The following is a 144179-nucleotide window of genomic DNA, read 5'->3' on the forward strand; positions in this document are numbered from 1 at the left end:
TATGTGTGTTATACAATTTTTCGTATATGTAAATTAATATGACCGCTTAAGTCATATTAATTTAGTGTTAGTTTTTCCCACAAATTCCCTCTCCTTCTGTATTATCCCCTTCATCCTTCTCAAATTAAGCCTCTCCCTGTTTTGTCCACTTTCCATTTCATATCACCTTATCACCTGTATCCTAATAGCCTATTCTACTCCCATAGTCTCCATTTACATTTTTGTTTTCTATGGTTACTGCAAATTAATACCAATTGAATAGTAGTGAGCTATTTTGCAGTATGCTACTCTCCAGAACACAGGTCATCAAGACAAAAGATAAAGAAACATGAGAATTAAATATTACACATCAAATGGACAGATAGGTGCAGAATATTCTACCCAAGTACCAAAGAATAAACAGTGTACTCAACAATCCAGGGACTCTTCTCTAAAATAGACAAGTTTGTGGGCCACAAAAGAAATATGAGCAAAATTGAAATAAGTCTACATATCCTATTGCAACACAGTACAGTAACATTTAAAACCAACAGCAAACAAATCTCTAATAAGTACAAAACTCATTGTAATTAAACAACTCAGTGCTAGATAATGATACATCAAAGAAGAAATCAAAAAAGAAAAAAAGTAGAAAATTTCCAGGAAAGAACAACACAACAGTATCTCTAGCACATGTCAAAACTGTTCTACAAGGAAAATTAATATCTCTAAGTTCTTCCATTTTAATAATATTTCTTCAATTACATGTCTGGGATTTAAGGACATAAAACTGTGCCACCAAACTGCAGGGTGGGTCTTTTGTACCCAGTTAATCCTCTTTGGAAATGTCCTTGTACATATATCTGTAGTTTTTAACCTCATTCCGATACTAGGTAGTTCTTGTTTGTTTGTTTGTTTGTTTGTTTGTTTGTTTGTTTTTTGAGACAGGGATTCTCTGTATAGCCCTGGCTGTCCTGGAACTCACTTTGTAGAGCAGGCTGGCTTTGAACTCAGAAATCCGACTGCCTCTGCCCCCCACCCCCCTGTCCCTGAGTGCTGGGATTAAAGGCATGTGCCACCACACCCTGCCCACTAGGTAGTTCTTAATCCAGTAAATTTGCAAAAGAATTTAACCATTAAATGCATATTTGGAACTTAAAATTTCAGAAAATGTGTCTGTGGCCATCATGGCTAGAGAATATGGCATCAGGCAGTCAGGCAGTAAGTCACTGTGCTGAGAGATTACAACTTCACACACACACACACACACACACACACACACACACACACACACACACACACACACACACTAATGCCACATCTCTTGATCTTCCCCTGTTTCACCACAGGATAGCTGGTCCTGCCACTCTTCTGCAGTGAGGAAGCCAGAATGCAGGGGAGATGCCTTTCCTGCCCTTACCCTTTGCCACCTTAGTTAGACAGGAATGAAGCCTGAGGGAAAAGAGAGAGTGACAGCTTACCCATCCCTCACAAAGTATAGCTGTTAGAGCAGCACACCCAGCATATCACCTGGGCTGCACACTAGATCTGGGCCAGGTTGCAGGAGCAACAGTGACCCAGCCCCAAGAATGTGAGTACAGCAGACATGATTCTGTCACTTGGCAGCTGAGCTGTGGCATGGGCATGGGAGAGAGGTTGTCCCCAAATTCCCAACCCTGTGCCAGGTAGTGGAGCAGGATGTGGGGCCATACAAGTGTCACAGTTGGCCCTGCTCCTCACCAGCTGAAGCATTCAGGAGAGCAGTCCTGCAAATTGCCTGGGCAGCACAGAAAGCTAGCCCTTGTCTACGGATATTATATCACAGCAACAGGAAAAGAAATTAAGTCACCATAGTTTTGAACTCCTGAATTTTAGAATCGAGGATAAAAATCCTCTATTGATTAAGGCATCCACTTTGTGGTACTTTGTAATGATAGCTCCAGAAAATTAACATGGGACTTTTCAAATGGCTATTCTTAAAACATTTGCTGATATTTATTTCACGGATAATGATGTCAGCCTTCACTCACATGAAATCTGTTTGTTTCCTGTAGAATGTACCAGACTTGCATCTTTCCTGTTTGTGCAAGGGCTTTTTAAAAACATGAACACCTCCTGAAGGGGCCTCAGATGCAAAATTTCTGATCTTTCCCTTTCCTCCCCAGACCAACTGTCTCAAAGTCCTGATGACCTCTTATTAGTTTGCACCAAATCTCTATTTCTTGGGATTAGTGAAAACTTCTCTAATGAGGGAGAAGGTAACATTGTGGCTTAGAGCAGTGCCTGAGTATTAGAATAACCATTAGAGCTTCCTGGAAGACACCTATGACTGATCCCATTCCTGCTGTTTAGAGTCAAAGACTGTAGAGTATAGGGTTGAGCCTTTAGTAGAAAGACACCTCCAGTGGTCAGCATGCATAACCAGGGTTGACATTCACTGAAGCTCAAGGGCATTGCCCCTTGTTATTCCTAGCAGGAATAATAGAGAGGAAACTGGAGATGATCCCATCACAGGATTTTTGTGGACAGCCCTGGGGCTAATTATATAAGATATTAATTCTGTTCTCCTGTGAGTGGTTGTGAACAAGGAATGAGTCAGCACTCAGGTGATTTCCTGTAAACCTTATTTCCATTTTAATTTGTAAAATAGAGGAGAGCTGATGACTGGGCAGGTAAAAGGGAAGGTGGAGGGGAAGGAGAAGGAGAAAATGGAAGAGGGAGAGGACACAGAGGAGGAGGAAGAAGGAGAAAATTGGAGCAGAAGCACATGGTCTGGAGAAACTGCAAGTTCTAAGGGGTATCTTAAGCTCTGAAAGATGTTAGTGTAGTGGTAGGTCTGCCCAATCTAGGTGCACTGCATGTAATCATATTGTATTGATCCTTGCCAGGATATATTTGGGTTGGAGAGATTTACTGCAACACTGGCTTTATTCTAGTCTACATTCCTTTGATTATGACACAAAAAAGACAAAACTTTCAAAAAATCTCAGTAGGTCTTCCAAGTATGAGGAGATGAAAGGACTATAGCTGTACAGAGTAGAAGAAAGTCACCATGACAGTGAGGAACAGATGGCATGCAAGGAGAAATGGTAGGAGCAGCCTAGGTGGTTACCCAGAACCAGAGCCTTTCATTAAGTACTGAATGCCTTATGCATTTCTAACTTCTGGTTCTGCTTACACATCATCGTTCTCTGAAGAATGGAAAGTCAGGTACAGGGCAAGATATTCTTCAGTGGTTGTTAGATAAAGAATTTTTATAAAAATGTGTGTGTGTGTGTGTGTTTGTGTGTGTGTGTGTGTGTGCCTGATATATGTAGCACACATGAACATTTTAACATGGAGGGATACACACATTTGTGGCATATCTAGGTCAGATAAGAACATCAAGGGTCCTGTTCTATTACTTTCTGTCCTATTACTTGCAGAGAATATTTACAGTCTGGGTTATCTTTCCAGGTCTTCCTTTCTTTAAATGTATTTTTCTCTCCTCCATGTATCACCCCACTGTGTATCCTCTTAGGATCTAATTTGGCCAAAAGACATAAGCTATGCTTATGGTATGGATAGTGCATAGGTTGTGCGGGAAGCAGAGCAAGGATGTATGATGTGTGGTGTGATTTCAGAGTTGATGAGATGGTTGTTGCAGAGATTTGTTTAGAAGTAAGGAGATGGATACTGATAGATAAGAGATTTCAAACAACAATATACTCTAGAAATATACTCTAGTACATAACACTGTAGAAGGGAATGTTCACTCCCCAGAAACATACTATATATTTTATGGAGAACTTAAGTAAATAGTTCAAAGTCTCTAAATGGAAAAATGTGAAAGGGTGGACAAATGAAAAGGCTCATTAGAGGTGGTAGTTTCATTTCTCTTGCTGTGATGAAATATCCAAGCCAAAAATGTCTCAGGGAAGAAGCAGTTCTTCTAGCTTACAGTTTTATGTGACTGTTCATCATTGCAGGAATAACAGCTGGTGGTTGACATTACTGGACTCATCACACAGACAGTCCAAAGCAGAGAGAAATGAACACATATATGCTCACTAGCTCACTTGAGTGCTCTCTTGTGTTCAGCTCAATTCTCCACCTTTATGCAGTTCAGGACCCCCTCCCTGCCTAGGCAATAGTGCCTCTGACAGTGGGCTGTGGTTTTTTACATCAATTAATTTGACTAAGAGAACTAACCCCAAAGATATGCCCATAGGCCACCCATGGATAATCCCTTGATGAGACTCTCCTCCGAGATGACCCCTGGTTGGATGTAATTGACAATTAAAGTTAACCCTCACAGACAGCAAGTTTATGGTTAGAAAAAGTATTTGTTTAAGAAAAACATTTATATTCTACTCTCTATATATTTAAGGCTATAAAGGTCATTTTTGTATCAGGTAGTCAGGCGCTTTCTCATTTTCAGTTTAATGAGGCTGAGTCCTGCCATGTTGTCCATGCTGGCCATGAACTCTTGCCCTAGCATCCCAAGTACCAGGTTGAGAGGCCTATACATCTCTGCTCAGGTAAGCTGGTCCTTAAAAATAGAGAAGGTTCTAATTAAGAACTTTTATATTTAACTATTTTTGAAAAGTATCTTAACATCAGTTCCTGTGTTCTCCACAATCCACAATTTTTTGTGCAAAAGAGTATTTCACTACTTAAAGGTAAGTTCAGTATCTTAAGGTTCATATGGTAATGGACATTATACCTGTCAGAATAAAATTAAAGAGTCAGAAGCTGTTTCTACCAAAAAACAAACCAAGAAGAAAACATTAGGTCAGTCAGAAATGGGAGTTCAAAGCTCCCAAGGAAAAGAAATGTTAAATGATTTGATAGTTTTACATTGTGTTCTTGTAATGAAGCTTCAAGAAAACATAAATTTGCATGCCAGTTTAAAAACCTTAATATTGCCAACCAGCCTGCTAGACAAAGCCAAAAGTGATTTTGCTTAAAACATAGTTTTCTGAATCCAGTATAGAAATATAAAGAAGACATGTTCCCTCAGTGGAAAGTCAAAAGTTGATCTTAGAGAAACAGGAAGACTGGGGTTGGCTAGTGTAGTGTAGTGTAGTGAAGTGTAGTTTAATGTAATGCTTAATGTTTAGTGTGCCCAAGACCCTGGGCTCTCTCTCTAGTAATGCCCACTTAGAAAAGCTGAAATCAGAACAGCAGGTGACAGATCTTGGGACAGATGTTGAGAGGGTCATGGTAGGCAGTGAGTTGCAAACTCAGCTACCAATGGATTAGCTCTTCTGTAGAAGTACTGTGGTGGGCAGCAATTGGCCAAATATCTCCAAGTAACTGCTAAAGAGAAATTGGTATGTTCACAACACACATCACACACACAAACATCCATACACACACACACAAACTAATGTGATAGATGTCTGACCTGATGGATGTGCCAATTACCATCTTCTTCAGCATTGTGGTCTTACCACTGACTTCTAGAAAGTATCCAAGAGCAATCACAATAGCCTTTAATGTTTCCTGAGTGGGTACTAGACTTCCATGATGAACAACCCAAAACAAAATAACCAAAAGCTGCCCCTGGGTTTTTCATTTGACAGTTTATGGGATTTAGCGGAGGCATTGTCAAAGCATAATAGAGTAATTTTATTTAAACATTGTTTATATTTATTTGTATATTATAAAGGTTCTACAATGGTTGGTTTCCATGTAGCCTTTCAAAAGTCTTCAGTCAGTTATCTCACCTCCATACTACCTCCTTGTCTTAGTGCAGTTTTGCTTTTTCCCTGCAGTAAAGGTGTGGAAAAACCACTGGGCAGACCAAATGCAGAGATGTTAGACTATATTTACCATAATCCCTCTGTCTAGTATTGACCTGGATGAAAATGCAGATACACTAATTAGACAGTAGGAAAATGTAGCCTTGGATGTGGTAGGTTGAAACTGGGCTTATATTTTCAAAATTTTAGTACATTTTTGTCTTGGCAAAAGCATGGCATCCTATGGGCAGACATGGTGTGGGAGTTCTGTATCTGGAACTCCAGGAAGCAAGAATACCTGTCCTGAGCTGGTGAACCTTTAAAGCTGTTTTTAATAACAGGAATTACAGAGGGCTACAGACACAACATAGTGTTTGTGCTTCTGAATATCATGAGCCCATGAGCCTAAGGGGCTCTCTGAGGCAGCCCTGTTCTTACGTTTCACCATACTTATGGCCCTTTGGCTTGGGACAGTCTCAACCCCAAGCAACTCAGTCTTTCAAATCATAACACCTTGAACAAACTCCAAGGAAGGGAGACTTAGTGAAGCATAGGCAAAGTTGGAAAGAAAATGGTAGCAGGCAAACAGGAAAACAATCTAGGATGCCAAGAATATGCAAGAATCCCCCTGGTTTTCCAGTGTGCAGTTACTATTCACCAAGTACAGAGAAGGAACACAAAGGCTTAGCCAGCCTTTTTGACTCTCAGCCAAATGGGTTTAACACAGCAGACTCATCACTAATTCCAGGTTCCACCTTCCTTTCTTTTCTTACAAATGATTTCAATGCAGATAAGCACTTTTCCCTCTACAAACCCTTCAAAATCTGACTTTACACCATGTTTGTCTCCATTTGTTCTAGTGATCTAGGTGGAGAGGCATGATGAAGAGCTGTTTCCCCAATGCAAAATGAACTGACAGAGTACTTTTCTCTTTTAAGTTGTCCTCTATTATATAGTTTAAGATGTTTGCTCACCAAGTGATTATGTGAATATATACAAACACATACATACATATGTGTACAGAGACACATGAATACATGCCTTCACATATACATGCACACACACATAAAAGAAAAGAATACATGAATGAACAGTACTATGTACTAGCACCTACAACAGGTACCTACCATTACACAAATATGACACATAAACATGTTCACAAACACCTGGGCAAAAACATACACACACACACACTCAAACACACACACAAACACACCAATGAAAACACTGCTATATTACATATATTACAGCACATTTCCTGACAATTGACCTGGTATTGGGACCTGAGCTGTGTAGTAGATTCTTAAATTAACCCAGCCTGTGCTATCTGGGCCTGTCCTGATTTCCTTGTCAGGAAATTTTTCCATGCAGATATTTGCTGCTTCTCCAAGTATGGTATAAAACAGACAAGCGGATCCTCTGCACACACAAGTGGGTCCACACAAGATTCAAGGTTCTAAAAAAGGGTTCCAAAACATCCTCCAGCAAGCTCCAAGTTGAAATATATTCTGCTCTCTAAACCTAACTTGGCTAGTTCTCATAAGACTCTGGTAGCACCAATAAAAACAGTTAGCCATAGATATTATCCAGTAGCTGCAATTCAACACATTACAGTTCATGTGATATAATGTCAGGGCCAGGAACCAGGAGTGGGTGAGTTGGTAAGAAGGGGAGGGGAAAGGGAATTGGGGGAGGTTTTTTTTTTTTAATGAGGGGATATCAGGAAACGGGATAATATTTAAAATGTAAATTTAAAAAATCCCAATTTAAACACACAGGCGTGCAATAGCACGTGTGCGCGCTCATGCACGCGCGCGCGCATGTGCACACATACACACACACACACACACACACACACACACACACACACACTCATCATTCCTAATGTGGGCCAAAATGAATGATATTAGTGACTTAACATGCCTTGTTTTTTTTTGTTTTTTGTTTTTTTTTTCTGAAATGAGGCACTCTGCAAAATAATGAGGTGGAAAACATGAGAAGAGAAGTCATTTCCATGATACACTCAGCAAAAACAATGTCAGCAGAGGGATGCACTGTATTATTCCAAGAATCCACTTGGTGAAGCCAGTAAGACACTCCATTAATTTTCAGGGGGTTATCTTAGTGCAAGGAAGGCAAAGGAGTCTAATTTTTATTTTTAAATGCTTACATATTTAACTTTATATTACTAAAGACTTTAATTAGAAAACAATAAAACTGGAGACTGTCCTTCTGTCCTAGGAGTAGATGGGGCCAGAGGTGCTCTGAGTTAGCTGCCATAGAGAAGATCGGAGGACTTGGTTCCTAGATAATTCTGGAAGTGACATCCCGAGGTACCTTTCCATACCATAGAGCTGGAATGGGTTGTTTTCAGGGGTCCAGGAACTCCTATACCTAGAAAGGAAAGCTAGCCGTGACCAACTGGGAGGGGGACCAGGGCATGTGGCTGGATTAGAACTGGCCACATAGGTTATATCTGGCCTGGTCTCCTGACCTCCTGACTCCAGTGTCTGAGTATCTGCTGTGACCCCTGCCAGCATCCACGATGCATGCAAGAGAAAGAGTGCTGTGTGAAGGCTTCGCAGCAGAAGAGAGGCCCAGAAGTGGAGCTTCAGGAAGAAGCTTGATCCCCAGGGCCACTGGAGTCTGAGGACCAGTAAATGGAGAGCCATGAGAATCCAGGTAAGTTGGATTCTGTGGTCCCTCAACCAACACCAATGCTTTCCCACCAGGCCACAGAACCATCTTTCGTGACTCCGGGGTGCCTGGATTCCTGCCCCTTGTCCTCCAAGAGCCCTACACTCCCATCATAGAATGATAGGCTGGTGTTTTAGGTTCCTAAGTGTTCTTTCAATAGGAACATTGAGATCCTTGGAGCCCTGTTTTGTCTCATGTCTTCAGCTAGCTGTTTTTGAGCTCCCCTTTTGTGCCCCATATCATGCTCGGGTTCCAAGGGTACCATGCTTCGTGGTACCCCTGTTTTTTTTCACATGGGTGGGCCTCCAAACCCTGGGTCTGGAAGTTGTAGTGAATGAGGGAAGGACTGGGAAGGGGACTCTGAGGTCACATGATAAGATTTGGAAAAGGTGGGCTGGACTATCTATGTTTTTATTCACTTTTAAATGTTGGCAACATGGTTTCTCTCTCTCTCTCTCTCTCTCTCTCTCTCTCTCTCTCTCTCTCTCTCTCTCTCTCTCTCTCTCTCTCTCTCCCTCTCCCTCTCCCTCTCCCTCTCCCTCTCCCTCTCCCTCTCCCTCTCCCTCTCCCCGTACCCCTACCCCTCCCCCTCCTCCTCCCCCCCCCTTTCCCCCTCCCTCTCCCTCTCCCCCTTCCCCTCCTCCCTCCCTCCCTCCCTCCCTCCCTCCCTCCCTCCCTCCCTCCCTCCCTCCATCCCTTTCTTTACCAAAAATCATAAGTGAGTCGAAAACTATGAGGAGATAGCAATGGATGGTAGAGAAACAGTTGAATGGAGACTATGAAAGACTTAAGTTTAATGTGAGACACAGGACTCTGCTATCCATCACTGGGGAATAAAAATTTTTAGGGGGCACACTCTTAGACTAGGTTGAGAGCATTAGTGAAATTTCATTTTTGAAGACTCACATTTCTCACACTGACACTCAGCCTGAGAGAAGCCTATTTCACATCCCTGTTGATCCAGTCAGCTCCAGAATATAAGCTCTAGGAAAGAACTCGAGCAACACTGACAGAAAACAGGACTGACAAGTACCTGCTCAGGCTCTTTCAGTGTGAGTCAAGATCTAGGCAGGGTGAAGAGACCATCTTGCAATGCAGGGAAAGGGGAGAGAAAACATAAAATCCCCCCCCCCCAAAGGCAATGATAACCATTCATTTGGCAATTCCACTGGGATCTAATACTTGTAAATTTTGTCCTGCCTGTCTCACGTGACCCCTAAGAAGCAAATGACCATTTTTTAAGGTGCTTCTCTGCCATTCAGTATTCCTCAGGTGAGAATTCTTTGTTTGGTTCTGAGCCCCATTTTTTAATGGGGTTATTTGATTTTCTGGAGTCCACCATCTTGAGTTCTTTATATATATTGGATATTAGTCCCCTATCTGATTTAGGAGAGGTAAAGATCCTTTCCCAATCTGTTGGTGGCCTTTTTGTCTTATTGGCATTGTCTTTTGCCTTGCAGAAGCTTAAAGTTTCATGAGGTTCCATTTGTCAATTCACGATCTTACAGCAAAAGCCATTGCTGTTCTATTCAGGAATTTTTCCCCTGTGCCCATATCTTCAAGGCATTTCCCCACTTTCTTCTCTATAAGTTTCAGTGTTTCTGGTTTTATGTGGAGTTCCTTGATCCACTTAGATCTGACCTTAGTACAAGGAGATAGAAATGGATCAATTCACATTCTTCTACATGATAACAACCAGTTGTGCCAGCATAATTTGTTGAAAATGCTGTCTTTCTTCCACTGGATGGTTTTAGCTCCCTTGTCAAAGATCAAGTGACCAGAGGTGTGTGGGTTCATTTCTGGGTCTTCAATTTTATTCCATTGGACTACTTGTCTGTCACTATACCAGTACCATGCAGTTTTTATCACAATTGCTCTGTAGTAAAGCTTTATGTCAGGCATGGTGATTCCACCAGAGGTACTTTTATCCTTGAGAAGAGTTTTTGCTATCCTAGGTTTTTTGTTATTCCAGATGAATTTGCAGATTGCTCTTTCTAATTGGTTGAAGAATTGAGTTGGAATTTTGATGGGGATTGCATTGAATCTGTAGATTGCTTTTGGCAAGATAGCCATTTTTACAGTGTTGATCCTGCCAATCCATGAGCATGGGAGATCTTTCCATTTTCTGAGATCTTCTGGTTTAGAGGCAAACAGTATATAAACTGAGCCCCTACTTTGGTTCAAAGACAAGGATGGGCAGACATATCCTGTGCCTAGTACATGGATCATGATCCTGTTAGTCACTCACCAGTAGAATTGATTTTCTTTAGTCAACTCCTTGTACTTGTACAAGGCTTCACTAATGTCCTGAGGCATTCTCTTCAGGTCAGTCATCACCTGATCATGTTGCATGTTGAGCATGAATGTCCTAATTTTGATTCTGTGGGAGGGCATGGCCCAAGGAGCAAATAATCCCATGAACTATGGATACAAGGATCATGTTAATTCAAGCTGAATCATGGACTACCCCAACACATATATACCACGACATTGCTCCATGTTACCAGTTCCACTTGGAGCTTATTAAACTTATTACTCTTTGCCTGGGGTCAGTAGAGGCAGGGAAGTAAAGGCAGGGATTTGACCTACTTTATCTCCCCGAAGGGGCATGAAAGAATAGACTAGCACTCCAAGAACTTTCCAGGAACCTGTGCTGTAGTCCTGGGTCCACCTACATATCTGTTTGTAGACAAGGAATTGTCAATCCTTGCTTCTATTGCTACATAAACTCCCAAAGGACATAATCAGTATCTATAGGATACTACATTTCCAGTGTGCACCTAAGGTGAGCACAGAGCTCATATGCTGTGCTGCTCAAAGTGAGGCTCCCTCTGTCTTCACTATTTTTGGCTGGAAACTGTGTCAAGCAAAATCTCAGGCCCCAGCATACCACACAGACACTCCAGCTCTTAAGTGGAACACATACACACACACACACACACAGACACACACACACTGACACCCCCCCATAATCAAACACAATCAGAATGCCAAATGAACACACATTATCTGATAGTATAGTGAATAGAATGTGATAAAAGCAGTGATGAACTATGGCCAGTCCAGTTATACTGAGAGATAGTATGTGGGACCAGGCCCCTCCAGCTGTTGACATTACCAGTTGAACACAAATTATTTCCAAGTCAACTGCAAACATGATTGGCCATAAACACAGTGTACTCTGCATCTCCCCAAAACTTATACCTGTATAGGATTCTTACATTGCAGGTTTAGGGCTCACACACTACAACCCTAAAGCCCAGACTGTAATTCATACCACAGGCTCTGATTTACCTTTGGAGAAATCAAATTGCCTGAGTCCCATTTCACTCCTATCTGAACTTGAAGTTCTGTGTCGAAAATCCATTCAGCAAAATGAATTGGGATGTATGGACAGCCTGGTGTTTTAGCCTCCTGTGATATGAGGGAAACTGAGGTTAACAGAGAGGGCCAAGACAGTCAGCAAAGAACTGGGCATAATGACTACCTGTTGTTCAAATCCTTGTTAGTGTAATTGGCTAGGATTCCCTGGAGTTCGTCTCTCTCATTTTTGATCCCTTTGAGCTTCTCCATCCTCTTGATTCTCTGATCCTGCTTATTGGTGGTGGAGGGTTGGGGTGATGCCTTTCCAACAGACCATGTAGGTTGATAAACACTATTAAACTCATAGAGATAATAGGGCAGGGAATGGTGACAACATGCTTTTCCTTTTCTTTGGGTCTCTTGTGAGATTATTCATTTGTTGTGTTTTCTTGGGTATGTTTACACTTATTCTGTTTGAATTTTGCTTCTAGTATCCTCTGTAGTGCTGGAGTAGTGGAAAGATATTGTTTGAATTTGTTTTTGTTGCAGAATATCTTAGTTTTTCCAACTATGGTCATAAAGAGTTTTCTGGGTATAGTAGCCAGGGCTGGCATTTGTATTCTCTTAGAGTTTGCAAGACATTTGTCCAAGATCTTATAGATATTATCATTTCTGGTGACAAGTCTGATGTAATTCTCATAGGTCTTCCTTTGTATGTTATTTGACTTTTTTTTCCCTTAGAGCTTGTAATATTTTCTTTTTTTATTCTGTACATTTATACTTTTGTTTAATATGTGACAGGATGATTTTCTGTATTGGTCGAATCGATTTGGTGTGTTGTAGGTTTCTTGCAAACTTAAGGCCATCTCTGTCTTTAGGTTAAGGACTTTTAAAAATGATATTGTTGAAGATGTTTTCTGGGTCTTTGAATTGTTAAGTCTCACCCACTTCTTTTTCTATTATTCTTAGTTTTGTTCTTTTTATTGTGTCCTGTATTTGCTAGATGTTTTGAGTTAGGAGTTTTTTACTCTTTGTATTTTCTTTGAGTGACTTTGTAATATCATTTATGGTATTTCCTTTGCCTGTAATTCTCTTTTCTAAGTTCTTTTGGTGAGGCTTGTATCTGTAGATCCTGATCTATTTTGTAGATTGTCCTTCTCCAGGGTTGCCCCATTTGTGATTTTTATAACTTTATTTTTACTTTTTCTTTATTGATTTTCTTATGTATTTCCATTCCAAATGTTATCCTCCTTCTCAGTTCCCCCTCCAAAAACCCCATCCCCTCCACTTCTAGCGTTTCCTTTATGTATGAGGGTGCTCCTATACCCCCTCCTCCCCACACTCCTGCCTCAGTGCCCTAGCATTGCCCAACCCTGGATCATCATGCCTGTACAGGACCAAGGGCATTCCCTCCCATTGATGCCAGATAAGGCATTCTTCTGCTACGTATCCAGCTGGAACTCTGGATATCCCCTCATGTACTATGTGCTTAGTGGTTTAGTGCATGTGAGTTTTGCGAGGCTCTGTTTGGTTGAATTTGTTGTTCTCCTTATGGAGTTGCAATCCCGTTCTGTTCCTTCAGTCCTTGTCCTAACTTCACAATCTGGGTCCCCTTGCTCGGTCTCATGTTTGGCTGCATGCATAGCATTTCAAGAGAGACCAAATACCAAAGTTGCAGTTATGAAGTAGCATTTCAATAATTACATGGTATGGGGGCGGGAGTATCACCAAAACATGAAGAAGTACATAAAAGATTTGCTGCAGCATTAGGAAGGTTGAGGACCATTGCTACATACTGATATACTGAATCGTCTCCTGATTACCCATAATCCTAACTTGATACAAATGTTATCAATCAATGTTACACTGTGTTTAGGGAAAAGCAACAAAAATGTTCCTGCACCTGTGGGGGGAAAAAAAAAGGAGAGAGAGAAGAGAGAGAGAGAAACTTGCCAGGCTCCTGACAGCATCAGATTTCTTGACATCAGCAATAGTGACTGGGTTTGGTGTCCCCAGATGGAATGGATCCCAAGTTGGGGCAGTCTCTAGATGGCCTTTCCTTCAAGCTCTGCTCCTCTCTTTATCCCTGCATTTACTTTTGAGAGAAGGAATTCTGGATTAATACTTTTGAGATGGTTGGGTGGCTACATCCTTTGAAGGTTTCCATGCTTATCCAATAAATATGGTCTGTATAGTTCCTACTTCTTCTTTGTTTGGCATTCGGCTAATGTCCTTCATGTTGGGTTCTGGGAATCTCTTGGGTCCCTGGCATCTGAGACTTTATAGTGGTTACACACAGTTCCCCCTCCCCAGTGGCTACAGACCTCCTTTCAAATGACTTTCACTCTGTACTTCTTCCCGGTCTCCTCCCATGTCTGAACCAGAACCCCCTTTACCTCCTACTCTTCTCTCCCTCCCAGATCCTTCTCTCCTCCTACTTCCAAACATTTTTTCTTCCCCCTTCTGAGTAGAACTGTAGCATTCACACTTTGGTGTGATCTTCCTTCTTCTTCGGTTTCCCATAGTCTGTTAGTTGTATCGTGAGGATTCCATGCATTTTTTGAACAATTTCCACTTATCAATAACTACATATCATCTATATCCTTTTGTGACTAGGATACCACACTCAGGATGATATTTCAACTTCCAAACATTGGCCTTTGACTTTCATGAAGTAATGTTTTTAAAGCTGAGTAGTACTTCTGTTCAATGTACCATATGTTCTGTATTCATTCCTCTGTTGAGGGACATCTGGGTTGTTTTCGCATCTGGTCATTATAAGGTTGCTATGAAAGTAGTGGTGCATGTGTCCTTTTAATATATTGGAGAATCTTTTGGGTCTATGTACCATGGTGGTATACCTGTATTTGAGGTAGAACTATTTCCAACTTCCTCAGGAATTGCCAGATTGATCTCCAAAGTGGTTTTTCCAACTTGCTGTCCCAGCAGGAATGGAGGAATGTTCTTCTTTTTTCACATTCTTGCCAGAATCCCCTGTCAGCTGACTTTTGTTCTTTGCCCATCTGAGTGCTGTGAAGTGGAATTTTAGGGTCATTTTGATTTGCATTTCCCTGATGACTAAAGATATTGAACATTTCTTTAAGTACATCTCAACCATTCAAGATTCCTCAGTTGAGAATTTTCTGTTTAGCTCTGTACCCCATTCTTTAATAGGGTTATTAAGATCTCTGGAGTGTAACTTCTTGAGTTCTTGGTATTTTTTGGATATTAGCCCTCTATCAGACGTAGGGTTGGTACAGATGTTTTCCCAATATGTGTGTGCAATTTTGTCCTTTAGACAGCATCCTTTGCCTTACAAAGCTTTTCAATTTTATGGGGTCCCATTTGACAATGTTTTTTATCTTACAGCATGAGCCATTCGTGTCCTGTACAGCAACATTTCCCCTTTGCCAATATGTTTGAGGTTCTCTACTGCTCTCTCTTGTATTAGATCCAGTGTATATTGTTTTATGTGGAGGTCCTTGAGTGACTTGGACTTGAGCTTTGTACAAGGAGATAAGAATAGATCAATTTGCATTCTTCTATATGCATACTGCCAGTTGAACAAGCACCAATTGTTGAAAATGCTGTCTTTTATCCACTGGATGGTTTTGGCTCCTTTGACAAAGATCAAGTACCATATGAGTGTAGGTCCATTTCTAGGTCTTCAATTCCATTCCATCGGTCTACTTGTCTGTCTATACCAGTACCATGCCATTTTTATCACTATTGCCCTGTGGTATATTTTGACATCAGGGATGGTGATATCCCCAGCCATTCTTTTATTGTTAAGAATAATTTTTGCTATACTGTGGTTTCTGTTATTCCAGATAAATTTGAGAATTGCTTTTTCTATCTCTGTGAGGAAATGAGTTAGAATTGTGATGGGGATTACATTGAATCCGTAGATTATTTTGGCGAGATGGACCTTTTTTACTATATTAATCCTGCTCATTAATGACCATGGGAGATCTTTCCATATTCTATGGTCTTCTTTGATTTCTTTGTTCAGAGACTTAATGTTCTTGTCATTCAGATCTTTCCCTTGATTTGTTAGAGTCACACCAAGATATTGTTTGTGACTATTATGAAGTATGTTGTTTTTTAAAATTTCTTCCTCAACCTAATTACCCTTTGAGTAGAGGAAAGTTCCTGGATTTTTTGAGTTAATTTTATATCCATTGACTTTGCTGAAGGGGTTTATCATGTGTAGGAGTTCTCTCCTGGATTTTTTTGGGCTCACTTATGTGTAATATCCCATACTCCTCAAATTGTAGTGTCTTGAATTCCTCCCTCCCAATTTGTATCACTTTGATCTGCTTTTTTTGCCTGATTGCTCTGGGTAAAATGTCAAGAACTATGTTGAATACATAGAGGAAGAGGGGGAAGTCTTTCCTTGTCTCTGATTTTAAGGGGACGGCTTCAAATTTTTATCCATATATTTTGATGTTGGCAACTGGATTGCTCTATGTTGCTCTTATTATATTCAGATATAGACCGTGATTTCTGATCCCTCCAGTGCATTGAACTTGAAGTTGTATTGTATTTTGTCAAACACTTTTTCAGCATCTGATGAGATTATCCAATATATTTTAAGTTATTTTATATAGTGGATTACATTGATGGATTTCCATATATTGAATCATTCCTGCATCCGTGGGATGATACAGCATCTAAAGAGATGATCAAGTAATACTTTCTTAAATTTATTACATAGTATATTACTTTGATGAATTCCAAAACATTGAATCATTCTTACATCCTATGCATGATGCCTATTGGATCATGGTGAATGATCATTTGCATGTGTTATTAGATTCAGTTTCCAAGAAGTTATTGAGTATTTTTGCATCAATATTTGTTATGGTTTTTATACGCTCAGCCCACTGAGTGGTAATATAAGAAGGTGTGGCCAAGTTGGAGTATAGGGTGTGGTCAAGACCCTCACCCTAGCTGCCTGGACATTAATGTTCTATTAGCAGCCTTCACATGAACAAGTAGGAATTTCAGCTTCTCCTGTACCATGCCTTTCTGGATGTGTCCATGTGGCCACCTTGTTAGTACTTGACTGATCCTCTTAACCTGTAAGGCATCCCCATTGAATTGTAGGAGAAGCTGCAGTGCAGCCAGACTTGGAGGAGTCCCAAAACCCTCCTGGTACAACTAGTCATGGAGTTTGTTCAGCAGCCATCCGTCTGCAGGAGTCAGGGTGTTATTCAGAGTCACACCTCTTATCTAAAGCTTTGGAGAACCACCTGTCTGAGGGCCAGAAGCTCTTGTGGGTATCGGCTGATGCAGAGTTAGAAACAGCTCTATAAGTACTCAGCCTGATACACAGAGTCCTAAGGGGAGAAACAGCAAATACAGAGGTCTGAAGGAAAGGACAAAGTACCCAAAAAATGAGTATCCAAGGCTGTATCCTCAGATTAGAAAAGAGAACAGAAAAAATGGAGAGGGAACCCAGTAAGTGGCAATGGGGAGAATGGAGGCCAGGTGTTCCTGGTGGTCATGAACTGCAGAGAGTTCACAGCAAATTTTAATGTGGATTATGAAAGTAGAAAATGTTCCCTTTGTTTTATTACATTCACCTTGTTTGGGCAGATAATCCATGCAGGAAGGCTGAGCAAGTGCTAAGAAAGAAAGTTGATCTCAGAGAAACAGGAGGACTGGGGTTCTCTAGTGTAGTATACTGTAGTGTGGAGAGGGGTGGTGTGTTGTGGTGAAGTGTAGTGTATACTCGTGTAGTGTTTGCTGGTTGGTATACATGAGGCCCTGGGCTCCCTCTCCAGTTTAGCCCACTTAGAGAAGCTGAAGTTAGAATATCAGTTGGCAGATTTTAGGAGGGTGATGGTGGACTGGGAGTTGCAATCTCAGCTACCAAGGGATTACATCTTCTATAGAAATAGAGTAGATGAGATAGTTCTTGTAGAGACCTGAGTAGAAGGAAGGAGATGGGGATTGTTAGATAACAGATGTCAAATTACAATAAGAACAAAGAAATTAATTCTAGTACTTAACATTGTAGAAGGGAAAGTTCAGTTCCCAGAAACATGTTGCATTTGATGGAGAAATAAAGTAAAAAGAGTTCCAAGCCTCCAAATGAGAAGATCTGACAGGGTGGACAAATGAAAAGACGCTTCAGAAAAAGCATCTTAGGAGAGAAACAGTTTGTTTAGCTTACAGTTTCATGTGACTGCCCAGTATTGCAGGAAGTCGTAACAGCTGGTGCTTGAGAGTACTGGTCACATCACTCTGACCTTCCAATTCAGAGACAAATGAACACAGATATGCTCACTAGCTCACTTGAGTGCTTACTTGTGTTCAGCTCAATTCTCCACCTTTATGCATTCAGGGCCTCTTCCTTGTCTAGGGAATATTGCCTCTGAGAGTGGGCTGTGGTTTTTGATATCAATTAATTTGACTAGGAGAACTAACACCAAAGATATGCCCACAGGCCACCCAGGGAAATATCCCTTGTTGAGACTCTCCTCCCAGATTCACTCCAGGTTGTTTCCAACTGACAATTAAAGCTAACCCTCCCAAACTTGGTTACAGCAAGTCCTTGTTTAAGAAAAACATTTCTATACTACAGGTGAGCTGTTCCTTCGAAATAAACCAGAAACTAGGTAAGAGGTTTTATATTCTGACTATTTTGGTGAAAGTATTTTAAAACCCAACCCCCAGATTCTCCATAATCCATAATTTGTTTGCAAAAGAGTATTTAGCCACTTTAAATCTATCTGATGAGATGAATATTTTCAGGGTTGTATGGTAATGGTCATTATACCTAGGAGAAGAAAATTAAAGAGTGTGGAACAGCTTCTACCACAATACCAACCAACAAGAAAACATTAGGTCAAAATGAAAATGGGAGTTGAAAGCTCCCAATGAAAAGAAATGATAAATAATTTAATAGTTGTACATTGTATTCTTATATTGAATCTTCACAAAGGATAAAGTTGCATGTCAATTGAAAATCTTTAACATTGCCAACAAACTTGCTAGACAAACACCAAAGTGATCTTGGTTAAAACATATTTTCCTATATCCAGTGCAGATATATAAAGAAGACATGTTCCCACAGTGGACAGCCAAAGTTGATCTCAGAGAAACAGGAGGACTGGGGTTATCTAGTGTAGTATACTATAGTGTGGTGTGGTGCGGTATGCTGTGGTGAAGTGTAGTGTATTGTCCTGTAGTGTTTGCTGCTTGGTGTGCCTGAGGCCCTGGGCTCCCTCTCCAGTTTAGCCCACTTAGAGAAGCTGAAATTAGAATATCAGTTGCCAGATTTTAGGAGGGTGATGGTGGACTGGGATTTGCAATCTCAGCTACCAAGGGATTATCTCTTCTATAGACATTTGGTGGGTTGCAATGGGCCAAATATCTCCAAGTAACTGCTAAAGAGTAATAGATATGTTCTCAACACACAGAAAATAATGATATAGATGCCTGAATTGATGGCTGTGCCAGATACCATCTTCTTCAGCAATGTGGTCTGACCATTGACTTCCAGAGAGGAAGGAAGAGCAATGGCAGCAGTCTTTAATGATTGGGGAGTGTGTATGAGACTCAGTGATGAGCAACTCCAAACAAGATAAAGCAAACATGGCCCTGGGCTTTTCATTGGGTAGTATATTATGTTCAGGGGAGGAATTGTCAGAGCATAATAGGGTATTTTCATTTAAACCTCCTTTATATGGGTTTGTGTATTATAAAGCTTCTTAAATTGTAGGCTTACAGGTGGGCTTTCAAAAGTCTGCAGTCAGTTATCCCACCTCCATACTACTTCCTTGTCTTAGTGTTGTTTTGCTTTGTGGTCTGCAGCACAGGTGTGGGAAACCAACTGGGCAGACCAAATGCAGACATGGTAGATTGTATGTATCTTAAGCCCACTGTCTGGTATTGACCTTGATTGAAATGCAATTACAATACTTAGGGTGTGGAAGAATGTAGCCTTGGGCATGGGAGATCGAAGCTGGGGTTCCCTGACACCTTGGAGTCCATTTGACATTGAAAACCACAGGCAAGAGTAGAGAATGGAGGTTCTGAATTCCATGGGCCTATGTTAAGGAGTCTGGGGACATGGACCCAGGAAATCCTGGACATCCAGACAGTGCTGAGTTGCAGGGAGTTTATAGCAGGTTAGAGCCTGCTGGCCTGCAAGGAGACCAGGCCAAGGGGTTCTCAGAATCTTGGACATGCAGGTACTGCTAGAAGTCACAGAGGAGCTGAGCATGTAGGAGGCCAGCAGGCTGAGAACTAGCCCTGAAAACAGGGAATGGGAAATTCTGTATTAGCTCAGAAGTGACTAGTCCAGGAGAATTAAGGGGCCTTCTGTTGGAGACTTAGATGGCATGGCTCTGTAGGCAAAGGCTTTTTCTTCGTATAACCCACAGTTGATTTGATGAGAGAGACACTCCTTGGTTCTAAACTGTTTATTGATTGTTTTTCATGGAAATGAAAGCATAACATGTCTTGAGGTTAGACTAGAAGTTAAGTACCTTCTGAGGAAGGAATGTCCGGGAAGGGAAGCTTATTGACTGAACCCTACCCTCTTCTAGGTACCTCATTAGTAGGGGGAACCCTATTCTGTTCTAAATGACCACAGGCCATGTTCCTATGTAGAGGTTTTGGTCCCATGAAAGAGGCCTGGTAGGAAGCAGGTGACACTTTTGCCATCTACTGTGGGTCTGGGACTTCCAACCCACTCAACTTTACCAAATTATGGACATGGTGGTCTACTGCCCCAGGTCTTTGAGTTTTATTGATGTGAGGAGACACCAGGATCAAGGCCACTTTTCATTGGCACTGGCTTATAGGTTCAGAGGCTCAGTCAATTGATTTCAAGGCAGGAAGCATGGCAGCATCTAGGCAGACATTACTTTGGAGAAGAAGCTAAGAGCTCTACATCTTATTCTGAAGGCACCAAGAAGACTGTCTAACTGGTGTTTAGTAGGAGGATCTCAAAGCTCACCCTCCACACTGACACACTGTTTCTAACAAGGCCACAACACCTAAAGGTACCACTCCCATAATCAAGCATATTCAAGCCACCACAGTCCTCTGCAATCTCCCAAGATATTTACCTCACTCAGTCCTACTGTTTTCCTTTTTTCTCCTTCACAAATTATGTGTTCTATTATTTTCTTGAAATATCCTCCTATAACCCAACACTATGCATTACCTTCTCTGGATACTGCAGTTTAAATACACATCTCTATACATTCAAAGTTACCATCCACATAAGACACATCATGTGGTATTTGTCTTTTTGGGTCTGGGTTATATCACTCAGAAAGATTATTCATGTCTCCATCCTTTAACCTGTAAATTTCATTTATATTGTCACAGTTCATTACCATTGTGTATATGAACCATATATTCATTATCCTTTCATCAGTTATATTTACGTCTGGGTTGTTTTGATGTCCTGCCTATTGTGAATAAATCAGTAAGGAACATGAGCACACCCAGGTCTCTGTCTTAGGATAATGCCTTTGGCTATATGCCCTGGAATAGTGTCTGAGTCTGTGTTCTCTTGCTAGAAAGAGACAACAGGACCATGATAGGTCCTTTTAACGAGAGCATTTAAATGGGGGTCTTTTCAGAATTTTAGTACATTTTTGTCCTGACAGAATCATGCACAGGCAGACATGGTGTTGGAGAAGTAGCTGAGTGTTCTGTATCTGGATCTGCAGGAAGCAGGGATACTGGCCCTGAGCTGGGCTTTTGAAACTTTAAAGCCCACCCCCACAGAAGGCCACAGCTCCAAATTCGATCAAATAGTGCTATACCCTGTTGACCAAGTATTCAAATCTATGAGCCTATAAGGGTTCTTCTCATTCACACCCCCACAAATAGTATAGCTGGTTCATATAGAAGATCTATCTCTAGTAATGTTTTCCAGAACATTTCTCCTGTTTTTTGTAATGACTGTACAGGTGAATATATGTTCTCTTACCCCACACTCATACCAACAGTTGTGGTCCTTAAACTACTGGTAATAGCCATTCTGACTGCAGTAAGATACAAGGTTAAAACTATTTTAATTTGCATTTTCCTATGAGGAAGGATATTAAATGTGTAAATACATATCTATGATCCATTTCTTTCTCTTCCTTGAAGATTCTGTTCAGTTCGACAGAACATCAGAAGGGAGTGTGTTTGAGACTGGGACTCTCTAGTTACTCCTGCTGTCCCAGAATCTAGTACATAGACCAGGCTGTCCAGAGGCTCATGCAGTTCTTCTTGCCTCTGCCTTCTGACTGCTGGGATTACAGGTGTGCACTACCATGTACAGCCATAGAACATTTTGAAATGTTTAAATTTATAATGTTTTAATATTTAACAGGCAGGTTCCTGGTGTTTGGTTTTAAACACCATCCGATTGTCTAGAAATGAACTCTCTGTCATATGTACACTTGGTGAAGATCCTCTCCCATCTTGTAGCTGATCTTTGCATTGATTAAGAGTTTCTTTTGCTTTCTTATTCACTGTTTTATTGCTAGGGCACATCTTGACCAGGATAACGTATAAAGAAAATATTCAATTGGGGTTGGCCAACAATATAAAAGTGTGATCCAGGATTGTCAAGGTGGGGAACTTGGCAGTAGGCAGGCAGGCATGCATACAGGCATCATGGAACTAGAGGAGTAGATGAACTTGCATCTGATACATATAGAGGAGGCAGAGGAAAGAGATAGATAGATACAGATTGACAGACAAACAGAAAGACTGAGGCAGAGACAGAGACATTGTAGACTGAGATATAGAGAAAAAGAGAGAGAAACATAGTGAGATCAACAGAGACAGAGAGATAGTGACAAAGACAGGGACAAAGACAGAGGCAGGGATTGGCATGAGCTTTTGAAACCTCAATGCTAACCTCCATTGTCACAACCCCTCCAGCAAGTCCATATCTACTACTCCTTTGTAAAACAGTTCTATGAAGTAGGTATCAAACCTTCAATTATGAAATGACCTTTGAAGGTCATTTTAATCCCAATCACTTCATTTATAATTCAGAAGATTTTAATTACTCAGTGTGAATATTTTTGTTTCCTGGGATGTATTAGAGAAATACTGTTGTGTTTCTAATTTGTTTGTCCAACGTGGTCATCCACAGGAGAGTACATTATGACTGTAGCTAAATTTTTGACTATAGAGATAGAGCATAGATACTTTTTCCATCCTGACATTGGGATCCACAAAGTTTGACACATTATCCACATCAAAAGCTCAATTTTCTGTGGAGCTCTGGCTGGCTGGGCACTACTTATGAAGCCTAAACTACATAATACTTGAAGAGTCCCATTCCTGCCTGAAACTTCTAGTGTTACAGGACTATGTATGAACCACACATAAATGCAGAATGTCCTTATAATAGAAATAATTAGAGATGATGTTTTATCCATAACAATACACTAATTTTATTCAATAACATCTTAACGTGGGGAGTCAGTTTATAAAAGATATAGACTTAGCAAAAATACAAATTAGTTATAGTAACAAAAAGATAATGAATATATAATGAAACTTCAAATGAAAACACAGGAAAACCAAAGACCCAAAGAAATCAAAACTCTAACCAAAAACCAAACAAAATAATTAAGCTAAGCATCATTCTCTTGCTGCAGATGTTCAGCACAGACCCACAGCCTGTTGCTGGCCTTGGTGAAATAGTGCAAAGCAGTCACTGATGGTAATAATCTGTTGAAGATGAATATAGGCGTGCCTCATTGGGGTGGGTGTTCTGCTGATGGACTAGTCCTTCAAGGCTAACATGAGAGATGTTACAGATGATACCTCAAAGTTTTTCAAATTCACTTGACTGATCACTATGAAATAATTCTTGATGACCCAACAGGACCGGCCAAAATTGGCATTCTCAGAGTCCTGCTGTATGCCCAGCAGATCTTGATGTATCTCAGTACTTCTCTGAAGCCTTCCAAACAGGCAGTCTTGCTGGACCAGAGGCTAGACAAAATAAAGGCCTCATTACCCATAGCAAACCAAAATAGAAGAAAATGCAGCCCAAGATTGCCATGGTTACAAGGATTAGATGCAATGGTGGTTAATTTGCTTTGTACATCCAGTGCTCCTGGTGAACAGTTGTGTCGGAGCAAGATCTTGACCTGGTCTCTGATCTGTTTGAGCTTCTGCAGAATATTTCAGACCTATGGGAGGAAGAGAAAAAAGCCTGGTGAGATCTTGCCATGTCAGCGATCCAGGAAACATCAGCTTTACTCATCAAGATAATCCAGTATGACCTTTCATCTGAGATCTTTCCTGTATCTCCATAGGAGAAGGGTCAGAGAGCACCTGGGCCTGGATGTTTTTTTCAAATTTAAAATATTGATTGACACTGAATTGTGAACTACACACTGTGCTGGAGTTAAAGTAAAACACCACATTTCTCCAATAGTCTAAATATTTTTTACATTGAAAAATAAGTGTGTATCAGGGTCTGAATCTATTATTGAACAGAGGCAATCTAGGGAGCCTAGCAAACTTTGAAGTGAAGGCTCTTATTATTTCTGGAGTGCTGAATCTTTCCTTGGCTCTCCTTGTGAACCCCTATATCTGGGAATCCCCAGAGAAACCATCTCACAGGAAATTCATACACACTGAAGGGATACTGTAATCAGCAAGAGTACACTTCATGGAATTCTTCCCAAGGGTAAGCATTGAACTCTAAAGGGGATACTCATGAAGGAAAAAACAAAAACAAAAACAAAACCCAATAGCCCTGCTATGTGTATGGCTCCTTAGATACTGCCATCCTGTACGAGTACTTCATCTCAGAGACATGTAAAGGACGCTGCATCTTTTCAGGCAAGCCATGAGACACATACACACACATATACATACACAATAAAATTGGAGCCTGCCCTTCTGTCCTAGGAGAGGACAGGCTCAAGCCCCTCTGGATGAGTTGCCATAGAGAAGAACAGAAGGCCTGGTTCCTAGATAATTCAGAAAGTGGCATCCTGAGGCACCTCTCCATACCATAGAACCTAAAGATGTTGCATTCAGGGGTCCAGGATCTCCTCTGCCTACAGTGGCAAGCTAGAGGTGGCCGACTGGTATTGGGAAGAGAGGGCATGGCTGAAATCCAATTTCTTCAAAAGAGGGTAACTCCACAGAAAGTCTTGGAAATGATCACAGAAGTGTAAAACTGGATGAGACATAGGAGAGAGCCTGGATAAGGTGCAGGATGGTTACATAGGCTTGACTGTCTTTATGATTACACATTAGGGCATTCTGCCCATGATGCTTCATTCATCCTACCTGCTGCTGCGTAGTATAGTGGTCTTTGATATTCTGGCTGCCTTCTTTACATAGTATTTTTATTTCTATGTTGTATACTGCCAATGCAATCTGATCCCTTAGCAGCTGTCTGTTCTCACTCCTCAACATCCTGACTTTGTGCTGGATGAGCTTAGATTCAATCAGGAGGTGGCAGTTCCTAAAGCTGAGCCACAAACAAAAACATGGTGATTCCAGGCAGCATCCATCCATCTTCCTCCCATTCCTCCAAGCACCATTCCTTTATCATGGGCCCTGATCCCCAGACAGCCCCAGACAAATATCCAGATTGGCCATAGAGGGAGATCAAATCCAGAGGACTGCCACTTTCCAGAAGACCCAAGGTACTTTTGAAAACCCTGACACGAACAGGGACTCATGTATCTCTCAGAAAAGAACATGGGGTCTATATGTGCTTATGAGTCTGTGGTATTAAAAAACCACCTGTAGGTATAGGGCAAAATTCTCTAGGAGTGAAGAGACCCAAGCATCACACTATCTTTCTATGTTTCTCCTGGAAACCCCATCTATGAATCTACTTTCAGAGCCCACGAGGCCCAAGATTGATTGATATCTCCATCATGGTGGAAACGTTTCGATCTTGAGGATACTTAGTTGGAAAGGACAGTGGCTTGAGGGGCTCCCAGACTCTTCACCCTTGGTCAAAATGAGTCTAAGATGTTAAAATCTTAGTGCCTTGTTTGAAAGAGGCAGGCTTCCTGTTTAGAGACTAAGAGTATAGAACCTAAGCCCCCACGTTAGTTCAAAGACAAGGATTGTCAGACATATCCTGGGCCTATTTCTTGGGTCATGACCCTGTTAGTCACTCACCAGTAGAACTGATTTTCTTTAGTCAACTCCTTGCACTTGGATAAGGCCTCACTGATGTCCCTGGGCATTCTCTTCAGGTCAGTCATCACCTGGTCATGTTGCATCTCAAGCATATATGTCTCAAAGTTGATCCTGTGGGAGGGCATGGCCCAAGCAACAAATTGTCCCGTGAACTAAGGATACAAGGATCATTTCAATTCAAGGTGAATCATGCACTTCCCCACCACATATATGCCACTGGACCTAGCTCCTTGTTACCTGTTCTACTTGGTGCTTATTAAACTTATTACTCTTCACCTTGGGCCAGTAAGCCCAGGGAAGAAAAGGCAGGGTGCTGATCTGCTTCAGCTCCCTGAAGGGGTTTGAAAGAATAGACTTGCTCTCCCAGAACTTTCCAGGAATCTGTGTCAAAGGCCTGGGTCCACGCTAAATCTGTATGATTCTCCTCCTGGTTTCGACATGGAATAGTCAATCCTTGGCTCTATTGCTACATAAATTCCCAAAGGACATAATCATATCTACAGGGAAAAGTCTTTATAACAAACCAGGAGATTCCAATGTGCATCCATGGTGAGCACAGAGGTCAAGTCCTCTGCTACTCAGAATGAACCTCCCTGGCTTCCTCACTGCTATTGCCTGGAAATGGAGTCAGGCAAAACCTAAGGATATATCACATGAAACAGACTCTCTAGATCTTAAGCTGCACACACAGGAACACACACACACACAGGAACACACACATCCACAAACACACACACAAGCTCACATGCACCCAGTATCTCTCTGAGTCTGTGTCTCTGTCTCTCTCTCTCTCTCTCTTTTACACACACACACACACACACACACACACACACACACACACACACACACACTTACACTCAATCAGAATGCCAAATAAATAAATTGATTTGGCTTTATCTGAGAGTATAATGAACAAAATTTGAGAAAAGCCATTATGAACTGCAGCCAATCCAGTCATACTGAGAGGCAGTATGTGGGACAGGCCTCTCCAGCTTTTGAGAGGACCAATTGTTCCCAAATTACTGCCTGGTCAATTATGGAAAGGATTGGCTATAAACAAACATTACCTAGCAACTCCCACAAACCAACACCTGTGTAAGCTTTTTAAATGGCAGGATGAGAGCTCACACATCACTACCTTCATCCCCAGACTGTGATTCATGCCACAGGCTCTGAATAACTTTTGGAGGAATCAAAATGCCTGTGACCCCATATCATTCGTATCTGAACTTGAAGTTCTGTGTCGACAATCCAATCAGCAAAATTGATTTGGACATGCAGACAGCCTGGAGTTGTAGCCACCTGTGGTATGAGGGAATCTGGGCTTAACAGGGATGGCCCAAGATAGTCAGCAGAGATCTGGGCATAAAGACTACCTGTCATTTAAATCCTTGTTAGTGTAGTTGGCCAGGATTCCCTGAAGTTCGTCTCTGGCATTTTGTATGTTCTGGAGCTCTCTTTTGAGCTTCTCCAACCTCTCCCGTCTCTTCTCCTGCTCATTGATGGTGGGGGGTTGGGGTGCTGGCTCCCCAACAGACCCTGTAGGTAGAAAAACACTAGTAACCTTGTAGAGATAATAGGGCAGGGAAAGGGAAACCATGCTTTGTCCCACACAGAAACCCGAGGAAGAGGAAAATCTAGAGACACCGAGAATCCCTTTTTTTTTTTTTTTTTTTTTTTTTTTGGTTTTTTGAGACAGGGTTTCTCTGTGTAGCCCTGGCTGATCCTGGAACTCACTCTGTAGACCAGGCTGGCCTCGAACTCAGAAATCCACCTGCCTCTGCCTCCTGAGTGCTGGGATTAAAGGCGCGCGCCACCAAGCCCAGCATCCGAGAATCCCGTATAGTGCATCATAGGTATCTTCAAGCTGGGCTCCTCAGCTAGGTCCCTGTTCACAACCACCATCACTAAACATATGCCTGACTTCCTATTGTAATCACCCTAGCCCTGAAATGCATAAGCTGCCCCAGGCAAGAATAAATGGAGGGCATTGTCAGCTCATATCTGACAACAAAATCCGTACCTCTTAGCACACTAGCCAACACTTTTCTAGTCTTCTTCAAATGCATGATGAGAGCTCATACACTACTATAGGAACCCCAGACTGTGAATCAGTCCACATCACGTGTGTTCCATACCAAAGTGTCTGAGACCTTGATTCATAGGCAGGGGAATAGCCCTCTCTGTTCTTGGCATCACATGCTCATGTAACCTAGAGGAACTCTATTAAGATGAAGTGCATGAACACTCTATCGTGAGAACAACACTTTTCTATTCTCACATAGCTTGCTCTGCATAATTTTCCATTCAGGAGGAAATTAAGATCTCTCAGCAAAGCAACTGCAGGCTTTTGAATATCGGGCTGTCTGTAAAACTAATTATTAGACATTCTTGACTCTGGTTCTACCATTGAAGAATCTGAAGGATCCAGATCATAATCCCTATTCCTGGAAGGACCAGCTGAAGCCCACATCCTCTCGGCAGCTCCCCAAACCTTGCCCAGGACTCACTGTGCCATCTCCATGACCAGTTGTTTCTTGCCCTTTCCCACCATGACGGGCGTCCGGACTCTTTCTGCCTTGTTCTGGTGTCTGTGTGTATTCTATTCTCTCTCTGAAATACCCTGAGGAGCATGGACAACATGCCTCCTTGGGAACCCATGAGGATCTGAAGTAATACCCCACAAGCTGCTCTGGTTACCACAACACTGGTGACATCACAGAAGATTCTAGGGTTCTCTTGGATACAAGAGATTGTCTGGGAAGTGACTACTGATGATGTCACTGGGAAATTCCATAGCCTACCAGCTTACCAGCTTACCCCATCTTGACCAGTTTCTGAGGTGCCCTTTCCTTGAGTTTCTCTTTTGCCCCTGGGGATACCTCTTGGCAACATCTCCTTCCAAAGCTAGAGATTTCTCTCTGCTTCACTACAAGTCCAGTGTTGAATGGGGTGAGTTTGTTAGTGCCATGGCATGGGTAGCTCATCTTTGTTAGGATCCTTTTATGAGGGAGATTCTTCTCCAATATAAATCTACTTCTGGGGTCCATTCATGGAACAAACAATTGATTTACCCAGGTGTCTCTGTTTCCCAGAGGGCAAAAACCTACTTCTGCACCTTTACTTTTACACAAGTTGGATTCTATGTTTTAGAGTGCAACTGCCTTGAGAGGAGACACTGTTTGAATGTATTGAGCCATGTGATTTCACACAATCTCTGATTTACAACCCCATTTCTTTTCTTTTTTTTTTTCCTATTGAAAATTCCATTTTATTGTCCTCTTTTTTTAAATTTTTAATATTTTTATTACATATTTTCCTCAATCTCCTTCCAAATTTCCAATGCTATCCCAAAAGTCCCCCATAGCGCCCCCCACTTCCTTACCCACCCAATCCCATTCTTTTGGCCCTGGCATTCCCTATATTGGGGCATATAAAGTTTGCAAGTCCAATGGGCCTCTCTTTCCAGTGATGGCCGACTAGGCCATCTTTCGATACATATGCAGCTAGAGACAAGAGCTCCGGGGTACTGGTTAGTTCATCATGTTGTTCCAACTATAGGGTTGCAGATCCCTTTAGCTCCTTGGGTACTTTCTCTAGCTTCTCCATTGGGAGCCCTGTGATACATACAATAGCTGACTGTGAGCATCCAGTTCTGTGTTTGCTAGGCCCTGGCATCGTCTCACAAGAGACAGCTATATTTGGGTCCTTTCAGCAAAATCTTGCTAGTGTATGCAAAGGTGTCAGCGTTTAGAAGCTGATTATGGGATGGATCCCTGGATACGGCAGACTCTAGATGGTCCATCCTTTCATCACAGCTCCAAACTTTGTCTCTGTAACTCCTTCCATGGGTGTTTTGTTCCTAATTCTAAGAAGGGGCACAGTGTCCACACTTTGGTCTTCATTCTTCTTGAGTTTCATGCGTTTAGCAAATTGTATCTTATATCTTGGGTATCCTAAGTTTTGGGCTAATATCCACTTATCAGTGAATACATATTGTGTGAGTTCCTTTGTGATTGTGTTACCTCACTCAAGATGATGCCCTCCAGGTCCATCCATTTGGCTAGGATTTTCATAAATTCATTCTTTTTAATAGCTGAGTAGTACTCCAATGTGTAAATGTACCATAATTTCTGTATCCATTCCTCTGTTGAGGGACATCTGGGTTCTTTCCAGCTTCTGGCTATTATAAATAAGGCTGCTATGAACATAGTGGGGCATGTGTCCTTCTTACCGGTTGGGACATCTTCTGGATATATGCCCAGGAGAGGTATTGCTGGATCCTCCGGTAGTACTATGTCCAATTTTCTGAGGAACCGCCAGACTGATTTCCAGAGTGGTTGTACAAGCTTGCAATCCCACCAACAATGGAGGAGTGTTCCTCTTTCTCCACATCCTCGCCAGCATCTGCTGTCACCTGAATTTTTGATCTTAGCCATTCTGACTGGTGTGAGGAGGAATCTCAGGGTTGTTTTGATTTGCATTTCCCTGATGATTAAGGATGTTGAACATTTTTTCAGGTGCTTCTCTGCCATTCGGTATTCCTCAGATGAGAATTCTTTGTTCAGTTCTGAGCCCCATTTTTTAATGGGTTTATTTGACTTTCTGGAGTCCACCTTCTTGAGTTCTTTATATATATTGGATATTAGTCCCTTATCTGATTTAGGATAGGTAAAGATCCTTTCCCAATCTGTTGGTGGTTTTTTTTTGTCTTATTGATGGTGTCTTTTGCCTTGCAGAAGCTTTGCAGTTTCATGAGGTCCCACTTGTCAATTCTCGATCTTACAGCACAAGCCATTGCTGTTCTATTCAAGAATTTTTCCCCTGTGCCCATATCTTCGAGACTTTTCCCCACTTTCTCCTCTATAAGTTTCAGTGTCTCTGGTTTTATGTGAAGTTCCTTGATCCACTTAGACTTGACCTTAGTACAAGGAGATAGGAATGGATCGATTCGCATTCTTCTACATGTTAACAACCAGTTGTGCCAGCACCATTTGTTGAAAATGCTGTCTTTCTTCCACTGGATATTTTTAGCTCCCTTGTCGAAGATCAAGTGACCATAGGTGTGTGGGTTCATTTCTGGGTCTTCAATTCTATTCCATTGGTCTATTTGTCTGTCACTATACCAGTACCACGTAGTTTTTATCACAATTGCTCTGTAGTACAGCTTTAGGTCCGGCATGGTGATTCCATCAGAGGTTCTTTTATCCTTGAGAAGAGTTTTTGCTATCCTAGGTTTTTTGTTATTCCAGATGAATTTGCAGATTGCACTTTCTAATTCACAACCCCATTTCTTTGCAATGAAAACTCCCTTGTACTTGGCAATAGAAGAAGTCACTACAGGGGCAACATCATAGTGTAAAGTTTATGTCCCTTCTTCAAAAGCTAAAATCTTACATTCTCTCTATCTCCAAAACAACCAGACAGAATAGGCATCTGTGAACAAAGGCCAAGAGGGACATTGAATTGCTGCTTCCTGGTCCCATTAGCTCTTACTTCTCCAGTATCTACATTTTTAAGTTCTCAGTTCCAGGCCTGAGTCTGTTGGGGGTTGGAATATGATCCTGTATTCATAAGATACCTAAGACTCAATTGGATTGATAAGGGATGAAAGGCCTCGGGTCCAGTGAAACCTCTATTTTAATGGATTCATAATTTCAGAAGGGGCTCCTTTTGGCATTGACATCAGTGCCTTCTGCCTTCTTGACCTGTGTGTGCTGAGTGCATGGTAAAATGCCACCTATCCTCAGAGGTGTAAGAGTGTAGAAATCATGCAAAAGCTTTCCACATTGATTGTGTTGTCTTTGGCTACCACCTTTGGTTATGGAATATCACTACAACAAGGCCCAAAGGTGTCTGGGGAGATGGTTGGGCAGTCAAAAGTCTACTCTGTTTCTCTGGCAGTCGTATGAAGAGCCTTTATGGAGAACTCGAGAACATGGCTAATGAAAAAGAAATAGTTATATTTTGGCTAGCTGATGATATCTGAGCCTAGAAAGCTATGGGACAGGCATTCCAATAAAATAGTATAGGGATGAATTCCTCCCTGTATTGGGTACAATAGGCCCAAAGTAAGAAGGAGGCTCAGCCACCTTTCCCTGAACTCTTCTGAGAGATTTGTAGTGTTTCCGTTAAGGAACTCTTCTTTACTTCCATGAGACCAGAACTCTGAGGTCTGCATGCACCATGAAGGTTCCCATCTATTCCTAAATCATTCACTGTTTATTGACAGCTTTTGGCTATGAATGCTCTGCTATAGTTTGACACAATTCAAAGGGTGTGGTATAATTGTTGGTCAAGTACCTTGAAGAGTTTTTCAGCTACTCTTTTAGAAGTTTCAGACTAGTGGATAAACTCATAAGTTTCAGGAAAAAAAAATATGGACTCTTACTCTCCCCCATTAGGACACACATCAGTGAAGTCAGTTTCCCACAATTGACCACTGTTTGGCCCCTCATATGTTCCCACTTCTAGCAGAAGTATCTGTCTTTACATGTATTTTACTATTAAGCTGACATATTGTTGGAGGAATTGAGCCATGCTGTTAAGTCCAGTTTTACCATACCTTGTTATGTGCAACTTAGAAAGTAGTGTGTATGCCAGTCAGGTAGTCTGGTGAAGGTTTGTTTCCAGAAACTTGCCAGTATTTCCTGGCAGAGTGTTCCTTCCCTCTGGTGTCCACCACCAAACTTTGGTTTCAGCTATGCTTTAGATATTTTTACATCCCTTATTTCCCCTTGTTTATACTATGGATTCTCAGGCTACAGTGGGTCACAGTATGTCACCTGAATGTCAGTAGATTCCACTGTTTTTTGTTTGTTTGTTTTTTGATTGGTTTGTTTCTAGACAGGATTTCTCTGTATTGCCTGGCTGTCCTGGAACTCACTCTGTAGACCAGTCTGGCCTAGAACTTAGGAATCTGCCTGCATCTGCCCCCAATTGCTGGGATCAAAGGCATGTGCCGCCATGCACAGCATACACTGATCTCAAACAATTTTTGGCATGCCAACTCAGTGACCTGATTACTTGTGACCTCAAGGGGGTCATTAAGTTGATGTGCTTTGCCTTGAAACCAAGAGTATCATGGAGGAATTCAAAGAGTTTCCAGGAGAGCCAAGAATTCCTCTTTGTTTTTAATGTTCTTTATGCCAGCAATGATGAGCCCTCCTTCTCCATATATCATAGTATCCACATATTTATTAAGTAAAGCATATTGACATTCCTGGTAAGTGATGACTGGTGTTTTCTTTCACCATAGACTTGGTCTATATATCTTGAGGCCAAATAATTTCAGCTACAATATCTCCCGAAGCCCCTGGGTAACTGGTTCCATGTTTAATTGAGGTGTTCCCATCCATGTAGAACATTCCCTCAGAATCTTTCATGGGATGTGGTGGTGTACAATATGTCTAGACTGATCTGTTTCTTCATGTTTGTTTCCTCATACAATTATTGATGAGCTTCTGTGGGTCTTCATCTGTCAAGATGTTAGCAGACGTGATGACAGTGGGTTTTTCGTTTTTTTTTTTTTTTTTTTGATTTTTATTACATATTTTCCTCAATTACATTTCCAATGCTATCCCAAAAGTCCCCCATAGCGCCCCCCACTTCCCTACCCACCCATTCCCATTCTTTTGGCCCTGGCATTCCCCTATATTGGGGCATATAAAGTTTGCAAGTCCAATGGGCCTCTCTTTCCAGTGATGGCCGATTAGGCCATCTTTCGATACATATGCAGCTAGAGACAAGAGCTCCGGGGTTCTGGTTAGTACATCATGTTGTTCCAACAATAGGGTTGCAGATCCCTTTAGCTCCTTGGGTACTTTCTCTAGCTTCTCCATTGGGAGCCCTGTGATACATCCAATAGCTGACTGTGAACATCCACTCCTGTGTTTGCTAGGCCCCGGCATCGTCTCACAAGAGACAGCTATATTTGGGTCCTTTCAGCAAAATCTTGCTAGTGTATGCAATGGTGTCAGCGTTTAGAAGCTGATTATGGGATGGATCCCTGGATACGGCAGTCTCTAAATGGTCCATCCTTTCATCACAGCTACGAACTTTGTCTCTGTAACTCCTTCCCTGGGTGTTTTGTTCCCAATTCTAAGAAGGTGCACAGTGTCCACACTTTGGTCTTCATTCTTCTTGAGTTTCATGCATTTAGCAAATTGTATCTTATATCTTGGGTATCCTAAGTTTTGGGCTAATATCCACTTATCAATGAATACATATTGTGTGAGTTCTTTTGTGATTGTGTTACTTCACTCAAGATGATGCCCTCCAGGTCCATCCATTTGGCTAGGAATTTCATAAATTCATTCTTTTTAATAGCTGAGTAGTACTCCATTGTGTAAATGTACCATAATTTCTGTATCCATTCCTCTGTTGAGGGACATCTGGGTTCTTTCCAGCTTCTGGCTATTATAAATAGGGCTGCTATGAACATAGTGGAGCATGTGTCCTTTTTACTGGTTGGGACATCTTCTGGATATATGCCCAGGAGAGGTATTGCTGGATCCTCCGGTAGTACTATGTCCAATTTTCTGAGGAACCGCCAGACTGATTTCCAGAGTGGTTGTACAAGCTTGCAATCCCACCAACAATGGAGGAGTGTTCCTCTTTCTCCACATCCTCGCCAGCATCTGCTGTCACCTGAATTTTTGATCTTAGCCATTCTGACTGGTGTGAGGTGGAATCTCAGGCTTGTTTTGATTTGCATTTCCCTGATGATTAAGGATGTTGAACATTTTTTCAGGTGTTTCTCTGCCATTCGGTATTCCTCAGGTGAGAATTCTTTGTTCAGTTCTGAGCCCCATTTTTTAATGGGGTTATTTGACTTTCTGGAGTCCACCTTCTTGAGTTCTTTATATATATTGGATATTAGTCCCTTATCTGATTTAGGATAGGTGAAGATACTTTCCCAATCTGTTGGTGGTTTTTTTGTCTTATTGATGGTGTCTTTAGCCTTGCAGAAGCTTTGTAGTTTCATGAGGTCCCACTTGTCAATTCTCGATCTTACAGCACAAGCCATTACTGTTCTATTCAGGAATTTTTCCCCTGTGCCCATATCTTCAAGGCTTTTCCCCACTTTCTCCTCTATAAGTTTCAGTGTCTCTGGTTTTATGTGAAGTTCCTTGATCCACTTAGACTTGACCTTAGTACAAGGAGATAGGAATGGATCGATTCGCATTCTTCTACATGTTAACAACCAGTTGTGCCAGCACCATTTGTTGAAAATGCTGTCTTTCTTCCACTGGATGTTTTTAGCTCCCTTGTCGAAGATCAAGTGACCATAGGTGTGTGGGTTCATTTCTGGGTCTTCAATTCTATTCCATTGGTCTATTTGTCTGTCACTATACCAGTACCATGCAGTTTTTATCACAATTGCTCTGTAGTAGAGCTTTAGGTCCGGCATGGTGATTCCACCAGAGGTTCTTTTATCCTTGAGAAGAGTTTTTGCTATCCTAGGTTTTTTGTTATTCCAGATGAATTTGCAGATTGCACTTTCTAATTCGTTGAAGAATTGATTTGGAATTTTGATGGGGATTGCATTGAATCTGTAGAATGCTTTTGGCAAGATAGCCATTTTTACAATGTTGATCCTGCCAATCCATGAGCATGGGAGATCTTACCATCTTCTGAGATCTTCTATAATTTCTTTCTTCAGAGACTTGAAGTTTTTATTATACAGATCTTTCACTTCCTTAGTTAGAGTCACGCCAAGATATTTTATATTATTTGTGACTATTGAGAAGGGTGTTGTTTCCCTAATTTCTTTCTCAGCCTGTTTATTCTTTGTGTAGAGAAAGGCCATTGATTTGTTTGAGTTAATTTTATATCCAGCTACTTCACCGAAGCTTTTTATCAGGCTTAGGAGTACATTGTAGCTGTCTTCAGACACTCCAGAAGAGGAGGTCAGATCACATTAAGGATGGCTATGAGCCACCATGTGGTTCCTTGGAATTGAACTCAGGACCACTGAGCCATCTCTCCAGCCCCACTATCTGTTCCTTAATAAGAGCCCTCCCTTGAGGCAAGGGTCTTGGATTTGTACCTCTTGGACTCAGTTTTCTTAAGTGTGAAGAGTGTCCAAGACACTCCAAACTTTATTCTTCCAAATTCAGGATCCTCTGCATAGAAACCATTTCCATCATGCTGGGAATATCAAGCAACCCTGAAACTTTAGGATTCTGACAGCAGATTCAAAGTTCTGGGATCCATGACAAAAATGGAAAGAATTTATACATGTTGGTCTTCTCTTCTCCCTCAGAGTGTTTTTGCCCTTTCCCTGCTGATTGTTTTCTGGTAACAAGACATATAAGCAACCATGAGGAACATTTCCTCTTCAGTAATGTACATGGAACACTATTGGTGTTATGGTTTTCCTAAGTCCTTTGAGACTTGTGGCATGCGGCTGATCTCTGGATTTGACCTACCTCGATTTGGTACTGATAGGTATAGTGTGAACTCTAGTCTGAGGCTGTCCTGGGATCAGGACTCTTGTAGGAATCCTAGTTCTAAAAGAGTGGCAGAGAAATGTAAGCTTGCTGGAAATGACCATTTTTTGTTTCTTTTTTTGTGGATCAGCTTCAGGCACTGTTACCTCCTGAGTGACTACAATTAATTGAAGGAAAAAGTAAGGATGGTGCTGAATGAGAACAGGAAGCTGCTGGTGGGGCCGGCTGAACAGGAAGCATCCTTTGGTGAAGAAAAAGGATCTGTGATGAGGCCAGCAAGAACATTTTTGTCACCAGTCCCAAGCAGCAGCAGGTAGGGTGATGTGTATCAGAGGCAGATTGCTGTCATGGCTCACCATAAACATAGAAAGTCCAATGGAACATTCCAGCAACTTACCAGACATTTGCCTATGCCTCCTCCAACTGTTTATTTATGGGATCATCTACCAGGCTTTTTGTGGAGGTAGCCTTTATCAAGAAACTGCATGTTTGACAAGCAAAATTTTCTCTTCTGCCAGAATCTGCAGTTCACTAGGGGAGATAAGTTGATTACACATCACGACTCTATATGACATTGAGTTTGAAGGGTGCTGTGTTGGAGCCCTTCTTTAGAATAGTAGAGTGCTTTGCAGGAAGATGTAAAGGCCTTCAAAATTTTGTGGGGAGCATGTGAGATTTCAGGTAGGAAGTAGTTTGCAGGGATGAGAGCTTAGTGGGATTGAGAAATAAGTGGATTTCATTGTTGCCTTTTGGCAGTTTTTGCCCCCCACCCCAACCCTTTCCCCTGTAGATCTTGATTCACACTCAGTGAGCCTGAGTAGCAGCATGTCAGTCCTATTTTCTTTGAGTGCTGTTGGAGTTTTCTTTCCTGGGCCTTGTGGTCTGGAGCTGGCTGGATGAGCAGGGATGTAGGAAAGGCTTCTCACAATCTCAGTTGGTGTGAGAGTTTTGAGGCTTCATGAAAAAAATTCTCTCTGTATGCTCCTCATTCTGTCCAAGAAGAATGTTGTCTAGATCTTTCTATTTCCCTAGTAAGAATACCAGAGTTGTGTTTCTCAGTTGAAACATCTGCTCTGCATAGTCTAAATTTTTTTTCCACTAGCATGACAGATTCTTCATTGTTTTTGCTCTTTTATGATTTTAGGTGAGTGTGTGTGTGTGTGTGTGTGTGTGTGTGTGTGTGTGTGTGTGTGTGTATGTGTATGTGTGTTTATGGATGCTTATGCAAATCTGTACCTTTGTGGGTATTTTGTAAGGCCAGTTAAGGACATCTGATTTTGTGTAGTCATTCTTTAACTTAGTTCTTTGGGCCTATGTCTCTCAATAAACCTGATACTTCCTGTTGTTCGATGTCCAGTAGAATTTTCATCTGTCCACTACCAGGTGGAGATCTGTCTCTTATTTATATCAGCAAATCATTAAACAATACTACTATTTTTAAAATTAGTATTACATTTCTTAATTTTTCCTGCTTACAGTTATTGCCTGGGCTATTCTGGCTTGTCTTATTGGCTTAACCATGGGCATACATAGAAGCCTACAGTGCTCACTCTGCTAACATTGTTTTGCTAACTATATTTTGGGCATGGCTTTGTTTCAGGATACATTCTCACTCAGAGTTGTGCAGAGTGCTGCATTTCAGAAATGTCACAGCAGGTCATTTAACTAGATTTCTCCTGACTGATTTTGAGGATGATTTAATATCATATAATAAGTAATGTGTTGAAAAGTTCCTGAGTAATGATCAAAAGTCACAGTCTTCCTCGGATGCTCAAAAGGACTCAGTGTAGGTTTAGTGAGAGGGCCTTGATGAGTCAAAATGGGGCTTACTGGAGCCTATACATAGAAATATCTTACTTGGCAATTTAGTGCTGTGTTGTCCAGGATATCTGTGTAGAGCTTGTAATTTCCCTTTAGGACCAGCAAGTATTTTCATAGAAAAAGTTCCTGAAGAGGAGACAAGTACAGGTCAGGGCTGCAAAGCCCCCTTGAGTCTAAGAGCCTTATACACATCATAGGTCCAACTACGTGCTCATGCAACAGAAAATATGCTAGATAAGAGCAAGAATTTCATTGATGTTTTTGTGTTTGTGTCAGTCTTTGTGTGGTATGTGGTGTGTGTGTTGGTGTGTGTGTGTGTGTGTGTGTGTATGTTTGTGTACCAGCTGTGACTCAGTGTGTTTATTCTATGTTGTGTGTTTGCGTAAGGCAAAATGCCTTTGCAAGTGTTTGTGGTATGGATGCTTGAATATACAACTGTGTGTGTGTGTGTGTGTGTGTGTGTATGTTTGTGTGTGTGTTCCTGTAGACATGTAACCATGTCTGTCTCTAGAGGCCAAACATGATGAGTAAAGCCCCTGAGATTACAGACTGCACCCATGAAAAATCAAATACAGCAGTCCAATTCGTGTGCAACTCTACCTAGATTCCAAGACAAAAAAAAAGGACACAAAATCTAAAGTCAGACTCTCAACTGGCTAGGGACAATACTACTGATCGTCATTGAAATCCTTTGGAGAAAATCAATGGAATATGGTACATAGTGTTGAGGAGGAAGTTGGTGTATAAAATCCATGTGTTATGTCCCTTTTCTGCTCTGGAAGAATTAAAAAGACCGACTGGAATATCAGGTGGCTCACTGTGTATTCTCAGCATTCCAGATTCTTCTCCTTATTGCTTGCTACCATTGCCTTTCCAGCTACCTCTACTCAGTAAAACATTGCCTTATGATATGGCTTGGATTCTAATCATTGAGAGATTGAGTTGCATGTAGCTGTACATGCATCCAGCAGAATTCCCACAGCTGTGGTGCAAAACAGAGCTGTTTCAGGAGCCCCTTGAGGGTCATGATAATCTAAAAACTCACAATATGTTATCTGTGTGGGATTCTGCAATTGCTGTTATACAAAATCATTTTCTCAGTGTTAAAATCAGCCTCAATGGGTGTTGGGAGAAATGAGGACGTTCAGACAGGTCTGGTAGTATAAAATCAGGTGTTTGAGAAGCGAGGTTCAGAAAGTAGAAAAGAAGTCCCCTTTGACCCACTGATTCCAGAACAAAGAGTAGATATCCACAGAGTCTCTAGGGCACATGAGGTCTGTACTGGTCCTCAGAGTAGTCCAGAAGAAGATGATATCCTGATGTCCATCAGCTAAAGAGTGAAACTGTACTATGTGATGCAGCCCTTTCATGAACTACTGCTCAGTGTTAGATAATCCGTGCAAGTATTTGACCTTCAACTAGTTAGCCTCATTTTACTCAAAATATCCTTGACACAGTCACATTATTCGGAGAAAATTGTTCCATTGGTTCCTATTTATAATGACTTCCTATTTTTCTGGGATCATACCTTTGGACACCAAGTCAGTCAAGCAATGACAAAGGGAGCCTCTAATGGAGGGAACTGTTTACTTTGGGACAAAACTGAAACAGTGAAGGAGAGGCTAGTCCATCACCAACACGTGATCCTTTGCTGGCAGAGAAGCCTACTCTACACAGCTTTTGGAACTTGCTAAGACAGATTGGATACTATGCCAAGAACCCTGATTCTGAGTCTGTGTTTATGAGGGGAAAGCTTATCATTGACTGAGCTGTCTATATGCTTTGCTCATTACGTACCTATCCCATTCAAGATTTGTTTTTATGACTCCAAAATATCCTGGGAGATTTTTATAATAGCATTAGCTAGGAAAATCAACAGGTTACTGAGGTATACTGTGCTTGGGTTGTGTGAATACAAATAATTTGCATATTTGACAGAGTGCTCTACCACAGTCTCAGATGTACATGTGTGTTGTTATGTTCCTTCATGACCATCACTTTTAAAATTCAGTTCCTAGCCTTGGGAATATTTTCAGTTAGCACATTCTTTCTGATTTTAGGACACATGCAGTGCCTGTGGATTTCATGTTATAGGTTTTCTCTGGTTATTTCCAGATATAAGGGTTGATGAGTGGTACCCTGTCAGGGTCCTGCACTAGAGAAATAATCGTAACCTTCACTTCAATTCTAGGCAGGTTCCCCATAAGGCATCCACATGGTTTTCTAGGTTGTTCACATCTCACTTGAACTCAGTATCAGACATTGCTACATTGTTATTATTCAATATATTATACATGGACTATTGGAGAAATATAGTGTTTTTCTTTTAAACTCCAGTACAATGTGTAGTTCTCAGCTCAGTTTCTAGCAGTTTTTAAAAGCTGAGAAATAATTCCAAGCCCAGGTGCTCTATGACACTTGGGGATGCAGGGAATGACCTTAGACAATGATAGGTCATAATAGATTATCCAGCTGAATAGATCTAGTGTGGGATGGAGAGCTGAATTGACAAATCCTAATCAGGTTGTTCTTCCTTCCTTCCCTAGGTGTGAAATACTCCAGCAGAAACTGGAACATGGAACAGACCAGGACAAGGTCTCCTTTGAAGATAACTTCTATAGGGGGATATCTGCATGTGCAAAGCAAATATTTCATCTCATCCCCAGTAATCATGGCTATCATCTGCGGCATTTTCTTCCTTTACTTTTGTTTCCTTGCAATGAATAACCCTTAATTTCATCTGTGCTCTGGCTCAGCAAGAGTGAGCATGTGGAGGGATTCAGACATGTGCTGAGACACATCAAGAGCTGCTGGGAAAACAGGAAGATTCTGAGAGTGTAAATTTTTCTTGTCCTGATAGGTCATCAAGGAAAATTACAAAATCTATCTACAAGATCGTAAGACTTTGAGCCAAAGTCTATAACATGTTTTCTACTTAGTCTTGGGTGTCCTTGTTCTTCAAACCCATACTCCAAAAAAGGAGACCTACTTAAATTTCTCTTGTAAAGATTGTTACCAGAAGTAACTTATTTTCTACTGTGTTTCCAAGGACAGCCATGGACTGTAAGTCTGTGCTGCAAAATAACAGCCAAAGAAGGCTCTTTAGCACAATTGTTTTTTGATTTTGGTTTGAGCTTTGATTACTTTTGTTATTTTGTTTCTCTTTTGTTTCATTTAAAGTTTATTTTTTGTTTGTTTCTTTGCTGTTGTTTTATTTTGTAATTGATTTACTTTTTTGATAAGGCTATACACTGTACATATTGACTGCCCACTTTTAGTTACTATTGAGTAAATTGGATGTTTTCTTATGAATAAAACAGTGATCTCTAACTCTTCATTCTTAATAAACTTTTTTTTTTTTCGAGACAGGGTTTCTCTGTATAGCCCTGGCTGTCCTGGAACTCACTTTGTAGACCAGGCTGGCCTCGAACTCAGAAATCCGCCTGCCTCTGCCTCCCGAGTGCTGGGATTAAAGATGTGCGCCCCCACGCCCAGCTAAGAAACTTCTTTATTCAGCTGTGGTATCACCCTATTGAAATCCCACACCTATCAGACACAGGTGGTTCTAAGTAAGGGGCTTGGGTTCCATAATGACTTCCCAGCCAGACTGAGCTACAAAAGTAATAGTTTGTACATTCAGTTGTCTAGTGTGTCCAACTCTGTGGATTCCAACTTGAAGGTGGAAAAATTACCCATATTGTATCCTTTCATATCAAACATTTAGCTGCTGCTAAAATACTGTGTATGATAGTGTTGAACAAATTAATTGGAAATATATCAGTATTTCTGAAATGGCTTTCAGGAAATAAAAACATATTCTAAGGGAATATAAAAGCTGTCAGAAAACACAGACATGTATGCTTCTGCTTTCCTTCAAATGTTCTATCAGTGGTAACTACTACTAGAGAGATTCAATTTTAGGAACTTTTGAGATAGGGATTTATTATTTTTTGGTGATTTTGTTATTTTTCATTATTATGAGAGTGAATTTTGTGCTTGACAATACATTTGGTTCCATTTTATGGTTTTAACACAAGCACAGTGTGTAGTTCAGTATTCAGTACCCAGATGTTTTTTAAAAGCTGAGACCAAATCCAGGCCCATATGCTTTGTGAGTTTTCTCCCTTGGTTTTTGTTCCCCCCAGTGGTGATTCTGTTTGTTATTTGGTTTTATTTTATATTCACGCATGATTTGCCTTCTGTAGGTCTGTGCAACACTTGCATGCCACTCCCCAAAGGCCAGAAGAAGTTATTGGGTTTCACCTGGAACTAAAATGACAGAGGACTGTTAGATGCCATGTGGGTCTTTTGAGAAACATATTCTCAAATGAAGAGCTATCTCTCCATCGCCTAATATGGACTTTTGTCCTTCTTTGTGTGCTAAATTAGTGGGATGGATCATACCTATAGAAAGTTTTTCTTGAGATATGTTTACTTTGTTGTAAAAAAGTAGAAGCACCCATTTCCTTTCAGGGCCAAAGCCGTTTAGAATGTGATTTGAAGTTTCTCTTTGGATCAGAGAAGCAGGTTTTGTGAGCAACAACACCAGGTCAGGTAACAGGGACAAATAATAGTGCAGAGCCCATCACTGACACTACCACAGGAAAGTGGACAATACAGAGAATACTGGCATAAGACAATGGAGCTGGGGCTAAGTTAAAATCCTGCAATTGCAGTGGCTCTGAAAATGAGATAGAGCCTTCCCAGATGGTGGCTGAACGGACTCTTCCATTTCTTTACAAAAGGAAACATGGTATCCATTTGAGTAGCTGGTGTGTACTGGAGATCCAACCCCTGCTTTGCAGGGTAGGGCTCTGATGGGAAATCCTCTACCAAAGCACTGAATGGGTCAGAGGTGCTTAACCCTTAACTCAGTACTTCTGCTAGCTTTCTGATTCTGTACATTGCACACAGTAACCCTTGTAAGAGTCCCAGTGTTTTAACTTATTTTGACTGACATACTTTATGACATATTCTATACTTTACTATTCAGGACTACTCTCAAATGTTGTGTGAAACTAATTTCATAACGTCAATGACTTTTACATTTCTCGGGTCCCAATGTTGTCTCTATTTCATTTTCTAATAATTTCTTCAAACTGTCTTTGAAAGTTATGCATTAATCTGGTACTACCATTACACAGTTATTATTACATTGTTTCCAAGATGAGTACACACAGCATACACCTGGGAAATTTTCAACTGTGCTGTACTGAGCCCTTATATCTCAGGTTTTCATAGTTTAAAATCATTACATCAAGAAACATCGAGTTTCACAGACTACAACTGAGCAGAAGAAGAAAGAAATAGGAAATTCAGATATAATAAAATAAGTATACATATCAAGGCCAGCTGAAAAGCAGTCATGCACAATGAATTCTATACAATGATTGTACAGGGTAAGGTTAAGATAAAGGGGAATTATGTTTTAGTATGAAGAGCTTCCACAGGCTATTGAGATGTTTCTATCACAGCCTACATCAAGCAGTCCCTTATTTCAAATGGCAGGTACCCAGGAAGAATGTGTCTCCTACTTCTCAAGACCACAGACACCATCTTTTTTACAAGTAGCTGCTGCAGGCTGCTGAGAGGTTTCCATTTTGACCTGTTGTGGGCAGTCCCTCTAATTGCATGCTCTCTCCATCACCCTTTAAATGTAAAAATGCAGAGGCCCACTGCCGAACATTAGGCTGTGGTCAGAGAGTCTTGTGGAAGTGTTGGTGGAAGTGTTGTAGTAGCCAGAAGGGTTAGGAAGCCACAAGAGGACCTACAGAGTCAACTAATATGAACCCTTGGGGGTTCACAGAGACTGAACCATGAGCCAACACCATGTAGGGGTTTGAACTAGGACTGTTACATAAATGAAACAGATATGCAGCTTGGTCTTCATGTGGGCGACTAACAACTGGAGTGGGTGCTGCCTCGGATTTAGACTCTGTTACCTGCCTTTAGATCTCTTTCCCCTAGCTGGGCTGCCCTGTCTGTGCTCAGTGAGAGAGGATGCACTTATTACTGATGCATCTTGATGTGCCAGGATGGGAAAAAAAGCGGGTCGTTTTCTCTGGGGAGAAGGGAATAGGGAATTGGGGGGGGGGGGGAGGAGTGGGACATTGAGTCTGACTGGGAAGAGAGGGAGGGGCTGTGATCAGATGGAAATAAATAATTCAATGAAAAAATGCACATCCTTTGACTCTTGAAGACTTTCTATTCAAGTATGTCTTTGACCATTTTCTCCATGGTCTTCTCTCCTCTCCCCTCCAGCCAATGCTCTTCTCTTTCCCCATCACCTTCTGTTTTGAGACAAAGTTTTAGTAGAACCAATGGAAGCTCAATCTGACTTGCTTCTAAAGAAATGACTCAGACTATTGTTATATCATTTGGCTTTGATAATTACTATGAGGTGGTGGTGTACACTTTTACTCCCAGCACTTGCGAGACAGAGGCAGGAGGATTTCTGACTTTGAGGCCAGCCTGATCTACAAAGTGAGTTCCAGGACAGCCAGGGATATACAGGGAACACTGTCTTAAAAAAAACAAAAATAGAGACAATTACTGTGGGTCGGGTGACCCCTAATCTGCTTTTCTAACATCTCACCTGGCTACCTTTCTAGTGGTGCACCCCAAATACTTGCGGTTTTTCCTCCATATGTGCTCGTGGTACAGGTCCCCCATGGTGCCTTCTCTCTTTTTTCTAGTTTCTCCTCTTATCTTTCACTTCTACACCCACAACCACATAACTAGAAACTCAAATATGTCTAATCCGTCCAGTAAATACCAGTAGCCAAATTTTATTTAACCAATGGCTTTAAATTAAGCAAAAATATTTGCACAACAAAAGCTTTTGATAGGAGAATACTCTCCTAGTTCCAGACCTTCCTAGGAACAGGATTTAGCATTACAATTCATAGCAACAGATGGAAACTCAATGAAGTTCTTAGAGGAATGAAGGTAACTTAAAATTTCTTATATAGTCAAGGATGCTCCTGAACTCCTGATTCTGACCTCCTCTCCCAAGTGCTGGTATTTCAAGCAATGGTGTGAGATGTTAGTAACTCCAGTTTCAAGGGAAATGAGGCCTTCTTCTGTGTCTCCTGACACCATGTACCCACATGATGCATGGCAATACATGGTGCCAAACAACCTGTCCAAATGTGGGCTCTGCATCTTACTGTATATGAACTGGTGGGACAATTCCCTTATAATAACTACATTTAATAATCTTCTGTTAGCCTAGTCAGGATCCCCAAAGCAGATTATCCATTAGTCCCCTGGATGCACTTGCCTTGGAGCTGAATGAAGGCCCGGGTTCCACAATTTATCTGTGAATATTTGCATTATCCCTTCCTACAAGTACAAAGTCCCCTTAAAAGGTAAACCTAAAACCTCCAAGCCTCGGGAACTTATTTGACTTGATCCTGTATAAAAAATAAAAAACAAAAAACCATAATTTCCACCAACTGTTTAGACTGCATTGATTTCATAGCATTCTGTCTGCCTGTGCCTCTCCTGGCATTAAAGGCAAGTGCTACCATACTAGACTAGATTATTGTGTCTTGCAAGATTGAACTAGATCATCTGGGCCATTGTAAAGTGATCTTCTGGTACACATAACAGGAAAGTAGGACCACATCCCTGTCATGTGAGTGTCCAGGGAACAAGTTGGTACATGATTAATCTATGTGGGCTGAAAAGAGAAGGAGAATGTTCTTCAGAGGAATGAACTACAACAATGGCTGTTTCTTCTTGACCTTGAGCCAACTCCATTGTGTATATTCAGAATAGAAAGCAATTGTCTCAGCAGCAAATTCACAAGACAGTGACTTTCATCAATCTCCTTATGCTGCCTAGACCACAGATCCAAAGACCTTCTAGTAGTGGGAATACCTTCTACCAGGAAAACTGTCAGACACTCTGTACTAGGCCTCTGCCTGCACCTCACATTCCACTGTCTACTCCCAGGTCAATTTAATCATTTCAAAGCCTACTGTTGTCAGCCTGGGCATGTGCTTCCATCTTTGGGTCCTTTGTATTTTGCTACTGGTGTCTGCTTAAACCTAGGAGTGCTAGCACTGTAAACAATTTCACTCTGTGTCACTGATAACTGCTATTTTGTCAGAGGAAGTTATTTGCTTGTGGCAGTACAGGCGACCTTGAGCAGCTGTGCATCATCCAGGCCAGCATCCTCACTAAAGCAGACTCTGACATCTAATGAGGATTCAACAGGCCACAGGGATTAGTGCAAATTTCATCACAGTTTTTTTGTCTCTTTGAGGTAATCAGAGGTAGACAATAAAACAAAACTATAGCAACAAAGAAACAGCAATGAAATAACAGCATCTACTACAGTTGGCCACACATTTATTGAAAACCATTTAGAGCAGTTTGGAACACATGATGTTCTCACCTCAGTTACAAGTTCCCTATATCCATAATCCCTAACCAATGTTTCAGGTGTTGGTCTCATGCTGGCCTCCTTGGTTTCTCTAACTTCTGGGCAACAAAAGTGAGAATAAAAAAGTACTGAATCTCTCAAATAGAGCACAGAGTCATATAATTACATGAGTGTATCAGATGAAGAGTTCTCAGTATAAGTGAGCAGGGGGAAACTTAAGCTGCTAAGACCTGGCACCCCCACCTACATGAAAGTCAGAGGACAATTTATGGAGTTTTTTCTCTCCTATGATGTAGGTTACAGGGAAGGAACTCAGGTCTCTATGCTTGGTCACATTACCTTTATCCACTGATCCATCTAGTCAGCCAGTTACCACAGATACAGAATTTAATAATCTATGTATTGGTATCTATATTCTGGGTTATACCCCAACACTGAAAACTTTCCCTAGAGAATATATATACCCAATTAAGGGCAATAAATGGAATCTGAGACGGATCTATGAAGAGGGTGGCAGACTTTAAAAGACTCCATGGAGCCTCACAGTTTGTTTGTTTGTTTGTTTGTTTGTTTGTTTGTTTGTTTGTTTTTGTCTCCAACAAGTCTGGTGAGATGGAGTAATTTATCCTTCTCTTTGATCTCCCAGTGCTATGATTGAACCTAATAAAAAAGTCAATGCTCCCTGAGTTACATTCCAGGTCTGTAACTTCATTCATCTGCTACAACAGCTACAAGGCAAGTGGCAATTTGAGACTCCATAGTCAGTTTGGCTGCTACAAGATTGGTCCTTGAGATGGCTGACAGAATACTTTCAAGACAAGGAATATCTATCTGAAAGAGAAAAGGAAGTGTCTCAGTCCACACTGCATGCTCGGGACAGTTGAGTCGTTTAAAGATTGATGTCAAGGTGTTATCTACCTGCACAAATAGCATCACTAGATATCAGGTTAAGCTACCTGACAGATAGCATTTACCAAAACAGCCAAGTACTACACTGAAGACCTACAAGTAAATAAGGCTCAGGATCCACCAGAGAATTGAAAGATGGACAAGAAGACCCATATCACTTGATGAAGATTGGTTTCCTGTGTGCTTACAGGTGTCCTTTCTGTGTCAGACTTAGCTTAGAAAGAGAAGGTGTCCAAAGACAGTGAGCAACTTAACACATCCCCCAGTCCTTCTCAGGCTTCTGCTTAAAATCCCTGGTTTGACAGCACCAGTTTGGGGATCCAGGGGATTAATTCCTTTACACATTAAGTGTGTGATTCATAGTTAGTCTCAGGAATGAGATCTGTTGCAGGAGACCTTCACAAGCATGAAGCATCCACTGGAAGAAGTACTTCCTCAATAAACTCTGAGATCTAGTGTGGTTAAGATCAATATCAACCATCACTCTCCCTTCCTAGCCTTGCACAGACATGCTCTCCACCATAGGTATGTGAACTGCATTTCAGGCTCCATCCATGCACATGTGTTTGAAGTTTCATCCCAACACTGGTGAGCTGGCCTTAAATGGTTGTTCCTTCCTCTATCTCTTCTCACTGTGGATCTTCTCAATTCTGCATTTCATCAATTAGGCATTTCATGCCTAGTCTGCATGGTTATCCTACATGAGATGTGACAGATCTGCTCCAGCCTTGACAATTCTATGGCATTATTTTGAACCCATAAGAGCTCTGCATGGGTGCCAGGTAACCTAGGAAAATTAGCATTCCATCTTCAAGCACCTGAACCTATAGGTCTCCATAAACTTCTATCTTTGATTGTGGATGATCTTGTTCAATTATAAACCACACAACCTGGAAGGACAAAGAAGAAATGTAGAGTAGGGACAGGAAAGAAGTCTCTTCCATTAAGAACATTTGTCACTGAACAAAGAATTCTCACCTGAGGAATACCAAATGGCAGAGAAGCACCTGAAAAAATCTTCAACATCCTTAATCATCAGGGAAATGCAACTCAAAACAACCCTGAGATTCCACCTCACACCAGTCAGAATGTCTAGGATCAAAAATTCAGGTGACAGCAGATGCTGGCGAGGATGTGGAGAAAGTTTAACACTCCTCCATTGTTGGTGGGATTGCAAGCTTTTACAACCACTCTGGAAATAAGTCTGGCTATTCCTTAGAAAATTGGACATAGTACTACTAGAGGATCCAGCAATACCTACTCCTGGGCATATATCCAGAAGATGTCCCAACCAGTAAGAAGGACACATGCTCGACTATGTTCATAGCAGCCTTATTTATAATAGCCAGAAGCTGGAAAGAACCCAGATGCCCCTCAACAGAGGAATGGATACAGAAAATGTGGTACATTTACACAATGGAGTACTACTACTCAGCTATTAAAAAGAATGAATTTATGAAATTCCTAGCCAAGTGGATGGACCTGGAGGGCATCATCCTGAGTGAGGTAACACAATCACAAAGGAACTCACACAATATGTACTCACTGATAAGTGGATATTAGCCCAAAACTTAGGATACCCAAGATATAAGATACAGTTTGATAAACACATGAAACTCAAGAAGAATGAACACTGAAGTGTGGACACTATGCCCCTCCTTAGAATTGGGAACAGAACACCCATGGAAGGAGTTACAGAGACAAAGTTTGGAGCTGTGACAAAAGGATGGACCATCTAGAGACTGCCATATCCAGGGATCCACCCCATAATCAGCTTCCAAACCCTGACACCATTGCATACACTAGCAAGATTTTGCTGAAAGGACTTAGATATAGCTGTCTCTTGTGAGACTATGCCGGGGCCTGGCAAACACAGAAGTCGATGCTCACAGTCAGCTAGTGGATGGATCACAGGGACTCCAATGGAGGAGCTGGAGAAAGTACCCAAGGAGCTGAAGGGATCCGCAACCCTATGGGTGGAACAACATTATGAACTAACCAGTACCCCGGAGCTCTTGACTCTAGCTGCATATGTATCAAAAGATGGCCTAGTCGACCATCACTGGAAAGAGAGGCCTATTGGACATGCAAACTTTATATGCCCCAGTACAGGGGAACTCCAGGGCCAAAAAAAAAAAAAAAAAAAAAACTGGGAATGGGTGGGTAGGGAAGTGGGGGGGACGGTATGGGGGACTTTTGGGATAGCATTGGAAATGTAATTGAGGAAAAGATGTAATAAAAATATTTTTAAAAAAGTAATAAAGGCACAGAAATTCAAAAAAAAAAAAAAAAAAAAAAAAAGAATTTGTCTATCCACCAGAGGACCCAGTAGGCATCTAACAATCCTATTAATGAGTCTCTTGGTTGAACACCATGCCCTCTTCTGGCTTCTGGAGGAATTGCATGCATTTGGTGCACAGTTGTGGTCATGGTGGGGTTTCTAGAGACCCGCTGGGTGCCAATGGGGGCCTGCCCCATGTGCCTGGCTTGCTTGCTTTTTGCCGGTTTTGCTGGTACCAGGTGCGGGCTGCAGCAGACCAAACATACATATAATAAAAAAAAAATAAAAATAGCAACGCTCCAAATTCAAACAAATAAACAAAACCCAAAAGTGCTCCAAATGTGTAGTCACACTAATATTGTCTAAAAAGAAAGCCATGTCTCAACATGCCTGGGAAATCTCAACACGGGTAGTTGGGAAGCCCTTTTCTGGAAAGTCAGTATTTCTGCTTTACAGTTATCACCAATGCTGTATTTCAAGGAAATGAGAGGCAGATAGCTCTGGGTTTCCTGATTTCTTATGAACCCCAAATGAATATTCATTTCCTAAGAAGCTTTAGAGCAATACAGTTGTGACTCTTGGAAGTCACTACACAAGAACCTCCCCATCTCCCCTCTGGGAGACCTATGTTTATTGCCCCCGATCCCCACTATCATAAGGGCAGTTGCTTTTGCACTGGTTGAAAACTTAAGGGCCAGTCCCAGTTACATAGAAAAGTCCAGAAGTTACTTTTTCAGGACAGGATGAGCGAAAGTGTGATGGACCTGCCTTTCCTACACCCTTGGGATCTTAGTGTGTGTGCTGGGGAGGGAGGCAGGACACTTCTCCCCTTCCAGGACCCCTCACTCGCCCACCTCTAGTAGCCCCAGCCTTCCCCTACCAGATGGTCTGTCCTCCCTGAGTATCCACCAGTTATGTCTCTGAGTTGGAGGAGAATTTCGTCTCCCACTAAGCTTGCCATACCCCAAGGACCATTTGTGAGAGCTAGTCCCTTTCAAATGTCTCCCTGTAGAAAAACTGAACCTGGAAAGAAAGGAAACAATCTCCAAGCAGATGTCTGACCACCCCCACTGGCATACTGGCAGCATGGGGTTACAGGGTCCTAGGAGCCCCAACCCCTTTCTGTGGCCCCACACCTGTGAACCCTGGTGCTTTCATGCCAGCTTCAGAATTACCCCAGGTCGCCCCGTAACCCGCACGATTAGTCAGGGAGGGCAGCTGAGAACAAAGATATAGGTATAAATATTGAGCCATGACATTGAAGCGCCCGGCTCCTCCCCTCCCCCGCGCCCCAGGCACATTCTGAGCTGCTCTGCACGCCCGGTCACCTCCTGCTGCTTCCTGCGCGGCGCTCATACCCGAGGTTCCCCCAACAACCTTTTCCTCGCTAAGACTGCACGAGCCCTGCTGGGGAAGAAGTAACTTGGTTTTTCTCCGAGAAACCCGGCCGGATTAGGCATCCAGGGCGAGTAGAGGGGAGAAGGAGGGGAGCTGGTGGAACCCGGTGGAAGTCTCCCGGGCAGTCTGATCACACTTTCCTCGTCCTCCTGTCTCCTCCTCCTAGGTGCAGAGATTGTGGGCAGACTCTGTAATCACTGAGGATGGGGAAGAGGAGGGATTGGAGTTCTCCTGCAGTGATGGCATGGCGCAGCGCGGCATGGTGACTTGGATAGGCGGAGTTTTCAAGGCTGCTGTGCTTGAAGTCTGTCCTTCTAGCCTGGCGGGCGCGAGTCCAACTCTGTGCCTCCCGGAGGCCTGTAAGGTAGCGAGTGCGCACCCCTGTTCCACTGTATAACGCCATCAGCCTGCAGCCAGCATGGAGACGGACAGCTTGAGTCGCGCTGATCAGCAGTATAAGGGCGTGATGGAGATCTACTAAGGCGCCTATGAGAAGGTGTCAAGGTCCGCGACTTGAAGAAAGGCTGCCTCTTCGTGAATGTGAAGCACATTTGAGTGCAGACCAGTGAGGAGGGCATGCAGCTCTCCACCATCCGCGAGGTGGCGGTGCTGAGGCACCTGGAGCACCCCAATGTGGTCAGGTGAGCTGGGAACCCTGGCCATGGGGTCCAGGAATGTGCTGGGCAAGGGGCAGCTGGTGGCCAAACTAGAGTTAAGAGTTGAGTTTCCCCAGATAAAACCGGTGACCCTGCTAGACAGCGCAGAAAAAGAGACCTGCGGTAGCTTCCAGGCAGCCAAGCTATTCTGAAGAGCTTTTGCTCTGCCTGCCCCAAGGGGTCCAGGGGCACTGGGTGTCTTTTAGGGACAAAATCAGACAACCCCAGAAATGTCCGTCCAGCCCTTACTTAATTTTTCCGTCCATGGGGGGATTTTTGAGAGACAAAGTGAGATAGTTATCCAGCTTGCAGATAATTGGAAGGAAACTTTAAGGGTAGAACATAATGTAAATAAAGTTTAAGAAAATGCAGAAATGTGCAAGAATGTGTTTGCCAATCACACCCACAGTGGTGCCTTTTTTTATATAGTTCTAAATTGGCTTCTGATAGTCTTAGAAGTTCAGAAGTTTAGAGTCTGACACCTAGTGTTAAACATTGTTTGAAAAATGTCTTTCAAGGCTGGGTACTGGGAACACTGAACCAGGAAGATCCAGAGTTCAAGACCCTCCTGAGCTACAAAAGACCCTGTCTGAGAAAAGAAAGAGAGGGGGAGTAGGTAGTAGGGTGGAGGGCGATTGCATCTCAAAAGGTTTTCTGATTGTATCATTTAGTATCTGTGGACTGGTATGATCTGACTTAGAATGCCTCTCTCATTGGTTAGATGTGAGTCTGTGCTTTAGATTCTAAAGCCTCTGTTTTCCCTGGAAGAGTTGTGCAGGTGGGTGGGGGAGGCATTCCTAACCAACTCTCCTGTGATTGAAGAGAATGGTGTTTTCTTGAAGATGCTGGGATTTCCCCATTGTGCCTTTTCTCATTCTCTTATTTAAACAGATGCACAGGGAAAGCACAGCCTTTTCTACATTAGGTGATGAGTTAACATTCTGAGGTCTTCTTTTTAGAGGGGTGATCTTGGCATATTCATCCTGTCTTCTCATTCCTGTAGGGATTACTTAAAACAAATATGTGCCTACTGAATACCCTGGTGTATCCCAGGCTTGATGAGCCAATAGTGTCCTGCACACAGATTTGCTCTAGTTTTACGGTACATAATCTTGAATTCTGGAGCCTTTGTCAGAATAAGAATGTACAGCCAGAGTGTTCCCATTCCACAGGTGAGTTCTGTTTGTCATCGTTATAGATTGTCTGAATCTATCTTTGGTGAAAGTATTCCATGACCACTGTGTGCTCCCTGAGATTTGTGTTTACTCCTTCAGGTTAGTCCAGCCTTGAGTAGACTTTGTAGGTACAGATAGAACCAGAGGCTGATGGACACCTCTTCCAAATGACTAACTTGTCCAGTCACTGGCTTTTAAGCTTTTCCCATGTTATTTTATTTCGGGATTATCAAATTAACTCCTTTGTTTTCTGGAGGTCATCTGCAGACTTTGAAATGATAATCCCACTCAATCTCCAGCTCCCTGGTCCTGGTATTCCTGAGCACTGGGGCATCGAGCCTTCACAGGACTAAGGACCTTTTCTCTCATTGATGACCAACAAAGCCATCCTCTCCTAAATATGCAGCTAGAAAAATGGTTCTCTCCATATGTACTCTTGGGCTAGTGCTTTAGTCCTTAAGATCACTGGGGGTACGGGTTGGTTCATATTGTTCCTCCTATGGGGCTGCAAAACCCTTCAGTACCTTCGGTCCTTACTCTATCTCCACTACTGCAGTCCCTGTGATCAGTCCAATGGTTGGCTGAGAGCATCCTCCTCAGTATTTGACAGGCACTGACAGAGACTCTCAGGAGATAGCTATACCAGGCTCTGGTCAGCAAGCTCTTATTGGCATCCACAGTAGCACCTGGGATTAGTGACAGTATAGGGAATGGTTAGACAGATGGGGCAGTTTCTCCATGACCTTTCATTCAGTCTCTGCTCCACACTTTGTCTCTCTGTCTCCACCCATGGGTATTTTGTTCCCCCTTCTAAGAAGAACCAAAGTTTCCACATTTTTGTCTTCCTTATTTTGAGCTTCATGTGGGCTGTTAATTGTATCTTGGATATTCCAAGCTTCAGGGCTAGTATCCACTTATAAGTGAGTGCATACCATGTGTGTTCTTTTCTGATTGAGTTACCTCACTCAGGATGATATTTTCTAGTTCTATCCATTTGCCTAGGAATTTTATAAATTCATTGTTTTTAATAGCTGAATAGTACTCCATTGTGTAATTACATCACATTTTCTGCATCCATTCCTCTGTTGAGGGACATCTGGGTTCTTTCCAGCTACTGGCTATTATAATAAGGCTGCTATGAAAATAGTGGAGCATGTGTCATTATTACATGTTGGATCATCTTCTCAGTATATGCCCAGGAGTGATATTGCTGGGTCCTCAGGTAGTACTATATCCAGTTTTCTGAGGAACCACAAAAATGATTTCCAGAGTGGTTTTCAACCATCAGTGGACTCAGTTCCCAAATAAAAGGACATAGTCTAAAAGACTCGAAAAGTAAACAGCACCCAGGATTTTGCTGCATACAGGATATGCACCTCACTGACAAAGACAGATACTACCTTAGAATTTAAAGCTGAAAAATAATTTCCCAGACTAATGTTCCCAAGAAATAAGATGAAGTAGGCATTCTAATATCAAATAAAATCGAGTTTCTGCCTAAGTTTTTAAAAAAGATAAGGAAGGACACTTCATATTCATCAAAGGAAAAATCTACCGATATGAACTGCCAATTCTGAACATCTATGCTCCAATTGCAAGGGCAACCAAAGCCAGAAAAGAAATTTTACTAAAGTTCAAAGCACACATTGTAACTCACACAACAAGGGAGGGAGAGGTCAAGTACCCCACTCTCATCAATGGTCAGATCATGGATACAGAATCTAAACAGAGACACATTGAACCTAACAGAAGTTATGAACTAAATTGATTTAACAGATATCTATAGAACATTTCATCCTAAATCAAAAGAATATACCTTCTTCTCCACACCTCATGTCACCTTCTACAAAGTTGACCATATAATCGTACACAAAACAGGCCACAACAGATACAAAATATTGAAATAATCTGATGCAACCTACCATATCACCACGGACTAAGGCTGGTCTTCAATAACAACAAAAACAACAGAAAGCCTACATACACATGGAAACTAAACAATGCTTTCCTCAATTATAACTTGGCCAAGGAGGAAATGAAGAAAGAAATTAAAGACTTTTTAGAATTTAGTGAAAACAAAATTACAACACACCCAAACTTATGGGACACAATAAAAACCATGTTAAGTGGAAAACTCATAGCTCAGAGTACCTCCTAAAAGAAACTGGAGAGAGTATATACTAGCAGCTTGACCGAACATCTGAAAATTCTAGAGCAAACAGAAGCAAATATACCCAAGAGGAGTAGATGGCAGGAAATAATCAAACTCAGGGCTGAAATCAACCAACCAACCAAACAAACAAACAAACAAACAAAAAACTATACAATGAATCAAGAAAACAAGGCACTGATTCTTTGACAAAATCAACAAGATAGAAAATCCCTTATCCAGACTAACCTGATGGCACAGAGACAGTATTGAAATTAACAAAATCAGAAATGAAAAAGGAGACATAATGACAGAAACCAACGTAATCAAAAAAAAACAAAAAAAACAAACAAACAACCAATCATCAAATCCTACTACAAAGCTGTAGTCAACAAAACTGGAAAATCTGTTTGAAATGGACAATTATCTTAACAGATACCAGGTACCAAAATTAAATCAGGATCAGATAAACCATGTGAACTGTCCTATAACCCCTAAAGAAATAGAAGCAATGGTAAAATCTCCCAACCAACAATAGCTCCGGACCAGATGGGTTTAGTGCAGAATTCTTTCAAACCTTCAAAGAAGACCTAATACCAATTCCCTTCAAACTATTCCACAAAATAGAAACAAAAGGAATAATACCCAATGTGCTCTATGGAGCCACAGTTACACTGATAACAAAGCCACAAAAAACAAAGAACTTCTGAATTTCATTTATGGATACCAGTGCAAAATTATGCATTTCACTTCTCAAAAACCAAAACCAAGTACAAATCATGAAGATCATTCATCATTATCAAGTGGATTTCATCCCATGGATGGAGGAATGGTTCCATTTACAGAAATCCGTCTGCATAATCCATTATCTAAAAAAAATCCCAAGAAAAACACTACATGATCATTTCATGCTGAGAAAGCATTTGACAAAATTCAACATCTATTTATGATAAAAGTCTAGGGAACATCAGATGTTCATGGCCCATACCTAAACATAGTATAATTGATATTCAACAAACCTGTAGCCAACATCAAACTAAAGGGAGAGAAACTGGAAGCAATCCCACTAAAATGAGGGAGTAGACAAGGCTGCCTTCTCAGTCCTTACCTATTCAATATTGTGCTCAGAGTCCTAGCCATAGCAATTAGACAACATTAGGAGGACAAAGGGATACAAATTGGAAAGGAAGAAATTAAAATACCACTATTTGCAGATGATAGGATCATACACTTAACTGACCACAAAAGTTCCAACAGAGAATTCCTTCTTTTTTTTTTCTTTCTTCTATTTAAAAAAATTTTTTCCTTTATATATTTTAAACTCCAGATTTTTTTGATTCTTGTTTTTGTTTTATTTTGTTTTGTTTTGTTTCAAGACTGGGTTTCTCTGTGTAGCCCTGGCTGTCCTGGAACTCACTTTATAGGCCAGGCTGGCCTGGAACTCAGAAATCTGCCTGCCTCTGCCTACTGAGTGCTGGAATTAAAGGTGTGCGTCACCATGCCAGGCTAAAATCCAGATTTTTTTCCTCTCCTGGTCCACCACCATACCATATCCCATACCACCACCCCCAACCCCCTGAGTCCACAGGATATCCCCACCCCCACGCCCACCCCCACCAGACCTTTGAACTCTCTAGGGCCTCCATTCTCTTGAGGATTATGTGCATTTTCTCTGACTGAATCCACACCTGACAGTCCTCTGCTGTATATATTTTGGGGGCCTCATAACAGCTGTTGTATGCAGCCTGGTTGGTATTGCAGCATCTGAGAGATCTCCAGGGTCCAGGTTTACTGAGTGTTCTTGTCCTCTAACAAGGTTGCCCTCCCCCCTCCTCAGCTTCTTCCAGCTTTCCAACAACAGGGGTTAGCAGCTTCCCATAATTCAACCACAGGGGTCAGCACACAACCAATGATTAGAAGCACTGACCACTAGAGAACTACTAAACCTGATATACAACTTCAGCAAAGTGGCTGGATATGAATTATATCAAACAAATCAGTATCCTTAATTTACTCAAAAAATAAACAGGCTGAGAAACAAATTAGGGAAACCACATCCTTCTCAATAGTCACAAACAAAAGAAAATACCTTGAAAGAGACTCTAACCAGGCAAGTGAAATATCTGTATGACAAGAACTTCAAGTCTCTGAAGAAAGAAATCAAAGAACATCTCAGAAGATAGAAAGATCTCCCCTTCTCATGGATTGGCAGGATTGATATAGTAAAAATGGCCATCATGCATCTGCAGATTCAATGCAATCCCCATCAAAATTCCAAATCAATTGTTCTTATACTTAGAAAAGCAATTTGCAAATTCATTTAGAATAACAAAAAAAATATGTCATAGAAGAGTGAACAAAAGAGTCACAGGAGGAAATGTGGAGACAAGCTGTGGAACTGAGACTGAAGCAAAGGCCATCCTGATAATTCCCACCTGGGGATCCATCCCATATACAGACACCAAACTCAGACACTATCAAAGATGCCAAGAAGTGTTTGATGACAGGAGCCTGCTACAGCTGTCTCCTCAGAGGCTCTGCCTAAGACTGATGAATACAGAAACAGATACTTGCAGCAACCCTTTGGAATGAGCATAGGGTCCCCAATTGAGGAGTTAGAGAAAGGACTGAAGGGGCTAAATGGATTTGCAACAATTGGAAGAACAACAATGTCAACCAACCAGATACTCCAGAGCTCACAGGAACTGAACCACCAATCAAAGAGTACATATGGAGCAACCCAAGGCTCTAGCTACATATGCAGCAGACAATGGCCTTGTCAGACATTAATGGGAAGAGAGGCCCTTGTTCCTTTGAAAGTTCAATGCCCCAGTATAGGGGAATGCCTGGGCAAGGAGACAGCAGTGTTTGTGTGAGTGGGGAACTCTCTCATAGATGCAGATGGAGGGGGCATGAGATAACAGGTTTTGAACCAGAAACCAGGAAACAGGATAAAATTTGAAGTGTAAGATTAAAATATTTTAAAATATAAAAACAAAATTAATTGAAGACCCAGAAATTTAACCATACATATCGACACATGATCTTTGACAAAGAAGCCAAAACTTTACAATGGAAAAAAGAAAGCATCTTCAATAAATGGTGCTGGTCCTACTGTCAGTAAGTAAGTATGTAGAAAAATGAAAGTAGATCCATATTTGTCACCAGGAATAAAACTCAAGGCCAGGTGGATCAAAGATTTCAACATAAAACCAGATTCACTGAATCTAATTGAAGAGAAATTGAGAAAGAGCTTCAAACTCACAGGAGTAGGGGCAAATTTTCTAAATACGCTCTGATGGCTCAGGTTCTAACATCAAACATTGATAAATGGGACCTCATGAGACTGAAAAACTTATGTAAGGCAAAGGGCATAGTCAGTAGGACAAATTGGTAACCTACATAATGGCAAAAAAATTTCACTAACCTTACATTCCAAAATATCTAAAGAACTCAAGTAGATAAACACCAAAAAGAAAAGAACCCAGTCTGAAAGTCACAAAGAACTATAGAAAAAAATCAAAACAAGGAAACTTGAATGGCTGAGACGCAGTTAAAGAAATGTGGAAAGTCCTTAGTCTTCCGGGAAATGAAAACCAAAGCAATTGAGATTGGTATAAGGCCGTATACTTTCCAATAAAGAATGGCCAAGATCAAAAACTGGCAAAAGCACATGTTGGTGAGAATGTGAGAAAAGAAAATCAAAACTTCATTTCTGGTGGGCATGCAAAGTACTATGACAACTATGGAAATCAATCTGGAGGTTCCTCAGAAAATTCGAAATAGATCTGCCTGAAGGCCAAAGACTTACCTTCATGGCCTATGGCTTCCGAATTTCATGTTTCATCCAATGGCATCTTCCTATTGGGCTTCGACTTTGATCTTGGTAAGCATTTGGTCTCTGATTCTCAAACAGTTCTCTGTCCTCACACTTTTTTGAGGTATCGCCAACCCCAGGGACATATTTTTTCCTTCAAATTTCTCCAAATTTGGGGACTTCTAATATTTGGGGAAACTGAGTGACAAAAGCAATGTATGCTGAGCACTTTATTGTCCAGTGCATATGAAACTATGTGTGTTTAGATATGGTAATCCTCTAGTACATACTTTATGAAAGAAGCAGTATGCTCTTAGGTTCCCTGTTTGACCTCACTTAACTTTGCCAGCTTTGTAGGCTGCTGTACTGCTGCTGCTCTGAGAATAATCAGAAACTCCTGGAATAGATGTCTCATGTCTCATTGCCTTTGCCAGGGTTAGGACACTAGTGGGAGTAGGTTTGATGGAACATTAACAAAACCAGTGCTTCTTGTGAACCATCTGAATGAAGTACCATGTTCCAGGACAGTTCTGTATGAACTTGTCATATACAGGAAATGGAGCAAGAGGAAAGCCAAGCAAAAGACATCCTTTTACAGCACCCTCGACACCTTTTCACAGGACAGGGTAAGTTAGCTTTGGTAGAAGAAGAGATGTTCTGAGATAGTTGCCCCTCATCTGATCAGAGAATAAGAGTTCATGAATTTTGGGGAAACATTGTGAGTGTGGGGTTGCAGTAAGCATCATGTAATGTGAATGAGCAAAAACTATATTAATACAAAAACAAAATTAAAGTTTTATCAAAATGGGGCAAAATATATTGTTCTACTAACTCTAGTATGTATACACCGGCAAACACTTTAACATCTAGAAGGGCTAGATGTTGTAAAGTAGGGTGACTTTGTCATTGACACATACTGTGTACATAGCAAAGATGAATAAAATGGAGGACTTGCACCCCAAAGATCCATTATTCCCCTCACATCAACGTGACTGTGCCAACTTTAATAGAAATCTAGAGGCTTCTTTTCATCCTGGTCTCAGGGCTCATCCATAATACAGTACCAAACAAGCCCTGGCCATGTGTTCCTGTGTTACTGGCAGATTTCTGCCTCAGGGTTCAGAGACACTGAAGGGCCAGCTTTGGCCTTCCAGGGCAGCCATTCTTTCAGCTATACCAGGCCCTCTGCCACCTAAATGGAGACTTCCACATAGGCCTGTCATCTCAAAAACAGAAGCTAATTTAATCCAAAATATTGAGATGCCACTCTACAGTCATGTTGAGTTGGTTCCATGAGATCATACAAGGTAACTAATGTTTCTGTGACTGTTTTCCTTATTTGAAATTGAGTAATGAGATCATCTGAGGAGTAACCACTTCTGACTAACATGAATGATAGGACTGTACAGAGCATGAGCTTAACGTTCTAGGTACAGTGCAAATAACTGGGGGAATTAACAACAAAAACCAAAGGAAACAATAGGAATACTAACAAAAACATTTTTTCAAAAAAATACTGAGTGCTGGGATTAAAGGCATGTACCCACTCTGGCTAGCTTTATATGTAATAAAAACCAAACAAACAACCCTTTTACAGTTCTATCAGTTGCAGTAGAGGGAGCTGTGTGATACTGTGTGCTGCTTTCTTTCCCCAGATACCTTAGGTCTTCAGTCTTCTACCAGGTGAGCTGGACCTAAGAGCAGCCTAGTTGACTTTCCTACTGGCATGGCATGATTCTGCAAAAATCCTTTTCATGATAAGAAAAAGTAGGGAGGAGACCCCTTGTTGGTGCATCCAGAATCCTTTAGGCCAGGAAACAACCAAGCCACAGATAGTGAAAAACCAAAGGAAAAATCACATTGCCAAAATATGGGCTCCATATTGGAAGAAAAGGCCCTCAACTTCTAAGGTATCAACAATATCTGCCCCTCAATTGTGAGCTCTGCATGTTGGTATTGTGTGGCTCCAGGTGGTAGTCAAAGGCAGATGTCTTCCCGCAAAAGACATACATGATTTTTCATCTTGCATCTGTGAGGATAGGTTTCATTCTAGCACAGATTCAGCACACCCAGCATAAGAACACAGAAGCCTCAGATGACAAAGCCAAAGGGACTCCATCCTGAACTTATAGACCCATTAAAATTGAAGTTTAACCTGAACTCAGGCCATTCCACTCCTTGCCCTACCTCCTGAGTTTTATGTTTGCTATGAGTAGAGAATTATGATACAACCCCAGCATCCCATGCCTGCACTTGGGAATTCAGGAAGACTGATATTAGAGAGCTGATGGCTATGAGGCTACAATGCAGTACAGTCCAGGTTGACCTTTCCTCAATGATGTCCACTTTAATTGTCTGGTTGTATTTTAGAAAGGGAGGGTGTGCAAGTTAATAATTTGAAGATGGGACAGAAAGTTTACCACTTTATATTTGTCCTGTCGCTGAGCCCCTATGTTCCAAAGAAAAGGGAGTTTTCCTTGCAAAAGATGGGATTATAAACAGGAGATTTTTTGAAACACATGGATATGTATATAGGAACAATACCAAGTATCAAGATATGCATAGTAACAAGATATTATCCAGATTTTATACAATTAAACGTATAGGAGAAAGATACTGGCCTTTGTGAAACAGGGAAAACCTGGGGAATTAGACTGTATGTCACATGAATTCACTCAGATAGTATATTTATTATTGAGAAATATCTCTTCACCATCCCTAGAGATTTGGATGCTAACAAAAATCTCTTCTGCATATCAGGGTCCTAATCAATGCTTCCCATCGAAAGCACTTGTCTTCTAATGAAGCATATGAAAAATCTCTGAATTTAGAAAGAGAGGTTGCAATAGGGTATTTGCCAGGTCACAGGAGAGGCTCTAGGAAATGCACAACAGAAACTGGTAAATTTGGGGAGATCTAGTTATCAAATAGGCCTTAGCCTTTCCCAGTGACATCATCAGTAATGCCTTCCTTGGACAATCTCTTGTATCTAGGATAGAACTAGAATCTTCTGTGATGTCACCTGTGTTGTGGCTACAGCAACTGCCTGTGGGATATTCCTTCAGTGCCTTTTGGGTTCTCAATCAGGCATGTTTTCCTGGCTGCGCAGGCAATTTCACAAGGAGAATGGTGATCAAGGAGAGACCAGACCAAGACAGAAGGAATCTGGCATCCTTTCTTGTAAAAACAGAAGAAGGAAATCATTCTGGGGAAGGCACAGTGAGTCTTGGGCAGAGTTTGGGAAATTCTGGAACAGGTTGGCTTGAGCTGAGCTTTCCCTGAGTAGATATTAAGAGCTGGAGCCTTGGACTTTCTTAATGACAGACCAAGAGACTAAAATTTCTGAAAATTCATTTGACAGAGCCAGGAATTGACAATCCTGCAGCTTCTTTTCTAGGAGCCATTTAATTTCATTTAGAGTGTCAAAGAATGCCCTGAGAAGGCACTATGAGAATAACAATGTATCGCTTATTGGTAGGGAGTTGAAGCACTTCATCTTCTAGATTATTGTAGGATACATGAGTCTCTGATGCAGAGAACAGAGGAGGATTCTAATCTGGTCATTTGTTGATGTCTCAGCCACTTTGAGTTTGAACACACATGACTAGGTATTGATGGTTTTCTTGCCATAACATATGACATGAGCTGAAATTGTTCCCCAAATCTTTATGTGTGAGGCAGCTTATGGATTTCAGGGCAAGGGGTAATGTAATAAAGAGTGTGTGTTAGTTGTGACCAACAGTGGTGGTTGGGAAGAGGAATATAACTTAGCAGACCAGCTCAAATATAGCCTTTCTGCTTTTTCAGTGATTAATCCTGTCTCTAGCTTTTCTCTTCCTCAACCTTCTCTTTGGGACTCAGAATGGTCTCCCCTGCTCTGGGCCATCAACTATGCAAATGCATTTGTGTTTATCTATCTTCAGTGTCTGCTGGTAAAACATCACCCCAAAATTGCAACATCACTAATCATATGAAGAATATGAATAAAGTAGAAGATATGAAATTTTATATCAGGAAGATAAATGCTGAGAGATTAGAACTTTTTCGAATCTTGGACATTGACATGAATACTGATTTGAACTACAGGTAAAATTATGCCCTGTATCCTGTTGACTGTATTGTGCCCTCTCTGTTAACCCACATTTTCTCTCATAATGGAGTGTGTCATCTCTCACATTCATTATAAGAAGTCTTGACAGTTGTTAAATTGTTGGATAAGAGCTGTGTGTTCTATGGTCATCCTCTTTTGTACTTGCCCTTGCTGTGCTTGGAGTCTGATTGGTTTTGTTAACAACTGGTCACAATTGCTGCCTTACTGTGTAAGAATGCAATGTCTGCAGGCCATTATTGCTTTAATATAATTTTGTTCATTGTACTCTCAGACTGTGGAACCTACCTGGATTTATTTGGCGTTTTAACTTGTGTGTGTGTATGTGTGTGTGTGTGTGTGTGTGTGTGTGTGTGTGTGTGTGTGTGTGTGTGTGAAGTTAGTTGTTTGTGTTTTGTTCAGGATCTGGGGTTCTGAGACCTTGGATGGGATCTGAGGATTTGTGTGATGCACAGTTTGTAGTGCATGGTAGTGTTGAGTCCTTAGAGGCCCAAGTTGATCATCAGGGTACTTTGTTCCCTGTGTTTACCTTGGTATCACAAGGAATCTCCTGGGGTAGGAGGTGTTATAAAGCCTTTTTCTTTGTAAATACTAGTTATGTCCTCTGAGAATTCATTTAGCAATTGGATCAAAGGATTATCCCTGCCTTAAAACTAAGAGGAGAAAAATCCTTATATCTAAGGACCAAAGCCTGTGGGACAGTCTAGTAGAAACATCTCACAGAACTAGTATATTCTTTCAGGCTCACAAAAGAAGCTCTTGAAGGTCAGCCATCTCCATTTGGTCGCCTGGCTCTGCTGTCCTCTGCACAAGATATTTAATCAGTACCAATAGGACCCACTTTGAAGGAGCAATGATGTGGCATACAATTGGCTTGGGTAGTCCAGATACAGCCTTTTTGCACATGATACTTGATTGCTTTAGTTCAGAGGATTATTTACTCTTTGGGCCATGCTCTACCACAGGATGAACATTGAATTCGCCATCATTAAATCACAACATGAGAAGACAATGTTAGATATGGAAAAAATGACACAGTCAATAAGTGATACCATTGAGATGTACAAGGAATTCATAGAAGATAAAGATTCCTACAGGTGAGTCCCAGACACAGCTGAGACCCTGAACTAGGCAGGGAATGCTTGTGGACTTCCAGGACTTTGAACAAAAGTAAGAGCTCTAGTTCTATACTATCTGTTTCTTAATAGGAGCCCTCCCTTGAGGCAAGGGTCTTGGATTTGTACCTCTTGGACTCATTTTTCCTAAGTGTGAAGATTGTCCAAGACAGTCAGTCTTTATTCTTCCAAATTCAGGATCCTCTGTATAGAACCAATTTCCACCATGCTGGGAATCTCAAGCAACCCTGACCTCTAGGGTTCTGACAGCAGATTAAAAGATCTGGGATCCATGACAAAAATCGAAAGAGTTTATACCTTTTGGGTCTCCTCTCCTCCCTCAGAGGGGATTTGCACTCTTCCTGCTGATGGTTTTCTGGTACCACAGACATATAAGCAACCATGAGGTACATTTCCTCCTCTGTGATGTACATGGGGCACTCTTAGTGTCAGGGTTTTCAGAAGTCCTTTGATTCTTGTGGCATGTGGCTGGTCCCTGGATTTGACCTGCCTCTATTTTGGACTGATGGGTATACTGTGGACTCTAGTCTGGGGCTGTCTGAGGATCTGGGCCCTTGCAGAGATCATAGTACTTGGTGGAGTGGCATGCAAATAGAAGCTTGCTGGGAATCACCTTTTTTTGTTTGTTTGTTTGTTTGTTTGTTTTTGGTTCAGCTTCAAGCACACCTACCTCCTGAAAGAATGCAATCAATTGAAGGAAAAAGTAAGGATGTTGCTGAATGAGAACAGAAAGCTGCTGGTAGAGCAGGCTGACCAGAAAGCATCCTATGGTGAAGAAAAGAGGTTCTGTGATTAGACCTCCAAGGACATACATCCCAAGTGCTAAGCAGTAGCAGGTAGGATGATGTGTATCAGAGGCAGATTGCCCTCATTGCTAACCATAAACATAGACAATCCAATGAAACATCCACCAACTTATCCAGGCACTCTCCTGTGTCTCCTCCAAGTGTTTATTTAGGTGATCATCTACAAGGCTTTCTCTGGAGGTAGCCTTTTTCAAGAAACTATATGTTTAGCAAGCAAATTTTTCTGCCCTGCTATAATCTGCAGTTCACTAGGGGAGATTAGTTGATTACACATCACAACTCTACATGATATTAAGTTTGAAGGGTGCTGTGCTGGAGTCCTTCTTCAGATCAGTGGAGAGCTTTGAAGGAAGAAGTAAAGTCCTGAAGCTCATTTGCTTTATGGGCATCAGGTAGGTTTCTAGGTAGGACATAGATTGCAGGGATGATAGCTTAGTGGAACTGACAAATAAGTGGATTTCATTGTTGCCTTTTGGAAGTTTTTGTCCCCCACCCCAACCTTTTCCCCTGTAGATCTTGATTCACACTGAGTGAACCTGAGTAGCAGCATGTCAGTCCTATTTTCTTTGAGTGCTGTTGGAGTTTTCCTTCCTGGGCCTTGTGGTCTGGAGCTGGCTGAATGAGCAGGGATGTAGGAAAGGCTTCTCACAATCTCAGGTGGTGTGAGAGTTTTGAGGCTTCATGTAAAAATTTCTCCATATATACCCCTCATATGACCAAGAAAGTTTTATAAGGATTTCTATTTCTCTAGTAAGAATACTAGAGTTGAAATTCTCAGTTTAAATATCTGCTCTGCATAGTCTAAAATATTTGTTCATCTAGCATGATAGATTCTTCATTGTTTTTTGCTCCCTTATGTTTTTATGTGTGTGTGTGTTTGTGTATGTGTGTTTATGGGTGCTTATGCCAATCTGTACCTTTGTGGGTATTTTGTAAGGCCAGTTAAGGACATCTGATTTTGTGTAGTCATTCTTAACTTATTTCTTTGGGCCTAGGTCTCTCAATAAACCTGATACTTCCTGTTGTTCGATGTCCAGTAGACTTTTCATCTCCTGTCCACTACCAGGTGGACATCTGTCTCTTATTTAAACCAACAAATCATTAAACAATACTACTATTTTTAAACTAAGTATTAGATTTTTTCATTTTTCCTGCTTAGAGTTATTGCCTGGGAGATTCTGGCTTGTCTTATTGGCTTAACCATGGGCATACATAGAAGCCTACAGGACATCATTCTGCTGACATTGTTTTGCTAACTATATTTTGGGCATGGCTCTGTTTCAGGATAGATTCTCAGAGTTGTGTAGAGTGCTGCATTTCAGATATGTCACAGCAGGTCATTTAACTAGATTTCCCCTGACTGATTTTGAGAATGATTTAATATCATATAATAAGTAAGGTGTTGTAAACTTCCTGAGTAATGATCAAAGTCACAGTCTTCCTCAGATGCTAAAAAGGACTCAGTGTAGGTTTAGTGAGGGGACTGTGATGAGTCACAATGGGGCTTACTGGAGGCTATAGGTAGAAAGCTCTTTCTTGGCAATTTAGTGCTACGTTGTCCAGGATATCTGTGTAGAGATTTTAATGTCCTTGTAGAACCAGCAAGTATTTGCATAGAAAAAGTTTCTAAAGAGGAGATAAGTACAGGTCAGGGCTGCAAAGCCCCCTTGAGTCTAAAACCCTTGTACACATCATAGGTCCCACTACATGCTCATACAACAAAAATATGCTAGATAAGAGCAAGAATTTCATTGATGTATGTGTTTTTGTTTCAGTCTTTTTGTGCTATGTGGTGTGTGTGTGTTGGGGTGTGTGTGTGTGTGTGTGTACCAGCTGTGACTCAGTGTGTTTATTCTAAGTTGTGTGTTTGTATAATGCAAAATGCCTTTGTAAGTGTTTGTGGTATGGATATATACAACTGTGTTTCTATGTCTATATGTGTTTGTTAGTCTGTTTGTGTAGACTTGAAACCATGTCCGTCTTTAGCGACCAAGCATGATGAGTAAAGCCCCTGAGATTTCAGATTGCACCCATGAAAAATCAAATACAGCAGTCCATTTACTATGCAACTCTACCTAGCTCCCAAGTGAAATAAAAAGGGACACAAAAGCTCATATATAGTCATACTTTCTACTGGCTAGGGGCCATGTTACTGATCCTCATTGAAAACTTTTGGAGAAAATCATCGGTATATGGTACGTAGAGTCGAGGAGGACATTAGTATATAAAATCCATGTTATGTCCCTTTTCTGCTCTGAAAGAATTATGAAGGCCCACTGTAATGTCAGGTGGCTCACTGTGTCTTTTCAGCATTCCAGATTCTTTCCTCACTGCTTGCTACCATTGCCTTTCCAGCTTCCCCTACTCAGCAAAAATTTGCCTTATAATTTGATTTGGATTCTAATCATTGAGAGATTGTGTTGCTTGTAGTTGTACCTGTATCCAGCACAATTCCCATAGCTGTGGTGAAAAACAGGGGTGTTTCAGGAGCCCCTTGATAATAATCATAATAATAATGATAATCTAAAGAACTCACACTGTTATTTGTGTAACATTCTGCAATTGCTGTTATTCAAAATCATTTTCTCAGAGTTAGAGTCAGCCTAAATGGGGGTTGGGAGAAATGAGGACCTTCAGACAGGTCTGGTAGTATAAAATCAGGTAGCTGTTTGAGAAGTGAGGTTCAGAAAGTAGAAAAGAAGTCCCCTTTGTTCCAGACATTCCAGAACAAGGAGTAGATATCCACAGAGTTTCTAGGGCACATGAGGTCTGTACTGGTCCTCAGAGTAGTCCAGAAGAAGATGATATCCTGATGTCCATCAGCTAAAGAGTGAAACTGTACTATGTGATGCAGCCCTTTCATGAACTATTACTCAGTGTTAGATAATCCATGCAAGTATTTGACCTTCAACTAGTTAGTCTCATTTTACTCAAAATATCCCTGACACAGTCATATTATTTGAAGAAAATTGATCCATTGGATCCTATTTATAGTGACTTCCTATTTTTCTGGGATCATACCTTTGGACATAAAGTCGGTCAGGCAATGATCAAGGGAGCCTCTAATGGAAGGAACTGTTTACTTTGGGAAAAGGCTGAAACAATGAAGGTGAGGCTAGTTCACCACCAACACGTGATCCTTTGCCGGCAGAGAAGCCTACCCTACACAGCCTTTGGAACTTGCTAAGACAGATTGAATAATATGCCAAGATCCCTGATTCTGAGTCTGGTTCATGAGGGGAAAGCATATCACTGACTGAGCTGTCTATATGCTTTGCCCACTAGGTATCTATCCCATATAAGATTTGTTTTTTATATCTCCAAAATATCCTGGGAGATTTTTATAATAGCATTAACTGTGGAAACTAAACAGTTTGCTGAAGTATAAGGTATTAGTGTTATGTGAATACAAATAATTTGCATATTTGACAGAGTGCTCTACAACAGTCTTAGATGTACAGGTGTGTTGTTATGTTCCTTCATGGCCTTCAGTTTTAAAATTCAGTTCCTAGTGTTAGAAATATTTTCAGTTAACACATTCTTGCTGATTATAGGACCCATGCAGTGCCTGTGGACTTCATGTGATATATTTTCACTAGTTATTTCCAGATATAGGGGTTGATGAGTGGTACCCTGTCAGGATCCTGCACTAGAGAAATAATCATAACCTTCACTTCAATTCTAGGCAGGTTCCCCATAAGGCATCCACATGGTTTTCTAGGTTGATCACATCTCTCTTGAACTCAGATTCAGAGATTGCTACAATGTTATTATTCTATATATTATACATGGACTATTGGAGTAATATAGGGTTTTTTTTTTAAACTCCAGTATAGTGTGTATTTCACAGCTCAGTTTCTAGCTGTTTTTAAAAGCTGAGAAATAATTACAAGCCCAAGTGCTCTGTGACACTTGGGGATGCAGGCAATGACCTCAGCAGATGATAAGTTGTAATAGATTGTCCAGCTTAATAGATCTAGTGTGAGACGTAGAGCTGAATTGAAAAACACTTACTGGGCCGTTGTTCCTTCCTTCCCTAGGTGTGAAATACTCCAGCAGAAACTGGAAAATGGAACAGACCAGGACAAGGCCTCCTTTGAAGAGATCTTCTATAGGGGAAGCTCTGCATGTGCAAAGCAAATATTTCATCTCATCCCCAGTAATCATAGCTATCATCTGCTGCATTTTCTTCCTTTATTTTTGTTTCATTGCAATGAATAGTTTTTAATTTCATCTGGGCTCTGGCTCAACAAGAGTGAACATGTAGAGGGATTCAGACATGTGCTGAGACAGATCAAAAGCTGCTAGGCAAGCAGGAGGTTCTGAGAGTGTAAATTTACCTTGTCCTGATAGGTCATCCAGGAAAATTACAAAATTATTCTACAAAATTGTAAAGATTTGAGCCAAAGTTGGTAACATGTATTCTGCTAAGTCTTGGGTGTCCATATTCTTCAAACCCACACTCCAAAAAAGGAGACCTACTAAAGATTCTCTTGTAAAGATTGTTACAAGAAGTAACTCATTTTCTACTGTGTTGCCAAGGACAGTCATTTGCTGTCAGTGTTTGCTATAAAATAACAGTAAAAGAAGGCTGTTTAGCACAATTCTTGTTTTGGGATTTTGGTTTGAGCTTTGATTACTTTTGTTCTTTGGTTTTCTGTCATTTCATTAGAAGTTTTTTGTTTGTTTCTTTGCTGTTGTTTTGTTTTGTAATTGATTTAATATTTTGATAAGGCTATACACTGTACATATTGACTGCCCACTTTTAGTTACTATTGAATAAATTGGATGTATTCTTAAGATTAAAACAGTGATCTCCAACTCTTCACTCATAAGAAACTTCTTTATCCAAGTGTGGTATCACCCTACTGAAATCCCACACCTATCAGACACAAATGGATCTCGTTAAGGGGCCTGGGTTCCATAATGACTTCTCAGTCAGACTGAGCTACAAAAGTGATTGATTTTACATTCAGTGTGGATAGTGTGTCCAACTGTGGATACCGATGTCATGATGGAAAAATTACCCATATTGTATCTTTGCATGTCAAATATTTAGCTGCTGCTAAAATGCTGTGGATGATAGTGTTGAACAAATTAATGGGAAATATATCAGTATTTCTGAAATGTCTTTCAGGAAATAAAAACATATTCTAAGGGAATATAAAAGCTGCCAGAAAATACAGACATGTATGCTTCTGCTTTCCTTCAAATGTTCTATCAGTGGTAACTACTACTAGAGAGATTCAATTTTAGGACCTTTTGAGATAGGGAATTTTTTGGTGATTTTGTTGTTTTTCTTGATTATGAGAGTGAATTTTGTGCTTGACAATACAATTGGTTCCTTTTAGGGGTTTTAACACAAGCACAGTGTAGAGTTCAGTATTCAGTATCCAGATGTTTTTAAAAGCTGAGACAAAATCCAGGCCCATATGATCTATGAGTTTTCTCCCTCTGTTTTCTTCCCCCCTCCCCGTGATGATTCTGTTTGTTATTTTGATTTATTTTATATTTATGCATGTTTTGCCTTCTGTAGGTCTGTGCAACACTTGCATGCCATTTCCCAAAGGCCAGAAGAAGTTATGGGGTTTCACCTGGAACTAAAATGACAGAGGACTGTTAGATGCCATGTGGGTCTTTTGAGAAACATATTCTCAAATGAAGAGCTATCTCTCCATCCCCTGATATGCACTTTTGTCATTCCTTGTGTGCTATATTAGTGGAATGTATCATACATATAGAAACTGTTTCTTGAGATATGTTTACTTTGTTGTAAAAAAAGTAGAAGCACCCATCTCCTTTCAGAGCCAAAGCAGTTTAGAATGTGATTTGAAGTTTCTCTTTGGATCAGAGAAGCAGATTTGGGGAACAGTAACACCAGGTAACAGGGACAAATCATAGTGCAGAGTCCATCACTGACACTACCACTGGAAAGCGGGCAATGCAGAGAATACTGGCATAAGACAATGGAGCTGGAGCCAAGATAAAATCTTGCAATTGTAGTGGCTCTGAAAATGAGATAGAGCCTTCCCAGATGGTGTCTGAATGGCCTCCTCCATTTCTTTACAAAAGGAAACAAGGCATTCAATTGAGTAGCTGGTGTGTACTGGAGATTCATCCTCTGCTTTGCAGGGTAGGGCTCTGATGGGAAAGCCTCTACCAAAGCACTGAATGGGTCAGAGGTGCTTAACCCTTAACTCAGTACTTCTGCTAGCTTTCTGATTCTGTACATTGCACACAATAACTCTCATAAAAGAATCCCAGTGTTTTGACTTAGTTTGACTGGCATACAGCACATGACATAATCTATACTTTATTATTCAGGACTACTCTCAAATGTTGTGTGAAAATAATTTCAGAACATCAATAACTTTTATATTTCTCGGGTCCTATTTCATTTTCTAATAATTTATTCAAACTTTCTTTAAAAGTCATGAATTAATCTGGAACTATCATTACACAGTTATTACATAGTTTCCAAGATGAGAACACACAGCATACACCTGGGACATTTTGAAGTGTGCTTTTCTGAGCCCCTTATATCTCAATTTTTCATAGTTTAAGAATCATTACATCAAGAAACATCGAGTTTCACAGACTACACCAAAGCAGAAGTAGAAAGAAATAGGAAATTCAGATATAATAGAATAATTATACACATCAAGGCCAGCTGCAAAGCAGTCATGCACAATGAATTCTATACAGTGATTGTACAGGGCTAAGGTTAAGATAATGGGAATCACGTTTTAGTATAAAGAGCTTCCACAGGGTATTGAAATGTTTCTATCACAGCCTACATCAGGCAGTCCCTTATTTCAAATGGCAGGTACCCTGGAGGAAGGTATCTCCTGCTTCTCAAGAACACAGACACCATCCTTTTTTACAAGTAGCTGCTGCAGGCTCCTGAGAGGTTTCCAATGAGACCTGTTGTGGGCAGTGCATGCTCTAATTGCATGCTCTCTCTATCACCATTTAAATGTAAATATGCAGAAACCTACAGCCACAGCTGGCCTCCTTGGTTTTTCTAATTCTGGGCAACAAAAGTAAAAATAAAGAAGTTCTGAACCTCTCAAATGGAGCACAGAGTCATATAATTACATGTGTGTATCTGATGGAGAGTTCTCAGTAAGTGAGCAGTGGGAAACTTGAGCTGCTGTGGGCTAAGACTTGGCACCCCCACCTACATAAAAGCCAGAGGACAAAATATGGAGTTTTTTCTCTCCTATCATGTGGGTCACAGGGAAGGTACTCAGGTCTCTATGCTTGGTCGCGTTACCATTATCCACTGAGCCATCTCATCAGCCAGTCACCACAGACACAGAGCTTAAGAATCTATGTATTCATATTTACATTCGGGGTTATACCGCAACTATGAAAACTTTCCCCAGAGAATATATCTACTCAATTAAGGGCAATAAATGGAGTCTGGGAGGGATCTATGAGGAGGGTGGCAGGCTTTAAAACTTCAATGGAGCCTCACAGTTTTTTTTTTTTTTTTTTTTTTTTTTTTTTGTCTCCAACAAGTCTAGATGAGATGGGGTAATTTTTCCTTCTCTTTGACCTCCCAGTGCTATGATTGAACCTAATAATGTCCATGCTCCCTGAGTTACATTCCAGGCCTGTAACTTCATTCATCTGCTACAACAGCTACAAGGCAAGTAGCAATTTGAGACACCATAGTCAGTTTGACTGCTACAAGATTGGTCCTTGAGAGTGGCTGAGAGAATGCTTTCAAGACAAGGAATATCTATCTGAAAGAGAAAAGGAAGTGTCTCACTTCACACTGCATACTCGGGAGAGTTTAGTCCTTTAAAGACTGATGTCAAGCTGTTATCTACCTGCACAAATAGCATTAGTAGATATCAGGTTAAGCTACCTGACATCTACCAAGACAGTCAAGCACTAAACTGAAGACCTACAATTAAATAAGGCTCAGGACCCACCAGAGAATTGAAAGATGGACAAGAAGAGCTGCATCACGTGATAATGATCGGTTTCCTGTGTGTTTACAGGTGTCCCTTTCTGTGTCAGAGGCAGCTTAGAAAGAGAAGGTGTCCAAAGACAGTGAGCAACTTAACCCATCCCCCAATCCTTCTCAGACTTCTGCTTAAAAGCCCTGGTTTGACAGCACCAGTTTGGGGATCCAGGGGATTAATTCCTTCACTCATTAAGTCTCTGACTCACAGTCTCAGAAATGAGATCTGTTCCAGGAGACCTTCACAAACATGAAGCATCCACTGGAAGAAGTACTTCCTCAATAAACTCTGAGATCTAGTGTTTTTAAGATCAATATCAGCCATCGCTCTCCCTTCCTAGCCTTGCACAGACATGCTCTCCACCATAGGCATGTGACCTCTATTTCAGGATCCATCCATTCAGGATAGTTTGAAGTTTCATCCCAACATTGGTTAGCTGGCCTTAAATTTTTATTCCTTCGTCCACTTCTACTCACTGAGGAACTTCTCAATTCTGCATTTCTTCAATTAGGCATTTCATGCCTAGTCTGCAGTGTTATCCTACATGAGAGGAGACAGATTTGCTCCAACCTTGACAATTTTATGGCATTATCTTGAACCCACAGGAGCTCTAGATGGGTGCCAGGTAACCTAGTAAAATTAGCATTCCATCTTCAAGCACCTGAACCTATAGGTCTCCATAAACTTCTATCTTTGATTATGGATGATCTTGTTCAATTAAAAACCACACAATCTGGAAGGACATAGAAGAAATGTAGAGTAGGGACAGGAAAGAAGGCTCTTCCATTAAGAACATTTGTTTATCCACCAGAGGATCCAGTGGGCTGCTAACAATCCTATTAATGAGTCTCTGGGTTGAATACCATGCCCTCTTCTGGCCTCTTCAGGAATTGCATGCATTTGGTGCACAGATGTGGTCCTGGGGGGATTTCTAGAGTCCCCTCTGGGCACCCCTAGGGTCCTGCCCTGCAGGCCTGGCTTGCTTGCTTTTTGCTGGTTTTGTGATACCAGGTGCGGGTTGCAGCAGGCAAAACATACATATAAATTAAAAAAAAAAGACAACGTTCCAAATTAAAACAAATAAAACCCAAATAGGCTCCAAATGTGTAGTCACACTAATATTACCTAAAAAGAAAGCCTTGTCTCAACATGTCTGGGAAATCTCAACATGAGTAGAAGGAGGTAGTTTTCTGGAAAGTCAGTATTTCTGCTTTACAGTTATCACCAATGCTGTATATCAAGGAAGTGAGAGGCAGATAGCTCTGGGTTTCCTGATTTCTTATGAACCCCGAATGAATATTCATTTCATAACAAGCTTTAGAGCAATACAGTTGTGACTCTCATAATTTGGTCAGCATGCTTATTACAGGAACATATGAATGCCATTTACCTTATTTTAGGGGTACCTAAATATATGACCTAAAGGATACAGCATAGATCCATTTTCTATCATGAAGTGCTTATACACAGAGTAGGATATGACATCCATGCCCCCCAAAATATACCCTTGTGAAGGACTGGCTGTCTGGGAATTCTCGATTTAGACCATGATGCCTGGAGTTTACAGAAAACCATCTCTGCCTGTGAATTCTGGAGCTCCAGGAGTGTGACACCATACCTGGCTAAAAACGCTGGGCTTGATAGTGTAGGATTTGAACTTGTTTTCTTTTTTGTTTGTTTGTTTTTTAATTCATAAAAGTGCAGACATTTCACTCAGTATGGATTTAAAAAGAATCTCTCTCTACTTAGCTGTATCAGTATATGCAGTGTATATGGCTTCAGCAAAATATCAAAATAGTGACCAGAAAAAAGAAAGAGAAAATAAAAATCAAATCTGCAACACCAAGGTAACCAAAAATTCTAATCCCCTAAGCAATCAAAACCAAAACCTACAGGGGCAGTTTAGTAGCACTGAATTACAACATGTGGTCAACCGTGAAGCAAGGTAGAAAGGCAGTTTCAGATGTAATAGCCCATCAAGACAATCATTGCCATGTTTCTTTGGGGGCTTTGTAGTTTAGACTTTGTAAGACCAAGGTTGACACATGTTACAGGATTTTGCTCAAAGTCTTTTAACTTTACTTAACTCAACTCCATTAAATATTCTTGGTGTTGGGTGAGGACAAGTATTAATTTACAGTCTTAGACATTTCCTCCTGAATGCTGAGCAGCTCTGGATGTGCTTCTTCCTTCTCTGAAGCTCTGCCTGGTGCAACCTCAGCAAGAGGGGAAGCCCATACACCTCTGTGTGGAAATATACTGCCCCTGCCGACCTGGAACATCATCTGACCTCTGTTCATGTCTTTCAACTCCTAAGAAGATGAATGTCTTCTTGATGTACAACAATAATTTTGTAGCATAAATATAATATAACATAACATAAACAATATAGTATAGAATACAAATTCTAGCAACCTAAGTGTTCTTAATGCTTTGTCCTGGAAGCACATAGCTCCCCTCCCCCTTTTCCTGACATGTACTACACACAGCAGCACAGACATGAGTATGGTATTGCTCCCTTCTCTCTGAAATGGCTGTTGAGCCTAATGAACTTAAAGCTTTGTTCATCCCCAAGTCTACACATTTTACATTAGCTGCAAATAGTGAAGTTTCATAGGTTCTCAGCTTGGAGAATGATAGAAGCCCTTATTGTCCATAAACAGTTGTTTCTTATAGTGACCTTGTCCAACCCTACAACTTGGAGAAATGAATGACTGCAGTTATACACTAAAACCAGTAGAATTCTCTGAAATTTTCTTTTGCAACATGATTTACAGTTACACCTTTTCAGATGAACCGTCTGAAACTCTAAAAGGTATTCTATTGCTGCCACTCTGAGGATGAAATTTCCAGGGTTTGGACATGCCTCAACTACCTCTTGCTCCAGGCCTGCTTCTCTCAGCCCCTAGCTCACTGGCCTCACAAAAATCAATAGTCTATAATTTATTAAGGGTGTCTTGGAGTCTCCTTGCAAACACAGCCAAAGGATGTCTCCCATGCCTTCTATTGGGACTTTATATTTCATAGCCTATGGCTCTTGGGGAAGACTTTTTATCCCAGTAGCATAACTCTCTCTCTCTCTCTCTCTCTCTCTCTCTCTCTCTCTCTCTCTCTCTCTCTCCTTGTGACTGTGTGTGTGTGTATGTGTGTTATATAATTTATGTATATGTAAAGTAATGCGACCCGTTAAGTCTATTTCAAACAATTTAGAGTTAATTTTTCCTACAAATTCCCTCTCCTTCTGTATTGTGCCATTTGTTCTAGTGATCTAGGTGGAGAGGCATGATGAAAAGCTGTTTCCCCAATGCAAAATGAACTGACAGAGTACTTTTCTCTTTTAAGTTGTCCTCTATTATATCGTTTAAGATATTTGCTGACAAAGTGACTATGTGAATATATTAAAAAATTACATGCATATGTGTACAGAGACACATGAATACTTGCCTTCACATATACATGCACACACACATAAAAGAAAATATGAATGAACAGTACTGTATACTAGCACCTACAACAAGCACCTATCATTACACAAATATGACACATAAACATGCTCACAAACACCTGGGCAAAAACACATACACACACAAACATACACATACACACACACACACACACACACACACACACACACACACACACCAATGAAAACACTGCTATATTACAGCACATTTCCTGACAACTGAGGAAGTATTGGGACCTGAGCTGTGTAATAGATTCTTAAATTTACCCAACTTGTGCTGCCTGGGCCTGTACTGATTTCCTTGTCAGGAACTTTTTCCATGCAGATATTTGCTGCTTCTACAAGTATGACATAAAACAGACAAGTGGGTCCTCTGCATACACAAGTGGGTCCACACAAGATTAAAGGTTCTAAAAGAGGGTTCCAAGAATATCCTCCAGCAAGCTCCAAGTGGAAATATATTCTGCTCTCTAAACCTAACTTAGCAATTTCTCATAAGACTCTGGTAGCACCAACAAAAACAGTTAGCCATAGATATTATCCAGTAGCTGCAATCAACAGATTACAGTTCATGAGATATAATGCCAGGGCCAGGAACCAGGAGTGGGTAGGTTGGTAAGAAGGGGAGTGGAAAAGGAATTGGGGGAGGGTTTTTTTTTTTTTTTTTTTTTTTATGATGGGAAACCAGGAAACGGGATAATGTGAGTAAAGAAAATACCCAATTTAAAAACAAAGTTGTGCGTGTGCCCGCGAGCACGCACGCGCGCACGCGTGTGCGTGTACACACACACACACACACACACACACACACACACACACACACACACACACACACACACACATGTTAGTAATGTCAGCCAAAAAGAGGTTAGTGACTTAACATGCCTTGATTTTTCTGAAATGCAGCACTCTGCAAAACAATGAGGGGGAATCTGTACAGAAGCAAAGTCATGTCTATGATACACTCAGCAAAATAAAGTCAGCAAAGGGATGCAGTATAGGATTCCATGAATCCAGTTGGTGAAGCCAGTAAGACACTCATTAGATTCCAGGGGTTTATCTTAGTGCAATGAGGCAAAGGAGTCTAAGTTTTATTTTTAAAATGCTTACATGTTTAACTTTTTATTACTAAAGACTTTAATTAGAAAACAATAAAACTGGAGACTGTCCTTCTGTCCTAGGAGTGTATTAGGCCCGAGGAGCTCTGCTCTGAGATAGCTGCCATAGAGAAGATCGGAGGACCTGGTTCCTAGATAATTCCGGAAGTGACATCCTGATTCACCTCTCCATACCATAGAGCTGGAAGGGGTTGCTGTCAGGGGTCCAGGAACTCCTCTGCCTAGAAAGGAAAGCTAGCAGTGACCAACTGGGAGGGGGACAAGAGCGTGTGTCTGGATTGGAAGTGGCCACGAAGGTCACATCTGGCCTGGTCTCCTGACCTCCTGACCCCAGGGTCTGAGTATCTCCTGTGATTCTTGCCAGCATCCATGAGGCAGGCAAGAGAAAGAGTGCTTTGTGAAGGCCCTGCAGCAGAAGACAGACACAGAAGTGGAGCTTCACGAAGAAGCTTGATCCCAGGGCCACTGGAGTCTGAGGTCCAGTGGATGGAGAGCCATGATAATCCAGGTAAGTTGGCTTCTGTGGTCCCTCAACCAACACCAATGCTTTTGCCCAATGTCAGGGAACCATCTTTGTGACTCAGGGGTGCCTGGACTCCTGCCCCTTGACCTCCAAGAGCCCCACACTCCCATCTTAGAATGATAGGCTGTTGTTTTAGGTTCCTAAGTGTTCTTTCAATCGGAACATCGAGATTCTTGGAGCCCCGTTTTGTTCATCTCTTCAGCTAGCTATTTTTGAGCACCCCTTTTGTGCCCCATATCATACTCATATTCCAAGGGTACCATGCCGGCTTTGCGGTTTTTTCTCACATGGGTGGGCATCCAAACTCAGGATCTGGAAGTTGTAATGAATGAGGGAAGGACTGGGAAGGGGAATCTGAGGTCACATGGTAAGATTCGGAAAAGGTGGGCTGGACTATCTATGTTTTCATTCACTTTTAAGTGTTGGCAACATGGCTTCTCTTGGATTAGTAAGACATTAATTGTTGAAAACTTCAACTGTGGGTAACATGTAGCCCAGATTTCTTGGGTAAGACCACCACTAGTCTACCCCCTCCCTACTACTTCTTTCTGAAGTTTCCTTCATGATGAGATAAAACTCATGAGAAGGCACAGTGAGCCAAGTTGTGTGTCTGACACCTGAAGCAGACGGCATTGTCTTCCTCTTTGTTAATGAATTGGCACTTACAAAAACAAACAAATAAAAAACCCCAAAACACTAAAATGTTTGTATAAAATTATAATAAATAGCACCATGATCTTCCTAGCTATGAGCAATTGAACCTCATAACAATTAATTGAGACCAAACCATACAAAGATTTCTGCCTGGGAGGTGACAGAAAATTCAAAGATGCTGGTCAGACAGCTTAAACAAAACAGGAAGTCTCAGGTTCAGTGACAGACCTGGTTTCTAGGGAATATGTTACAGAAAGACTGAATAAAAAACAAACAAAACGATGCTGTCCCAATCAATCAATCAATCAATCAATCAATCAATAAATAAAACAAAAAAAGAAAAACTGAACAAAATCTTACATAAATAACTGGACTTTCAACACACCCACCAATATATGTATTGGTACAGACATGCTTATGCCACACACAAACACATACTCTCTCTATAGATAGATAGATAGATAGATAGATAGATAGATAGATAGATAGATAGATAGATACCACACACAAACACATAGTCTCTCTAGATAGATAGATAGATAGATAGATAGATAGATAGATAGATATAGATATATGTCGCTTTCTCTGTCTAAAAATCATAAGTGAGTAGAAAACTATGAGGAGATAACAATGGATGGTAGAGAAACAGTTGAATGAGGACTATGGAAGGCTTATGTTTAATGTGAGACGCTGGTCTCTGCTATCCATCCCTTGGGCACTAACATTTCTTAGGGGGCACAATTTTTAGACTAGGTTGAGAGTGTTAGTGATATTTCATTCTTGAAGCCTCACATCTCTCACACCAACACTCAGCCTGAGAGAAGCTTTTCTCACATCCTGGTTGATCCAGTGAGCTCCAGAATATAAGCTCTAGGAAAGAACTCTAGCAACACTGACAGAAAACAGTCCTGACAAGTACCTGCTCAGGCTCTTTCAGTGTGAGCCAAGATTTAGGTCTGCGATGACACATCTGTTTGTAGACAAGGAATTGTCAATCCTTGCTTCTGTTGCTACATAAATTCCCAAAGGACATAATCAGTATCTACAGGAGACTACATTTCCAGTGTGCACCTAAAGTGATCACAGAGCTCATATGCTGTGCTGCTCAAAGTGAGGCTCCCTGTGTCTTCAGATCTTAAGTGGAACATACACACACACACACACACACACACACACACACACACACACTCCCTCCCCCATAATCAAACACATTCAGAATGCCAAATGAACACACATTATCTGAGAGTATAGTGAATAAAATTTGATAAAAGCAGTGATGAACTATGGCCAATCCAGTTATACTGAGAGACAATATGTGGGACCAGGCCCCTCCAGCTGTTGACAGGACCAGTTGAACCCAAATTACTTCCAGCTTAACTGCAAACATGATTGGCCATGAACACAGTGTACTTTGCATTTCCCCAAAACGTATACCTGCATAGGATTCTTACAATGCATGATTAAGGCTCACAAACTTCAACCCTTATGCCTAGACTGTAATTCATACCACAGGCTCTGATTTACCTTTGGAGAAATCAAACTGCCTGAGTCCCATTTCACTCCTATCTGAACTTGAAGATCTGTGTCGAAAATCCATTCAGCAAAATGAATTTGGATGTGTGGACAGCCTGGTGTTTTAGCCTCCTGTGATATGAGGGAATCTGAGGTTAACAGAGAGGGCCCAAGACAGTCAGCAAAGAACTGGGCATAATGACTACCTGTTGTTCAAAGCCTTGTTAGTGTAATTGGCTAGGATTCCCTGGAGTTCATCTCTCTCATTTTTGATCTTCTGGAGAAACCTTTTGTGATTCTCCATCCTCCTCATTCTATGCTCCTGCTTATTGGTGGTGGAGGGTTGGGGTGATGCTTTTCCAACAGACCATGTAGGTTGAGATAATATGGCAGGGAATGGAGACAACATGATTTTCCTTTTCTTTGGGGCTCTTGTGACATTATTCATTTGTTGTGTTTTCTTGGGTATAATCACACTCATTCTGTTGGAATTTTGCTTCTAGTATCCTCTGTAGTGTTGGATTAGTGGAAAGATACTGTTTGAATTTGTTTTTGTGGCAGAATATCTTAATTTCTCCAACTATGGTCATAAAGAGTTTTCTGGGTATAGTAGCCAGGGCTGGCTTTTGTGTTCTCTTAGAGTCTCTGCAAGACATTTTTCCAAGATCTTCTAGATATTTTCATTTCTGGTGACAAGTCTGATGTAATTCCCATAGGTCTTCCTTTGTATGTTACTTGAGCTTTTTCCCTTATAGCTTGTAATATTTTCTTTCTTTATACTGTACATTTATACTTTTGTCTAATATGTGACAGAATGATTTTCTGTATTGATCCAATCGATTTGGTGTGTTGTACGTTTCTTGTAAATTTAAGGCCATCTCAGCTTTAGGTTAAGGACTTTTAAAAATGATATTGTTGAAGATGTTTTCTGGGTCTTTGAACTGTTAACCCTCACCTACTTCTTTTTCTGTTATTCTTAGTTTTGTTCTTTTTATTGTGTACTGCATTTGCTAGATGTTTTGAGTTAGGAGTTTTTTACTCTTTGTATTTTCTTTGAGTGACTTTGTAATATCATCTATGGTATTTCCTTTGCCTGCAATTCTCTTTTCTATGTTCTGTTGGTGAGACTTGCATCTGTAGATCCTGATCTCTTTTGTAGGTTGTCCTTTTCTAGGGTTGCCACATTTGTGATTTTTATAACTTTATTTTTACTTTTTCTTTATTGATTTTGTTATGTATTTCCAGTCCAAATTTTATCCTCCTTCTCAGTTCCCCCTCCAAAAACCCCATCCCCTCCACTTCTAGCATTGCCTCTATTTATGAGGGTGCTCCTATACCCCCTCCTCCCCACACTCCTGCCTCAGTGCCCTGGCATTGCCCAACCCTGGATCATCATGCCTGTACAGGACCAAGGGCATGCCCTCCCATTGATGCCAGATTAGGCATTTCTCTGTTACGTATCCAGCTGGAACTCTGGATATCCCCTCATGTACTATGTGCTTGGTGGTTTTGTGCATGTGAGTTTTGTGGGGCTCTGTTTCATTGATTTTGTTGTTCTGCTTATGGGGTTGCAAGCCCCTTCTCTTCCTTCAGTCCTTGTCCTAACTTTACAATCTGTGTTCCCTCGCTCGGTCTCATGTTTGGCTGCGTGCATAGCATTTCAAGAGACACCAACTACCAAAAGTTGCAGTTATGAAGTAGCATTGAATAATTTTATGGAATGGCGGAGGGAGTATCACCAAAACCTGAATAAGTACATAAAGGATTTGCAGCATTAGGAAGGTTGAGAACCATTGCTGTATACTGATATACTGAATCACCTTCTGATTACCCATAATCCTAACTTGATATGAATGTTATCTATCGTTGTTATACTGTGTTTAGGGAAAAGCAACAAAAATGTTCCTCCACCTGTGGGAAAAAAAGGAGAAAGAGAGAGAGAGAGAGAGAGAGAGAGAGAGAGAGAGAGAGAGAGAGAGAGAGAGAGAGAGAGAGAGAATGAGAATATACCAGGCTCCTGACAGCATCAGATTTCTTGACATCAACAATAGTGACTTGGTTTGGTGTCTCCAGATGGAATGGATCCCAAGATGGGGCAGTCTCTGGATGGCCTTTCCTTCAAGCTCTGCTCCTCTCTTTATCCCTTCATTTCCTTTTGAGAGAAGGATTTCTGGATTAATACTTTTGAGATGGTTGGGTGGCCCCACCCTTCAAAGATTGCCATGCTTATCCAATAAATATGGTCTGTACAGTTCCTACTTCTTCTTTGTTTGGTATTTAGGCTAATGTCCTTCATGTTGGGTTCTGGGAATCACTTGGGTCCCTGGCATCTGAGACTTTATAGTCGCTACACACAGTTCCCCCTCCCCAATGGCTACAGACCTCATTTCAAATGACTTTCCCTCTGTACTTCTTCCCCATCTCCTCCCATGTCCGAACCAGAACCTCCTTTACCTCCTACTCTTCTCTCCCTCCCAGATCCTTCTCTCCTCCTACTTCCAAACATTCTTTTCTTCCCCCTTCTGAGTAGAACTGTAGCATTCACACTTTGGTGTGATCTTCCTTCTTCTTCGGTTTCCCATAGTCTGTTAGTTGTATCGTGGGCATTCCATGCATTTTTTGAACAATTTCCACTTATCAATAACTACATACCATGTGTGTCCTTTTGTGACTAGGATATCACACTGAGGATGATATTTCAACTTCCAAACATTGGCCTTTGAATTTCATGAAGTAATGTTTTTAAAGCTGAGTAGTACTTCTGTACAATGTACCATATTTTCTGTATCCATTCCTCTGTTGAGGGACATCTGGGTTGTTTTCAGTGTCTGGTCATTTTAAATATGGTTGCTATGAACATAGTGGTGCATGTGTTCTATTAATATATTGGAGAATCTTTTGGGTATATGCACCATGGTGGTATAACTGTATTTGAGGTAGAACTATTTCTAACTTTCTCAGGAATTGCCAGATTGATCTCCAAAGTGGTTTTTCCAACTTGCTGTCCCAGCATGAATGGAGGAATGTTCTTCTTTCTTCACATTTTTGACAGAATCACCTGTCAGCTGAGTTTTTTTCTTGGCCCATCTGAGTGCTGTGAAGTGGAATCTTAGGTTCATTTGGATTTGCATTTCCCTGATGACTAAAGATGTTGAACATTTCTTTAAGTACATCTCAGCCATTCAAGATTCCTCAGTTGAGAATTTTCTGTTTAGCTCTGTACCCCATTCTTTAATAGGGTTATTAGGATCTCTGGAGTGTAAGTTCTTGAGTTCTTTATATATTTTGGATATTGCCACGTACTTTGGTTGAGTCAGTTTGACATAGCGAAACCTGGGAAGCTGACCTATGAAGCAATGAGTTTCAAGGAAACTCTCTTCCTGGAGTCTGGCACTTTCTCCCCTAAATCTTTATAAACCATAAAATCAATCTTCCATCCCCGAATTAGCCTAGTGTATGGATTCACGTGTGCTCTATTTAGTATTACCTTAATGTAATGACTTTTAAGATTGAATTCTAACATAGCTAAAGCCTTTCCCAGTGTTCTAAGTTCCCAGATAGCAGCAAGGAGCTTAAACTATTCAGTAACTTATTAAGCACTGCAATAAAACAATAAAGCACTAGCCATTAGCTCAGTTATCTGCAGAAAGAGATTGGAATTCTCACTGAGATAGAAATTCTTTTTACAGACTACATTCCATGCCAACAGCAAGTTAATATACTATACTGATAAATGGGAATTTTCCAGACGTAGATAAGAATTAAAAAGACCTAAGAATTCCAAGGTCCTTGACACTACTTTATTCCTGAGGCCAGGCAAGAGTTAATACCCCCCCCCCAGCCCAATTAACAGTAAAGTGTGAAACTCTTGCCTGGCACAGGGCTGATCCAAAGCAGATGCTAATCTCTAATGTAAACATCATCCTTTTGAAGTCACTCCTCTTACATCTGGAGGGATGCTTATCTCTAATGTAAACATTTATCTGGTTACTATAAATTCTTTTTATAGTCACTCCTCTTGCACCTGGAAAACTTCTATGTACCCTATCTGCTATGTTTTACAATTTATGATATTCGCTGTAATATAATTAGTCTAAGTTCGACCAGAAAATTACATTCAGATTCTGCACAACCTCTCCTGTGTATGACTGTTTGTCACTCCATCCTAAGCTTTGCCCACCTACTCTAGAGAACCATTTCACACAGGCACGGGACCCAGAGGGTCTGCAGCAGGATACTAGCCCTCTATCAGACATAGGGTTGGTGCAGTTGTCTTCCCAATATGTGTGTGCAATTTTGTCCTTTTGACAGCATCCTTTGACTTACAAAGCTTTTGAATTTTATGGGGTACCATTTGACAATGTTTTTTGTCTTAGAGCAGGAGCCATTGGTGTCCTGTACAGGAACATTTCCCCTGTGCCAATGTGTTCGAAGTTCTTTACTGCTCTCTCTTGTATTAGATTCAGTGTATCTTGTTTTATGTGGAGGTCCTTGAGTGACTTGGAATTGAGCATTGTACAAGGAGATAAGAATAGAACAATTTGCATTCTTCTATATGAAGACTGCCAGTTGAACAAACACCAATTGTTGAAAATGCTGTCTTTTATCCACTGGATGGTGTTGGCTCCTTTGACAAAGATCAAGTATCATATGAGTGTAGGTCCATTTCTAGGTCTTCAATTCTATTCCATAGGTCTACTTGTCTCTCTATACCAGTACCATGCCATTTTCATCACTATTGCCCTGTGGTATATTTTGAGATCAGGGATGGTGATTTCCCCAGCCATTCTTTTATTGTTAAGAATAGTTTTTGCTATACTGGGGTTTATGTTATTCCAGATAAATTTGAGAATTGCTTGTTCTATCTCTGTGAAGAAATGAGTTGGAATTGTGATGGGGATTGCATTGAATCTGTAGATTGTTTTGGCGAGATGGACATTTTTTACTATATTAATCCTGCTCATCAATGACCATGGGAGATCTTTCCATCTTCTACAGTCTTCTTTGATTTCTTTGTTCAGAGACTTAATGTTCTTGTCATTCAGATCTTTCCCTTGCTTTGTTAGAATCACACCAGGATATTGTTTGTGACTATTGTGAAGTATGTAGTTTTTAAAAATTTCTTCCTCAGCCTAATTATCCTTTGAGTAGTGGAAAGTTCCTGGATTGTTTGAGTTAATTTTATATCCATTGACATTGCTGAAGTTATTTATCAGCTGTAGGAGTTCTCTCCTGGATATTTTGGGGCTCATTTATGTGTAATATCCCATACTCCTCAAATTGTAGTGTCTTGAATTCTTCCCTTCCAATTTGCAACACTTTGATCTGCCTTTTTTGCCTGATTGCTATGGCTAAAACGTCAAGGACTATGTTGAATACATAGGGGAAGAGGGGGAAGTCTTTCCTTGTCTCTGATTTTAATGGGATTGCTTCAAAATTTTCTCCATATATTTTTATGTTGGCAACTGGATTGCTCTATGTTGCTCTTATTATATTCAGATATAGACCGTGACTTTCTGATTCTTCCAATGCATTTATCTTGAAGTTGTATTGTATATTGTCAAACAATTTTTCAGCATCTGATGAGATTATCCAATATATTTTAAGATATTTTATATAGTGGATTACATTGATGGATGTCCATAATGAGTCATTCCTGCATTCGTGGGATGATACAGCATCTAATGAGATGATCAAGTAAAAATTTCTTAAATTTATTACATAGTATATTACTTTGATGAATTCCAAAACATTGAATCATTCTTACATCCTATGCATGATGACTATTGGATCATGGTGAATGATCATTTGCATGTGCTATTAGATTCAGTTTCCAAGAAGTTATTGTGTATTTTTGCATCAATATTTTTTATGGTTTTTATATGCTCAGTCCACTGAGTGGCAATATAAAAAGGTGTGGCCATGTTAGAGTATAGTGTGTGGTCAAGACCCTCACCCTAGCTGCCTGGACATTACTGTTCTATTAGCAGCCTTCACATGAACATGTAGGACTTTCAGCTTCTCCTGAATCATGCCTTTCTGGATGCATCCATGTGGCTACCTTGTTGGTACTTGACTGATCCTCTTAACCTGTAAGACATCCACATTGAATTGTAAGGGAAGCTGCAGTGCAGCCAGATTTGGAGGAGTCCCAAAACCCTCCTGGGACAACTAGTCATGGAGTTTGTTCAGCAGCCATCCGTCTGCAGGAGTCAGGGTGTTGTTCAGAGTCACACTTCTTATCTAAAGCTTTGAAGAACCACCTATCTGAGGGTCAGAAGCTCTTGTGGGTATCTGCTGATGCAGAGTTAGAAACAGCTCTACTAAGTACTCAGCCTGATACACAGAGTCCTAAGGGTAGACACAGCAAATACAGAGGTCTGAAGGAAAGGACAAAGTACCCAAAATCTGAGTATCCAAGGCTGTACCCTCAGATTAGAAAAGAGAACAGAAAAAATGGAGAGAGAACCCAGTAAGTGGCAATGGGGAGAAGGGAGGCCAGGTGTTCCTGGTGGTTATGAACCCTGCAGAGAGTTCACAGCAAATTTCAATGTGAATTATGAAAGTAGAAAATGTTCCCTTTGTTTTATTACATTCACCTTGTTTGGGCAGATAATCCATGCAGGAAGGCTGAGAAAGGGCTAAGAAAGAAAGTTGACCTCAGAGAAACAGGAGGACTGGGGTTCTCTAGTGTAGTATACTGTAGTGTGGTGAGGGGCGGTGTGTTGTGGTGAAGTGTAGTGTACACTCGTGTAGTGTTTGCTGCTTGGTATACATGAGGCCCTGGGCTCCCTCTCCAGTTTAGCCCACTTAGAGAAGCTGAAGTTAGAACATCAGTTGCCAGATTTTATGAGGGTGATGGTGGACTGGGAGTTGCAATCTCAGCTACCAAGGGATTACCTCTTCTATAGAAATAGAGTAGATGAGATAGTTCTTGTAGAGACCTGAGTAGAAGGAAGGAGATGGGGATTGTTAGATAACAGATGTCAAATTACAATAAGAATGAAGAAATTAATTCTAGTACTTAACATTGTAGAAGGGAAAGTTCAGTTCCCAGAAACTTATTATATTTGATGGAGAATTAAAGTAAAAATAGTTTCAAGTCTCCAAATGAGAAGATCTGACAGGGTGGACAAATGAAGAGACACTTCAGAAAAAGCATCTTAGGAGAGAAACTGTTTAGCTTCCATTTTCATGTGACTGCCCAGCATTGCAGGAAGTCATAACAGCTGGTGCTTGAGAGTACTGGTCACATCACACTGACATTGCAATGCAGAGACAAATGAACACAGATATGCTCACTAGCTCGCTTGAGTGCTTACTTGTGTTCAGCTCAATTCTCCACCTTTATGCATTTCAGGGCCTCCTCCCTGCCTAGGGAATATTGCCTCTGAGAGTGGGCTGTGGTTTTTGATATCATTTAATTTGACTAAGAGAACCAACCCTAAAGATATGACCACAGGCCACCCATGGAAAAATCCCTTGTTGAGATTCTGCTCTGAGATTGACTCCAGGTTGTTTCCAACTGACAATTAAAGCTAATCCTCACAGACTTGGTTACAGCAAGTCCTTGTTTAAGAAAATCATTTCTATACTACAGGTAAGCTGATCCTTTTAAATAAACCAGAAACTAGTTACGAGCTTTTATATTCTGTCTATTTTGTGAAAGTATTTTACAACCCAACCCCCAGATTCTCCATAATCCATAATTTCTTTGCAAAAGAGTATTTAGCCCCTTTAAAGGTATCTGATGAGATGAATATTTTCAGGGTCGTATGGTAATGGTCATTATACCTAGGAGAAGAAAATTAAAGAATGTGGAACAGCTTCTACCACAATACCAACCAACAAGAAAACATTAGGTCAAAATGAAAATGGGAGTTGAAAGCTCCCAATGAAAAGAAATGATAAATGATTTGATAGTTGTACATTGTGTTCTTATATTGAATCTTCACAAAGGATAAAGTTGCATGCCAATTGAAAATCTTTAACATTGCCAACAAACTTGCTAGACAAACACCGAAGTGATCTTGGTTAAAACATATTTTCCTATATCCATTGCAGATATATAAAGTAGACATGTTCCCACAGTGGACAGCCAAAGTTGATCTCAGAGAAAAAGGAGGACTGGGGTTATCTAGTGTAGTATACTGTAGTGTGGTGTGGTGCGGTGTGCTGTGGTGAAGTGTAGTGTATTGTCCTGTAGTGTTTGCTGCATGGTGTGCCTGAGGCCCTGGGCTCCCTCTCCAGTTTAGCCCACTTAGAGAAGCTGAAATTAGAATATCAATTGCCAGATTTTAGGAGGGTGATGATGGACTGGGATTTGCAATCTCAGCTACCAAGGGATTATAGACATGTTCTATAGACATTTGGTGGGTTGCAATGGGCCAAATATCTCCAAGTAACTGCTAAAGAGTAATAGATATGTTCTCAACACACAGAAAATAATGAGATAGATGCCTGAATTGATGGCTGTGCCAGATACCATCTTCTTCAGCAATGTGGTCTGACCATTGACTTCCAGAGAGGAAGGAAGAGCAATGGACGCAGTCTTTAATGATTGGGTAGTGTGTATGAGACTCAGTGATGAGCAACTCCAAACAAGATAAGGCAAACCTGGCCCTGGGCTTTTCATTGGGTAGTATATTATGTTCAGGGGAGGAATTGTCAGAGCATAATAGGGTATTTTCATTTAAACCTCCTTTATATGGGTTTGTGTATTATAAAGCTTCTTAAATTGTAGGCTTACAGGTGGCCTTTCAAAAGTCTGCAGTCAGTTATCCCACCTCCATACTACTTCCTTGTCTTAGTGTTGTTTTGCTTTCTGGTCTGCAGCACAGGTGTGGGAAACCCACTGGGCAGACCAAATGCAGTCATGGTAGATTGTATGTATCCTAAGCCCACTGTCTGGTATTGACCTGGATTGAAATGCAATTACACTACTTAGGGGGTGGAAGAATGTAGCCTTGGGCATGGGAGGTGGAAGCTGGGGTTCCCTGACACCTTGGAGTCCATTTGACAATGAAAACCACAGGCAAGAGTAGAGAATGGAGGTTCTGAATTCCATGGGCCTATGTTAAGGAGTCTGGGGTCAGGGACCCAGGAAATCCTGGACATCCAGACAGTGCTGGGTTGCAGGGAGTTTATAGCAGGTTAGAGCCTGCTGGCCTGCAAGGAGACCAGGCCAAGGGCTTCTCAGAATCTTGGACATGCAGGTACTGCTAGAAGTCACAGAGGAGCTGAGCATGTAGGAGGCCAGCAGGCTGAGAACTAGCCCTGAAAACAGGGAATGGGGAATTCTGGGTTAGCTCAGAAGTGGCTAGTCCAGGAGTATTGAGGGTCCTTCTGTTGGAGACTTAGATGGCATGGCTCTGTAGGCAAAGGCTTTGTCTCCATATAACCCACAGTTGGTTTGATGAGAGAGACAGTCCTTGGTTCTAAACTGTTTATTGATTGTTTTTCATGGAAATGAAAGCATAACACGTCTTGAGGTTAGACTAGAAGGTAAGTACCTTCTGAGGAAGCAATGTCCAGGAAGGGAAGCTTATTGACTAAACCCTACCATCTTCTAGGTACCTCATTAGTATGGGGAACCTTATTCTGTTCTAAATGACCACAGGCCATGTACCTATGTAGAGATTTTGGTCCCATGAAAGAGGCCTGGTAGGAAGCAGGTGACACTTTTGCCATCTACTGTGGGTCTGGGACTTCCAACCCACTCAACCTTACCAAATTCCTGACATGGTGGTCTACTGTCCCAGGTCTTTGAGTTTTATTGATGTGAGGAGACACCAGGACCAAGGCCACTTTTCATTGGGACTGGCTTATAGGTTCAGAGGCTCAGTCCATTGATTTCAAGGCAGGAAGCATGGCAGCATCTAGACAGACATTACTTTGGAGAAGAAGCTAAGAGCTCTATATCTTATTCCTAAGGCACCAAGAAGACTGTCTAACTGGTGTTTAGTAGGAGGGTCTCAAAGCCCACCCTCCACACTGACACACTGTTTCTAACAAGGCCACAACTCCTAAAGGTACCACTCCCATGATCAAGCATATTCAAGCCACCACACTCCTCTGCAATCTCCCAAGATACTTACCTCACTCTGTCCTACTGTTTTCCTTTTTTCTCCTTCACAAATTATGTGTTCTATTATTTTCTTTCAATATCCTCCTATAACCCAACACTAGTGCATTACTTTCTATGGATACTGCAGTTTAAATACACATCTCTAGACATTCAAAGTTACCATCCACATAACACACATCATGTGGTATTTGTCTTTTTGGGTCTGGGTTATATCACTCAGAAAGATTATTCATGTCTCCATCCATTAACCTGTAAATTTCATTTATATTGTCACAGTTCATTACCATTGTGTATATGAACCATATATTCATTATCCTTGCATCAGTTATATTTATGTCTGGGTTGTTTTGATGTCCTGCCTATTGTGAATAAATCAGTAAGGAACATGAGCACACCCAGGTCTCTGTCTTAGGATAATGCCTTTGGCTATATGCCCTGGAATAGTGTCTGAGTCTGTGTTCACTTGCTAGAAAGGGACAACAGGACCATGATAGGTCCTTTTAAGGAGAGCATGTAAATGGGGGTCTGCTTACCATTTCAGAATTTTAGTACATTTTTGTCTTGACAGAATCATGCACAGGCAGACATGGTGTTGGAGAAGTAGCTGAGAGTTCTGGATCTGGATCTGCAGGAAGCAGGGATACTGGCCCTGAGCTGGACTTTTGAAACTTTAAAGCCCACCCCCACAGAAGGCCACAGCTCCAAATTTGATCAAATAGTGCTATACCCTGTTAACCAAGTATTCAAATCTATGAGCCTATAAGGGTTCTTCTCATTCACACCACCACAAATAGTACAGCTGGTTCATATAGAAGATCTATCTCTAGTAATGTTTTCCAGAACATTTCTCCTGTTTTTCATAATGACTGTACAGGTGAATATATGTTCTCTTACCCCACACTCATGCCAACAGTTGTGGTCCTTAGTCTATTGGTAATAGCCATTCTGACTGCAGTAAGATACAAGGTTAAAACTATTTTAATTTGCATTTTCCTATGAGGAAGGATATTAAATATGTAAATACATATCTATGATCCATTTCTTTCTCTTTCTTGAAGATTCTGTTCAGTTCGACAGAACATCAGAAGGGAGTATGTTTGAGACTGGGAATCTCTAGTTACCCCTGCTGTCCCAGAATCTAGTACATAGACTAGACTGTCCAGAGGCTCATGCAGTTCTTCTTGCCTCTGCCTTCTGACTGCTGGGATTACAGGTGTGCACTACCATGTACAGCCATAGAACATTTTGAAATGTTTAAATTTATAATGTTTTAATATTTAACAGGCAGGTTTCCTGGTGTTTGGTTTTAAACACCATCCGATTGTCTAGAAATGAACTCTCTGTCATATGTACACTTAGTAAAGATCCTCTCCCATCTTGTAGCTGATCTTTGCATTGATTAAGAGTTTCTTTTGCTTTCTTATTCACTGTTTTATTGCTAGGACACATCTTGACCAGGATAACGTATAAAGAAAATATTCAATTGGGGTTGACCTACAATATAAAAGTGTGATCCAGGATTGTCAAGTTGGGGAACGTGGAGGTAGGCAGGCAGGCATGCATACAGGCATCATAAAAATAGAGGAGTAGATGAACTTGCATCTGATACATATAGAGGAGGCAGAGGAAAGAGATAGATAGATACAGATTGACAGACAAACAGAAAGACTTAGGCAGAGACAGAGACATTATAGACTGAGATATAGAGAAAAAGAGAGAGAAACATAGTGAGATCAATAGAGACGGAGAGATAGTGACAAAGACAGGGACAAAGACAGAGGCAGGGATTGGCATGAGCTTTTGAAACCTCAATACCAACCTCCATTGTCACAACTCCTCCAGCAAGTCCATATCTACTAGTCCTTTGTAAAACAGTTCGATGAAGTAGGTATCAAACATTCAATTATGAAATGAACTTTGAAGGTCATTTTAATCCCAATCACTTCATTTATAATTCAGAAGATTTTAATTACTCAATGTGAATATTTTTGTTTCCTGAGATGTATTAGAGAAATACTGTTGTGTTTCTAATTTGTTTGTCTGACGTGGTCATCCAAGAGAGTACATTATGACTGTAGCTAAATTTTTTACTATAGAGATAGAGCATGGATAGTTTTTCCATCCTGACCTCGGGATCCACATAGTTTGATACATTATCCACATCAAAAGCTCAATTTTATGTGGAGATCCGTCTGGCTGGGCACTACTTATGAAGCCTAAACAACATAATACTTGAAGAGTCCCATTCCTGCCTAAAACTTCTAGTGTTACAGGACTATGTATGAACCACCTATAAATGCAGAATATCCTTATAATAGAAATAATTAGAGATGATGTTTTATCCATAACAATACACTAATTTTATTCAATAAATTCTTAACGTGGGGAGTCAGTTTATACAAGATATAGACTTAGCAAAATGCAAATTAATTACATTAACAAAAAGATAATGAATATATAATGAAACTTCAAATGAAAACACAGGAAAACCAAAGACCCAAAGAAATCAAAACTCTAACCAAAAACCAAACAAAATAATTAAACTAAACATCATTCTCTTGCTGCAGATGTTCAGCACAGACCCACAGCCTATTGCTGGCCTTGGTGAAATAGTGCAAAGGCAGTCACTGATGGTAATAATCTGTTGAAGATGAATATAGGCATGCCTCATTGGGGTGGGTGTTCTGCTCATGGACTAGTCCTTCAAGGCTAACATGAGAGATGTTACAGATGATACCTCAAAGTTTTTCAAATTCACTTGACTGACCACTATGAATTATATCTTGATGACCCAACAGGACCTGCCAAAATTGGCATTGTCAGAGTCCTGCTGGATGCCCAGCAGATCTTGATGTATCTCAGTACTTCTCTGAAGCCTTCCAAACAGGCAGTTTTGCTGGATGAGAGGCTAGAAAAAATAAAGGCCTCATTACCCATAGCAAACTAAAAAAGAAGAAAATGCAGCCCAAGATTGCCATGGTTACAAGGATTAGATGCAATGGTGGTTAATTTGCTTTGCACATCCAGTGCTCCTGGTGAACAGTTATGTCGGAGCAAGATCTTGACCTGGTCTCTGATCTGTTTGAGCTTCTGCAGAATATTTCAGACCTATGGGAGGAAGAGAAAAAAGCCTGGTGAGATCTTGCCATGTCAGCGATCCAAGAAACACCAGCTTTACTCATCAGGATAATCTAGTATGACCTTTCATTTGAGATCTTTCCTATATCCCCATAGGAGAAGGGGCAGAGAGAACCTGGGCCTGGATGTTTTTCTCAAATGTAAAAAATTGCTTGACACTGAATTGTGAACTACACACTGTGCTGGAGTTAAAGTAAAACACCACATTTCTCCAATAGTCTAAATGTTTATATTGAAAAATAAGTGTGTATCAGTGTCTGAATCTAACATTGAACAGAGGCCTTCTAAGGAGCCTAGCAAACTTTGAAGTGAAGGCTCTTATTATTTCTGGAGTGAAGATTCCTTCCTTGGCTCTCCTTATGAACCCCTATATCTGGGAATCCCCAGAGAAACCATCTCACAGGAAATCCATGCACACTGAAAAGATACTGTAATCAGCAAGAGTGTGCTTCATGCAAATCTTCCCAAGGGTAAGCATTGAACTCTAAAGTGGATACTCATGAAGGAAAAAACAAAAGCAAAACCAAAAACCAATAGCCCTGCTATGTGTATGGCTCCTTAGATACTGCCATCCTGTACTAGTACTTCATCTTGGAGACATCGAAAGGACACTGCATCTTTTCAGCCAAGCCATGACATACAGGCACACCCATACATACGTACACATACACAATAAAATTGGAACCTGCCCTTCTGTCCTAGGAGAGGACAGGCTCAAACCCCTCTGGATGAGTTGCCATAGAGCAAAACAGAGGGCCTGGTTCCTAGATAATTCAGGAAATGGCATCCTGAGTCACCTCTCCATACCATAGAGCCTCTAGGGGTTTCTGTCAGGGGTCCAGGATCTCCTCTGCCTAGAGTGGCAAGCTAGAGGTGGCCAACTGGGATGGGGAGGAGAGGGCATGGCAGAAATCCAATTTCTCCAAAAGAGGGTAACTCCACAGAAAGTCTTGGAAATGATCACAGAAGTGTAAAACTGGATGAGACATAGGAGAGAGCCTGGATAAGGTGCAGGATGGTTACATACCTACAGGTGGTTTTTTAATACCATAAATACCATCAGGCTTGACTGTCTTTATGATTACACATTAGGGCATTCTGCCCATGATGCTTCATTCATCCTACCTGCTGCTGCTTAGTATAGTGGTCTTTGATCTTCTGGCTGCCTTCTTTACATAGTATTTTTGTTGCTATGTTGCATTCTTCCAATGCAGTCTGATCCCATACCAGCTGTCTGTTCTCACTCCTCAACATCCTGACTTTGTGCTGGATGAGCTTAGATTCAATCAGGAGGTGGCAGTTCCTGAAGCTGAGACACAAACAAAACATGGTGATTACAGGCAGCATCCATCCATCTTCCTCCTATTCCTCCAAGCACCATTCCTTCTTCATGGGCCCTGATCCCCAGACAGCCCCAGACAAGTATCCAGATTGGCCATAAAGGGAGATCAAATCCAGAGGACTGCCACTTTCCAGAAGACCCAAGATACTTTTGAAAACCCTGACACCAAAAGGGACTCATGTATCTCTCAGAAAAGAACATGGTGTCTATATGTGCTTATGAGTCTGTGGTATTAAAAAACCACCTGTAGGTATAGGGAAAAATTCTCTAGGAGTGAAGAGACCCAAGCATCACACTATCTTTCTATGTTTCTCCTGGAAACCCCATCTATGAATCTACTTTCAGAGCTCAAGAGGTCCAAGGTTGATTGATATCTCCATCATGGTAGAAACCTTTCAATCTTGAGGATACTGTGTTGGAAAGGACAGTGACTTGAGGGGCTCCCAGACTCTTCACACTTGGTCAAAATGACTCTAAGATGTTAAAATATTAGTGCCTCATTTGAAGGAGGCAGGCTTCCTCTTTAGAGACTAAGAGTATAGAACCTGAGCCCCATGTTAGTTCAAAGACAAGGATTGTCAGACATATCCTGGGCCTATTTCTTGGGTCATGACCCTGTTAGTCACTCACCAGTAGAACTGATTTTCTTTAGTCAACTCCTTGCACTTGGACAAGGCCTCACTGATGTCCTGGGGCATTCTCTTCAGGTCAGTCATCACCTGGTCATGTTGCATCTCAAGCATATATGTCTCAAAGTTGATCCTGTGGGAGGGCATGGCCCAAGCAACAAATTGTCCCATGAACTAAGGATACAAGGATCATTTCAATTCAAGCTGAATCATGCACTACCCTACCCCATATATGCCACTGGACCTAGCTCCTTATTACCTTTTCCACTTGGTGCTTATTAAAATTATTGCTCTTCAGCTTGGGCCATTAAGCCCAGGGAAGAAAAGGCAGGGTGCTGATCTGCTTCAGCTCCCTGAAGGGGTTTGAAAGAATAGACTTGCTCTCCCAGAACTTTCCAGGAATCTGTGTCACAGGCCTGGGTCCACGTTAAATCTGTATGATTCTCCTCCTGGTTTTAGACAAGGAATTCCCAATCCTTGGTTCTATTGCTACAAAAATTCCCAAAGGACATAATCATATCTACAGGGAAAAGTCTTTATAACACACCAGGAGATTCCAATGTGCATTCACGGTGAGCACAGAGGTCAAGTCCTCTGCTACTCAAAATAAACCTCCCTGGCTTCCTCACTGTTATTGCCTGGAAATGGAGTCTTGCAAAACTCAATGATATATCACATGACACAGACTCTCTAGATCTTAAGCTGCACTCACAGGAACACACACACACAGGAACACATACACACAGGAACACACACATCCACAAAGGCACACACAAGCTCACATGCAAACAGTATCTCTCTCAGTCTCTGTCTCTCTGTCAGTATCTCTCTCTGTCTCTATCTCTTTTACACAAACACACACACACACACACACACACTCACACACAGACAGATGCAAGACACAAGACACACACACACAAGACACACAACACAATCAGAATGCAAAATAATTAAAATGATTTGGCTTTATCTGAGAGTATAATGAACAAAATTTGAGAAAAGCAGTGATGAACTGCAGCCAATCCAGTCATACTGAGAGACAATATGTGGGACACCCCGCTCCAGCTGTTGACAGGACCAATGGGATCCAAATTATAGCCTGGTCAATTATGGAAAGGATTGGCTATAAACAAACTTTACCTAGCAACTCCCACAAACCAACACCTGTGTAAGCTTCTTAAATGGCAGGATGAGAGCTCACACATTACTACCTTCATCCCCAGACTGTGATTCATGCCACAGCCTCTGAATTACTTTTGGAGGAATGAAAAGTGCCTGTAACCCCATCTCACTCCTATCTGAACTTGAAGTTCTGTGTCGACAGTCCAATCAGCAAAATTAATTTGGATATGCAGACAGCCTGGAGTTGTAGCCACCTGTGGTATGAGGGAATCTGGGCTTAACAGGGATGGCCCAAGATAGTCAGCAGAAAACTGGGCATAAAGACTACCTGTCATTTAAATCCTTGTTAGTGTAATTGGCCAAGATTCCCTGAAGTTCTTCTCTGGCATTTTTTATGTTCTGGAGCTCTCTTTTGAGCTTCTCCAACCTCTCACATCTCTTCTCCTGCTCATTGATGGTGGGGGTTTGGGGTGATGCCTCCCCAACAGACCCTGTAGGTAGAAAAAACACTAGTAACCTTGTAGAGATAATAGGGCAGGGAAAGGGAAACCATGCTTTGTCCTACACAGAAGCCCGAGGAAGAGGAAAATCTAGAGACACCTAGAATCCCTGATAGTGCATCATAGGTTTCTTCAAGCTGGGCTCCTCAGCTAGGTCCCTGTTCACAACCACCATCACTAAACATATGCCTGACTTCCTATTGTAATCGCCCTAGCCCTGAAATGCATAAGCTGCCCCAGGCAAGAATAAATGGATGGCATTGTCAGCTCATATCTGACAACAAATCTGTACCTCTTAGCATACTAGCCAACATTTTTCTAGTCTTCTTCAAATGCATGATGAGAGCTCATACACTACTACAGGAACCCCAGACTATGAATCAGTCCACATCATATGTGTTCAATACCAAAGTGTCTGAGACCTTGATTCATAGGCAGGGGAATAGCCCTCTTTGTTCTTGGCATCACATGCTCATGTATCCTAGAGGAAACTATATTAAGATGAAGTACATGAACACTCTATCCTTAGAACAACACTTTTCTATTCTCACAGAGCTTGCTCTGCATAATTTTCCATTCAGGAGGAAATTAAGATCTCTCAGCAAAGAAACTGCAGGCTTTTGAATACCAAGCTGTCTGTAAAACTAATCATCAGATATTCTTGACTCTGGTTCTACCATTGAAGAATCTGAAGTATCATAATCCCTATTCCTGGAAGGACCAGCTGAAGCCCACATACTCTAGGCAGCTCCCCGAACCTTGCCCAGGACTCACTGTGCCGTCTCCATGACCAGTTGTTTCTTGCCCTTTCCCACACTGACGGGCGGCTGGACTCTTTCTGCCTTACTCTGGTGTCTGAGTGTATTCTATTCTCTCTCCGAAATACCCTGAGGAGCATGGACAACATGCCTCCTTGGGAACCCATGAGGATCTGAAGGAATACCCCACAAGCTGCTCTGGTTACCACAACAGTGGTGACATCACAGAAGATTCTAGGGTTCTCTTGGATACAAGAGATTGTCTGGGAAGTGACTACTGATGATGTCATCTGGAACTTCCATGGCCTACTGGCTTACCAGCTTACCCCATCTTGACCAGTTTCTGAGGTGCCCTTTCCTGGAGTTTCTCTTTTGCCCCTTGGGATACCTCTTGGCAACTTCTCCTTCCAAAGCTAGAGATTTCTCTCTGCTTCACTACAAGTCCAGTGCATTGAATGGGGAGAGTTTGTTAGTGCATTGGAATGGGTCGCTCATCTTTGTTTGGATCCTTTTATGAGGGAGATTCTTCTCCAATATAAATCTACTTCTGGGGTCCATTCATGGAACAAACAGTCGATTTATCCAGGTGTCTCTGTTTCCCAGAGGCCAAAAACCTACTCTTGCACCTTTACTCTTACACAAGTTGGATTATATGTTTTAGAGTGCAACTGCCTTGGGAGGAGACACTGTTTCAATATATTGATCCATGTGATTTCACACAATCTCTGATTTACAACCCCTTTTCTTTGCAATGAAAACTCCCATGTACTTGGCAATAGAAGAAGTCACTACAGGGGCAACATCAAATTGTAAATTTTATGTCCCTTCTTCCAGAGCTAAAATCTTACATTCTCTCTATCTCCAAAACAACCAGACAAAATAGGCATCTCTGAACAAAGGCCAAGAGGGACATTGAATGGCTGCTTCCTGGTCCCATTAGCTCTCACTTCTCCAGTATCTACCTTTGTAAGTTCCCAGTTCCAGGCCTGAGTCTGTTGGGGGTTGGAATAGGATCCTGTATTCATGATATACCTAAGACTCAATTGGATGGATAGGGGATGAATGGCCTCGGGTCCAGTGAAACCTCCATTTTAATGGATTCATAATTTCAGAAGGGGCTCTCTTTGGCATTGACATCAGTGCCTTCTGCCTTCTTGACCTGGGTGTGCTGAGTGCATGGTAAAATGCCACCTAACCTCACAGGTTTAAGAGTGTAGATATCATGCAAAGCCTTTCCACATTGATTGTGTTGTCTTTGGCTACCACCTTCGGTTATGGAATATCACTACAACAAGGCCCAAAGGTGTCTGGGGAGATGGTGGGGTAGACAGAAGTATACTTTCTCTCTCTCTGGTAGTCAAATGAAGAGCCTTTATGGAGAACTGGAGAATATGGCTAATGAAAAAAAATAGTTATATTTTGACTAGCTGATGATATCTGAGCCTACAAAGCTATGGGGCAGGCATTCCAATAGAATAGTATAGGGATGAGTTCCTCCCTGTATTGGGTACAATAGGCCCAAAGTAAGAAGGAGGCTCAGTCCCTGAACTCTTCTGAGAGATTTGTAGTGTTTCCGTTAAGGAACTCTTCTTTACTTTCATGAGACCAGAACTCTGAGGTCTGCATATACCATGAAGGTTCCCATCTATTCCTAAATCATTCACTGTTTATTGACAGCTTTTGGCTATGAATGCTCTGCTATAGTTTGACACAATTCAAAGGGTGTGGTATAATTATTGGTCAAGTACCTTGAAGAGGTCCTCAGCTACTCTTTTAGAAGTTTCAGACTAGTGGATAAACGCATAGAAGGTTTCATTAAAAAAAAAAAAAAAACAAAAACAGCATGGACTCTTACTCTCCCCCACCAGAACACACATCAGTGCAGTCAGTTTCCCACATTTGACCATTGTTTGGCCCCTCATATGTTCTCACTTCTGGCCGAAGTATCTGTCTTTACATGTATTTTACTATTAAGATGACATATTGCTTGGAGGAATTGAGCCATGCTGTTAAGTCCAGTTATACATACCTTGTTATGAGCAACTTAGAAAGTAGTGTGTATGCCAGTCAGGTAGTCTGTTGAAGGTTTGTTTCCAGAAACTTACCAGTATTTCCTGGCAGAGTGATCATTCCCTCTGGTGTCCACCACCAAATTTTGGCTTCAGCTATCTTTTAGATATTTTTACATCCCTTATTTCCCCTTGTTTATACAATGGATTCTCAGGCTGCAGTGGGTCACAGTATGTCAACTGAATGTCAGTAGATTCCACTGTTTTTTGTTTGTTTGCTTTTTGATTGGTTTATTCGAGACAAGATTTCTCTGTATCGCCTGGCTGTCCTGGAACTCACTCTGTAGACCAGTCTGGCCTCGAACTTAGAAATCTGCCTGCGTATGCCTCTCAATTTCTGGGATTAAAGGCATGTGCCACCATGCACAGTTTACACTGATCTCAAACAATTTTTGGCATGCCAACTCAGTGACCTGATTACTTGTGACCACAAGGGGGTCATTAAGTTGATGTGCTTTGCCTTGAAACCAAGAGTATCATGGAGGAATTCAAAGAGTTTCCAGGAGAGCCAAGAATTCCTCTTTGTTTTTAATGTACTTTCTATGAGCAGTGATGAGCTCTCCTTCTCCATAGATCATAATATCCACATATTTATTAAGTAAAGCATATTGACATTCCTGGTAAGTGATGACAGGTCTTTTCTTTCACCATAGATTTGGTCTATATATTTTGGGGCCAAATATTTTCACCTGCAATATCTCCTGAAGTCCCTGTGTACCTGGTTCCATATTTAATTGAGTTGTTCCCATCCATGTAGAACATTCACTCAGAATCTTTCATGGGATGTGGGGGTGTCCAATATGTTGAGACCGATCTGTTTCTTCATGTTTGTTTCCTCATACAATTATTGATGAGCTTCTGTGGGTCTTCATCTGTCAAGATGTTAGCAGACGTGATGACAGTGGGTTTTTCAAACTAGACTCCAGGATAGTCAAAGAGTAGGACTTTGACCCTTGCTTTGAACAGCCAGAATTTTGGTGTTGCTTTGAGAAGAACCTCAACTGCATGGGGTGATTGATGTAAATATAAGATGCTGACCCAGAGAGAACTTCTCTGTTTCTTTCACTAGATAGTGGGAACCACCACAGCTCTAAGACAAGAGGACCAGCCTGAGGATAAAGGATTCAATATCTTGACAGGTCTATTAGAAACTTCTCACAGACCTAGTATAGTACTTCAGTCTCACCCAAGGTGCTCTTGAGGGTCATTGCTCTTCATTTGGTTCCCAGGCTCTGCTGTTCTCTGGGCAAGATAATAAGTTTACTCAGTACTAATAGGACCTTCTTTGAAGGAACAAGGATGTGGCATACAATTGGCTTGGGTAGTCCAGATACAGCCTTTTTTGCACATGATACTTGATTGCTTAGTTCAGAGGATATTTGCTCTTTGGGCCATGCTCTTCCACAGGATGAACATTGAATTCACCATCATTAAATCACAACATGAGAAGACAATGTTGGATATGGAAAAAATGACCCAGTCAATAAGTGATATCATAGAGAAGTACAAGGAACTCATAGAAGATAACTATTCCTGCAGGTGAGTCCCTGACACAGGTAAGGAGAAACACTAGGCAGGGAATGCTGGTGGCCTTCTAGGACTTTGAACAAAAATAAGGGCTCTAGTTCTATACTACCTGTTTCTTTTTTTTAAAAAAATTATTTATTATATGTGTAAGTACACTGTAGCTGTCTTCAGACACCCCAGAAGAGGAGGTCAGATCACATTAAGGATGGTTGTGAGCCACCATGTGGTTGCTGGGAATTGAACTCAGGACCTCCAGGAGAGCAGTCAGTGCTCTTGACCTCTGAGCCATCTCTCCAGCCCCACTATCTGTTCCTTAATAGGAGCCCTCCCTTGAGGCAAGGGTCTTGGATTTGTACCTCTTGGACTCAGTTTTCTTCAGTGTGACGAGTGTCCAAGACACTCCAAACTTTATTCTTCTAAATTCAGGATCCTCTGCATAGAAACCATTTCCACCATGCTGGGAATATCAAGCAACCCTGAAACTTTAGGATTCTGACAGCAGATTCAAAGTTCTGGGATCCATGACAAAAATGGAAAGAGTTTATACCTGTTGGGTCTTCTCTTCTCCCTCTGAGTGTTTTTGCCCTTTCCCTGCTGATTATTTTCTGGTACCCAGACATATAAGCAACCATGAGGAACATTTCCTCTTCTGTGATGTATATGGAAAACTGTTGGTGTTATGGTTTTCCGAAGTCCTTTGAGTCTTGTGGCATGTGGCTGATCTCTGCATTTGATCTACCTCGATTTGGTTTATACATGTTGGGTCTTCTCTTCTCCTTCAGAGTGTTTTTGCCCTTTCCCTGCTGATTGTTTTATGGTACACAGACATATAAACAACCACAATATTGGTGATACGGTTTTCTGAAGTCCTCTGAGTCTTGTGAAATGTGGCTGATCTCTGTATTTGACCTACCTCTATTTGGTACTGATGGGTAGGTATAGTGTGGACTCTAGTCTGAGGCTGTCCAGGGATCAGGACTCTTGTAGGGATCCTAGTTCTTAAAAGAGTGGCAGAGAAATGTAAGCTTGCTTGAAATGACCATTTTTTGTTTCTTTGTTTGTGGATCAGCTTCAGGCACTGTTACCTCCTGAATGACTGCAATTAATTGAAGGAAAGAGTAAGGATGTTGCTGAATGAGAACAGGAAGCTGCTGGAGGGGCAGGCTGAACAGGAAGCATCCTATGGTGAAGAAAAAGGTTCTGTGATGAGGCCAGCAAGAACATCTTTGTCACAAGTCCCAAGCAGCAGCAGGTAGGGTGATGTGTATCAGAGGCAGATTGCCCTCATGGCTCACTATAAACAAAGACAGTCCAATGTAACAGTCCACCAACTTACCAGGCACTTGCCTATGTCTTCTCCAACTGTTTATTTATGGGATCATCTACAAGGCTTTTTGTGGAGATAGCCTTTATCAAGAAACTGTTAGTTTGAGAAGTAAATTTTTCTGTTCTACTAGAATCTGCAGTTCACTGGGGGAGATAAGTTGATTACACATCACAACTCTATATGACATTGAGTTTGAAGGGTGCTGTGTTGGAGCCCTTCTTTAGAATAGTAGAGTGCTTTGCAGGAAGATGTAAAGGCCTTCAAAAGTTTTGTGGGGAGCATGTGAGATTTCACGTAGGAAGTAGTTTGGAAGGATGAGAGCTTAGTGGGATTGAGAAATAAGTGGATTTCATTGTTGCCTTTTGGAAGTTTTTGCCCCCCACCCCTACCCTTTCCCCTGTAGATCTTGATTCACACTGAGTGAGCCTGAGTAGCAGCTTGTCAGTCCTATTTTCTTTGAGTGCTGTTGGAGTTGGAGTTCCTGGGCCTTGTGGTCTGGAGCTGGCTTGATGAGCAGGGATGTAGGAAAGGCTTCTCACAATCTCACTTTGTGTGAGAGTTTTGAGACTTCATGAAAAAATTTCACTCTATATGCTCCTCATTCTGACCAAGAAGAATGTTGTCTAGATCTTTCTATTTCCCCAGTAAGAATACCAGAGATGTGTTTCTCAGTTGAAACATCTGCTCTGCATTGTCCAAATTTTTGTTCCACTAGAATGACAGATTCTTCATTGTTTTTTGCTCCCTTATGATTTTATGGGTGTGTGTGTGTGTGTGTGTGTGTGTGTGTGTGTGTGTGTGTGTGTGTATGTGTGTGTGTATGTGTGTGTGTGTGTGTGTGTGTGTGTGTGTGTGTGTGTGTGTGTGTGATTATGGATGCTTATGCCAATCTGTACCTTTGTGGGTATTTTGTAAGGCCAGTTAAGGACATCTGATTTTGTGTAGTCATTCTCTAACTTGGTTCTTTGGGCCTACGTCTCTCAATAAACCTGATACTTCCTGTTGTTTGATGTCCAGTAGAGTTTTAATTTCCTGTCCACTACCAGGTGGAGATTGTCTCTTATTTATATCAACAATTCATTAAACAATAACACTATTTTTAAAATTAGTATAACATTTATAATTTTTCCTGCTTCGAGTTATTGCCTGGGCTATTCTGGCTTATCTTATTGGCTTAACCATGGGCATACATAGAAGCCTACAGTGCTCACTCTGCTGACATTGTTTTGCTAACTATATTTTGGGCATGGCTTTGTTTCAGGATAGATTCTCAATCAGAGTTGTGCAGACTGCTGCATTTCAGAAATGTCACAGCAGGTCATTTAACTAGAATTCTCCTGACTAATTTTGAGGATGATTTAATATAATATAATAAGTAATGTGTTGAAAAGATCCTGAGTAATGTCCAAAAGTCACAGTCTTCCTCAGATGCTAAAAAGGACTCAGTGTAGGTTTAGTGAGAGGGCCTTGATGTGTCAAAACGGGCTTAGTGGAGGCTATAGGTAGAAAGCTCTTTCTTGGCAATTTAGTGCTGTGTTGTCCAGGATATCTGTGTAGAGCTTATAATTTCCTGGTAGGACAGCAAGTATTTGCATATAAAATATTCCTGAGGAGGAGATAAGTACAGGTCAGGGCTGCAAAGCCCCCTTAAGTCTAAAAGCCTTGTGCACATCATAGGTCCCACTACATGCTCATACAATAGAAAATATGCTAGATAAGAGCAAGAATTTCATTGTTGTATGTGTGTTTGTGTCAGTCTTTGTGTGGGATGTGGTGTGTGTGTTGGTGTGTCTGTGTGTGTGTATGTGTGTGTGTTTGTGTACCAGCTATGACTCAGAGTGTTTATTCTAAGTTGTGTGTTTGTGTAAGGCAAAATGCCTTTGCAAGTGTTTGTGGTATGGATGCTTGAATATACAGCTGTGTTTGTGTGTGTATATATGTTTGTGTAGACGTGTAACCATGTCTGTTCTAGAGGCCAAGCATGATGAAAAGCCCCTGAGATTACACTGCACGCATAAAAAATCAAATACGGCAGTCAAATTAGTGTGCAACTCTACCTAGCTTCCCAGAAAAAAAAAAAAAAAAAGGACACAAAAACTCATGTAAAGTCAGACTCACAACTGGCTAGGGGCAATACTACTGATCCTCATTGAAATCCTTTGGAAAAAATCATCAGAATATGGTACATAGTGTTGAGGAGGACGTTGGTGTATAACATCCATGTGTTATGTCCCTTTTCTGCTCTGGAAGAATCATGAAGGGCCACTGGAATTTCAGGTGTCTCACTGTGTATTCTCAGCATTCCAGATTCTTTTCGTCATTGCCTGCTACCATTGCCTATCCAGCTACCTATACTCAGTAAAACGTTGCCTTATCATATGTCTTGGATTCTAATCATTGAGAGATTGAGTTGCATGTGGCTGTACATGCATCCAGCAGAATTCCCATAGCTGTGGTGCAAAACGGGTGTTTCAGGAGCCCCTTGAGGGTCATGATAATCTAAAGAACTCACACTATGTTATCTGTGTAGCATTCTGCAATTGCTGTTATTCAAACTCATTTTCTCAGTGTTAAAATCAGCCTCAATGGGGGTTGGGAGAAATGAGGACCTTCAGACAGGTCTGGTAGTATAAAATCAGGTAGGTGTTTGAGAAGTGAGGTTCAGAAAGTAGAAAAGAAGTCCCCTTTGACCCACTGATTGCAGAACAAGGAGTCGATATCCAGAGAGTCTCTAGGGCACATGAGGTCTGTACTGGTCCTCGAGTAGTCCAGAAGAAGATGATATCCTGATGTCCATCAGCTAAAGATTGAAATTGTACTATGTGATGCAGCCCTTTCATGAACTATTACTCAGTGTTCGATAATCCATGCAAGTATTTGCCCTTCAACAAGTTAGCCGCATCTTACTCAAAATATCCCTGACACAGTCACATTATTGGGAGAAAATTGTTCCATTTGTTCCTATTTATAGTGACCTCCTATTTTTCTGGGATCATACCTTTGGACACCTAGTCAGTTAGGCAATGACAAAGGGAGCCTCTAATGGAAGGAACTGTTTTCTTTGGGAAAAGACTGAAACAGTGAAGGAGAGGCTAGTCCAATACCACCATGTGATCCTTTGCTGGCAGACAAGCCTACTCTACATACCTTTTGGAACTTGCTAAGACAGATTGGATACTATGCCAAGAACCCTGATTCTGAGTCTGTGTTTATGAGGGGAAAGCTTATCACTGACTGAGCTGTCTATATGCTTTGCTCATTATGTACCTATCCCATTCAAGACTTGTTTTTTATGACTCCAAAATATCCTGGAAGATTTTTATAATAGCATTACCAAGGAAACAACACTAAACTGGTTACTGAGGTATACTGTGCTTGTGTTGTGTGAACACAAATAATTAGCATATTTGACAGAGTGCTCTACAATAGTCTCAGATGTACAGGTGTGTTGTTATGTTCCTTCATGACCATCACTTTTTAAATTCAGTTCCTAGTGTTAGAAATATTTTCAGTTAACACATTCTTGCTGATTATAGGACCCATGCAGTGCCTGTGGATTTCATGTGATATGTTTTCTCTGGTTATTTCCAGATATAGGGGTTGATGAGTGGTACCCTGTCAGGATCCTGCACTAGAGAAATAATCATAATCTTCACTTAATACTAGGCAGGTTCCCCATATGGCATCCACATGATTTTCTAGGTTGTTCACATCTCTCTTGAACTCAGATTTGGGCATTCCTACAATGTTAGTATTCAATATATTATACCTGGACTATTGGAGTAATATAGTGTTTTTCTTTTAAACTCCAGTACAATGTGTAGTTCACAGCTCAGTTTCTAGCAGTTTTTAAAAGCTGAGAAATAATTCCAAGTCCAGGTGCTCTATGACACTTGAGGATGCAGGGAATGACATCAGCCAATGATGGGGATGCAGGGAATGACATCAGCCAATGATGGGGATGCAGGGAATGACCTCAGCTAACGATAGGTCATAATATATTATCCAGCTTAATAGATCTAGTGTGGGATGGAGAGCTGAATTGACAAATCCTAATCAGGCCGTTGTTCCTTCCTACACTTGATGTGAAATACTCCAGCAGAACCTGGAACATGGAACAGACTAGGACAAGGTCTCCTTTGAAGATAACTTCTATAGGGGCATCTCTGTGTGTGCAAAACAAATATTTCATCTCATCTCCAGCAATCATGGCTATCATCTGTTGCATTTTCTTCCTTTACTTTTGTTTCCTTGCAATGAATAGCTATTAATTTCATCTGGGTTCTGGCTCAGCAAGAGTGAGCATGTAGAGGGATTCAGACATGTGCTGAGACACATCAAGAGCTGCTGGGAAAACAGGAAGATTCTGAGAGTGTAAATTTTTCTTGTCCTAATAGGTCATCAAGGAAAATTAAAAAATCATTCTACAAAATCGCAAAGTCTTTGAGCCAAAGTCTGTAACATGTTTTCTGCTTAGTGTTGGGTATCCTTATTCTTCAAACCCATATTCCAAAAAAGGAGACCTACTTAATTTTCTCTTGTAAAGATTGTTACCAGAAGTAACTTATTTTCTACTGTGTTGCCAAGGACAGTCATGGGCTGTAAGTCTGTGCAGCAAAATAACAGCCAAAGAAGGCTCTTTATCATAATTCTTGTTTTTAGATTTTGGTTTGAGCTTTGATTGCTTTTGTTATTTGATTTTCTTTTGTTTCATTAGAAGTTTTTTTGTTTGTTTCTTTGCTGTTGTTTTGTTTCGTTATTGATTTAATATTTTGATAAGGCTATACACTGTACATATTGACTGCCCACTTTTAGTTTCTATTGAGTAAATTGGATATATTCTAAGAATAAAACAGTGATCTCCAACTCTTCACTCTTAAGAAATTTCTTTTTTTTTTGATTTTTAATATTTTTATTACATATTTTCCTCAATTACATTTCCAATGCTATCCCAAAAGTCCCCCATAGCGCCCCCCACTTCCCTACCCACCCATTCCCATTCTTTTGGCCCTGGCATTCCCCTATATTGGGGCATATAAAGTTTGCAAGTCCAATGGGCCTCTCTTTCCATTGATGGCCGACTATGTCATCTTTCGATACATATGCAGCTAGAGACAAGAGCTCCGGGGTTCTGGTTAGTACATCATGTTGTTCCAACAATAGGGTTGCAGATCCCTTTAGCTCCTTGGGTACTTTCTCTAGCTTCTCCATTGGGAGCCCTGTGATACATCCAATAGCTGACTGTGAACATCCACTCCTGTGTTTCCTAGGCCCCGGCATCGTCTCACAAGAGACAGCTATATTTGGGTCCTTTCAGCAAAATCTTGCTAGTGTATGCAATGGTGTCAGCGTTTAGAAGCTGATTATGGGACGGATCCCTGGATACGGCAGTCTCTAAATGGTCCATCCTTTCATCACAGCTACGAACTTTGTCTCTGTAACTCCTTCCCTGGGTGTTTTGTTCCCAATTCTAAGAAGGTGCACAGTGTCCACACTTTGGTCTTCATTCTTCTTGAGTTTCATGCGTTTATCAAATTGTATCTTATATCTTGGGTATCCTAAGTTTTGGGCTAATATCCACTTATCAATGAATACATATTGTGTGAGTTCTTTTGTGATTGTGTTACTTCACTCAAGATGATGCCCTGAAGGTCCATCCATTTGGCTAGGAATTTCATAAATTCATTCTTTTTAATAGCTGAGTAGTACTCCATTGTGTAAATGTACCATAATTTCTGTATCCATTCCTCTGTTGAGGGACATCTGGGTTTTTTCCAGCTTCTGGCTATTATAAATAGGGCTGCTATGAACATAGTGGAGCATGTGTCCCTTTTACCAGTTGGGACATCTTCTGGATATATGCCCAGGAGAGGTATTGCTGGATCCTCCGGTAGTACTATGTCCAATTTTCTGAGGAACCTCCAGACTGATTTCCAGAGTGGTTGTACAAGCTTGCAATCTCACCAACAATGGAGGAGTGTTCCTCTTTCTCCACATCCTCGCCAGCATCTGCTGTCACCTGAATTTTTGATCTTAGCCATTCTGACTGGTGTGAGGTGGAATCTCAGGGTTGTTTTGATTTGCATTTCCCTGATGATTAAGGATGTTGAACATTTTTTCAGGTGTTTCTCTGCCATTCGGTATTCCTCAGGTGAGAATTCTTTGTTCAGTTCTGAGCCCCATTTTTTAATGGGGTTATTTGACTTTCTGGAGTCCACCTTCTTGAGTTCTTTATATATATTGGATATTAGTCCCTTATCTGATTTAGGATAGGTGAAGATCCTTTCCCAATCTGTTGGTGGTTTTTTTGTCTTATTGATGGTGTCTTTAGCCTTGCAGAAGCTTTGTAGTTTCATGAGGTCCCACTTGTCAATTCTAGATCTTACAGCACAAGCCATTACTGTTCTATTCAGGAATTTTTCCCCTGTGCCCATGTCTTCAAGGCTTTTCCCCACTTTCTCCTCTATAAGTTTCAGTGTCTCTGGTTTTATGTGAAGTTCCTTGATCCACTTAGACTTGACCTTAGTACAAGGAGATAGGAATGGATCGATTCGCATTCTTCTACATGTTAACAACCAGTTGTGCCAGCACCATTTGTTGAAAATGCTGTCTTTCTTCCACTGGATGTTTTTAGCTCCCTTGTCGAAGATCAAGTGACCATAGGTGTGTGGGTTCATTTCTGGGTCTTCAATTCTATTCCATTGGTCTATTTGTCTGTCACTATACCAGTACCATGCAGTTTTTATCACAATTGCTCTGTAGTAGAGCTTTAGGTCCGGCATGGTGATTCCACCAGAGGTTCTTTTATCCTTGAGAAGAGTTTTTGCTATCCTAGGTTTTTTGTTATTCCAGATGAATTTGCAGATTGCACTTTCTAATTCGTTGAAGAATTGAATTGGAATTTTGATGGGGATTGCATTGAATCTGTAGATTGCTTTTGGCAAGATAGCCATTTTTACAATGTTGATCCTGCCAATCCATGAGCATGGGAGATCTTTCCATCTTCTGAGATCTTCTATAATTTCTTTCTTCAGAGACTTGAAGTTTTTATTATACAGATCTTTCACTTCCTTAGTTAGAGTCACGCCAAGATATTTTATATTATTTGTGACTATTGAGAAGGGTGTTGTTTCCCTAATTTCTTTCTCAGCTTGTTTATTCTTTGTGTAGAGAAAGGCCATTGATTTGTTTGAGTTAATTTTATATCCAGCTACTTCACCGAAGCTGTTTATCAGGCTTAAGAGTTCTCTGGTGGAATTTTTAGGGTCACTTATATATACTATCATATCATCTGCAAAAAGTGATATTTTGACTTCATCTTTTCCAATTTGTATCCCTTTGATCTCCTTTTGTTGTCGAATTGCTCTGGCTAGGACTTCAAGTACAATGTTGAATAGGTATGGAGAAAGTGGACAGCCTTGTCTAGTCCCTGATTTTAGAGGGATTGCTTCAAGCTTCTGACCATTTACTTTGATGTTGGCTACTGGTTTGCTGTAGATTGCTTTTATCATGTTTAGGTATGGGCCTTGAATTCCTGATCTTTCCAAGACTTTTATCATGAATGGGTGTTGGATCTTGTCAAATGCTTTTTCCGCATCTAACGAGATGACCATGTGGTTTTTGTCTTTGAGTTTGTTTATATACTGGATTACGTTGATGGATTTCCGTATATTGAACCATCCCTGCATCCCTGGGATGAAACCTACTTGGTCAGGATGGATGATTGTTTTGATGTGTTCTTGGATTCGGTTAGCAAGAACTTTATTGAGGATTTTTGCATCAATATTCATAAGGGATATTGGTCTGAAGTTTTCTATCTTTGTTGGGTCTTTTTGTGGTTTAGGTATCAGAGTAATTGTGGCTTCATAGAATGAGTTGGGTAGAGTACCTTCTGTTTCTATTTTGTGGAATAGTTTGTGAAGAACTGGGATTAGATCTTCTTTGAAGGTCTGATAGAACTCTGCACTAAACCCATCTGGTCCTGGGCTTTTTTTAGTTGGGAGACTATTAATGACTGCTTCTATTTCTTTGGGGGATATAGGGCTGTTTAGATCATTAACCTGATCTTGATTCAACTTTGGTACCTGGTATCTGTCTAGGAACTTCTCCATTTCATCCAGGTTCTCCAGTTTTGTTGAGTATAGCCTTTGGTAGAAGGATCTGATGGTGTTTTGGATGTCTTCAGGATCTGTTGTTATGTCTCCTTTTTCATTTCTGATTTTGTTAATTAGGATGCTTTCCCTGTGCCCTCTAGTGAGTCTGGCTAAGGGTTTATCTATCTTGTTGATTTTCTCAAAGAACCAGCTCCTTGATTGGTTGATTCTTTGAATAGTTCTTCTTGTTTCCACTTGGTTGATTTCACCCCTGAGTTTGATTATTTCCTGCCGTCTACTCCTCTTGGGTGAATTTGCTTCCTTTTGTTCTAGTGCTTTTAGGTGTGTTGTCAAGCTGCTAATGTGTGCTCTCTCTAGTTTCCTTTTGGAGGCACTCAGAGCTATGAGTTTTCCTCTTAGAAATGCTTTCATTGCGTCCCATAAGTTTGGGTATGTTGTGGCTTCATTTTCATTGAACTCTAAAAAGTCCTTAATTTCTTTCTTTATTCCTTCCTTGACCAAGGTATCATTGAGAAGAGTGTTGTTCAGTTTCCACGTGAAGGTTGGCTTTCTATTATTTATTTTGTTATTGAAGATCAGCCTTAGTCCATGGTGATCTGATAGGATGCATGGGACAATTTCAATATTTTTGTATCTGTTGAGGCCTGCTTTGTGACCAATTATGTGGTCAATTTTGGAGAAGGTACCATGAAGTGCTGAGAAGAAGGTATATCCTTTTGTTTTAGGATAGAATGTTCTGTAGATATCTGCCAGATCCATTTGATTCATAATTTCTCTTAGTTTCACTGTGTCCCTGTTTAGTTTCTGTTTCCATGATCTGTCCATTGGTGAAAGTGGTGTGTTGAAGTCTCCCACTATTATTGTATGAGGTGCAATGTGTGCTTTGAGATTTACTAAAGTTTCTTTAATGAATGTGGCTGCCTTTGTATTTGGAGCATAGATATTCAGGATTGATAGTTCCTCTTGGAGGATTTTACCTTTGATGAGTATGAAGTGTCCCTCCCTGTCTTTTTTAATGACTTTGGGTTGGAAGTCAATCTTATCAGATATTAGAATGGCTACTCCAGCTTGTTTCTTCATACCATTTGCTTGGAAAATTGTTTTCCAGCCTTTCATTCTGAGGTAGTGTCTATCTTTTTCTCTGAGATGAGTTTCCTGTAAGCAGCAAAATGTTGGGTCTTGTTTGTGTAGCCAGTTTGTTAGTCTATGTCTTTTTTATCGGGGAGTTGAGTCCATTGATATTAAGAGATATTAAGGAAAAGTAATTGTTGTTTCCTGTTATTTTTGTTGTTAAAGTTGGCATTTTGTTCTTGTGGCTGTCTTCTTTTAGGTTTGTTGAGGGATTACCTTCTTGTTGTTTCTAGGGCATGGTTCCTGTCCTTGTATTGGTTTTTTTCTGTTATTATCCTTTGAAGGGCTGGATTCGTGGAGAGATAATGTGTGAATTTGGTTTTGTCGTGGAATACTTTGGTTTCTCCATCTAAGTTAATTGAGAGTTTGGCTGGGTATAGTAGCCTGGGCTGGAATTTGTGTTCTTTTAGTGTCTGTATAACATCCGTCCAGGATCTTCTGGCTTTCATAGTCTCTGGTGAAAAATCTGGTGTAATTCTGATAGGCTTGCCTTTATATGTTACTTGGCCTTTTTCTCTTACTGCTTTTAGTATTCTATCTTTATTTAGAGCATTTGTTGCTCTGATTATAATGTGTCGGGAGGTATTTCTTTTCTGGTCCAGTCTATTTGGAGTTCTGTAGGCTTCTTGTATGTTCATGGGCATCTCTTTCTTTAGATTTGGGAAGTTTTCTTCTATAATTTTGTTGAAGATGTTTGCTGGTCCTTTGAGTTGAAAATCTTCATTCTCATCCACTCCTATTATCCGTAGGTTTGGTCTTCTCATTGTGTCCTGTATTTCTTGGATGTTTTGAGTTAGGATCTTTTTGCATTTTACATTTTCCTTGATTGTTGTGCCGATGTTCTCTATGGAATCTTCTGCACCTGAGATTCTCTCTTCCATCTCTTGTATTCTGTTGCTGATGCTCGTATCTATGGTTCCAGATTTCTTTCCTAGGGTTTCTATCTCCAGTGTTGCCTCATTTTGGGTTTTCTTTATTGTGTCTACTTCCCTTTTTAGGTCTAGTATGGTTTTGTTCATTTCCATCATCTGTTTGGATGTGTTTTCCTGTTTTTCTGTAAGGACTTCTACCTGTTTGATTATGTTATCCTGTTTTTCTTTAAGGATTTGTAACTCTTTAGCAGTGTTCTCCTGCAATTCTTTAAGGGATTTTTGTGCTTCCTCTTTATTGTCTTCTGCCTGTTTAGCAGTGTTCTCCTGCATTTCTTTAAGTGTGTTATTAAAGTCCTTCTTGAAGTCCTCTATCATCATCAGGAGATATGCTTTTAAATCCGTGTCTAGCTTTTCCGGTGTGTTGGGGTGCCCTGGACTGGGCGAAGTGGGGGTGCTGGGTTCTGATGATGGTGAGTGGTCTTGGTTTCTGTTAGTAAGATTATTACGTTTACCTTTCACCATCTGGTAATCTCTGGGGTTAGTTGTTATCGTTGTCACTGTTTAAAGATTGGAGCAGAAGCTGTGTTCCACTCACCAGAAGTCTTAAGATCCTGTGGCGGGTGTTGTGGGTAGCTGCCGAGTGTCAGTCAACCCTGCGCCCCAGCTGCCCCTGTGCTTTTCTGACCGGAAGAGGGTTGTGGCCCTATGTAGGCCGGATTTCTCTCTCCCCAACCAGAGCAGTCTCAGGTCCTGCGTGATTGGACTGGAGCAGAAGCTGTGTTCCACTCACCAGCAGTCCCAAAATCCTGCGGTGGGGGTCGTGGGTAGCTGGCGGGTGTCAGGCAACCCTGCTCTCCCGCTACCCCAGCGCTGATCCGGCCGGATGAGGCCTGTGGCCCTACTCAGGCCGGTTTCTGCTTCCCTAACTAATGCAGTCTCAGGTCCCGCACAATTGGATTGGAGCTGAAGCTGTGCTCCACTCACCAGAAGTCTTAAGATCCTGTGGTGGGTGTTGTGGGTAGCTGGCGAGTGTCAGCTGACCCTGCGCCCCAGCTGCCCCGGGTGCTTTTCTGACCAGAAGAGGGTTGTGGCCCTATGTAGGCCGGATTTCTCTCTCCCCAACCAGAGCAGTCTCAGGTCCCGCGTGATTGGACTGGAGCAGAAGCTGTGTTCCACTCCCCAGCAGTCCCAAAATCCTGCGGCGGGGGTCATGGGTAGCTGGCGGGTGTCAGGCAACCCTGCGCTCCTGCTACCCCGGCGCTGATCCGGCCAGATGAGGCCTGTGGCCCTACTCAGGCCGGTTTCTGCTTCCCTAACTAGTGCAGTCTCAGGTCCAGCGCAATTGGATTGGAGCAGAAGCTGTGCTCCACTCACCAGAAGTCTTAAGATCCTGTGGCGGGTGTTGTGGGTAGCTGGCGACTGTCAGCGGACCCTGCGCCCCAGCTGCCCCGGTGCTTTTCTCAAGAAATTTCTTTATTCAGATGTGGTATCATCCTACTGAAATCTCACACCTATCAGACACAGATGGATATACTTAAGGGGCTTGGGTTCCATAATGACTTCCCAGCCAGATTGAGCTACAAAAGGAATAGATTGTACATTCAGTGTGTCTAGTGTGTCCAACTCTGTGAATTCCAACTACAAGATGGAAAAATTATCCATGCTGTATCCTTGCATGTCAAATATTTATCTGCTGCTAAAATACTGTGGATGATAGTGTTGAACAAATTAATGGGAAATATATCAGTATTTCTGAAATGTCTTTCAGGAAATAAAAACATATTCTAAGGGAATATAAAAGCTGTCAGAAAACACAGATATGTATGCTTCTGCTTTCCTTCAAATGTTCTACCAGTGGTAACTACTACTAGAGATATTCATATTTAGGACCTTTCGAGTAGGGATTTATCATTTTTTGGTTATTTTCTTGTTTTTCTTTGTTATGAGAGTGAATTTTGTGCTTGACAATACATTTGGTTCCTTTTTGCGTTTTTAACACAAACACAGTGTGTAGTTCAGTATTCAGTATACAAATGTTTTTAAAAGCTGAGACAAAATCCAGGCCCATATGCTCTATGAGTTTTCTCCTTCTTCACCCCCCCCCCCCGTGGTGATTCTGCTTGTTATTTGGAATTATTTTATATTTATGCATGATTTGCCTTCTGTAGGTCTGTGCAACTTTTGCATGCCATTCCAAAAGGCCAGAAGAAGTTATTGGGTTTCACCTGGAACTAAAATGACAAAGGACAGTTAGATGACATGTGGGTATTTTGAGAAACATATTCTCAAATGAAGAGCTATCTCTCCATCCCCTGATATGCACTTTTGTCCTTCTTTGTGTGCTATATTAGTGGAATGGATCATACCTATAGAAAGTGGTTCTTGAGATATGTTTACTTTGTTGTAAAAAAGTAGAAGCACCCATTTCCTTTCAGAGCCAAAGCAGTTTAGAATGTGATTTGAAGTTTCTCTTGTGATAAGAGAAGCAGGTTTTGGGAGCAGCAACACCAGGTAACAGGGACAAATCATAGTGCAGAGCCCATCACTGACACTACCACAGGAAAGTGGGCAATGCAGAGAATACTTGCATAAGATAATGGAGCTGGTGCCAAGTTAAAATCCTGCAATTGCAGTGGCTTGGAAAATGAGAAAGAGCCTTCCCAGATGGTGCCTGAATGGAGTCCTCCATTTCTTTATAATAGGAAACATGGTATCCATTTGAGTAGCTGGTGTGTACTGGAGATCCAACCCCTGCTTTGCATGTTAGGGCTCTCATGGGAAATCCTCTACCAAAGCACTGAATGGGTCAGAGGTACTTAACCCTTAACTGAGTACTTCTCCTAGCTTTCTGATTCTGTACATTGCACACAATAATCCTTGTAAGAGTCCCAGTGTTTTGACTTAGTTTGACTGACATATAGCATATGACATATTTCATACTTTATTATTCAGGACTACTCTCAAATGTTGTGTGAAACTAATTTCAGAACATCAATAACTTTTACATTTCTCAGGTCCAAATGTTGTCTCTATTTCATTTTCTAATAATTTCTTCAAAATGTCTTTGAAAGTTATGCATTAATCTCGAACTACCATTACTCAGTTATTACACAGTTTCCAAGATGAGAACACACAGCATACACCTGGGACATTTTGATCTGTGCTGTACTGAGCGCTTATATCTCAATTTTTTCATAGTTTAAGAATCATTACATCAAGAAACATTGAGTTTCACAGACTACACTAGGGAAGAAGAAAAAAGAAACAGGAAATTCAGATATAATAGAATAATTATATACATCTAGGCCAGCTGAAAAGCAGTTATGAATTCTATACAGTGATTGTATAGGACTAAGGTTAAGATAAAGCGGAATTACATTTTAGTATGAAGAGCTTCCACAGGCAATTGAGATGTTTCTATCTCAGCCTACAACAGGCAGGCCCTTATTTCAAATTGCAGGTACCCAGGAGGAATGTGTCTCCTGCTTCTCAAGACCACAGACACCATCCTTTTTTACAAGTAGCTGCTGCAGGCTGCTGAGAGGTTTCCATTGAGACCTGTTGTGGGCAGTCCCTCTAGTTGCATGCTATCTCCATCACCCTTTAAATGTAAAAATGCAGAGACCTACAGGCAAACATTAGGCTGTGGTCTGAGATTCATGTGGAAGTGTTGGTGGAAGGGTTGTAGTAGCCAGAAGGGTTAGGAAGCCACAAGAGGACCTACAGAGTCAACTAATATGAACCCTTAGGGGTTCACAGAGACTGAACCATGAGCCAACACCATGTAGGGGTTTGAACTAGGACCCTTTCATAAATGAAACAGATATGTAGCTTGGTCTTCATGTGGGCGACTAATAACTGGAGTGGTTGCTGCCTCGGATTTAGACTCTGTTACCTGCCTTTAGATCTCTTTTCCCTAGCTGGGCTGCCCTGTCTGGGCTCAGTGAGAGAGGATGCACTTATTCCTGATGCAACTTGATGTGCCGGGTGAGTTGTTACAGGGGAAAAAAGGAGGGTCACTTACTCTGGGGAGAAGGGGATAGGGAATTGTGTGTGGGGGGATTGGGACATTGATTATGACTGGGAAGAGAAGGAGGGACTGTGATCAGATGGAAATAAATAAATAATTCAACGAAAAAAATGCACACCCACTGGCTCTTGGAGACTTTCTGTTCAAGTATGTCTTTGATCATTTTCTTCATGATCTTCTCTCCCTTCCCCTCCAGGCAATGCTCTACTCCTTCCCTATCACCTTCTTTTTTGATACAAAGTTTCAGTAGAAACAATTTAAGCTCATCTGGACTTGCTTCCAAACAAATGACTCAGACTATGCTTACATCATTTGACTCTGACAATTACTGTGAGGTGGTGATGCACACTTTTACTCCCAGCACTTGCAAGGCAGAGGCAGGATTTCTGAGTTTGAGGCCAGCCTGATCTACAAAGTGAGTTCCAGGACAGCCAGGGATATTCAGAGAAACCCCGTGTTAAAAAAAACAAAAACAGAGACAATTACTGTGGGTTTGGTCACCCCTAATCTGCTTTTCTACCAGCTCACCTGGCTACCTCCCCAGTGGTGCACCCCAAATACTTGCTGTTTCTCCTCCATATGCACACAGGGTACCTCTCCTCCATGGTACCTTTTCTCTTTTCTTCTAATTTCTCCTCTTATCTTTCAGTTCTCCACCCACAACCAGATAACTAAAAACTCACATATGTCTACTGCCTCCATTAAATACCAGTAGTCAGTTTTATTTAACCAATGGTTTTAAATTAAGCAACAATATTTGCACAACAAAATCATTTGATAGGAGAATTTTCTCCTAGTTCCAGACCTTCCTAGGAACAGAATTTAGCATTACAATACATAGCAACAGATGGGAACTCAATGAAGTTCTTAGAGTAATAAAGGTGACTTAAAATTTCTTATGTAGTCAAGGATGCTCCTGAACTGATTCTGACCTCCTCTCCCAAGTGCTGGGATTACAAGCAATGTTGTGAGATGTCAGTAACTTCATTTTCAAGGGATATAAGGCCTTCTTCTGTGTCTCCTGACACCATGTACCCACATCATGAATGGAAATACATGATGCCAAAAAACCCATCCAAATGTGGGCCCTGCATCTTACTATATATGAACTGGTGGGAGTATTTCCTTATAATAACTATGTTTAGCACTCTTCTGTTAGGCTAGGCAGAATCCCCAAAGCAGATAATTCATTAGTCCTCTGGATGCACTTGCCTTGGAGCTGAAAGAAGGCCTGGGTTCCACAATTTATCTGTGAATATTTGCATTATCCCTTCCTACAAGTACAAAGTCCCCTTAACTGGTAAGCCTAAAACCTCCAAACCTCAGAAACTTATTTGACTTGATCCCGAATAAAAAACATAATCTCCACAAACTGTTTAGACTGCATTGATTTCATAGCATTCTGTCTGCCTGTACCTTTCCTGGCATTAAAGGCAAGTGCCATTATACTAGGTTAGATTGTTATGTCTTGTAAGATTGAACTAGATCATTGGGCCATTGTAAAGTGATCTTCTGGTACACATAACAGGAAAGTAGGACCACATCCCTGTCATGTGAGTGTCCACGGAACAAGGTGGTACATGATTAATCTATGTGGGCTGAAAAGAGAAGGAGAATGTTCTTCAGAGCAATGAACTACAGCAATGGCTATTTCTTCTTAACCTTGAGCCAACTCCACTGTGTATATTCAGAAGAGAAAGCAATTGTCTCAGCAGCAAATTCACAAGACAGTGACTTTCATCACTCTCCTTATGCTGTCTAGACCACAGATCCAAAGACCGTCTAGTAGTGGGAATACCTTCTACCTGGAAAACTGTCAGACACTCTGTACTAGGCCTCTGCCTGCACCTCACATTCCACTGTCTACTCCCAGGTCAATTTAATCGTTTCAAAGCCTACTGTTGTAAGCCTGGGCATATGCTTCCATCTTTGGGTCCTTTGTACTTTGCTACTGGTGTCTGCTTAAACCTAGGAGTGCTAGCACAGTAAATCATTTCACTCTGTGTCACTGATAACTGTTATTTTGTCAGAGGAAGATATTAGCATATGGCAGTACAGGCGACCAGGAGCAGCTGTGCATCATCCAGGCAAATCATCCTCACTCAAGCTGACTCTGACATCTAGTGAGGCTTCAACAGTCACAGGGATTAGTGCAAATTTCATCACAGTTTTTTTGTCTCTTTGAAGTAATCAGAGGTAGACAATAAAACAAAACTATAGCAACAAAGAAACAGCAGTGAAACAACAGCATCTACTACAGTTGGCCACACATGTATTGAAAATCATTTAGAGCAGTTTGGAACACATGAGGTTCACACCTCAGTTACAAATTCCCTATATCCATAATCCCTAACCTGCATTTCAGTTGTTGGTCTGATGCTGGCCTCCTTGGTTTCTCTAACTTCTGGGCAACAAAAGAAAAATAAAAAAGTACTGAATCTCTGAAATGGAGCACAGAGTCATATAATTACATGAGTGTATCAGATGGAGAGTTCTCAGTGTAAGTGAGCAGTGGGAAACTTTAGCTGATGAGACCTGGCACCCCCACCTACATGAAAGTCAGAGGACAATTTATGGAGTTTTTTCTCTCCTATGATGTGGGTCACAGGGAAGGAACTCAGGTCTCTATGCTTGGTCACATTACCTTTATCCACTGAGCCATCTCATCAGCCAGTCTCCAGAGATACAGAATTTAATGATCAATGTATTGGTATTTATATTCTGGGTTATACCCGAATTATGAAAACTTTCCCCAGAGAATATATCTACTCAATTAAGGGCAATAATTGGAGTCTGGGAGGGATCTATGAGGAAGGTGGCAGACTTTAAAAGCCTCCATGGAGCCTCACAGTTTTTTTTGTCTCCAACAAGTCTGAATGAGATGGGGTACTTTTTCCTTCTCTTTGACCTCCCAGTGCTATGATTGAACCTAATAAATGTCCATGCTCCCTGAGTTACATTCCCGCCCTGTAACTTTATTCATCTGTTACAACAGCTACAAGGCAAGTGGCAATTTGAGACTCTATAGTCAGTTTGGCTGCTACAAGATTGGTCCTTGAAAATGGCTGACAGAATGCTTTAAAGACTAGGAATATCTATCTGAAAGAGAAAAGGAAGTGTCTCAGTCCACTCTGCATACTCGGGACAGTTTAGTGGTTTAAATACTGATGTCAAGCTGTTATCTACCTGTACAAATAGCATTACTAGATATCAGGTAAGGTACCTGACAGGTAGCATTTACCAAAACAGCCAAGCACTACACTGAAGACTTACAAGTAAATAAGGCTCAGGACCCACCAGAGAATTAAAAGATGGACAAGAAAAGCCGTATCACGTGATAATGATTGGTTTCCTGTGTGTTTACAGATGTCCCTTTCTGTGTCACAGTCAGCTTAGAAAGAGAAGGTGTCCAAAGACAGTGAGCAACTTAACACATCCCTCAATCCTTCTCAGGCTTCTACTTAAAAGCCCTGGTTTGACAGCATCAGGTTGGGGATCCAGGGGATTAATTCCTTCATACATTAAGTCTCTGACTCACAGTCTCAGAAATGAGATCTGTTCCAGGAGACCTTCACAAGCATGAAGCATCCACTGGAAGAAGTACTTCCTCAATAAACTCTGAGATCTAGTGTGGTTAAGATCAATATCAGCCATCGCTCTCCCTTCCTAGCCTTGCACAGACATGCTCTCCACCATTGGCATGTGACCTCTATTTCAGGATCCATCCATGCAGGATAGTTTGAAGTTTCATCCCAACACTGGTTAGCTGGCCTTAAATTTTTATTCCTTCGTCCACTTCTACTCACTGAGGAACTTCTCAATTCTGCATTTCATCGATTAGGCATTTCATCCCTAGTCTGCAGTGTTATTCTACATGAGAGGTGACAGAAATGCTTCAACCTTGACCATTCTATGGCATTATATTGAACCCACAAGAGCTCTGAATGGGTGTCAGGTAACCTAGGAAAATTAGCATTCCATCTTCAAGCACCTGAACCTATAGGTCTCCATAAACTTCTATCTTTGATTTTGGATGATCTTGTTCATTTGAAAACCACACAATCTTGAAGGACAAAGAAGAAATATAGTGTAGATACAGGAAAGAAGTCTCCTCCATTAAGAGCATTTGTCTATCCAACAGAGGACCCAGAGGGCAGCTAACAATCCTATTAATGCTTCTCTGGGTTGAACATAATGCCCTCTTCTGGCTTCTGGAGGAATTGCATGGTGGGATTTCTAGAACCCCCTCTGGGCACCCGTGGGGTCCTGCCCCGTGCGCCTGGCTCACTTGCTTTTTGCCGGTTTTCTGGTACCAGGTGAGGGTTGCAGCAGGCAAAACATACTTATAATAAAAAAAAAAATAGCAACGCTCCAAATTCAAACAAATAAAACCCAAAAGGCTCCAAATGTGTAGTCACATTAATATTACCTTAAAAGAAAGCCATGTCTCAACATGTCTGGGAAATCTCAACATGGGTAGTTGGAAAGTCTTTTTCTGGAAAGTCAGTATTTCTGCTTTACAGTTATCACCAGTGCTGTATTTCAAGGAAATGTGAGGCAGATAGCTCTGGGTTTTCTGATTTCTTATGAACCCCAAATGAATATTTATTTCCTAAGAAGCTTTAGAGCTTTAGAGTTGTGACTCTCAGAAGTAGTGACACAAGCGCTGCCCCTTCTCACACCTGGGCGACCTATGTTTACTGCCCCCCACCCCCACCATCATAAGGCGGTTGCTTGTGCACAGGTTGAAAACTTAAGGACCAGTCCCAGTTAGCTAGAAAAGTCCCGAAGTTACTTTTTCAGGACAGGATGGGTGAAAGTGTGATGGACCTGCCTTTCCTACACCCTTGGGATCTTAGTGTGTGTGCGGGGGTGGAGGTGGGTGTGGGGGGCACGACACTTCTCCCCTTCCAGGACCCCTCACTCTCCCACCTCTAGTAGCCCCAGCCCTCCCCTACCAGATGGTCTGTCCTCATTGAGTATCCACCAGGGAGGTCCTCCCAGTCGGAGACAGAATTTCGTCTCCCACTAAGCTTGCCATACTCCAAAGTCCATTTGTGAGAGCGAGTCCCTTTCTAATGTCTGCCTGTAGAAAAACTGAAAGTAGAAAGAAAGGAAGCAATCTCCAAGCAGATGTCTGACCACCCCTACTCGCGAAGTCACTACTCACAGCATTGGGTTACAGGGTCCTAGGAGCCCCAACTCCATTCTGCAGCCCCAAAAGGGTGAACAGCTGGTGCTTTCACTCCAACTTCCGAATTCCCCCAGGTCACTCCGTACCCCGCAGGATTAGGACCCCATAGTCAGGGAGGGCAGCGGAGAACAATGATATAGGTATAAATATTGAGCCTGGCTCCTCCCCTCCCCCGCGCTCCAGACACACTCTGGGCTGCTAGGCACGCCCCATCTGGTCCTACTGCTTCGCTCGGTGCTTATCCCTGAGGGGCCCCAGCAATCTTTTACTGCAGGAGCCCTGCTGGGGAAGAAAAGTAACTTTTTGTTTGTTTGTTTGTTTTTGTTTTTTGTTTTGTTTTTGTTTGTTTGTTTTGTTTTTTTCTGAGAAACCCAGCCTGATTAGACAGCCAGGGCGGGGCGGGGGGGGGGAGCTGGTGGAACCCGGTGGAAGTCTCCCAGGCAGTCTGATCACACTTTCTCCTTGTCCTCCTGTCTCCTCCTCCTAGGTGCAGAGATTGTGGGCAGACTCTGTAATCACTGAGGAGGGGGAAGAGGAGGGGTCGGAGCTCTCCTGCAGTGATGGCACGGGGCGCCCTTATGACTTGGCTAGGTGGAGTTTCATGGAGGCTGCACCAGAGGTCCTTCCTTCTAGCCTGGCGGCCTCAAGTCCAACTCCATACCTCTCCGAGGCCTGTAAGGCAGCAAGTGCGCACCCCGGTTCCACTGTGCCCAACCTGCAGCCTGCGGCCAGCATGGAGAAGGACAGCCTGAGCCGCGCCTATCAGCAGTATGAGTGCATGACAGAGATCTGCTAAGGCGCCTATGGGAAGGTGTTCAAGGCCCGCGACCTGAAGAAAGGTGGCCACTTCTTGAATCTGAAGCACATGTGAGGGCAGACAAGTGAGGAGGGCATGCGGATGTCCACCATCCGCGAGGTGGCGGTGCTGAGGCACCTGGAGAATTCAAGCATCCCAGTGTGGTCAGGTGAGCTGAGAGCCCTGGCTATAGGGTCCAGGAAGGTGCTGGGCAAGGGGCAGCTGGTGGCCCAACTAAAGTTAAGAGTTGAGTTTCCCCAGATAAAACCGGTGACCCTGCTAGACAGTGCAGAAAAGTTGACCTGCGGTGGCTTCCAAGCAGCCAAGCTATTCTGAAGAGCTTTCTTTCATCCTGCTCCAAGGGGTCCAGGGATATTGGGTGTCTTTTAGGGACAAAACCAGACAACCCCAGAAATGTCCCTCCAGCCCTTAATTAACTTTTCCCGTCCGTGGGGGGAATTTTTGAGAGGCAGAGTGAGATAGTTATCCAGCTTGCAGATAATAGAAGGAAACTTTAAGGGTGGAGCATAATGTAAATAAAGTTTAAGAAAATGCAGAAATGTGCAAAAATGTGTTGGCCAATCACACCCACAGTGGTGCCTTTTTTATATAGTTGTAAATTGGCTTCTGATAGTCTTAGAAGTTCAGAAGTTTAGAGTCTGACACCTAGTGTTAAACATTGTTTGAAAAATGTCTTTCAAGGCTGGGTACTGGGAACACTGAACCAGGAAGATCCAGAGTTCAAGACCCTCCTGAGCTACAAAAGACCCTGTCTGAGGAAAGAAAGGGAGGGGGAGTAGGTAGTAGGGTGGAGGGCGATTACATCTCAAAAGGTTTTCTGATTGTATCATTTAGTATCTGTGGACTAGTATGATCTGACTTAGAATGCCTCTCTCACAGAGGTTAAATGTGAGTCTGTGCTTTAGATTCTAAAGCCTCTGTTTTCCCTGGAAGAGTTGTGCAGGTGGGGGTGTTCCTAGCCCACTCTCCTGTGATTGAAGAGAATGGTGTTTTCTTGAAGACTCTGGGATTTCCCTATTGTGCCTTTTCTCATTCTCTTTTTAAACACATGCATAGCTGGAAGTTAAAAGGGAAAGCACAGACTTTTCTACAAATTAGGTGATGAGTTAACATTCTCAGCTCTTCTTTTTAGAGGGATGATCTTGGAGTCTTCATCCTGTCTTCTCATTCCTGTAGGGATTCCTTACAACAAATATGTGCCTACTGTATGCCCTGGTGCGTCCCAGGCTTGATGAGCCAATAGTGTTCTGCACACAGATTTGCTCTAGTTTTATGGTTCATAATCTTGAATTCTGGAGCCTTTGTCAGAATAAGACTGTACGGCCAGAGTGTTCCTATTCCACAGGTGAGTTCTGTTTGTCATCCTTATAGACCTGTGATGGGACATCTGTTTGTAGACAAGGAATTGTCAATCCTTGGTTCTATTGCTTACATAAATTCTCAAAGGACATAATCAGTATCCTCAGGTGAAAGCCTTTATAACATACACCAGGAGTTTCCAGTGTGCATCTAAGGTGAGCACAGAGGTCATGTGCTGTGCTGCTCAAAGTGAGGCTCCCTGGCATCTTCATTATTATTGCCTGGAAACTGTGTCAAGCAAAATCTCAGGCCCCAGCATACTACACAGTCACTCTAGATTTTAAGTGGAACATACACACACACACAAACACACACACACACACACCACATAACTAAACACAATCAGAATTCCAAATAAACACACATTATCTAAGAGTATAATGAACAAAATTTGAGAAAAGCATTGATGAACTACAGCCAATCTAGTCATCGTGAGAGGCAGTATGTGCGACCAGGCTCCTCCACCTGTTGACTGGACTAGTTGGACCCAACTTACCTCCATGTAAACTGCAATCATGATTGGTCATAAACAGAGAGGACCTTGTATCTACCACAAACCAACACCTTTATAGGATTTTTACAATGCAGAATTAGGGCTCACACACTACTACCCTTATCCCCAGACTGAGATTCATACCAAAGGCTCTGATTTCCTTTTGGAGGAATCAAAAGTGCCTAAGACCCATATCACTCCTATCTGAACTTGAAGTTCTGTGTCGAAATTCCAATCAGCAAAATGAATTTGGATATGTGGACCGCCTGGTGTTGTAGCCTCCTGTGATATGAGGGAATCTGCAGTTAACAGAGAGGGCCCAAGACAGTCAGCAAAGAACTGGGCATAATGACTCCCTGTTGTTCAAATCCTTGTTAGTGTAATTGAGTAGGATTCCCTGGAGTTCCTCTCTCTCTTTTTTGATCTTCTGGAGATCCCTTTTGAGCTTCTCCATCCTCTTCATTCTCTGCCCCTGCTTATTGATGGTGGAGGTTTGTGGTGATGCCTTTCCAACAGTTGATAAACACTAGTAAACTTGTAGAGATAATAGGGCACGGAATGGAGACACCATGCTTTGTTGCACATAGAAGTCTGAGGAAGAGGAAAATCTAGAGTCACAGAGAATCCCTGAAAGAGCAGGAAAGCTATCTTCAGGCTGGGCTCCTTAGCTAGATCCCTGTTCCCAGAAACCATCATTAAGCATATTCCTCCCTCCCTATTGCAATTCCCCTAGCCCTGAAATGCATAAGCTCTCCCATGCAAGAATAATTGGAGGGCATTGTCAGCTCTTATCTGACAATGCAGTCTGTTCTACTTAGCATAAAAAAGTTTGACCATAAACATTAACACCTAACATCTCCCATAAGCCAACACCTGTCCATGCTTCTTAAAATGCATGATGAGAGCTCCCACATTACTACACTAACCTCAGACTGTGAATCAGTCCACGTCCTGTGTGTTCAATGCCAGAGTGTCAGAGACCTTGATTCATGAGCAGGGGAATATCCCACTCTGTACTTGCCATCACATCCTCATATAACCTACTGGAAACTCTAACAGGATGAAGTGCTTCAACACTCTATCCTGAGAGCAACACTCTGTTATCCTCACAGAGCTTCCTCTGGGCATATTTTTGCCACTTGGGATGATATTAAAATTTCTTAACAAAGCAAGTACAGGTTTCCCAATTCCTGGCTCTCGGCAAACTAATCATCATAAATTCTTGTTTCTGGGTCTGCGATTGAAGAATTTTGAGGATCCAAATCATAAGCCCTATTCCTGAAAGGACCAGCTCAAGCCCACATCCTCAATGTAGCTCCCCAACCTTTGCGCAGGAAATATTGTGCCTTCTCCAGGACCATTTCTTTCTTCCCACTTCCCAAGATGACAGAAGGCTGGCCTCATTCCTCCAAAGTCTGGTCTCTGTGTGTATTGTATTTTCCCTCCAAAATAGCGTGAGCTGCATGGACAACCTGTTTGCCTGTGAAACCAATTGGTTCTGAAGGAATACACTACAGGCCTTTGGTGTCACCACAACAATGGTGACATCACAGAAGAGTCAAGGGTTCTCCTGGATACAAGAGATTGTCCAGGGATGTGACTACTGATGATGTCACTGGGAACTACCATGGTGCACTGGTTTACCAGCTTGCCCCATTTAGACCCGTTTCTGAGGTGCCTGTAAAATTTGATATTCCCCCTGTACCTGAGATTCCCTATTGCCATGAACAAGGGAGTTTTAATTAGAAAAAAAAATGGGATTCTCTCTTTTGACCCAGGGGTTCCCTTTGTCACCTTCTCCTTCCAAAGCTGGAGAGTTCTCTCTGCTTCACTACATGTCAAGTGCTTAGGATGGGGAGAGATTCATAGGGCCTAAACATGGATAGCTCATCTTAGTTAAGGCCTAGAGCTCTAGGATCCTTGCATGTGGTAGATTGTTCTCCAATGTAAATCTACTTCTGGTGTCCATTCATATAACATATAGTCCAATTCCCCAGGTTGCTCTGGTTTTCAGAGGACAAAATCATTCTCCTGCACATTTAATTTTCTGCATGTTGGGTTATGTTTTTTAGTGGGCACATACCTTGAGAGGAGTCATTGTTTCAATATATTGAGATATGTGCTTTCAAAAAAGCTCTGTTTTAAGATCAGATTTTTTTTCAATGAAATTTCCTTGTACTTGGCAATAGAGGAACTCAGATACAGGGGGAATATCAAATTGTAAAGTTTATGTCCCTTCTTCAAAAGCTAAAATCCCACATTCTCTCTTCATCCAAAAGAACAAGACAAAGTAGGCATCTGTGAGCAAAGGTCAACAGGGGTCTTGGATTGCTGCTCTGTAGTCCCATTAGCTCTCCCTTCTCCAATATTTACCTTCTGATGTTCCCAGTTCCAAGTCTGAGGCTGTTGGGCATTGAATTATGATCCCATAGTCGACTACAAGATATGTAATACTCAATATGGTGGATAGGCAATGGAAAGGGCTCAGGTCTGTGGAAACCTCAATTTTAATGGGTCCATAATTTCAGGATGGTCTCTGTTTGGCATTGTCATCTCTGGCTTCTAGCTTTTCGACATGGGCCTGCTGAATGCATGGTAAAATGCCACCTAACCTCTCAGGTGTAAGAGTGGAAAAATCATGTAAGTGTTTTTCAAATTGATTGTGTTGTCTTTAGCTACCCTTTTCAGCCAAGTAGTATCACTACAACAAGGCTCAGAGGTGGCTAGGATGATGGTGGAAAAGTCAGAAGTCCACTATGTCTCTCAAAGAGTTGATGAATAGCCTTTATGGAAACAGGAGGACCTGGACAATGAAAAAGAAATACTTATAGTTTGGTTAACTGATTATCTTTGATATTGGGAAGCAATGGGGGAGGCATTCTAAACAAATACTATAGGGATGGATTCCTACATGCATTGGGTACAAAAGGCCAAAGTAAGAAGGAGGCCCATCCATCCTTCCAGGAAATCTCCTGAGAGTTAAGTACCGTTTCCATTAGTGAACTATTCTTCATTTGAATGTGAGCAGAACTCTGAGGTCTGCATATACAATGAAGTTTCTCAGCTATTCAGAAATCATCCACTGTTACTTGACAAGTTTTGGCTATGAGTTCTCTGCTATAATCTGACACAATTCCAAGCAAGTGGTAAAATTGTTGGTCCAGCACCTGGAATAGCTTTTGAGCTACTCTTTGAGACCTTTGAGACTAGTGGATAAAACTTATACCTATCCAAATAAGGTATCACTAAAAAGAAGCATGGACTCTTATCCTCCCCTAGCAGGCCACATATCACTGAAGTCAGTTTCTCACAATTGACCATAGTTTGGCCCCTCGTATGTGCCCACTTCTGGGATAAGTGTCTGTCTTTACATTTATTTTACTATAAATCTGACATATTGCTTACATAAATCGGGCCAGGCTGTCATGTCTAGTTATAACATACCTTTTTCTGGGCAACTCAGAAAGTATACTGGACCTCTGTCTGGTACCCTGGTGAAAGTTACTTTCCAGAACCCTGCCAATATTTCCTGGCAGAATGATCTTCCCTCTGGCTTCCACCACCATTCATTTGGTTCTTCTACCCTTTGGATATTTTTATATTCCCTATGTCCCCTTGGTTGTATATGGATTCTCAGGCAGCAGTGATGCACTTTATGTCACCAGAATGTCAGTAGGCCTCACTGGTTTTTGGGCCGATTTTTGGGTAGCCAAGTCAATTCCCTGGTGACTCGTGGCCTCAAGGCTGTTTTAAAGTTGATGTCCTAAGCATTGAAACCAAGAAACTCCTAGAGGAAGGCAAAGAGTTTCCAGGAGAGGCAAGAACTCCTCTTTGTTTTTAATGTTCTTTCTGCCAGCAGTGACGAGCCCTCCTTCTTGATAGATCAGAACATTCACATGTGCAGAATCTAAGGCATAGTGACATTCCTGGTATGAGATTGTTATCTTCTTTTTCACCATATATTTGGTCTATAAGTATGGGGTCCAAATCATTTCAGTTGCAATTTCTGCTGAAGCCCCTGTGTCTCTGAATCCATGTTTAAAGATGGTGCTCCCAACCATGCCTCATTGCCTCAGAATGCCAAGCATTGCCTCAGAACTGAAAGATTTCATTGGATGTGGGGATATTTATTAGGTTTAGGTAGACAGATCTTTCTTTCTTTCTTTCTCTTTCTTTCTTTCTTTCTTTCTTTCTTTCTTTCTTTCTTTCTTTCTTTCTTTCTTTCTTTCTTTCTTTCTTCCTTCCTTCCTTCTTCCTTCCTTCCTTCCTTCCTTTCTTTCGTTCTTTCTTTTGTTCATTTGTTCTTTCTTTCTTTCTTTCTTTCTTTCTTTCTTTCTTTCTTTCTTTCTTTCTTTCTTTCTTTCTTTTAATTTCTTATTAGAGATTTTCCTCATTTACATTTCAAATGCTATCCCAAAAGTTCCCTATACCCTCCTCCCACCCTGTTCCCCAACCCACACACTTCCACCTCCTGGCTCTGGCATTCTCCTGTGCTGGGGCATATAATCTTCCCAAGACCAAGGGCCTCTCCTGCCAATGATGGGCAACTAGGCCATCTTCTGCTACATATGCAGCTAGAGACATGAGCTCTGGGGGTATTGGTTAGTTCATATTGGCTGCAGACCTGTTCAGCTCCACGGGTACTTTCTTTAGCTCCTCCATTGGGGGCTAAGTCTTCCATCCAAGAGATGTCTGTGAGCATCCACTTCTGTATTTGCCAGGCACTGGCATAGCTTCACAAGAGACAGCTATATCAGGGTCTTGTCAGCAAAATCTTGCTGGCATAAGCAATAATGTCTGGGTTTGGTGGTTGTTTATGGGATAGATCCCCAGGTGGGACAGTCTCTGTGTGACCTTCCTTCTGTCTCAGATCCAAACTTTGTCTCTGTAAGTCCTTCTATGGGTACATGAGTTACAGAGACAGATCTCTTTCATCACATTTCTTTCCTCAGACAATTACTGAAGAGTTTCTGTGTGTCAGCATCTGGCAAGAATGTAGCAGGACTGATGACAGTGGGGTTTTCTATCTAGATTCCAAGGATAGTCCAAGAAAAGGACCTGCTACTTTTTCAAACATGCCTTGATCAGCCAGGGTTCTGGTTTTCCTTTGAGAAGAACCTTCACTGCATGGGGTGATGTAAGTATAAGATGCTGACCCAGAGTTAACGTCTCTGCTTCTCTTGCTAAAATAGTAGTAGCCAACATAGCTCTTTTTTTATTAGATATTTTCTTTATTTACATTTCAAATGCTATCCCAAAGTTCCCTGTCCCCTCCCCCCGCTCAGCTCCTCTACCCACCCACTCCCACTTCTTGGCCCTGGTGTTCCCCTGTACTGGGACACATAAAGTGTGCAATACCAAGGGGCCTCTCTTCCCAATGATGGCCGACTAGGCCATCTTCTGCTACATATGTAGCTAGAGACACGAGCTCTGGGGGTACTGGTTAGTTCATATTGTTGTTCCACCTATCGGGTTGCAGACCACTTCAGCTCCTTGGGTACTTTCTCTAGCTCTGCCATTCGGGGCCCTGTGTTCCATCCAATAGCTGACTATGAGCATCCATGTCTGTATTTGACAGGCACTTGCAGAGCCTCACATGAGACTATAGGTATTTTGTTCCCTAAGTGGAACAACCTGAGGAGACAGAGTCCAGTAGCCTGGACAGGGCTGTTACACGGTGGTACAATGGGCCTAAAATACGTAGTTTCACACTACTTGCAGTAAAATTTGTTTTATGGACCTGTAGATGAAAAGGCTTGGAGGCATCTGGAGTTGCTAGGGTTTTGAACTAAAGCCCCATCTTTAAGGTCCCAAACATGATTTGTGCAGACTCATTCCAGATTAGAGAGTCAATGCCCTCATTTTCACTTTTTTTGTTTTTGTTTTATTTTTTGTTTTTGTTTTGGTTGGGAGGATTCTAATGACTACTTCTGTTTCTGTAGAGGTTATGGGACTTTTTATATAGTTTACTTATCTTGATTTTAGTTTGGTATGTGGTATTGGGCTGGAGAGATGGGTCAGCAGTTGGGAGCTCTGGGTTTCTTCCAGAGGTCCTGAGTCCAATTTCCAGCAGCAGCATGGTGGCTCACAAAAATCTATCATGGGATCTGATGCCCTCTTCTGACACATGTGTGTATATGCAGCAGAGCACTCATACATTCCAAAATAAACCTTAAAATAAAATAATATCTTCCATTTCATCTACATTTTCCAGGTTGGTTGAGCATAGGTGTTTCTAGTCAGACAGGCTGAGTTTTTAAATTCCTCAGTTTCTGTTGTTATGTTTCCCTTTTCATTTCTGTTTTTCTTAATTTTGGTACTGTTTTTGTGCCCTTTAGTTAGTTTGTCTAACTGTTTTCTCAAAGAGCCAGCTCTGGGATTCTTTGATTCTTTGTATCTTGCTCTTTGTTTTTATTTGGTTGACTTCAGCCCTGAGTTTGAGTATTTTCTGACATTTACACCTCTTCAATGTGTTTGCTTCTTTTCATCCTAGAGAATTTAGGTGTGTTCTTAAGGTGCTGTTGACTCCTTATTAAGATGACTCCAAATTCTTTTTTTTTTCCCCTATCGTCAATTTACTCTGTTTTTTAATTGGATATTTTATTTATTTGATTTTCAAATCTTATACTCTTTGCAGGTTTCCCCTCTGCAAACTCCCATGCCATCCCCCTTTATCATGCTTCTATGAGGGTTTTCCCTTGCTCCATTGCTTCAGCATGGCCGGTCCCAATGAGAACAGGCAGTCAATGGTTTTAAAGCATGTATTTTAGAAAGGCACAGAGAGGAAGAGAGCAAGGAAACAGGGAGGCTCGCTATGGCCATATGGATAGAAAGTAGAAGAGGATGGGGAAAGGAGGAGAAAGTGGGAAGCAAGAATAAGAGAGACATGAGAGTAAGAGGGTAAGAGGTTAAGAAAGGGAGAAGGGGGCAAATAACCCCTTTTAGAGTGCACAGATCTACCTGGCTGTTGCCAAGTAATTGTGGAGAGGAAACTAGATGTGGCCAGGTAATTGGCAGTGTGGAGACCATACAGAATACCAGGAGCTTGGGGCCTTGTCTATGTGACTGATGGGCAAACACACCCCTGCAGGGGGACTGTGGGAGGCTGTGGCTGCAGTAGGAACCAGGGGCCCAGGAGATGTGGCTGAACACCTGCAGTCCCATGCAGGCAGAAGTCACCACCTACCAGGTCACCATGGTTCAAGGCCTGTGCTCTACTAGGGACCACCCTGTAGGTGCACAGCTCACTGTCCCACAAATCAAGGCAAATTTTAGAGTGTAAAATGACACCATGACTCAAATGTTTGTGTTGGAGTCTGGGAATCGTCACACACACCACTCAGACACTGGTGCCTCTCATCAAACAGGAATGGTCTATCAAACACCATACCCCATGGCTGATGATAGATCAGGGAGTCCAGTCAGATGTGGGAGCAGACTGTCACCTTGTGTCAAGATCCAGTAGGGCTTTTTAAGCCTGAGATTACAAATATCTGTGTCAAGATTTTCACCCATCAGGATTTAGGGATGGGGGTTTCCTTAGGAACATGTCTTTGTTGTACACTCATCCTGTTCCCATTGGTTGGAGTATTCAACTGTGGCAAAGGACTTGCCTTGTCTAACCTTCATGTGTTAACCTGTCAACCACGATGGGATTTGTCTAACCTTCATGTGTTAACTTGTCAACCACGATGGGATTTGTCTAACCTTCATGTGTTAACTTGTCAACCAGGATGGAATTTGTCTAACCTTCATGTCTTAACTTGCCAACCAGGATGACAGTTACCCATATACACGTCTCTTTGTACCAAGTAGGATGTCAGTTCCTAGGAAGGTCCTGGCAACTTAAACTTTACTTGACCCTTACTCAAAATGGAAGCGTTAATCTAAATAGATGCAGGTGTCTCTCTTATGATTGGGTCCATCCCAGGGGCAACTTATAAAAGCAAGTACCATAAGGATTTATACACAGGTGCAGGAAGTGCTGTTGTTGAGTGGTTGGTTCGGGATGAAGCTTATTGTGGGTACCTAGACAAAGCAGTTCTATTGAATTTTATCTTAATTTCAAGGGCACAGAACAGAAAAGAATATGTAATCAACTTGGCATTAGCAAGTTTCCTAATGACAGCAGAAGCAACAGGTGAGAAAGTTTCATTATAATATTAGTAACAGCACAAAATGACAGGCTATCCAGGAAACAGTTACCTAGGCCTTAACATTTTTACTTAGGTTTTAACGTTCCATCTTGGCCTTGCTATTTTACCTAGGTCTTAACAATTTGAATCCTGCTACTAAGGAATATGGAGATAAGGGTGAGGGTGAAGTGAAGCGGTGGATCAACCAGCAAAGGCCCTTGCTATGAATGTATGGCAACCTGAGTTTGATTCCTAGAACCCAAGTAACGGTTATTGGCCAACATCTGACCTATAAAATATAAGCAAACATAAGCAAAAATTTTAATCCTGTTGGACGCTGTCGAAGATTTTGACAAAGATCAGTCATGTACTGGAAGGGCCATCAGAAGGGCATGCATGTCTCATGTGTCCCAAGGAAATATTCCAGCGCAGAGAAAAGCAAAGAAGTCAGTATTGCAGATAGATCCCCATGAGAGTACTGATCCTTCCAAAGACAGATGATATAAAACCTATATGTACATCACTGTGCCATGAAAAAGGGGCAACAGAAACTGACCATGGATCATTGTGGAGAGCACCTTTCCTCTCTAAGTCCTGCAGTTAAGAAAAATCATGGAATACATGATTCATTCCATCCAGGGAGGGATGTCACTCTGTAAATGGGAACTTGACTGTTCTTGGGTAGAGAGTTACCTATAGTAAAACAAGGATATCAGGGCTATGGTCTTCACAATGTTGCTGCCCTCATTCTTTACACATCTTGGAGCAATGCAGAGGACGTGCTCCTATCCCAGCGAGGACTGGGAGGTAGAATGTACTCTTTTGTCTCCTTGGGGCAGCTTCAAATATGTGTTAGTGTTTGTGCACACCTTCTTGTACTAGATAGAATCCTTAGCAACTGGGGTTGAAACGATTACAGAGGAGTCAAATATGTTTTTCTAAAGGACACTGTCCAAGGTTTGGTCTCTTCTGGTCATTTAAGACTCACAGATTAACCTTTATTTACGCATGTGATTATCTATATTCACAGCTCTACAGATAAAATATTACCCAAACTCTGCTTGGAAGCCCCAAAGCTCATGTGGTATTGAAAGTATTAACCAAGCTCTTAAGTAGATCCTAGGAAAACGTTACCAAGAAATTGAAAGACCCACAAAGTTAGGACTCCCCCATGTTCTGACTCAGGAAAGGCGACACCCCAAATCACTCACCAGAAATGGCCTTGATGCAAACCGCAAGAGGATTTTTGTTTTATTCCAGGCAAGCTCTAGGCCCCACAGTCGCACACCACACAGGGGTAGAGGACTGTGGACCCCGAGTAGCTGGAAAAGGAGGTATTTAAAGGGAAAAAAACACAGCCCAAGGGGGTAGGGAGGGCATTATTGGAAAATGCCAAAAACACTGGTGAAAAAGTCCCAAGGGGGTACTAAAAATTACAAGGGGAAACTCCCTGCTTCTGAAGATTGTTCTCAAGATTTTAATCTAACTTTTGTGGACAGCCAGGTCCTGGAACAGGGTCACTGAACCAGCTAACCTACATTCTTGGTGCTAGGGGTCTGAATTTTTACTGGTCTTTCAAAACCTCTGATAAATGGCTGAATCTGTTCTTGTTGCCCCCAGGGGTGTTAGAATAGCTCCCCAAACTGACACCAAATATAGTCCTTGGTTGTTGTATGGCTTTTCCTCACATGAGTCCTGGGTTAGACTCTGAGGTCAATCAGATGATTCAGTACAATACACTACGAACTTGGGGCAAATCCAATAACCATACAAGAGTATGGAAACAAAGTTGTACACACTCAGTCTGAATGGATCTGGCTTCTCCTGGTAAAATCCACAGAATAGTTGGATCCTCTGTGGAAGGGACCTTACCAGGTGGTTCTGAGAACTGCAATGACTGTCACATTTTTTGATGTTAATACCTGGGGTTATAGTTTCAAGCTAAAATCAGCGACCTCAAAGCAGAGATTCCACCTGAGGACATAGAGGAATAATCCCCCACCTATGATCCAAGGAAGGCTCTCCAACTTCTCTTAATGGACTAATGAATTGACTCAGCAAATGAAAGCACTGCTGATGTCCCAAGTTTGAGCTGCAGAGTCCATGTATTAGAAGAAGGGAACCAGATTCTGTAAGTTCTCCTTTGATACCCACATACATGACCACAACATACATGTCTTCCACATACATGCTATGGTATGTGTGCCCCCACCAACACAATAAATGTAAAGCATTAAAATAAAACTTCAAACAATAAACAAACCTCCACCCCCATGAAATGTCATCACCCCTATCTACACTAAGATCATCACCTGTAACATAATCTTCTTAGGGAGAAGATAGTGTGGGAGAGCATAAGGCATGCTAGCTGTACAGAGAAAAGTGCCAACAACTATCTCAGAGACAAGAACGGTCACATGGATAAACATGAGAAGGAATGGCTCTGTTACCATTTCCTATGGAATTTGTTAGCTTAATGAAGAGAGGAAGACAAAGCTATAGAATGCTGAGCCTCTCTCTTCTCAGATGGATGGGCCACCCAAGAAAGGACAGTTTGAAGATTCACTTCCTGGTTTTTGTCTGTGTAAAGGTTAGATACAAAGCAGTAGTGTTTATCATGGACATTTCACTCACTTGTGTAATCATAATTTCTCCTTCATTCCTCTGCCTCTCTGATCTGTCTTGCACTTACTTCCTCACCCTGTGTGGCTGGTTCTCTTGTTTCTCACAGTCCCATCTTCTACTTTCCTATTCCATGTATTCTACTCCCCTATTTTATACTTTCCTTTAGATTTCAACTTTGCTTTTCATCTAAATCCATGTATGGTTACATATAACTACACACACACACACCCCACTTTTAAAAATCCATTGAGGTGGAGAGATATCTCAGCAGTTAAGAACACTGATTGCTCTTGCAGAGGACCTGTGTTTCATTCCTAGTTCCCATGTAGCTAACAAACATCTGTAACCCCAGGGCAGGCCCTCTGATTATTCATCTCTTTCCTGTGCAGATTCCAGTTCCCTTATCTTGGAATCTGTCCTTCTGGTTTGAGTTGAATGTTCTCGTAATTGATCTTTAAGGACAGCTGTACAAGGAGAGGGCAAGGGATAGCCTCATCCAGAGATCCCAATTCCCTGGTCTCCTCTGCCAGCCACCTCTTTCCCACAGTGAAACTTTAGGTAAGATGCTGTGTGGGAACTTTTGGGAAAGATGTCCATCTTTTCTCAGATTCATTTGTTTCTAGGGACTGGGAAGATTCCTAAATTGGTATAAGGCCCTGCCTCAACACACACACACAACACACACACACTTTGCTGTGTGTGTCTCTTCCCCTTCCTCTCTCCACAACACTGTCAGACACAAAGATACCAGAGATCTAGATTTGTACGCAAAGGTGTTTATTAGTAAGAAAAGATCTGTTCAGCTAAATTAAAGGTAGTTAGGGACAGGTTTCACGAGGACATGTGCTATATGGAGTGCAGACAGAGGAACTGTCTCTTCATTACTATGATCTTGCAAGTAGCAGATGAGTGAAGGTGCAAAGTGCTGGCACTGGAGCTAAAATGTCCCATCCAAGTGAACTGGTACCACTGGATACATGGGACTATCCTGTTGAGTTCTGGGGTTACAGGCAACTGTGTAGTACTCCACTGATCTTCTTGGTTGGTATCTGCATTGGGTATAAGGTGTTCTCCTCCGACTTGTGATGTTACAGACAGTTATATGCACCCGAGATGAACTATTATGACAGTTTCTACTTATATTGTCACTGCACAAGCCACTTGGATTTCCACACACACCAACAGCATTAGCAAAACTTGTATGAAGAAAAGTATTTAAGCCCTTACATGTTCTTCTAAACCTGTTAATACGCTGCATTTCAACATTACATTGGAGGATGGCATTATTATTGATATGCTGGATGGCAAACCACTGGGAAGGGGTTTGTCCCAGGCATGAGGCAAGCATTAGGACAAGTCCTAGCATCATCAGGAGACAAAGTCGGGACTCAAGCAGCTTCAGACCCATGTTTCCTGTGAGGAGAGAAGAGAAGTGACTCCTCCCACCTTGCCTTAGTTTTCCCTATGTCCTCCTGAAGGCCCTTGCTGTCACTATGGGTTCACAGTGCCACTTTTCCTGGACACTGCTCCATCACCTAACCACCCTGTCCCAGGCATAGACAGTCAGTGTCTTACCCCGTCTGCTTTGTGGATCCCATGGACCTGAGGGCTGGTTGTCCTGGAAATCAGGGATAATGGGTGAGCTCCATTTGGGCCCATAGATATACAGCAGGCTCTGTGGGTGGAGCTGGTGCAGAACCCACAGTTTGGTACATTGTCTGCTTGTGCAACCAGCCTTCTGTTTCTTCACTTGGCCAAGCCATGGTGCTGCTGGCTCCATTGTAAGGAATAAATTCCAAGCCCTCTTGTGCAGGGCAGTTTGAAGTCTGAATTGGAACTCTCCACAGAAATCTCTGTATTGCCTGTTGATTGGCTGTAGGCGTCGTGTCTGTTTTCAGTAAGGAACAGACAAGTTTTGTATTAGCCTGACTACACACTTTAGAAAGCCTTAGGAAGCCGGAATCATAAGAGATATTTACCTTTCTGTCTTGCATCTTTAAAATTATATGATGGTGAGGTCTGCAGAGATGGCTCAGTTGTTAAGAGTACTTGATGCTCTCCAGAGGACCCAAGGTTGGTTTCAGTACCCATGCTGGATGGCTTACAATTGCCTGTAACTCCATCCAGGACATCTCATGTCTTCTAATAGCATCTGTTGGCATGTTCATACACATGTGCACAGACACACAGAGACACATTAGTAAAAATAGGTCTTAGAGATCAGTGAGATGATAGTGGTTAAGAGAACTTCCACTCTTCCAGATTCCTCCTCTTCCAGAAGATCACAGTTTGTCACGCAGAGGCCACAACTTGAGATAACTCTAGGTCCAGGGGAAATGGACACCTGTTTGGTTTTTGTTAGTACCTGTACACACATGGCACATGTGAGTTCAGACACATGTAAATGTTAAAAAGGCAAACTTTAAATATTGCATATAGGAACACTGTCATAGTTATAAGAAAACACTGTACTCACGGCATAGTTCATAGTACTTTTCTGATTGTTTTCTGTATAAGATTCCTTTCTACATTTCCATCTACCCTCATTTGTTCCAGAGCTAGTACCAATGGTCTAGTTTTACAACATGGACCCTCAGAAAACATCTCTTTATCTAAGATGCCAGAGTTACTATAAGCCAATGTTAAAAATGGTGCAATAACCCTAAAAGAATTTTGATTTCTGTTTTTCTTCATACTGGAGTTTGAACCAGGCTTTTTGCAATCTAGAGACATGAACTGCTGCTGGTCTAGTGTCACATAGATAGAGAGTTTGGTCTTCCATAGTTTAAAAGCCTCTCTAAGTTTTTTGTTATCCAAACCTCCCTTGCACTCCCACCCACTAACACATGCCCAGACCTGCTCTCAGTTCTGTTGTGAAGTACAGCCAGAGTTATAGCCCAAGAGTAAGTCTTGGGATTTTCTTTCCAATCTTGATGAATATCATAATAATATCTCAAGAAATACTTTTGCACTTGACCTATAAGCTACAAGACTATTTTGCTTTCCCAATTGATAGATGTTTTTTGTGCAGATTCCATTGATGAGAGATTGTTTCCAAAACTTGGAATTTCTTCAACCCTGGGATCCTCTTGCAATGACTGCTCTTGACCTACTGACTGACAGATGCCCAGTGTCAGTGTAGTATTTGACACAGCTCTGTCAAGTGCTCCGGCTGTCTATGGAAATGACAGTGGACAACATTTATAAAATTGTCACAGGAACCTGTTTTTAGGGACTAATCTTTTGGGGGTCTAAGTAGTGTTGAGTAGGGTATCACTCTGTAGCCTGGGTTTGGTTTCAACTTGCTTAGAAACCCAGATTGGATTCAAATTTTTCTGTCCTTCTGCCTCAGGCTGGAAGTTGTAGGCTCCCAGACTTGCAATTCCAGACCCAGCTTATGAACCAAGTTGTAAGCAGCCTGTGCTGCTGTGAGTGGATGCTCAGCTTTAGGAAGTAAGACTCAGCAGCAAGAAGCTAGGATGCCGTGGGCTTGCCCTTGAAGGATGTTGTGGGACACAGTGCCCTTTCCTGTCCTCCTTTCTTCTGCCATGACCTTGAGCAGCTTTGCTCTAGCACATGCCTCCCATCGTGGGCATTTCTCTACCACAGACCCCCAAACAAGAAAGCCAACTGACAGGATGTTATCCCTGACACTAAAATTAAATGAATGTCTGTTTCCCTTCATAGTTGTTCCCATACACACATGCACACACATGCACACATATGCACGTGCACCCACATTTATTCATTGACTCAAAGCACTAGAGAGATTCCTAGATGGAAGGAATCTATGAGATCTTTTATTACAGATCCTTCATTTCACAAAAGAAGACCAGAATCCGGTGTGATGTCCCAGGCTGACACAATATGGGACTGGTGACTCTCCGATCTTAGGGACACACAGCACTCTGACAACTTCAGGGTTGAGGTGGAGATCTCCTGCAGAGTGTGCAGTCTCAGAAAGAGAAGAAGAGGCTGAAGCTGGGCGCCTGCAGGAGGCTAAGAAAGGTTGGGCTATGAGCTAGCTCAGAGTGAGGTCTATAAGACCTCACTGTGATCAGCAGAGGGCAGGAGAGGGCCTGTAGTCCTGTGCTGGTGTGGGGCCTGGGAAAAGAGGACCTGGCCTGGAGATGGCCTCATTTCTTCCTGAAACACAGAAAACACAGATGTGGATGTTCTTCCCACTGGAACCTTCTCAACTAGAGTCTCTTTACTAGACTAAGAATGTTGTAACTCTCAATGGATTGCCCAGCCTCCTCACTCTGTTAATAGGGTAACCGGTAATGGTGTGTGTGGGGTGCTGCTTCACTCTGAAATGAGAGATCATCCCAGTGGGGTTGTGCTTCAATGATCAGCAGCCTTCCCCTTTGATGACACTGTCCTGGGATACAGCTGTTTAGAACACTCTAGAGATGAAAGCAGTTAGGATAAGTCCTGGGGACAGTCATTTAGAGGCTGCACGTTGGTCTCTAGGAAACCCTTGCTCTTGCCTCCTTCCCTAACCTACAAGGCTTTTATTCTCAGTTTTATCAATAAAATACTCTCTTCAGTTTCATGGTGCTTTGGGGGAATCAAGGGGTCAGGAGCTCTGGTCCTGTTCAGTGTATGGCCCTTACCCAGCACAAGGCTGTAGGTGCCACCAACTGTCCAACTTCTGTCTGATTTGCCTCAGCCAGGCCACTCTCTTTGAACCAGTACTATTCTTGGCATTGCCTCCCAAGTGCTGGATTACTGAATAAACTTCCCACCTTCTCAGGGGCTGAGGACTGTTTTTGGTTTGTTTTATTTGTTTGTTTTCTGAGCAACAGTTCTCACTATTTAGCCCTGGGTGGCTTGGAATTTGCTATGTAGATCAGGCTGGCCTCAGAATCAGACAGAGCCCCTTGATTCTGATTCTCAAGTGTTGGGGTAAAAGCTTGTGCCACTATGTCTGATGCCACTGAAGAAAGCTTCTCGTTCAGATTCTGTTGGGCACAGCATCTGGGAAATTTAGATCCACACTGTGTAGACTTTTTGATTTCTCACAAGGCAGAAATAAAGATTACTTTTATGTTGAAAACTGTAAATACTTATGTATTTATGTATGTATGTATTTAATGTATGTAAGTACACTGTCACCAATTTCAGACAGACCAGAAGTGAGCATCAGATTCCATTATAGATGAGTCACCATGTGTTTTCTGGGAATCAAACTCAGGAATCCTGTAAGAGCAGTCAGTGCTCTTAGCCAGTGAGCCATCTCTCTCAAAAACAGTAAATCTTTATATTTGTAGTTAATTTAAAAACATAAAAGGCACAGTGTAGTTCAGCCAGAAAACAGGTAGGGGCATCAGGTCTCTGCTCCTACTTAGTGACCTTATCCTTTGCTTTGTAGTTCATGGCCACATCGTCCCCCTTTACTGTGACTGTGAACTTGCAGGAAGAACAGTATAGACCTAGGCGCACAAAAAGGTCAGCTAGTGGAAATTAGCTAAGCCTATCACAACATTGCTATGGACAACATGTTTGAAGAAGCTGTCTGTCCTAGCAAACATGACCTGATTGCCAGGCTTTTGTGTTAAATAAAAAGCAGCTACTTCACTCAGGGTGTAGGAGGGACAAACAGGGTTAGCATACTAGCACTGGTTGCCTGTTCAGGCCTGTTCCATTCATCTTCTATTTTCTTTCTCCTGCCAGATCATCTCCTTGGAGTTGTGGTTCTTTAAAGTTTCTTGTTTTCTCAGCATGTCCTTCAGGCCACCTTGAGTCTTTTGCCTTTTTCCTCCCAAAGTATTGGAATCATGGAAGGAGCAATTGACCCAAATGGAATTTGCATTGGTGTACGTGAGCTCTCTTGCTGATTTGCAGTGGTATGGAGTGTTAAGAGATGGTGAGATGGCTCATCTTGGAAAGTACTGAGAAGAGGGGTGGGTAATGAATGAGATCTCAGTGGAATAAGGGCAGCTTATGCCTGAAACCTTATATACTTGCATGATCTGTCCTTAAATACCTTTCTGTAATCATGAATGTTCATGTGATAATAACAAAACCATACAACATGGGTTCTAGTTTAAAGTTTATTATAAAATCATCCTCTCTTGTGCCTTGAAACTCCCTCCTCCTTCAAAAAAACAAAAAAAAAAAAAAGAAAGAAAAGAAAAATGTTGTCATTCTGTTGTCCCCAGAACATGTTAGATAAAAGGCACTAAGCAATAAGGTGTTGTTATGGGTTAACAAGGCGTTTATCAGAACTCAGATGGTGAAAGCAGAATCCATTACTTCACCACCCCTCTATCTCTTCTGTCTTGGTCTATCTTCAGGCAGAATTCCCACACGCATTGGTAAGAAATTGGTTTTGTGGCAATCTTTCTGGAATCAGCCCACTGATACCAGTGAGACAGCAGAGAGGTGATGTCACCTGTGGACTGAAGCTAGGATAAATCCTGGAAGGACTCCCAGGGTGGGGTTGGCTTTTATTCTCATTTTATACTCTAGTACCACAAGGTTGGGCAGATAAGCAAGCAAGAGATTACAGAAGTATCCCTGGCAGTCAGCAGGTTAAATGTAGCAGACCCTTGCCATTTCTCCAGGCCATTCTGTTTCAGGTAGCAGGTGAAGTCATGGTTGACCAACAGGCAGTACAAACAGTATCAGTAAATCAAGTATATAACTAAATAAACCAATAAGTCTATATCTAGTAATTGATCTTTTCTAGCATATTCTACTCCAGTGGCAGCAGGGCCAAACCCTACTATCTCAAGAATGAGAGGAGCGGGTAAGGTCTCCATCTTTGTCCCTCAACACTCTCAAGACAATGTTTCTGAGTGTCAAGGGTCTCCCAGTGATAGAACTGTGGATCCCAGGAGCAAGAGGCTGTCGCTGATTACATCATGTGTGCACCAATAACCCTGGTGGTCCATCAACTCTTCTGTGGTAGCTGTGTGTCAGCTCTTCTCTTTCCACTGCTTATGTGTATGAAGCCAACTTTATATAATTCAACAGAATAATGATGTAGAACAGTACAGATAAAAATCAGATTTGGAATCAAGATGTCAGCCTCTAAAGAGATTTTGAAAATATAATCCAGCATCAATTTCTCTTATTTATCTTTTTGTTTGGAAAAGGATGTGTTTACTAGCCAGATCTGGTGACACATGTTCCTCTAGACATGGCAGAGTTGTGTTCAGAGTGTTAGGCATCGCAGACAGCTCTGGGGTCTGTGGAAGACCTCGTTCTGGAGTCTGTGGTCCACACAGAGTCCAGGGGTGTCAGGTTCTCAGGCTTGGACACTGCAGATGCCACTGGATGACCCTGTAGAGCTGAGACCAAAGAAGGGGTGACTGGGAGAGGGGAAGCTCAGGCAGACTCTGGTCTAGGGCTTGAAGGAAAATTTCCAGGAGGAGGGAGTGCTGGCTCAGTTCCCATGGGGAGGAGAGTGTCTGCCTAGTTCTGCTGGCTTCCTCAGTGGGCAGGTTGATGGTGGTGGTGGCTGGGAACCAGAGAGATCTCCTGGTGGGAGGTTCTGAGCAAGCACCTCCTTACAGGAATGTCTGCTCCATTGCTTCAGCTCAGCAAGTCTGATGGAAAGAGGCAGTTAATGGTTTTAAGGCATTTATTGTAGGAAGGCAGAGATAGGGAGAGAGCAGGGAAGCAGAGGTCCTGGCAACTTGAACTTTACTTGACCCTTACTCAAAATGGAAGTCTTAATATAAATTGATGCAGGTGTCTCTCTTTTGTTGGGTTCCATCCCAGGCATAATGTATAAAAGTAAATATCATAAGGGGTTATACACAGATGCAGGAAGTGCTGCTGTGTGGTTGGTTCAGTTTTAAGCTTATGTGGGCACCTATATAAAGCATTTCTATTGACTTTTATCATGATTTCCAAGGGCACAGAACATAAAAGAATATTTAATCAATTTGGCATGAGAAAATTTTCTAGTTACAACAGAAACAACACATGAGAAAGTTTCCTTATAATATTAGTAACAGCACAAAATAACAGGTTAGCCAGGAAACAGTTACCTAGGCCTGATATTTTCACTTAGGCCTTAACATTCCATCTTGGCCTTGCTATTTTACCTAGGTCTTAACAATGTGAATCCTGCTACTAAGGAATATGGACATAAGGTGAGGGTGGAGTGAGGTGGTGGACCAACCAGCAAAAGCCCTTGCTATTCATGTTTGGCAAACCGAATTTGATTCCTAGGACCTATGTAAAGATGGAAAAGGAGAATAGATTCCACAAAGCTAACCTATGTCTTCCACATCCCCCCATAACACTAAACAGAAATTAAAGAGGGATTGGAGAGAGGATTCAGTGGTTAATGGTAGGGGTAAATTGTTAATCTGCTCTGAGCTCCCAGTGGGAGCATTCATAGCTCTGTAGTCGCTCAAGAGACCTGGACTCATGAATGAAAGACACACACATGCCGGCTGATTTTTGATATGCCTTACTAGCTCAGTGGTTGGGCACTTCCAAACCTCCCTGTGGCAAGCACACACTCCCTCTGGTATTCCAGAGTTAACACTTTCTATATCCCAACATCTCATCCTTTCTGTTGGGAATTGGTTTTAATGCTTTGTCTTAATTAGGTTCCCAAAATCACACAGGAATCTGTGTGTCCAAACACTGAGGGCCCCTGACCCCAGTTGTTTTCAGATGGTAGTGGAGGAAGTCTTTGAAGTTAAGTCTTGAGGCTCCATAGCCTAGCCTCAT

At 41.6% G+C, this 144179-nt stretch overlaps 3 protein-coding genes, 1 long non-coding RNA gene and 1 pseudogene across 5 annotated transcripts; 3 read left to right on the plus strand and 2 right to left on the minus strand.

The window, feature by feature from the left end:
- The first annotated feature begins 8212 nt into the window (after positions 1 to 8212).
- LOC147001705 (uncharacterized) lies at positions 8213 to 41454 on the plus strand. The gene is made up of 3 exons (XR_015044616.1): positions 8213 to 8387; positions 36450 to 36632; positions 40687 to 41454. It is a non-coding gene; the product is annotated as an uncharacterized LOC147001705 (long non-coding RNA).
- A 20507-nt stretch (positions 41455 to 61961) lies between these two features.
- LOC147001706 (uncharacterized) lies at positions 61962 to 69642 on the plus strand. Of its 2 annotated transcripts, none has more exons than XM_085828557.1 (4): positions 61962 to 62136; positions 62841 to 63003; positions 63991 to 64122; positions 69008 to 69642. In XM_085828557.1, exons 1-4 carry the CDS (start codon positions 62007 to 62009, stop codon positions 69186 to 69188), a joined length of 606 nt encoding a protein of 201 aa, XP_085684683.1. In that variant the 5' UTR covers positions 61962 to 62006; the 3' UTR covers positions 69189 to 69642. The 2 variants fall into 2 exon arrangements, with proteins under 2 accessions (XP_085684683.1, XP_085684682.1); XM_085828556.1 differs by lacking the exon at positions 69008 to 69642 and adding an exon at positions 64816 to 64986.
- Positions 69643 to 93076: 23434 nt separating this feature from the next.
- LOC147001707 (disks large homolog 5-like) lies at positions 93077 to 126187 on the minus strand. The gene is made up of 8 exons (XM_085828850.1): positions 126098 to 126187; positions 113349 to 113351; positions 101045 to 101100; positions 97806 to 97918; positions 96860 to 97022; positions 95411 to 95542; positions 94564 to 94747; positions 93077 to 93208 (listed from the first exon to the last, which is right to left on the minus strand). The coding sequence occupies exons 1-8, from the start codon at positions 126185 to 126187 to the stop codon at positions 93077 to 93079; spliced, it is 873 nt and encodes a 290-aa protein (XP_085684976.1).
- Positions 116783 to 125000, plus strand: LOC147001708 (uncharacterized; annotated as a pseudogene).
- A 10232-nt stretch (positions 126188 to 136419) lies between the features above and the next one.
- LOC147001709 (eosinophil cationic protein 2-like) lies at positions 136420 to 136890 on the minus strand. Its single transcript, XM_085828939.1, has one exon. The coding sequence runs from the start codon at positions 136888 to 136890 to the stop codon at positions 136420 to 136422; it is 471 nt and encodes a 156-aa protein (XP_085685065.1).
- Positions 136891 to 144179: the final 7289 nt, after the last annotated feature.

The sequence above is a fragment of the Mus caroli genome, unplaced genomic scaffold, assembly GCF_978045245.1.
Source record: "Mus caroli unplaced genomic scaffold, Mus_caroli_1 scaffold_12, whole genome shotgun sequence".
In the NCBI taxonomy this organism is placed as follows: domain Eukaryota; kingdom Metazoa; phylum Chordata; class Mammalia; order Rodentia; family Muridae; genus Mus; species Mus caroli.

Excerpts from the sequence above, each read along its gene's own strand:
- LOC147001706 (XM_085828557.1), top strand. The coding sequence starts at position 62,007 with ATGTTTTCCTGGCTGCGCAGGCAATTTCACAAGGAGAATGGTGATCAA. Across the intron at positions 63,004-63,990 it reads AATACTGATTTGAACTACAG|GATGAACATTGAATTCGCCA; the intron begins GTAAAATTATGC and ends GCTCTACCACAG. Across the intron at positions 64,123-69,007 it reads GAAGATAAAGATTCCTACAG|GTGTGAAATACTCCAGCAGA; the intron begins GTGAGTCCCAGA and ends TTCCTTCCCTAG.
- LOC147001707 (XM_085828850.1), bottom strand. The coding sequence starts at position 126,187 with ATGCAGCTCACGCTATTTTGGAGGGAAAATACAATACACACAGAGACC. Across the intron at positions 94,748-95,410 it reads AAAGAAAATCAGTTCTACTG|CTTCAGGAACTGCCACCTCC; the intron begins GTGAGTGACTAA and ends TTTGTGTCTCAG. Across the intron at positions 93,209-94,563 it reads ACTATACTAAGCAGCAGCAG|CCTCTCATCCAGCAAAACTG; the intron begins GTAGGATGAATG and ends TATTTTTTCTAG.
- LOC147001709 (XM_085828939.1), bottom strand. The coding sequence starts at position 136,890 with ATGGGTCTGAAGCTGCTTGAGTCCCGACTTTGTCTCCTGATGATGCTA.